We start from the raw sequence: 144,179 nt of genomic DNA on the forward strand, positions 1-144,179 counted from the left end.
CTAGAAACTCTTTCCTAATACCAAATATATATATATATATATTTTTATAACTTACTATTCATAATGTCTTTCCAATGTGTAAGTCTGCAAATGTCATTATAAACGCATGCTAAAAACAGCCAGGGTAGATGGGACAAGTGCTTTTTCAGAACATATAATAAACTCTTCAATATGACATAGAGTAAACTGAGGCTCTTAACACAATTTTGCCAAAACAATATGGGCCCACCCACTGCATCCATCAGGTGGGGCACTAACATTGCTAAGGTTCAGATTCAGAGCACAACTCAACTGGTCCAAAGCACCACACTAGTGAGAGGTTGCAGAAAGTGGGCCTTATTCTGGTTCACTCTAAGAGTCAAATTCCTTCTCAAATGGACAAAACCATGTGCACTGCAGGTGGGGCAGATAAAATTAGATTTGGGTGAGTTATTTTGTTTCTGTGCAGGGAAAATACTGACTGCTTTATTTCTACACTGCAATATAGATCTTACTTTGAATAAAAACCCCACCCAAATCGAATTCTATCTGCACATGTTATATCTACAAATACGGCGGCATAAGACCACCTAGACCAGTGGTAGCCAACCCTAGCCCTCGAGAGCTACCAACAGTTCACATTTTCCAGACAACCTAGCTGCTGCACAGCTGCACTCATTAATCACTGACACATTTTAAAAGATACACAGATGGAGCTAATTAGCTCACTTGTGATTCTGTGAGGAGACCTGCAAAACATGCACTGTTGGTAGCTCTCGAGGACTAGGGTTGGCTACCCCAGACCTACGCCATTGACCTAATATGAAGTCGTAAACACAGGAAAGATTAGTAAATCTGCCCTATTTATGAATTGTATTGTTCCAAAATTACGACCAATGCCGTATGAATTCGTACACAGCATCGGCCGTATTTTACAATCTAAGTAAATTTCTCCCCATTGTATACATTTATCTAGGACTGCATTGAATCTGTGTCAATGGTAACAGCCTGATGGTGGCAGCAAAATACCCATACACAGCACAGTTTGTCAAGTCAGTAGAAGGCAGTTAGAAACATAGGGATAGATATAGGAAGCAGTGATAAAGGATGAGAAGTGATAAATGCCTGGTACTTTATCACTTGCCAATCAGCTCCTAACTGTTCCGTTTTAAACCAAGTCTGTTACTTAACAGTAAGGATCTGATGGGCCAGTGATAAAGTACCAGACACTTTATCACTTCTCCTCCCTTATCACTGCTCCATACATCTACCACTTAGAAACATAGATTTTTATGGCAAATATAAACCATGTGGCCCATCTAGTCTGCCTGTTTTTTAACCATATTATTGCCTCAAACCTTATTTGATCCCTTTTTCTTTGTAAGAATATCCAGTACTTGTTTCCTAGCAGGGCGCCCAGTACGCATTTAGCATACTGGGCTATTTTCTTTTTTTTTTTAACTTCAAATCTTTATTTCTTTTTATCATCGGTAATACATATAGAAAAACATAACATACGATATACCAACATACAATACAATAAAATCCAGATTATTTGCATATATAAATCAAACTTCGTTAATTCTATGCGCCTGTTCCCTGTCACCCCGACTAATGTCAAAAAAACATTTAGTACCTCCAGTATGGCAAGCTTAACCCAACTTTATATTAGTTTCTCGACGGATAATTCCTGACTGTGTTTTTAACCTGGGGTCTATCTCTATCTATCATGAGTGAAGATGTCGGCACCGATTATATAGGTACCGGGGTAACTACATACATATTTTAACCCATTTAGGCAAAAATGGACGGTAACCTTATACTGCCAGAAAGATTCCTAAGCCACGACAGGATTATGCCCCTATTACGAACGCGTTAATAACAATGATTATTTTTGAAAACTAGTAGTGCATGTGCCTTGATAGATAAGTATAAAGAATTAATAGCGTGTATAAATATTAGTGCACTGTAGTGAATATTCGTACCATATGCCAATGCTCATAAACTTGTGTATTAAAACTACTATCAGACCTTTTAGAAGGATATAGAGGCCAGCGGCAACCACCGCACCATTAATCTAAATATATCCTATACTTATTCTACTAAATAATTGTAATTCAAAATAAACTATCATTTATAGTTTATACTGGGCTATTTTCAGTAGTGAAATCGCATTGCATTAAATGTGATGGGTGCTTACAACTGTAAGCACCTATGCCATTGTTTTGCATCACCCCCAGTATCAACGCCACCCCGAAATGTGGCGAGCGGCGGCGGAACGCGAACTCGGACCTTTTCATACCCCCACTATCCACGTCGGCGTTGAGTTGAATTTATATAGTGTGGCGAGCTCAGCGAGCCACCGAGCCTGAAGCGTGGCGAGCGGACGCGGAATACATGTAAAGTAATCCGCGTGCGCTCGCCACTCTTCGGGCTCGGTGGCTCACTGCACACGCCACACTATATAAATCAACTCCACGCTGATGTGGATAGTGGGGGAATGAAAAGGTCGGAGGACGCATTCCGCTGCGCTCCCCACGCTTCTGAGTGGCGTTAATAGTGCTGGTATTTTAGGAACACATTCACACCTGCAAAATCATACATCTGACACTGTAAAATGCTGATAACCAGCCAGTTCAAGTTTTGTGGTGCTGTGTGCCCTCCAGCAGTCCGTATAGATCATGGTGTCCAGCTCTATATTCTCCTGGATACAGCCCATTAATGTTTTGGCATCACGCCAGGGTACCGTTTGCAAGAAGCACTGTCCAGTCTTCCGACATATCCCTCCGAAAATCCACTGCTGTGGTAATATGTGGCCTGCATTGTTTTTACACTTGACAAATAGCATCTCATCTACTTCAACTATGTGGCCAGGTCCACCAATCCTCCACTGGGACTGCGCCATTATGTCCATTGCGCACGCCTCCCACATCCAACGTTTATAGAGGACAGCCTTTTTTTAGAAATGTCCAGCTGCTGGCTGCAATATTCAATAGAGGTGAGCTCCTGGGCACATGAACAAATGAACTGCAGCATGGTCACAAAGGACAAGCGGCACCCTTGAAACCAGAGGGCTGCTCTCAGGCTCACCTTCAGCCGGCACACTTTTACATGGCCGCACCACATCGATTCCTTTAAAGAAAGGCACATCCGTGGCCATTCGCGCAATTCTGCACCACCAGAAGCAAATCGTGTCCTTGGAAGAAGGCAATAGCCTCCTCCTCCGTCTGAGGTAGCGTGAACATGGTTACAGATGCAGCCATCTCACTAATCGCAATAAAATACTCAACAATCTCCAAAAATCACCACCAGCTCTGAGGTATGCTTCTTCTCATGACAGAATATCACCTCAGAGTGATTTCTGAGAGGATCTGACAGGGGGCGGGAATGGGAAAATCGCATCGCATGCTACAATAACGGGATACGATGCGATTTCACTACGTTTCCATACGTAATAAATCTGGGCGCCCTGCTAGGAAACAAGTACCAAATATCCTTATTTTTATTCCATGCATGTTTATATTGTTTTACCCTCTTAGCTTCTACCACCTCTGATAGGAGGATATTCCACTTGTCTATTACCTTTTCTGTTAAATATTTTTTCCTCAGATTTCCCCTTACTGACAGTGACTGATGGTAAGAGGGAATCCACCATTAGCCCAGTTTAAGTTGGAACAAACACATCTGTGGCTGCTTGGCACAGTCAATGAGGCGTATTTCTTCATAGTGTCCTGTCCCACTTGAGTAATAGCAATATATACCTACTGGTGGCAATTTGAGGCCAATACTGTACATACATCAGCATGTGACAAAACAAATATACTTTATAGTTACATTATCTATATATCTTACATACTTACTGTCATTGCTACTATGTTACCTTTTTTAAATGTTACAATAACCAATATACTCCTATATACACAGCACCCGCCTCCCTTTTATAATTTTCTTCATGAAGTAGTCTGTCAGTGAATTCTGCCACATAACACAGATATATGACAAGCTGACAGGTTTCTTTTCTCTCATTAAAAAAGGACTAAAAGTAACAAGCTAAAAATATACCTAAGTCTATAAAATGAAAAAAAAAAAAAATAATTGTCTTCATATCGGCCCACTCCAAATAATATTTTCCAGCCCTTTAACAGGAGCTGGACCTTATTGACTTTGAAAATGATAAAATTGATTGTAATACACACAGTGGGTTACTATGTTGTTGCATCACAAAAGAGTAGGATGCTGCGCATCCAACTTCTTGTTTCAGATAAAGGAAAAAGGCACGATTTAGACCCATCCTCATGGATGTGAATTTTCTAACTCTCTGATTATCGAAAGACCACACATGCACATGGTATGGTGTGCTCGTGTGGGAGGTCCATTGTGAACAGACCATGCGAATGATGACCTTCACTGTCCACTCGCAAGGTGATAGACAGATGCTGGGTGCTTGTGGGTGTAACGTTGGCATTTTTCAGGAGTGTCCCAGAAAATGCAGAAGTTCCCCGGCCGTTGGGAGGAAGTTAGTGGCCTACTTCTCCCCACAGCCTTTGCAGCAGTGAGTCTAGACTTAGGATAACAAACCAAAGAGCAATGGGCTGAGCACTTATTCACAGTCAAGTCCAGTCTGCAGCTGCTAGCAAGGGTACTCAGCCCCTAAGGCAAAAAAAACAATACTATACAGAGATGCAGTGCATTGGAAATGACTTATTTAATTTAAAAAAGGACTTGTAGATTTTCTTTTATACATAAATTTGACACAGTAAAATTAATATAAACCTATTGACCGGCTGGTCTGTAAATTAATAAAACATTATGCTATCTATTTTCCTTGCATGTAACAATTATACCATTGGTTTTATGGCGTTAATTTTCCTCAGTATTATATTCAAATAGTGTAAAATATAACCTTATCGCTGTAGCTAGACCCTCTCACAGTCCTGATACCAGCAGTTCACTTTGCAGCTGCAGATACGTTTGTAAATTAGTGATTGTGGTATCTTTCCTTTGTAGAACTTAATATGGCATACTGGGTTTAATCTTTTAAAGCCAGAGAGAAAGTATTTTTTATTCATACAATAAATTGTTAAAATGTATATTGCAATTTTTAGCAGCAAGTGTACAAAACAATATTGGCCATAAAATGTACTAATTTATATTGAGCAATCAAAAAAAGGACAACAGAGGTTGTATACTTATAGGTTGGAGAGTCCCAGAGGAACTAAAAGAATGTTTCCGAGAACATCGGAGGAACATTGTGAAGGGAGTTGTCAATCACAGTGTCTCAAAACATTTCTTGTTACACCACAAGAGTGACCCACAAAATTTGAGGGTCTTGGGATTAGAACACACAAAATGTACTAAAAGGGGCGGTGATTGCTTTAAGATTTTGTGTCAACAAGAAATATACTGCATGTACAAGCATGGCTGTCTTTCCCATTGGGCTTAATGGCCAGTTGCCCAGGGGCCCAAGAATTGTAGGGGCCCACCCCAATGGGGAAGATGGCACTGCCCTTGGGAATGGTGGCAGGCGGCGGAGATCCGGGCAGCGGCTGTCAGCGGCGTCTGTCCAGGCAGTGGCGTCTCAGCAGTGGCAGCGGTGATCTGGGCAGCAGGGGGCTGGGAGCTTGATGTAGCAATCCGGACGGCATGTTGTGGGGATCTGGGCAGCAGCTGTCAGTGGCGTCCATCCAGGCAGCAGCAACTCAGCAGTGGCGGCAATGATCTGGCCAGTGGGGTCTGGGAGCTTGATGTAGAGATCCAAGCAGTGTGTGGTGGGGATCCATGCAGCAGCTATCAGCGGCATCCGTCCAGGCAGCGGAGACTCATACCTTGATGTAGAGATATTTGCCGAGTGGGAAGCACTGCTGATATTTAAAAGTCTGCTCGGATGTTGATTGGGCGGATGCTCAGCCAATCAGTGTCCAGCCAGTCTTTTCAAAATCTGCAGCACTTCCCGCCAGCGGCAAATAATGCTACATCAAGGTCTGAGTTGCCGCTGCCTGGACGAACACAGCTGATAGCTGCTTGCCGGATCCCCACCACATGCCGCCTGGATAGCGACTTCAAGTTCCCAGCCCCCCGCTGCCTGGACAGACACTGCTGACAGCTTGTGAAGGGGGAGGGGGGTTTGTGAAGGGGGGCCCCCTAAAAATTATTTTGCCCTGGGGCCCACTATATTGTTAAGATGGCCCTGTGTACAAGATGAGCTCCATTCATCCAGAGGGGCTTAACGACCAAGTGGAGTTGAATGTTTGTCTATAAAATATAAGTTTAACATCTAATATAAATTTAGGACCTTATCCTCCTCTTTTTATCCCCCTTCAACTCTCCTCAAAATCTCAGATTTCATTAGCCGTACTCTTCTCCATCTCCTCTCCTTCCTTTTGTCATTTCCTTTTTTTCTAGGTATCTCAATTCACTTATATTTAGTAAATGTCTGTATGATAAATAGAGTTATTTCAGAAATAATATATATACACAGAGAACAAAGGAACAAGAAGAAGCATAAAGGCTAATTCTGACCACTTTCTGAATATTAATTATCTTTTTATGTGATCTTATGCATCTATAGAGTATAACTATTGCTGGAGTATTTTTTCAAAAATAATAAAAATAAAACTTTCTCTGTAGATAAATTGATATGTGAGCTGATATAATATATTCTTTAAAATCAATGTAACCCTTTTTAAAAGTGAATAAGAATACAAATAAATAACAACTGTTTGGTTGGGCTAACTAATCGCAATCATTAAGCTAAATATAAGCATAAGGTTCTGGGTAGTTTGTAACGCATATGTGTTCCATAATACATAATGGACTTCATAATACTGTATGTCTTTAGATTTTTGGCATAAGAAGTTCACTATTTTAAATATATATATAGTGAGAACTGCTAAGAAGAAGAATTAAACACTGTGTATATATGCATTTATAAATATCTAAAATGTGTATCTTATTTTTGAGGTGATATATACCTCTCCAGCCGGTGTGACACACAGAGGGGGAAGTGTACGTTCCACCAGAAAAATGGAAGGGAGCCGCAAAAGCGGAAGTGGCTGAGCATGCGTTCCACCTACAATGGGAGTTGGAACGTGGCATGTGTTACAATGACCGGAAGTGGGACACGATGGATGTTACTTATCTCAAGGTGACAACTAATTTTAATTATTTTATATAGGTCTGCCTCCTTTATTGTATAATTATATATTACTGTATTCTAACTATATAAGCACAATTATGATTTTTGTGGATTTAATTTATGGATCAAATAGGTAAATTAAGTGATTGATTTAAAGTGTACTTTCTGTCTGTGGGTATAAAAACCCAAACCCCACATAGGGTGCTTTACCTTTGATAAAGGTGTCAGATGACAGCGAAACATATTAGGAAGCATTAGACTTCACTGGTTCTAATTTGCCTAAACCCTGCAATCAAGTCAGGAAAACTGTACTATACTGTATCAACTGGTACTCCACCACCTGCACAATTTGGATTGTACTATCGCAAAATCAAGAGGATACCTCTAATATTTGAGGACTACCAACACCCTCCAGCAGTATAAGTGATCCTGCAAGGTATATGGACTCCCTCAACTCTTATAGAACAAAGTATGGACAGAAGCAGGAGATCTGATTAATCTTCAGAAACTACACGAACCTATGGTACTCTCCAATGTATAAGTATACAACCTCCTTTGCCCCTTTTATTGATTGCACAATATAAATGAGTAAATTTTATGGCCAATATTGTTTTGTACACTTGCTGCTAATAATTGCAAAATACATTTTTACCAATTTATTTTATGAATAAAAACTACATGATTGTAATACCTAATTTATCCAATTAATTTTGTAGCGCACCATCCCTTTTTGGTTTCTTGTATAAAATAAATTGGGGTTTGATACCCCATAGTGGGAGCTGCTTGGCTCTAAACCCATATAGGTGCCTGTTCTTTTTGACTCCCTGGGTCTTAAACACAGCCCCTTTTCTTACAAAGAGAGAGAGAGTTCTTATTGAAATCAATTTGATATAAGGCAATTGTAAGGTAGCATGCAGTAAAGAGAAATCATTTAAAAAGTACTTTGGTGGAGCTCCATCCTTCTTTAAGCCTTCCGTCCCTGTAGTCAGCATCCCCAGCTGATGGTGCTTCCAATTTGGCAGCCGTATTAAGAGTACAAACCCGGGGAACAGGGTGAGATCGGCCAGTGGTACAGTATGTTCCGGATTTCTGGAGTCTAGACTTACTCAGCACTGCGTGCAGGGGGAAGATCACTTGATAGTGAATGACTTTGCCCCCTTGTGCATGGCTGTTAACGCATTCGCAGCCGTACACATGGGTGGGGGGAGGGAGCTCAACAGAGTACAAGTCACTTTACCTTCTGCTTTATTTTGTGCATGGAACTCCATGATGTTTCTAAGTTCATTCATTCCAAAGGAGTGGAATAATGCTAAAAATAATGTTAATAATAATAATAATCATCAAAATACTGTAACCTTACAGGGTACAAGATAATTGTATGCATAATTAAGACTGCATAATTAAGATTTCATATAAACTATGTGTACATAAATTCAGATCATTATTAACTCATCCCCTCTGAGTTTTCTATTTGCACAGCAGTTGTTCAACTCTAAGAGGGAGCATAACACATTAGCAGAGATAGGGTGAGATGTACTAAGCCTTGAAAAGTGATAAAATGGAGAGTGATAAACCACCAACCAATCAGCTCCTACCTGTGATTTTTCAAACAATGCCTGTGACATGTCAGTTACAAGCTGATTGGTTGGTGGTTTTTCACTCTCCATTTTATCACTTTTCAAGCTTAGTACATCTGGCCCATAGAGAGAGGAGAGTGAAAAAAATAGCAATGTTTCTGTCTCCAAAAATCTTTGCTGGCCTAGATGTCTTTATGATGAAAGATATGTCTTGAGTGCTACAGAAAAATAACAATATCCTGTTTTTCTCATATTTTTCCTATAGCCCAATTTCATTCATCCTGTAGCATGATTTCAGCCCAGATTTAGCTTAGGATATACCCTAATATTATACAGTCTAATATAAAGCCATAAAATCCATTATTTTGAATTACATGCCTCATATTGAAGTTTCTTGCAAAATAAAATATGTAAAAGATGCTAAATGTACATTACAAGACACTGTGCATGCGCAATTTTCGCACTGCGTGGGTGTCAAATCATTTTACCAAAAGTCTTTGCAAATGTACACACTAAAATATGTATGTAGGGCAGCCACAGAGAAATAGGCATGTTGTGGGTGTTCCATGGATGTGGCTTTGCAGTCATGCGGACGAGAGCGTGAGGGTGGTCATGTAATGGGCGTGTGGTGGCACACATGCAGGTAGAGTTTTCACACACATTCATGTGCTCCTGCTTTCACACAAACCATTCGCAGATGATATGATGATAATGATGTTATTGTGCATATCGTTCGGTGTGTACAGTCAATAATGATGTGCACTCTCACGAGTCTCAGTACCGATTTCTCGTCTATACCTGCAGTCAAATCTTGCCTATGTCGTTTATGATTAGGTGCATATTGTTCAGTATGTATAAAAGATAAAAATAAAGATAAACGGTCTGTGGTAATTTATATATATCTTTATCATTTGAAATCGTTCGGTGTATATGCAGCTATAATTAATTTTTTAGCTAAGGGAAATCGATAATGATATTATTTGCAGCCTTTGTCTCTTAGTTGGGCTGATTCTGGTTGACTCGTAGTGAACCGAATTCGGCCCCTGCATGCCCATTGCTGCACATGTGCAAAACAATGACAGCTAACAACCTTGGTGGTTTACAGTGTTGCCGGGGCATTCACAGTGGGGAGGGAGGACCGGGGATGGACAAGGCAGTGGTGCTGCTGGGCCATGGAACTACCCAGCATTTCATGGGCATCCCCATGAAAACGCTGGGTGTTCCCATGGGAATGTGGGCAGAATGAAGTGTGCCAGGGGTCGGGCAGCTGACATCACATGATGTTAGCCATCCACCCTGTCTCTGTACTGGCGGCTGCAAATATAAGCCTCCATTGAATTATATTTGTGAAGGTAGGAGAGGAGAAATCATTCAATGGTCAGAGACCATCAAATGATTTCTCCTGCTGTCAGCACATGCAAGGGGATGTGTCTTCCTAACACTTCCCCTTGCATGGTTGTTGGAGGAATCGGTGGTGTGGGGGGGGTAGGGGTGGGTTATTCGGTGGTGCAGCATCACAGAGGCAAAGTAAGCTGTGAGTTTCACAGCTTCCCAAGCAAACCAGAATGACCCCTAGTGTGTACAGGGCTTAAGTTGTGGTGCACTGGCTATTTTGCCTTGCTTTGGCGGCAAGAACAGCTGTTTGATTGATTTGGCACGGTTTTATATTAGTTGGGTAAACTCTCTTCATCAGTTATTATAAGTTATTATGAGGCCAATTATCCCTACTGAGTAATTCTGAAACCACCTAAATTAACTAAGTCTAATGTGAATAATTTTGACCTTCTTGGAAATTGCATATCCTGTTGTGATATGTTTTATTTATTAGATATGTGGCTATTGTCATGTGTTTTATTAATTAGTTAGTTAATTGATCTTATGGTATTCAGCTTTAAAATATGTTAAAAAGAGACTATACCTGTTAGAAAGATGAATTGCTTACTACAAATACATAGGAGCATATATTATTAGAAATGATTAGTGTCCAATTTATCATATCAAACTGTTAAATGGTTTTAAGGAAAACAGGGGTTGTGAGTGCAATGGTTTGTCCAAAGAATATGGTATTATTTATAATAGTAAGATTGTAATTAATCTGATGTACCAGGCAGTTATAATAGTGTAGAAATTGTTCATAACAACCAATCAGCTTCTACCTATAATTTCATAGAACTGTACCTTGAAATTGATTGGTTGCTATTGGACACTTTTTTAGCTCATAAAGCACTGTTATTGCGAAGTCAATTTGTATGTGTCATGGAATGCTGAACTGAAAGTACATTGTAACAATCCTATAGCAAAATACTGCTCCTCACCTATATGGATGGAATTCAAGTATTGTGCATAATGGTGGCCACTAGATGGCAGCCAACACCATTAAAGTCTTGCTCCATTTAGGTGCGCATATAACTGCCAATGGCTGACATTACTGTTATAATGTTCTGGCATTTTGCCTGCTGGTAACTAATACAGTTTAACATTGATCAATTTTTGAACACAAATGTTTGTCTCTACTGCGTTTGGGTTTAATATATTCTCCTTTTAGTGTAATAAATGAGTAATCTACAAAGGTATGATAATTGTGAATTAAATGAGTAAAGTAAGAGAAGCTATATTAGAACTAAGAATAATACATGTTATAAATTCAGGATTGTATTCTGGCTTACCCCTCATCAGGGAACTTTCTTTTTATTAATGATTCTTGCTAACTTTAGAAAGAGGTTACTCACAGTTAGTATGCCCAATTAGGCTGGACAAATCGGGTACAGTTAATTATAGCTATGGCAAGGAGCAATTAAGTACAAATACTTCATTTCACAAAAGGTCAAATACCATAGAAAGTTAAGACACAGAACTCTAGTACATAAAAAAAGAAGATTAAACTGGAAAAATTATATGCAATCATCACTTTTTCTACTTGAAAATAATACCTAATTAATGAGTATGGTTAAAGAGAATGACCTTGTAAAGAAAAAAAAAAAAAAAACATCTGCAACCGCTAAACCAGGACATTTTTTATATGAGCTGGAAACAATCTTTCTTCAGTTGTTCATCTTTCATTTTTTAAACATGCGAAGAATTCTAAAAAAAAAAAAAAAAAAGAAATAAATCAGGTGAGAAACAGTAAGAAGAACATTATGTTAATTTATCTATGCTTTGTAATTATGGGGTAGATGTAAAACCAGGCATTATGGTGGAGAAGTGGTATCAGCGCACGTTATGTAACATAGCAGCAATTACTGGCAAAAGCTGGGAGCACTATGCGCCACTCTCATTATTGGTGCTGTTCTGTATAAAACTTCACATCGATAAGCTAGGAAATATATGTCACTGATTTCTAGACCTGTGGCTGTCGGCTTTGTATAAAAAAAATATGTGGGGAGGCGTGGCCAGGCTGGCAAGTGGAGCGGACGTGTAATCTGAGAGCTCCAGCCCATCTGCCTATTTAAACTATCTACTGCCCACCAGCCCCAAATCCCTTTAACTGCCAGGAGGAAGCTGTCCATAGCTGATGGGTGTTCACTGCAGAGCCAGGGGCCAGGTTTTTCTCATCCCTGCAAGCAGTTGCGTAGCTAAGTTTTGGGTGCCCCCCGCCATTAGGGAGGGGGGCGCCCCCCGCCCCGCCAGGCACCCCCCCGCCAATGCAAACCCCCCATATCCCCCGCAGCCTTACCTATCGCGCTGGTCCCGGCGGCTCCGTTCTTCTGCTGAGGACCACCGCAAAATGGCCACCCCCATACAACAGACAGTTTCAGAGAACAGTGTGCTATATGTGGGCAGCCATTTTGTGGTGGCCCTCAGCAGAAGAACGGAGCCGCCGGGATCAGCGAGATAGGTAAGTCTGCAGGGGATTGGGGGGGGGGTGTAACTATAGCACCGCAGCCCCCGGTGCCCTCACATGCACAGCCCCCCCCCCCCGTGGTGGTGGAGGCTGCGGTGCTATAGTTACGCCACTGCCTGCAAGTTGCAGCCCTCCCGCCTGACTGGAGATGAGGGCCTAGAGTGTCTCCCAAGATATTGCTCATTACCATGGGCACATGGGCATCCTTGCAGACCTGTAGCTCTCAGCCCTCTGATGTTAACGTAGAGCTAACCCACCGGGTGCTATGAGCCTTTATTGTTGCACAATGAACACTGGAAAGTAATGTAGAAGCTGAATTACATTGCCTTTCACTGCTAAAATTTGACACAATTTGACACTATGGACAGAACCAAGAAATCATCTCTGAAAAGTTCCTCTCCTGTTCCCACAGACACCATGTCCCAGCCAGACATGAGACGATTCCTACAGCCTATGCCTACCTGTCCCACTGAAGAGATCTTGTCCGATCTGTTAACCTATTTGCTAAAATACTTGTCATTAGATTAAACTTTCTTCCATCCTTGGTACATAAGTGGGTGGGCTTTGTCCCAGGCTCCGAAGCAAAGGACACCACCACCAAAGTCTTGAATCTGATTCATGTAGCCTCTGGTAATCCTATACTCATTATATTGCTTTCCACTGATGCTGAGAAAGCATTTGATATTGCTAACTTGGACTTCATGACAGCTGTGCTGGAACACATTGGACTGGGACCCCAAGTGCTTAATAAGATCTTAGCTTTATATACTGTATATCCCTATGACAAGGGTCAGGGTAAATAGTACTCTATCTGAGCCTTTCTCTATCAGTAATGGGATGAGACAGGATTGCTCACTATCCCCATTGATCTTTGTTAGCTGTATTAAAACCTGGAGTGTGGTGTGGGTAGGGGACCGGAGCTGCAGATTGATCATTGCAAAGTCTTTGCCTTTGTCAGCAGCCCCTGTGTGTTTTAATTAGCATTAGCAGCACGGATTGTGTAATGGTCAGCATTACTGCCTCACAGCGCTGAGGTCATGGGTTTGATTCTCACCTCATTCATACTGTAGCGTAAATCTGTGTCTAACCAGTTTAGCATGTAATGCACATACAGCAGTGCCCTTACACAAGTGTAACCTATGCTGTCACTAGCTCTATACTGTAGATGTGGGCTCCCATGAAGCCCCGTCTGTAAGCCATTTTCTTAACCTGAGCCTGACCCGCTACAGTATGTACTTCAACCATACTGTATACTCCAAGTCCCTGCATGCATTGCTGGGACCCATACTGTAATTCCACAGCAACAAATAATAGTTTAAATTTATTTTTACATTGACATCAGCCTAGTGGCCACAGCCCTTGGGGCACCAGGGACATCCCCAGGCTTCAGCCCAGGCAGGGTTAATCCTGGAGGGGGGACCCCTTTATTGAGGGGGTCCCTGCCCAGGCTCAGGGGTATAAGTCTCCCCCAGCTGTGGCATTACCCTGCTGGCTGGTTAGGCCTGGTGCTGGTTCTCAAAATATGGGGGACCCCTACTCATTTTTTCCCCATAATTTTGGGAACCAGGACCGACCCTTATGCCTGGTGCTGGTTTTAAAAATTACCCCTACTTAAATTGTTCCCTGAATTTTTAAAACTAGGACCGGCTCTTTGAGGCCAGGGCTGGTTATAGCAATGGGGAAAGGGGGGGGGGGGGACACTATGCTGTTTTTTTATTTATTAATTATTTCATTTTAACCTTTTTTTTTTACACTGAAGCCTGCATGGATCTGACTGATACAAATACACCTGGAAAATTAATTGTGGCATATGCATTCATATTCATAAATAAGAATGTCCCATTAATACAAATTGCCATATTTTTGGCATGGTGAATACTGAAAACACGTGTAGGCAGTCATATTTGCATACGACTACTTATGAATACACCAATTATTGGCGTATTTTCATTAGTAAATTTCCCACTCTCTCTCGAGCAATTTTCAGAACTTTGGTGAGCTAAGCTTATAGACATAATGTCACACCTGTGGTTAGATCTTGGCTGGAAATAACCCCAGGCGTAGGGGCTGACTGGTACTGGAACCTGGGAGCCACTTAGGATAAAAGCAAAAAGACTTTATTGACTATGGCAGATAAACAATTGGTAAGTTTTAGGAATGATATCACAGAGGATCACAGGCAGTAACGGATAAGCATAAATGACAATAGCAAGATTGGTATTATCTGCAGTGTGTTCACACTAATGAAGTCCATTAACATATAGCATAGATGGAAGGAAGCTGGTGCAGTGCTAAACGCACTGATGGAGTCCAGAGCATATATGAAGGAGCCGTGTAAGAACACTAATGGAGTCCACAGTATAATACTGTATGCAATGCAGATGGTAATGAATACTGACCACTGTGAGGAGCTGGATACCAAGGAGAATGGTCACGGGATGAAGGTATTGAAGTTAGTGGGCACTTCTACACAGTCACTGGAAAGAACTGAGAGTCACTGATGCGACATCAATGATGGCAGTAATCGATGTGATTATAGATGGTGGTGGATATCGATGTAGAGAGCACCTGTGTGACCAGCTGTGATGGGATGACAGCGATGGTGACGTGGAGGGATGAAGAGTCCACTGGTGAAGTTGGTGTTGCGATGACGGAGCACCAATGATGAGAGGAAACGATAACGGAGCACCAATGATGAAGAGCAATGATGTCAGAGCACCAATATTGCAGAGGAACGATGACAGAGCACTGATGTTGGAGATGAACGATGACAGAGCACCGATGTTGGAGATGAACGATGACAGAGCACCGATGTTGGAGATGAACGATGACAGAGCACCGATGTTGAAGCCAGGCGGCTGCTTGAAGGAGAGGACCCAACCTGGAAGGAGTGAAATCCTCAGGGACTGGAACCTGCAACACAGCTTGGAGACAGAACACACCAACAGGTAATAACTTCAGGATAAGATCAGTAGCACTGGCCCTGATCTGACTTCACCCAGCCTATTTATAGGGAGCAGTGGAAGTGGAAAGTCGGGGCACTGAGCCAGACTGAGGGATGGCCAGGATTGGCTGGAACTGGAACATGTGACAGGAAAGACATGGCTGCTCCCATGTCTGAAAAAGGTGGGAAGCCTTATTTGTTTGGTACATGGTCTGAACTATTGTAATGGCTGTGGCATGGAAGCTGCAGGAGGCTGAAGCTGAACCTTAGGAGTGACAGGCAGGGAGTGAAGCGCAATCGCTGAGACCACGGCACTGGGTAATTGCAGATGCTGCACAGTTCGGGCAGCGTGGACACGACACAAGTGGTAACCATGTCTGGAGCGCAGCGCCAGACTTTTCAGGCATTTGGATGGTAAATAAGTTTGTTGTGATACCCGAATTGTGACACATAACAGTTACAGTTCTTTATAGTAACCAAACTATCCTGAAATCCTAACACTGCTACCCTTGTGTAAACATAAGTTCCTTAAAGTCTACCTGGGTACCTCTGATACTATGCAATACAGTAATTGTGCCAACCTGATGACCCGAGCTACCCATGTCTAAATGTGAGTTCCAAGTACTCTGCTACCAATGGGGTAGCAGACCTTATAGCTGGGTTGCTAATTTACAGAGCCCTGTGATCAGGTAATCACAGGCCAGTCACATACTAGCCTGCATATTGCTGTTCAAGGATTGTGAAAATATTGCAGATCTGCGATTAACAGCAAATCCATACTTAATCCGCTTACCATCAGATGATTTTTTAATTGAGTGAAGTGTGTGTGTGTAGCCCAGGACTTACTTGGCGGCTATGATACAAACAGGCTGAACAAGGCTGGAGCTGACATCACATGACTTCCCTTCAAATGCCTCAGCATGACTGCATTTTTCCTGACACTCCCAGAACACGGCTGGTTACCACCCTCAAATGCCAGCTTCCTGTCAATCAACTTGCATATGGCCAGTGACTAAAAAAAGTAGCAGGATATTATTGTAGTATGGCTTTGTGGAATCATACTACATGCCGTATGTATGTTAAGTCATTCGATTATCACATGGCCTGCAAATTTGCAGCCATGCATTCTGGTCTGAATATAGCCATACAGTATGTACAGTAATGAGTTACTGACACTCTCCTACCCAAAAGTAAGCCAGAATTAATGAAACTCTGCTGCTAGTGTGCTGTGGTCTTGGCTACACGGGTGTAATCAGATGTATTAAGCCTATTAAAGTGATGAAGTGGTGTTAAAGTGGAAGGTGATAATGCAGCAGCCAATCAGCTGTATTTAAAAAATGGCAGATGGTAGTTGATTGGCTGGTTCATTATAACCTTTCACTGTATCTCCATTTTATCACCACTTTACCAGGCTTAATACATCTGCTCGGTTATTAGTGACATTTATGACCATTTTATTAGTTTGATATTCTGAGAATCTCCCACTGCACAAGGGTGTATTCTCTTTTGGCCAGTGCTTGGGGATTATATCATGATCATCTCCAAGCACTTGGAAATCTGGAAGATTAGGACACCCACCTGAAGTTGCCCTACATCAAGATGGGAGCAAGCCGAGCTCTCTGGCAGCGGCTAGGCTGCCTGAGACCTCCACAAAGAACTATCATCAAGCATTTTGGACGTATAAGCTCTCTGCCTGCTGTAAACATATCCCAGGTCAGATGACACAGGATGCCTGTTTACACTGACCCTTACCCCAGGTCCTACCTGTGTTTAATCCTTCAAGCTTCCTAGGTTGGATTCCTGGGTAATTAGCCCCAGGTTTATTATTGGGTTGATGTGTGTGTGTTTGTGTACAAAAACATGGGTTTTTCAAGGCTAACGAGAAGGGGTATAACTGGGGCAGTTTACGAGAATGTGAGTAGAGTGTAACAAAACTCCAATTCCCTTTTCACAATTCTTTTTCTGGAAAATAATTTTAATATTTCTTCTCTTACAGTATAATACACTGAAGGGCTTACGTACTGATTAAAACAGATGTGACAGTAATTGGGTTATTCTCTTGAAATTCTACAAATTTGTATTTAAGGGATTTTCATACTTCTGCAACCCTTAGGACATCATCTTATTTCAGACATCAAATATAAGTGAGCATAGGGAAAAGAAAGTATATTGTAGAGGAGCATGAACTGTCAAATCACTGTCACTGATAATTTAATCCTTTAAATATTGTATATAAGCCTTATTGATAAAGTTTTCTATATTTATAAATTATATGGACTCTTGAAGAGACAGCAAAATGTTTAACACCTAGATGGACATACCATCAAACATACACCAAACCATGACCTCTAATAATTTCTTTATATTTACATAATCGACCTCTTTTCAAAGAGTATTTTTCACTAAGCTGTCTAGGTTGTATTAAAACCTATATTTATGCCTTCCTAATTAGACTACCCTTTGCTAAAAGAATAGTAAATCCTAAAAAAATACTATTATGTTGATGCTAATTAGTACACTTAGATTAAGTATGTTCCATTCTTTCAAAGATTTCATGATTTCTTATGGTACTGTATATATAAATTATGAGGCAATATGGATAATAATTACCCTATCTAGGTAACCCTATAAAGAATGTCTTTTGTAATGAGTGCTAATTCCTTAACATTGTTCGAGGCACATTTTAACAATATTGCTTTGCTAGAATCCCCTATAGTTATATCTATCACTGTAGGAAGAAACCAAATATGCATATACAGTATTTCAATTTCATTAAAGTTGTCCACAAGTGCTGTAATATTTAAAATAATAAATATAACTTTTTTTTATAGTATAATCATTGCCCTGATCTCCAAAGAGGATCTATCAACCCTTAATTGTACATAGGAGAGATGACCGTAAGGCGGTCACATAAAACATTAATGCAATAATTAATATATAAAGCTGTTATATTCAGGTCTATCACAAAATTGGAAATTTTACCATTATGAATATTACTTTCCATATTACAGGTTGGATTCTAGTAGCAAAAACATACAATTAAGGTAACAGGTAATGAGTGGCAATAAAACAGTAGGTACTCAACAGTCTGGGATACTGTAGTACTACCTACAAGTATTAGGAAATGCTAGTCCATATACACGTACCACACTTGAAAGAGCCCTTTTTGCAAACCTTTGGGGTACTTGCTTTTTCAAGATGGCTATGGACCAAAATATCCCTGAGATTGTTGCTACGTCTCCAACTGATGTCAATTTGGTCCCCCAAGATTTCTTTCAGGTCATTATCAGTCTTGAGGATGTCAAGATGTTTATTTAGAGCCTCTTGTATTTCACGCCACTCTTTGCAAAAGGTGCCCACAAAGCAAATTTTTTTCGGTCTGTTCATGCTCTTTATTTTTAGGAACAAGAAGATGTTCTCTTTTTTATTTGTATGCCTCTTTCCTAGCTCTCTGGATCTATCTTCTGCTATACCCCCTGTTCTCAAGTCTAGCATCCAGTTCATCTGCTCTCATGTTGTATGTTTCATCTTGTGAGCAGTTACGTCTGGTTCGTAAATATTCCCCTTTAGGAAGTCCTTTTATCACTGGGGGGAAATGTGCACTTTTTTATGTAATAGGGAGTTCGTGGAAGTTTTTTTACCGAACATGTCAGTAATAATAGAGCCGTCTGGTGCGATACTAATGCAAAGATCCAGATATTCTACTTCCTTTTGGCTCATATTGTAGGTGAGGGTAAGGTTCAGGTTGTTGTTGTTGAGCAGATCCATGAATTTTTGGAATAGATGAATATCACCCTCCCATACAATGAGCAGATCATCTATATATCTTAACCAAACTAGTATATGTCTGGTATATATTTTGTGATCTTCTGTGAAGACGCTCTCACGCTCCCACCACCCCAGGTACAGGTTTGCGTACGTCAGAGCACAAGTGCTCCCCATAGCGGTCCCCTGTACCGTGAGGTAGAACTGGTCTTCACAAACAAAATAGTTTTTGGTCAAGACAAAATGTAAAAGTTTGATGATGAATTCATGGATGGGTGTATCTTTCTCCATGCTGAGGAAGTATTGGGCCACCTGTATACTAAAACTATGAATAATGCTGGTATACAGGCTCTCCACGTCACATGTGATGAGCCATGTGTCCGCATTCAGGGTTATGTCCTGTATTTTCTTAAGGACTTCCATGGTGTCCCTTACATATGAGGGAAGGGTCATAACGAATCTCCTCAAATGATTATCCACGAATTCACTCGCTTTCTCAGTCAACCCCACTATACCGGACACTATTGGTCTTCCGGGGGGGTTAGCCTCATCCTTATGCACTTTAGGGAGCTAGTACAGGGTGGGAATTTTAACATGTTTGACTGATAGGAACTCATATTGTGTTTTGGAGATGACACCACCAGTTCTTGCTTGGTCTAACATTCTCTGATAGAGGTCCAGATAATTCTCGGTGGGGTTGAAGGTGAGTCTCCTGTAACAGGTTCTATCCTTCAACTGACGACCTAATTCAGTGGTGTATTTGGCTCTAGACCAGAGCACAACGTTACCCCCCTTATCGGAGGGTTTGAATATGGTGTCCTCCCACTCTTTGATCTCCTTTAATGATGCTCTTACTGAAACATTGAGATTGTCTTCAAATCTGAATAAACATTTTTTGAGTTCAATACGATCAAGGTCCTTGCTGACCATTTCCAGGTATACTTTTGCCTGTGGGCATATCATATCCTTTTGAGAATTATTTTCTGTTCCTTTTCTATCTATCATGAACTGGCCATAATACCACATGTGTACATTATTGTTAATGTCGACATCTCCATGCACCAGTTGGTATCTAATACATTAGTTATGTCTGCGGATTGTGGATTGCAGGGACTCCAAACATCCCTTCATGAGGAATAGTATAATCTACATACTCCTGTGCCCACCATATGTTTCAGAAATTGATATCTCCCCACATTCTGCATTAAATACGAAATACCGACGACATGTGACAGAAAGAAGAATAATCTCTACACAATATGCCCAACATATCTATCATGAGATTAATGCTTATCTCAGAAATTTACATTTGATACAATAGGTCTCAACATATATGATCTTACTCTGCGGTATTTCTATTTTTGTACATCCAATAGTTTGCGTATGTCCCATTTCCAGCAATATTATGTGCACAAGTTTTTACTTAATTAACTGCAATTGAAACTAATGACAGAGAATCTTACTTCAGCGTACGCCGACCGTACACTCCGTGGTGTGCTTCCACTTCCCTTATGATTGCATTTTGATCTGTACTTTAATTCCTTAGCGGCTTAAGCGGTAGTGTGCCTTAGTACTGATTGCGGCGAAACAGGTGCGGAGTACTACACCAGACTCCGGCGCCGTGTACCTGAGCTGATAGCCCCACAGGCTGGACTCTCACCGCACACGCTGTAGAGAGCTGGTCACGTCACTACAGGCCGACGCGACCAGCGGGTGCAGTGCACCAGATAGCGAAACTGCGTATCCCGCTGTCCTGGCTGACGATCCTGGCACACAGCACTTAGCCAACCGCTTACTCCTGACTTGCTCTCAAGTGATACACACAGTCTAGCCCTGGACAGGGCTCCAATACTATTAGACTGGAAGCATATGTACTTTATCCATCATAGATTAACCGCTTAATGTGTGGACCCAGTTATTAACGGTTATTTCCACATACTATACCCCAACTTGATAGGGCGAAGTCAGTGCTACCGCTAAGAAACGTTAAAAAACATTTGTACCTCTACATGTTTGACTGGCACTATTTGGAGTAACCAGATCAACTTCCGGAAAAATAAAGTGCCCAAAACATGAATACTGTAAAAAGCATATATTTATTGTGGAAACAGTAGGAAATGGGACTCCACGGACCTAAGTATATTCTCATCCTTTTTTATGTCTATGTTATATGTTTGTATTGTGTCTTTTTAAACTTTCGCTAGAGTTCTTATGTTATAAATCAGGAGCTAATCTCAGTGGCCCCCTGCCCGCCGGCCCGCCATGCACAGGATTTTTTTTTTTTAAGTAAAAGAAAATGCTGCCGAGGGAGGTAGTGTAATGGAGTCCCCTTGGGTGCCGCCTACCCGATTTCCATTGGCTGCAGGCAGGGCAGAGGAGTGGATCCAGCGCGGCTGAGGGAGGAGGAGGCACGTCTGGTCACGAGCTGGGGAGTTGGGATCCGGCGAAACTGCGGGAGGAGGAGACGCAGCTGGCGGGAGCAGGGGACCCGGCACTGGAACTGCAGGAGGAGGAGGCACAGCTGGCGGAGGGGACCTGGCGAAACTGCAGGAGGAGGCATGGATGGTGGAAGCAGGTGACCCGTCAAAGCTGCAGGATGAGGAGGTACATCTGGCGGGAGCAGGGGACCTGGCAAAGCTGCAGGCATTACTGGGGGCATTGTGTGTGGGGCATTACTGGGGGCATTTGTGTGTGAGGGGCACTGCGGGGGCATTGTGTGTGAGGGGCACTGCTGGGGCATTGTGTGAGGGGCACTGCTGGGGCATTGTGTGAGGGGCACTGCTGGGTTATTGTGTGAGGGGCACTGCTGGGGCATTGTGTGTGAGGGGCACTGCTGGGGCATTGTGTGTGAGGAGCACTGCTGGGGCATTGTGTGTGAGGGGCACTGCTGGGGCATTGTGTGTGAGGGGCACTGCTGGGGCATTGTGTGTGATTGGCACTGCTGGGGCATTGTGTGTGAGGGGCACTGCTGGGGCATTGTGTGAGGGGAACTGCTGGGGCATTAGGTGAGGGGCACTGCTGGTGCATCATATGTATAAGCAGGAGTACTGCTGGCATTATGGTCTGTGGCATAATGGGCATCAGTGTGGGGCATAATGTGCAATGGGCATAATTTTGTGTGGATTAATGTGTAATGGGCATCACGGTGTGGCATAATGTGTAATGGGCATTATGGTGTATGACATAATGTACAACAGGTATTACGGTGTGTGGCATAATGTCTAATGGACACTATGGTGTGATGCATGTGTAATGGGCATTACGGATAAACAGTGTAACAGTGTATATTGATTTAAGTAGCCTTTCATTGTTTGGGTTTGATCTGTGAGGCATACTATTTCACTGTGTGGGCCTTCATGTTTATATGTCACTGTGCAGCCTTCAGTCAACTTAAGCGTGTGAGGACAACGACCATTCCTGCGGTAACCAATGTCTGGTCATGCAGGTTGCAAAAGAGGTGTCAGGTAATTGTTTTCCTGCTAGTTCACACTCGTTATAATTAGACCACGCCGATTATAATTAGGTCACACCCATTTTTGGGAGCGCGCCTACGGCCCGTGCAATTTATTCAATATCAAATTATATATGGGGGGGCACATATTTTACTGTTTGCACTGGAACCCAAATTGGCTGCTGATAATTATTAGGGTGTGTGTGTGTGGGGGGTTATGTGCTGAGTATGGGCGGCTGTGCCAACTATCTATGAAGGACTGTGCTGACGTTATAGGGGAGCTGTGATTCTATGGGGCTGTCCGAAATTCCGTAGGCGATTTTAGTGGCCCTCGGGCTTCACTGGATTTTTTTAGGTGGCCCACGCTGTCTTAAAGGTTGAAGACCCCTGTTATAAATAAATAAAGGTTATATTTTAAATAACTCTCCTTCCCCCTGGTGCATCACAAAGCGACATTCTCCTTTTCTTGTTCTTCAAGAATTTCCTTTTTGCTTTAAATAATACGTCCCGTGATAGCACACCCTTGCCATGATGATCAATGTGTATAATATAAACATCTGAGGGGTCACTTATTATCCACCCACAAAATATACTCTCCCTGTGCGATTAACCTTTTCCTTCTACTCCAGTTACAACAATAAACAAGACAGCATGCAATATATATATATATATATATATATATATATATATATATATATATATATATATATCGGTTTGTGGGTGCTGGCACTCGATTCCTAGACCAGTTCGCTGCCCTCGTATGGGGCCAGCCGTGGTTGGACCCAGAATGTATGGACGGCTAGGTCGCGGCACTCGGGACTTACAGGAAATAAATCAACAACAGGCGAGTAGGTTGGTTGACGTTTCAGCATTTAATCAAGGCTTTTTTCAAAACAGCTTACATAAGGTAAAATCGTGTGCACTCACCTCTTATATAGAAAGCAGAATCACACATAGGTCACCTATATGTAAACAGCGGCACACGGCGTTGGCACGTGCAACAGATCGTGTTGCTGCACTTTCTACACCGCAAGGTGTTTACTTATTCGATGTATATCTGATGGCTGTCAAACAAGTCTTGATAAAGGCCCTAATTCGGGTCGAAACGTTGACCAGAGTGATGGCAGTGTAATCAAATGAAATTAAATAAAGCAACTATTTATATCTAAACTTCAGTCTGGCGAGTGACCTTTTCCTGTACCCACATATATATATATATATATATATATATATATATATATACACACATATACATGTGATCCATCAGATCAATATAAGCGAGAGCTGGATAATTTGCTAAATATAGCATGCACTGCTAAAACCATTGATATTCCAACAAAAGAAGCACTCACTACGGACTTTCCTATTACACCCATTTTATATTTAAATCCGAAAATCCATAAAACTCTTGTGCAACCCCCGGGCAGACCAATAATATCAGCCCGAGGGTCTTTGTATCAAAAAATATCTACTTACCTGGACTCTTTTTTACAACCTTGTGTTCAGAATGAACAATCATATTTGAAAGATACCAACAGTCTGCTGACCAAACTGGGTGAGGTTGGACCAATACCTGAAAACTGCTTACTGGGGACAGTGGACGTTGTCAATTTGTATACGTGCATACCACATGCAGAGGGCCTGGAAGCCGTACGCAACCTTCTGACAAACAACATTTATTACATGGGACCTCCGATCCCCTTTTTTCTACAACTGCTGGAATTGACTCTGAAAAGGAACTTTTTTCTTTTTAATAACCAATTTTATTTGCAGCAACGTGGGTGCGCGATGGGGTCCTCAGTGGCCCCATCGTTCGCCAACACGTTCATGTTCCATATCGAGAAGTCATTATTTACCTGCAACCCCACCATCGACAAGCAGTTAATGCTATATACTAGATATATAGACGACCTACTAATTATCTGGTCTGGCAACCAGCAGGAGCTCTCGGATCTCCTTAATAATCATAATCTTACCAACTCCCCCATTAAATTTACGTATAACATCGATTCCCTACAAGTCAATTATCTTGACGTAAATATAGCCATTAACAACGGTACTATTCAAACATCTTTGTTTGTAAAACCTACAGACAGAAATACAGTCTTATTGGCCACAAGCCATCACCCAGCATCTTTAATTCGGGCATTACCGCACTCGCAAATGTTGCGGGTGCGCAGAATTACGAGCGAGGAAAGTCAAGTACAACCTGCCCTCGAGAAAATGGCACAAAAATTTGTACAAAGAGGATATCCTCCAGAACAGGTCCTACGTACCAAAAACAACATAGCTGCCATGCCCAGAGAATCCACTCTGATCAGTAAATCTAAGCCCACGCAGACAGAGAAAACAATATGGGTTAAATCTTTTCATACTCAGAGTAAAGAGATAGACCGTATTGGCAGACATCATTGGCCAATCATACAAACAGACCAATCCTTACCAGCTCTGCAAACTAAGACCCTGATGAGTGCCTACAAAAGAGGCAAAAGCCTCAAAGACCTTTTAGTGCACAACAATATCCAGTACCCTATTAAAAACCAAGCCACCTTCCTAGGGACACCCAAACCAGGGTGTTACCGCTGCTGTGGTTGTACCACATGCAGCCACATGATCCCTGGTGACACGTTCTCTCATCCCTATACAGGGAAGAAATTTAAAATTAGGTATCGACTTGGATGTATGTCAAAATTTGTGATATACCTCATTAGCTGCCCGTGCGGCCGACACTACGTCGGCAAAACAGACCGCACTTTTAAAGAGAGAGCAGCGACACACAGATCAGCCATCAAAAGTGCGATATCTACGGGCAAAAGTGAACAACCAGTGGCCCGGCACTTTTTCGAGGCTAAACATCCTATTACATCCCTCAGATACAAAATAATCGATCATGTGCCGCCCCTTACCAGAGGCGGCAACAGATCACTATTGCTGCTAAAAAAAGAAAGCCGCTGGATATTCATGTTGGACACCCTTGCCCCAAAGGGACTTAATGAAAATTTAGGGCTCAATTGCTTTTTATAATTAAGCACCTATTAGCTGTCAGATTTGAATATCTATTCATTAACATATATCCGATATCTATTAGCTGTTAGTTTTCTGGTTTTCCTATACTCGTGAAAATTATAGATAATCGAGTTTGACCATTCATTATTCAATTTATTTTTTGAGAACCACATACATATACTTTGTCAGTGGTTTCCAGTTAAATTGCAGTCACCCTCTCTTTATCTTTATTTTTCCTTGTATTGTACTAGCACTGGTAACCTCTTATTTTTTATTGATATGATATTTTACTGTATGAGCACGTTTGTTATATTTTTCACAGTTTTGCTTTGTATGTTCACGCTATTCAGCATGCACGTTTTTTGTTTACAGTCAATTGTATATCTCCACGACAACCATGGCTCACACTGACCGGCCCCCTGACGTGTCCCCGGCAAGCGTGCTGAGGGGAGATGACGTCATCACCCGGCGCCTTCCCCGGCCGGCGCCGACGTGGAACACGGAGGGAGCCTGTCCCTATTTAGGTAAGAACATTCATGTTTGTAAGTTGTTCTCCTGCTACACCTTGATAAAAAAACCCGCTGGGTTTTGAAACGTTGGTTAAACGCCGTCTGTTCGCGTGTTTCTTGTATCTGAGTGCCGCCGCCCCCTATCCTTACTATTGCATCTGGGAGACCCTCGCTGGCCCCCTTTGATTTGGAAGGCACCGGATTTATTGGATTCATTTATCAAGCCACCATCACGCTTGGGCTCGTTGGAGTGCTAACCCCCTGCCTCTACATATACACACATATACATATATATATATATATATATATATATATATATATATCCTTAGTACTTATGTAAACCTATATTAGGGTTACACCAATATCACTTTTCACCTTTCACTGTTACCCACTGCCTCTCTGCCATTACCCTCTCCCCATCAACTCTCTTCTGTCATACTCTGCCTGTCGTCCACTGACTATCCTGTCACACACTGACTCACACGGACTCTCACTCACCCTCTGACTTTTTTTCACATTTCAAACTTTGTACAGCGATATGTTAACAGGTCATACATGTGTCCCTTATCAGCTTAAACAGCCTTGAGGAAGAGCTTTCAAAGCTCAAAGCGCGTTGGATTATACTACAGCTGCTATCCAGGAACAGGACACCTTCCCAGCCTCTTACATCTGGAGCCTAGCAGGGTGCATCCGGAGGCACTCTGCACTTTACACCTGTGGCTCCACTACTAGGCTTGGGTAAGGAGCAATCCCTGGAAATTTTCATTTGTTTGTCTGTTATTTTATCTTGTATTGATATTGTAATCAATTTTAATTGTGTCTTTTTAGTCCATATTGGACAAAGTTTAATAAATTTCCATTTTTGTGAACTTAGTAAGTGCCTGTGGTCCCTGCGACCTCCTTTTTAACCACAGAAAGCAGTACTGATTTTTCATGATAAGCTTGTCCTTGGGTATGCATGGGTATGCATGGGTGTGCATGTACCCATGATCCATAAGATTACATGGTGTGTATTCTCCAACGAAAGGGACAGTGCTTGCTGCAAAAAGTCACAAATCCAGTGCAGTCACTTGTGGGTAGGATGAGTGGCCACATCTGTATTTGTAGAAGGGTGCAACAATTATAGTTTGTAGGATGGTGCCGGACATCCTAGCCAGGGCTGCTGACAGGGAGGGGCTATGGGTACAACTGTCCCGGGCCTGGCTGTTCTGACAGAGGGTAGGGCCTGGGCAGCTCATACCCTGCACAGAAACCAGCACCCCACGTCATAAGCAGCTGCGCCCTGGCCGCAAGCCCCCCTCAATAGCAGCATGCCACGTTTCCCCCGCAAACCGCTGCTGATCTGTAATAGTGACAGCTTCCTTCTGCCCGCTGTCATTCAAACAGTCAGTGCAGTGGGCAGCAGGAAAGGTGGGAGCCCCCACTGCATGACAGTCGCCGTGATGTAATGACGCCCCGCCATCATCACGCCATTCAAAGGAGGAAGAGGAGCTGGCAGAAGACTGAACAGAGAGCAGTTGGTGGCCGCCCGCCCCCCCTGCCTGTGCGGTGTGCTGGTAAATACTCACAGCGGGGAGCGGGGGCTGGCTTGTGTGTGTGCGCAGGCTGAAGCAGCAACCCTGCATATAACAAATAGTGTTTCACCCTCACATAATAAAAATCTTGCATCAGAGCCAGGGTGAAACACTGTTAGTAATAGGCAGGCTTGTAAAACAGAGAGGAGGAAGGTCCTGCTTATTTTCTAAGTCCTGGGCCCCACAATTTCTGATGGCAGCCCTGATACTAGCACCAGCCCTGCTCCCAACAGTAGTAAATATTAGAACCTTCTTCAAAGAGGTCACAAGAAAGACTCATTTCGGCAATCAACTCAGGTAGGACTGATTTCTGAATTCAGAGGGCCTAATTCAGACTTAATTTTTTCTCTAGATGTGCAAAACCATGTGCACTGCAGGTTGGGGAAAGGTGACGTGCAGAGAGAGTTAGATATGAGTGGGGTGTGTTGAAACTGAAATCTAAATTGCAGTGTAAAAATAAAGCAGCCAGTATTATTTAGTTAATTATTAACAGTTATTTATATAGCGCACACATGTTCTGCATTGCTTCACAGAGGAGCTTACAATTTATATTCCCTCACAGACAGAGGGACTCGCACCATATAGTATACTGAAATTGCAATCAGTAGTGGATGGAAAAATCGGTTTGTATTTTTCAACAGAGAGGATTTTTATATATACAGTACTAAGCCTCTCTGGTTGTGGGTGCTATCAACTGATTTAGAATATAGATTGCAAAAAAAGGAAGAAAAAAGAAATCATTTTAATTAGGATGCACTCCTCATCCACATTGTCCCGCAGGACCTAAAAAATGAGGTTTGGTAATATCTTTATTAATGGAATATTAAAGGTAAAAGGCCATCATTCACTGTTCATATTGGTCAATTGTATTAATTGTATATGACCCTGTGTCAGGGATGTTGATGGCGAAATATTAAAAACAAAGTAATGAATATAGAATAGAAAAGGAAATAAAAAGATTAAAATCTGTAAACTGTTGTTGTATTCTGATTTATTCTGGTACTTTTTTGATAATTATCAGTGATGTTATACCAATGTGTGCTTTTTATAACAGACAGTATTTGAACCGCTGAGTGTGGTATGTTATTTACTTATTTTGTATTTATTCTGCTGGTATAGCTTGTTAAGTAAATGTTGCAGTTTTCTGTTATTAGCGTACAATGTTGCAAAAAAGTGATATTCTCCTCCTTGAGGTCACAATTAATGTGTCAGACTGATTCAAACGCCAGTCTGGATATTACTCATGCAATAATGTATTTTGCCCAATCCAGGTTTTTATTATTAGCTCACAAAAATATGTTTTTTTTAGGTGATTAATGTATTTAAACTTGAATAGTACACATATCTTCCCCAATCCTGGGACAGAGTATTTGCACTAAGCATGCAATCAGACCTTTACTAATGAGACGTCTGATAGTGTCCCAAATACATGATGATAGATGATTTCTTGTTTATGGTTATGGTGCACAAGTGTGCCCGCTACAGCAGCCCACAGATCGCAAGTAAACAAACAGAAGCGGGCTGTAGTCTCAGATAGGGTGGTGGGCATGTGTGCTCAACTGAGGCTGCGAGTTCTTCAACACACTCGCAGCCTAGGGATCTGTTCCCGTGTGTTGCTGCATGTGCTGGCGTGTATGTCACGCTTCTCTCAGATAGCGCCTATACATCCGCCATGCATTCCCTTCTCTGCAGTATGTAATCAGCAATATACAGGTTATGGCAAACACATGTAATTTTAAACAACAGTTTTCAGCGATCTGCCAATGCGCATTTCGCTCTCTCTTTAAGCTTTGTCAAGGCTTAGATTAAGTCTGTCATAAAAGGCACACACTGGTATAAAATCACTGATACTTATCAAAAAAGTACCAGAATAAATCAGAATACAACAAAAGTTTACAGATTTTAATCTTCTTATTTCCTTTTCTATTCTATATTCATTACTTTGTTTTTTTTATATTTTGCCATCAACATCCGTGACACAGGGACTTAATATATCAGGTTATATACAATTAATACAATTGACCAATATGAACAGTGAATGATGACCTGTTACCTTTAATTGCCCATTAATAATGCTATTACCAAACGTCATTTTTTAGGTCCTGCGGGACAATGTGGATGAGGAGTGCATCCTAGTTAAACTGATTTCTTTTTTCTTCCTATTTTGCAATTTATATTCCCTACAACATACACACACACAGACATTCTACGGTTATTTTTTTGTAGGGAGGCAATTGACCTACAGATGGAGCCCCTCTCTTCTTTGCCCGGAACATAGTATAGTGTGTAGTATAGGTTTGCAAAATGTGCAGCCTTTGTGATTCAACCAAAATAAGGTCCTTGGATTTGGACCTTCATAGATTCTGTACATGTGCAAATGGATGATGCTCCATCTACTGTATATGTGCATGTCAATCATATGTCTGATATTGTGAATTTGTTACTTGTGTAGCTTCACAGCGCCAGTAAATCGCATGCGATTTGCATATGATTTGCATGCAATTCAAAGGGTGATGTGATTTATTACCTGTTCATACCCCCACTATCCACTACGGCGTGAAACTACACAAGAACCGTGAATTCATTCTTTATTATACAGTATGTATGTGTACATACATTTTAGAGTTATTGGTACTTGTTTCCTAGCACGGCGCCACCGATTATAATTGTATGACATTGGGTCCAAAAAATCAGGCACATCGCATCGCATACGACCAAATCGCATGTGATGCGACGCGACTGACCCGAATTTTACATTGGAACCAATGTTAAATGGTCCCTGAGACCCGATTTTACATAGGACTCATTGTTAAATGCCCCCCCAGACCCCATTTTTAATTGTATACCCACCCTGATGGGTAATTACTACGTGAAATGTCCCCCCATTGTTAACGCCATGCCATGATCAACGTCAACCCGAAGCGTGGCAAGCGGCGGCGGTACACGTCCTCCGACCTTTTCATTCCCCCACTATCCACATCGGCGTGGAGTTGATTTTAGATAGTGTAGCGAGCGTAGCGAGCCACTGATCCCGAAGCATGGCGAGCGCAGCGCGTCCCCTCGTCCCCTCATTACTTCACACGTATTACACGTGCGCTCGCCACGCTTCCGGCTCGGTGGCTCGCTGCGCTCACCACACTATATAAAATCAACTCCACGCCAACGTGGATAGTGGTGATATGAAAAGGTCGGAGGACGCGTACCGCTGCGCTAGCCACGCTTCGGGTTCACATTGATCGTGGCGTTGCGTTAACAATGGGGGGGTATTCAACATAATAATTAACTATCAGGGTGGGTTTACAATTAAAAATTGGGTCTGGGGGGCATTTAACATTGGGTCCAATGTAAAATCGGGTCTCATGTACCATTTTTACATTGGTTCCAATGTAAAAATCGGGTTTGTCGCGTCGCATCGCATTATAATGGCATGCGATGCGACCGATTTTTTAATTGTATTAAAAACGTCTTTAAAGCCCGAAAATCGGGTCGGTCGGGTGCCATCGCATACCTTAAGTTAAGGTATGCGATGGGACCCGACGGGCGCCGTGCTAGGAAACAAGTACAGAGTTATTTTTCTGCCATTAAACATAACTGTTTAATTTTTTTAAGTGTGTTATTTTTATATTTTTTTTAAGTAATTTAATTTTCCTTGCAGCAATATAAAGAGGTTTTTTTTTGTACCTAGCTAATGTATTCATTGTTATTTCAACAAGCTTTTATAATTAGTGTCATTATTTGACAAATATGCTTCACTAATAAATTATGTTAAGGTTCCAAATGCATTCAAAAGAATTCTATTACATGTACTCCTAATCTTTTCTTTAAGCTTTTAAAAATGATTTATTGTTCAACACAAGATTTGGATGTTATCCATTATTATATAGCATGCAATCAAGTTGTATGTTATTTAACTTTAATTTAGAAACATTTCTGCAAAAATATTGTAATCAACGTAAAAAAAAAAAAAAAAGTAAATATTTTTTCCAAATATTTTGCAGAATATTAATTGTATCTAGCATGCAGCTTCATAACAATTAGGATGGGAATAACTATTTCTGACAACACATGTAGGGGTCATTCTGATTGACCTGGTAAGCAGCGAAGCTCGCAGCTTACCGAGTCCCTGTGACACCGTTCCAACAAACACCTGCCCCTTCCACCGCCATATCCCCTCGCACCTATGCAAGGGGATGTGTTAGGAAGACACATCCCCTCGCATGTGCCCGCAGCAGGAGAAATAATTCCATGGTCGTATGGGGGCAGCCATTTTCCAAGTGTCACTTTTTTGTATTAGTGCTCAGACCCTACTGCTCATGGCAGATAGGAGGGGGTTTGGCCTTAGGAAGCTGCAATTGGGCCTCCTCCTGTCTTAAATCGCCCCAGAGAGCAATGTTGATTTGCTTTGGTGATTTTACATCCACTGCTGCTACTCAGAATGAGTTTAATACATAATTTTCAGGGCCTCCCAGCCCCCAATAATGAATGGGTCCCTTAATGACTGAATACTAAAATGGTAGATGTTCATACAGTATTTTATTGATCAGAAATGCATTATGCTTTTAATATAATTACAATACATTTCACAGTTAGGCAGAACATTGATATCATCTGTTTTACCTTGATAGAACTTTTAGACCAGGGGGGTGCATTAAGCGGCCCTCCAGCTTTTGATGAACTACACATCCCATGATGCCTTGCATCAGTTTCATCATGGCCAAATAGCAAAACTAAGGCAAGACATGCTGGGATGTGTAGCTTATCAACAGCTGGAGGGACACTTATTGCCCACCCCTGTTCTAGACCAAAGTTATGTTTTACTGAGATACTCGGTACGTATCTACCAGACAAAGATATTTTAGTCTGCAATGTCACAGCCACCTGTCTAGCTGAATGACTGCATAAAGGCTGCAATCAGGCATGATTATGTTAATAGTAGAGTAGTTCACACCTCTAAAATTTTATGTTTTAAATTAACTGCTCATAGAGACAGAAAGTGAGGAGTTTGAACTACCTAGTCTGAGCTAAAAGTACCTTTTTTTATAAACATTTATTTCAGTCTCTTAGTGGCATAAACCAATTTTCTGTCTGAACCAAACAATAATGTATACTCCACTGTTTTCCAAACTATAGCATGAAATCAATCAATCATAGTTAACCCTTTGAGTGCCAACGTTGCTCTGAAGGATCCTCAAAATATCTCCAACATCTTTTTTTGGGGTACAATATTTCACTGAACTTCAATCAATTGACTTGGCTGTATTTGTGTTTATTTATAATAGAAGAACAGTCGCTGTGAGCGATGCTGCCATTTTTAGCAGATATTTTGAGGATCTCTCACAGCAACATATGCGTTCAAGGGTTAAGAATGATGTTTTGAGGAAAAATGCATATCTTGTCTTTGAAATGCAGTACTGTATATTTTACAAATTTGATTCCAAACTAGAAAAAGAGTTCAGGTATACGAGTCATTTTCTATGAGACAATGCACATCACACCCATTATTGCATGCATATAGACATTTATTAATGCAGAATATATGAATACTCCAAAGTGTATTTTCTCAGGAAAGGACAGCAGTTTTGCAGGTCTCCTCACAGAATCACAAGTGAAATAATTAACTCCACCTGCGGACCTTATAAAATGTGTCTGTGAGTAATTAGTACACCTGTGCACCTGCTGGTTTACCAGCAAAACATGCACTGTGTGGGGTAATGAGGACAGAGTTCCCTGACCACTGGTCTAGCAGTAATCATTTACAAGGCAAATAGCTACCTAAAAATGTGTCACCCTTATATTAATTTTAGCCATTTTAGCATTTAATCTTTTAGGAATTTATCCTTTCCTTCATGTTTGCAGTAATTATTTTACAATATGTTTTGCATAGAGATTTCACCTTACATATGGGTGAATTAGTGGCTCTTCATTTATTACAAACTCTTTTGAATTGATTTTATTGTCAGTGTTTACATGGTGAGAGGTGCACAGGGAGGCTTGTTTAGTTGTGGCTGGAGTTGCCCTCACTGCTGCTACCTATTATAAGCAGATTACTTTTTTTCTGCAGTTGTGAATCCTAGGGTGTAGCACTGAATCTCTCCCAAAAGTTTTAGGCATATGTTACCTATGGTCAGTCTGCTGCTGTACTGCATCAGATGTCACAGGACATTTCCATGCATGTTCAGAATGAGTCTGGGGCATGCGCACAGTATCAACTCTTACAGCTGTAAGGTGTAATGTCAGGAGTCTGGTCGGCAGGACTTTGTGGACCCCATAGATTCAGCGCAAAATGGTTTAAATTTTATGAAATTTACAATGAACCAGCTTTGGCAACTATAACGTAAATCTTAAGCCCTGTACACATGCATCGATTTTTCCCGATTTTCGATTCGATTTTGCTTATAGAAGCAAAATCGAATAATAAACTAAATCGAATGATTTTTGTGTCACACATATACACACACACACACCCATCCATGCCTCTAATACTCACAACTACACACACACAAACATCCAAGTACACACACCCACTCACCCATCCCAGCATCCAATACTCACAACTACACACACACACACACACACACACACACACCCATACATGCCTCCAATACTACCAACTACACACACACACACCCATCCATGCCTCTAATACTACCAACTACACACACACACACACACACCCATCCATGCCTCCAATACTACCAATTACACACACACACCCATCCACGCCTCCGATGCTCACAAATACTTTTGCAAACTTCCATTTATGTGTTCTAATATTTCCATTAGGTTAAAGGTCCCTTTAAAACTAACTGAGTAAGACAGTACACTTTACTACGTCTACCCACTGACGCACCAACGTGATTGTCAACCACACACTCACATCTATGCCTCCAATACTCACAACTACGTGCGCACACACACTCATCCATGCCACCAATACTCACAACTACACACGCACCCATCCATCCATGCCTACAATAATTATACACACACACACCCATCCATGCCTCCAATACTCACAACGACCCCATACCATTACACTACCAACTCACAACGACCCCATACCACTACACTACCACTACACTGCCTCTTCTAACACAACTGTCCTCCCTTAAACAATTCATCTCACACTATATTGTGTGCCTTTCCATCTCAGGTCAGTACATGCTACATTTAGGAGTTTAACACAACGCTTTTTATGTATTATACTACCCAGTACCCCACACCACCAACCCCTCTTTACACACACCTGTCCTCCCTTAAACAATTCATCTCACACTATTTTGTCTGGCTTCCCATCTCAGGTCGGTACATGCTACATTTAGGACTTCATCACACATCATTAGACTTTAGCATACCTCATTGTATGTCTTATGACACACAACAGCCCATACCACGACACCACCAACGCCTCTATAAACACATTTCTCCAACCTTAAACATTTACTCTCACACTATATTGTGTGCCTTTCCATATCAGGTCACTAGCTGACGCCTTAACAACTTGAACACACTTCTTTTTATGTTTTATGCCACCCAACACCACCCACACACACATCCATGCCTCCAATACTCACAACTACACACAAACACACACACACATCCATGCCTCCAATACACACCCATCCATGACTCCAATACTCACAACTACACACACACACACCCATCCATGCCTTCCATAATCACAACTAAACTCACAAACACACACCAATCCATGCCTACAATACACATACACACCCATCCATGCCTCCAATACTCACAACTACACAAGCACACATACATCCATTCCTGCAATTCTAACAACTACACACACACACACAAACACACCCTTCCATATCTCCAATACTCACATCTAAACACACATATACACACACACAAATACACAACCATCCATGCCTCCAATACTCAAACATACACACACACACACCCACCCATCAATGCCTCCAATACACACAACTACCCCATACCACTACACTACCAACGCCTCTTCTAACATAACTTTCCTCCCTTCAACATTTCATCTCACACTATATTGTGTGGATTACCATCTCATATCGGTACATGCTCGATTTATAACTTGAGCACACCTCATTGGACTTTACCACACCTCATTGTATGTCTTATGCCAGGGGTTCCCAATCTTTTTTGATTCACTGCACCCTAGAGAATCAGAATTTTTTTCACGGCACCCCTAGGTCCAAAAAAAAATAATTTGATTGGGTTTATATGCGATTCTTAGTGGCAGTTATGTGGTAAAGGGCAGGATTTGCTTCTGTTTGTACACATTCTATGATTGGCAGCCACCAGCACTGGTTTTGCTCATAAATAATTAACCATTAATAATTTGAGTTGGTCCTGGACCTCCAAGCCGCGGCACCCCTGCATGTGTCCCGAGGCACCCCAGGGAGCCACGGCACACAGTTTGGTAACCACTGTCTTATGCCACAGAGCAGCCCACACCACTACACCACCAACGCCTCTTTAAACACACCTCTCCTCCCTTAAACATTTTATCTCACACTATATTGTGTTGGTTTTCATTCTCGCCTCAGTTGCTGCCGCGTTTACCACTTTAGCACACTTCATTTTATGTCTTATGGCACCCAACAAAACACACACACACACACACACATCCATGCCTCAAACACTCACAACTACACACACACACACACACACCCATCCATCCATGCCTCCAATACTCACAACTACACACACACACCCATCCATGCCTCCAATACTAACAACTACACACACACACATCCATCCCTCCAATACTCACAACTACACACATACACACACCCATTCATGCATCCAATACTCACAACTACACACACACACACCCATGCCTACCACACTCACAACTACACACACCCACCCCTGCATGCCTACAATACTCACAATTTCACACACACACCCATGCCTCCAATACTCACCACTACACACACACACCCATCCATGCCTCCATGCCACACATCCTTGCCTCACAACTTCACACACACACACACACACACACACATCCATGCCTCCAATACTCACAAATACTTTGGCACACTTCAATGTATGTCTTATGATTTTAGCATTTGGTTCGAGGTCCCTTCAAAACTCAAACTATAACACAGTACACTTTGCCCACTGCCGCAGCAACATCATTGTAAACCACACACACACATCCATGCCTCCAATACTCACAACTACACACACACCCATCTATGCCTCCTATACTCACAACTACACACACACCCATCCATGCCTCCAATACTCACAACCACACACACACACCCATCCATGCCTCCTATACTCACAACTACACACACACCATCCATGCCTCCAATACTCACAACTACACACACACCTCCATGCCTGCAATACTCACAACTACACACACACACATACATGCCTCCAATACTCACAACTACACACACGCACACACCCATCCATGCCTCCTATACTCACAACTACACATACACCCATTCATGCCTGCAATACTCATGACATGCAGAGCAGCACCTCCCTTCTCTGCTAACGCCGCCACACTATCACACACCAGCTCTCAGTTACTGTGCTGTTCAAACTCGGAGCCGAGACAGGAGCTGTGTACATGAATCAGTGGCCAGAGTCCACTACTGTACAAACTCCACTAAGGACCATAGGAGGAGCTGTGCACTAGCACACATGCACAACTGCCCTCCCACTACTAATTTGTATTAGCCCTATAGATTGTAAGCTGGCAGCAAGGCCCTCCTACCTCCAAGTCTGTCTGTTGTTACCCAGTTTCTTTTATCACTGTCTACTATTGTAAATAACACAATTACTTTTTAAGGAAAAATACATCGCTATGGACTCAACCACTATTACGAAAAAAACAACAAAATGCACAATGCCAACCAAGAAAGTTAGCTAAGCAAAGCCAAGAATCGCTAAAAAATATGAAAGCTGCTAAAGCTCTTTCAATGAAACGAAAACACACACAACAAACATTGAAGAAAAGTCAAGAAGCTGAAATTGCCAATGCAGAAGAGCAGCAATGCAGAGTCCAATGCCAAACAGAGGAGAAAGGCTCCATTGACAAAACCGTGCATCCACAGTGTCAGACACCTACTGAACAAACACTACAACAGCAACTATCTCAAATTATCAATGTACAATGTCACCAACCTTTACTTCCAACACAAAATCACCCACTTTCACAACCTAACCAAGATGTACCATCAAATCTTCACCAACTTACATGCTATGTAAATACATCTACAACAACTACTACCAAAACACAAATTGCCAAATGCAAAGCATGATGGTTATCTTGGCAAAGCCAAGAGTCGCGCAACAAAATTCAAACAGAAAATGCTCTTTCAATGAAACGAATACGCACACAAGAAACATTGGATCAAAGTCAGGTGCCTGAAATCATCAATGCACAAGCGCACCAACCCATACTCCAACCCCAAACAGATGAAAAAAACACCATTGCACAAACGGTGCATCCACAGTGTCAGCCACATACACTTACTCAACAAACAATGCTACAACAGCAACTGCCTCACATTTTCAGTGTACAATGTCAACAAGATTTACTTCCAACAGAACATCTACCAGTTTCCAAAACGAACCCACAGTTACAAAAATATAAAAATATTCAACAACTTACATGCTATGTCAATACATCACCAAAAACTACTACCAAAACAACAAATGCAGAACGCAAAGCACGATGGTTATCTAGGCAAAGCCAAGAGTCGCGAAACAAAATTAGAGCTGCTAATGCTCTTTCAATGAAAAAAAATGCACACAACAAACATTTCAACTAAGTCAAGTGCCTGAAATCTTCACTGCACAAGCCCACCAACCCATAGCCCAACGCCAAATAGAGGAAAAAACCTGCATTGAACAAACTGTGCTTCCAGAATGACAGCCACATACACTTACTCAACAAACATCACTACAACTGCCTCAGATTATTAGTGTACAATGCCAACAACATTTACTTGCAACAGAACATCTCACAGTTTCAAAACCAAAACAAGTTTTACCACCAATTATTCCTCAACTTACATCACCAACAACTACAACCAAAACAAAAAATGCCCAATGCCAAGAAAGATGGTTCTCTAGGCAGAGCCAAGAGTCTGTAAACAAAATTAGAGCTGCTAAGGCTCTTTTCATTAGAAAAAAAAACCACAAATAACTTTTCAGCAAAGTCAAATGCCTCACATTGTTAACGCACAAGCCCACAAACCCATAGTCCAACACAAAATGGAAGAAACAACTCTACTTTAAAAGGAAGTGCATGCACAATGTCAACAATGCACAGTTACTCAACTAACAACGCTACAAGAGCAACTCCCTCAAATTAACAATGAACTATGTCAGCAACATTTACTTACAACAGAAAATTTACCAGGTTGAAAACCTCACCACAATGTAACCACACATATTCATCCACTTACATCCAATTCCAATACATCATTAACAAATACTACTACACAGTTACATACTAACAAAGACACCTGTCAACTTCACACACTAAATACTGCAACACCCACAAATTTACATATGTTTCATGAACAACAAGTGACACCACATACTTGTTGCCCATTTAACATTATGTGCCAGTTTTGTGGATCTTTGAATTTCATAGCTGAGCAACCATCTGATGGAAAATTTACTCACTGTTGCCAAAAGGGAAAAGTTAAATTACCAAAGCCACAAGACATTAATGGACTTGAGTTACACTATACAGAGTTTTTAACCGACTTACGGATTCAGTACTGAATCCCGGCGGTCGGGATCCCGGCGTTCAGAATCCCGACGCCGGAATCCCGACAGCCAAAATCCCGACAAGGGGGGGACGTGGATCGCCCCCCCCCTTGCGGGCTCACTGCGCTCGCCACGCAGCGGGCCCGGTGCCTCGCTACGCTCGGCACACTAATTTATTCTCCCTCCAGGGGTGTCGTGGACACCCCAGGAGGGAGAATGTGTCAGGATTTCAGCGGTCGGGATTCCGGCGTTGGTATTCTGAACGCCGGGATCCCGACCGCCGGGATTTTAACTGCATCCCCGACTTACTATCCAACCCACTTTGCCCAGATTACCTTCATTTGAAAGAAAAAAATTAATTTGCCAGGAAACGGACCATATGTTTTTAAAGTTCAAGGACAAACATATCATCGTACTTCACACCTACAACCCATCAATAATGAATCTCCAAAGTTTGCACAACTATACGTTCTGTGCAGCACACAAGCAGCCAACGTTTGCAAACTTCATGCAGCCAATCAGAATTGTCGCCACAATATCATGGACCAAATTGATCGCTTTATTTGGAAACCCAATCGACTTGCACAAAGCTAGCACCTAATGCGTCAAGTTGAAAATCAACAAATAAAAATTGCCGCTGAAAAAGGAGAAACCATTCCAGTAATAAGCATGGCGCTAAAACGTGATCGACAATCAGATTCAAGATGATACAACACACCCACATCCAATGAAGTAGCTATTATCTTTGTCAATGAAGATGGTGAGCCACCATTCAAACAAGACATCCGCATATATCCTAAAAACCCAGACAATCCTAACCAACCATTTATCTATTTAAATAATTTAAGCCCAAACATGGATCCAATGACATATGCACTTATTTTCCCCTATGGCGAACCGCGATGGCAACCAAATTGGCAATGTCAGTCATACAATACAGTTAAACTAAATCCAGTTAACAAAAATGTTTCCATGTTACAGTACAAGGCCGCCTTCACAGCCATTCGTCACCAATTCAGTCCCATCATGTCTGCTGGCAAATTAACTCAACAGTGGTTAGTCGATTCATACCTTCAAGTGGAGGCAAATCGATTAAACTACATTTGTCTTAATCAAAAACGTTTACGAGCTGAACAGTATCAGGGACTTGCAGATCACATTGCCAACTTGGCTGATAATTGTAACATGCAACCTGGTGTGCCTGTTATTTTGCCCTCAACTTTTGAAGGATCACCAAGACACATGCGAGAGCGGAGCTGGAGCTCCAGATGTTTTTGTTACCTTCACTGCTAATCCAACTTGGACGGGAATGAAAGACAACTTACGACCCGGCGAACACACTTCTTTTTGAATATACAACTGAATTCCAAAAAAAGGGGACTACCACATGCACACATACTTCTTACACTGCGAACAGAGGACAAAATTAACACAGTCTCCAAAATCAATCAGATAGTGTCTGCAGAAATTCCATCAAAAGACAATCCTATCTTGCGCAACATTATCACACGATGTATGCTACATGGTCCATGCAGCACACAATATCCACGTGCACCCTGCATGAAAGATGAAAAATGTTCAAAGCTATTTCCAAAGCCATTTATTACTGAAACCACTTTAAACATTAATGCTTATCCTCTTTACCAACGTCGACCTGGCGAACAAGTACAAGTTAGAGGTATCCTTATGTCCAACCAAAATGTCGTACCGTACAATCCGTACTTATCACAAAAGTACAATGCTCACATCAACGTGGAAGTATGCACATCACTGACAGCTATTAAGTACATATACAAATACATATTTAAAGGGTTTGATTGTGCTAATGTGGCCATTACACCAAATGGCGAAGCAGAACTTCACTACAATGAAATAACCAATTTTATTGACTGTCCCTATGTTAGCCCACCTGAAGCGATTTGAAGACTACGAGAATCATTAATGCATGATCGCTCTCACATAGTCATCAGACTTCCAATACATCTCCCCAACCAGCAAACAATCATATTTGAACCAGGTCAGAAACAAAAAGCTCTTTGTGCTGCACAAACTACACAAACCAAACTTGAAGCATGGTTTCACCTCAATGCAAATACACCCAATGCACAACAATGGCTGTACTCTGAAATTCCACATTACTACGTTTACACACATGGCAATTGGCAACCCAGAAAACACGGTGGAGACAAAATTGTTGCACGCATGTTTACCTTTAGTATAAAAAATGAAGAGCGCTTTTACCTTCGCATGTTACTGCTACATGTTCCTGGGGCTATCAGTTTCCAAGCATTGAAAACTGTCAATGGTCTTGTTTGCGAAACCTTTAAAGCTGCTGCTTTAGCACATGGACTTATTGCATCAGATAACGAATGGCATAACTCTTTAATAGATGCAGCCACATACATTATGCCAAAACAGTTAAGAGAAATGTTTGCCTACATATGTTGCTTTTGTCAGCCTGCTGAACCACATCGGTTGTGGGAAGGTCACCTTATCCAATTCACTCTTGACTTTCAGCACAATACTACCCAACACATAGCCCAAAGCAAAGCACTCCACCACATTAACTCAATTTTACAACAACATGGATTGTCATGTGCACTGCTTGGCTTGCCAATTCCCAGCGGAAATGCACCACAAGAACAATTCTTCAAGGACATCCTTGAAGAACAAAATTTAGCTAATCACAACATTGCAATGCTTAACAATCAACAGTTAGCTGCTTTCAACACCATAGTCATGGCAGTACAAAATAAATTCACTCACAACCACTGCTTTTATGTTGATGGGCCAGGAGGTTTCAGCAAAACATTCCTGTACACTACGCTCATTGCGTATATATGAGGTCAAGGTAACATTATATTGGACGAACTGTTCAGAGTGGATTTAAGCTACCTGTCCCACTACTTGATACATCTGTTTCTTGCATGAGACTAACGTCCACAGAAGCAGAACGTTTACGTCAGGCTGTTGTCATTCTCATTGATGAAATAACTATGCTCCCAAAACATGGTCTTTGATGCATTGACAAACTTCTACAGGGAATTCTGAACATAAACAAACTGTTTAGAAACAAAATTATTGTATTAGGAGGTGATTTTAGACAAACACTTCCTGTTGTGCCAAGAGGAACACAAACAGATACCATTGAATGCTGCATAAAAGCCAGTCACCTATGGCAACATTTCAGTCATCTCACTCTTACTGTGAACATGTGCAGTGAAGGACAACTAGAACATAATACATGGCTTTTACACGTTGGAATGGGAACTGTACCACCAATACCAGAAATATCACAAACATATCATTGAAATCCCACAACATATGCTAACTACAGACGATCTCATTAGTCATTGATTGAGAACGCCTGCACTTTCTTGGATATCCATCTAAGGCATCATGTCACCTCCCTGTCATCATACACAAAGGACACAACTGATGTTCTTCAAAAATTACATGATGTCCAACTTGACGATGACCACATACTTGTATCCCTTGATGTTGAATCCCTCTACAACTGCATCAGACATGATCTGGGGATCAAGGCAGTCAGATATTTTTTGGAAATTGAGGGCATGACCCCTTTTCATGAATTCCTCTTGGAGCTCCTGGAGTTCGTTCTCCATAAAAATTATTTTGTGTTCGCCAACCATTATTACATCCAAGGAAGGGGTACTGCTATGGGGGCCGCTTGTGCCCCCACTTATGCCAACCTCTTCCTTGGTTGGTGGGAGAGGGAGGTGGCATTCCAAGACGATTTTGACACAGAGTGCATACACAATTGGATGAGATATATTGATGACATCCTGGTGGTGTGGAAGGGCCCAGAAGATCAGTTGATCAATTTCGTGAAGAAACTCAATTCCAACAATCTCAACCTCAAGTTCACGTATGAGTACAATTCCAACAGCATCACTTTTCTGGACTTGAGAATTTATAGAGGAGATAATAACAAATTATCCACGGAATTGTACAGAAAATCCACCGCAACCAACAGCCTCCTACTCAGCTCCAGTTCTCACTTTCCGCCCACAATCACCAACCTTCCTAAAGGAGAATTCCTGAGATTGAGACGTAATTGCTCAGAAGAATCTATTTTCAAGGAAAAGTGTGAAAAACTCTACAGACGACTTCAACAACGTGGTTATTCCAAAAGGATCATAAAAAAAGCCAAAAGAGCCGTAACAATAACACCTAGGGAGAAGATTATTTTCAAAACCCCGCCATCAGACACCACTCCTGATACTATTAGGATGGTTGGTGGTTTTTGTAACGAATGGAGAGACATCAAGGGAATCCTACAGAAACACTGGCCCATTTTATTATCTGATAATGACCTGGCAGCAAGACTGAACCCTACAGTTGACATGAGCTGGCGGAGGGCACCTAATTTGAAGGACAGCCTAGTCCACAGCCATTATGTCTCAAACCCGAAGAGAAAACCACCGGTGGTAGGCAGCCACCCATGTGGCAATTGTAAAATCTGTCAGCAGATTATTAATATTACCACCTTGAATGACCGCTTTGGCGACTCGATCAAAATGAAAGAATACCACAACTGCAGGAGTGAGAATATAATATACTGTCTCACCTGTCCTTGTGATCTTAAATATGTGGGAATGACCTCCCGCCCACTTAAACAACGGGTCATGGAGCACATGGGCAACATCAGGAATGCCACCACTGACAGACAAAAAATGAGACCTCTCACAACGGTAGCTAAACATTTTCTAAAAACCCACTCTTCGGATACCAGCCACATCAGATTCTTCGGTCTACAACAAATTCATTTAGGCCGCAGAGGAGGTGATATTAACCAAACTCTGTTGAGAAGGGAAAGCTGGTGGATTTTCCACCTGGGGACACTGGCACCCAAAGGTTTAAATGAGTACATCAATTACAGTGCTTTCCTGTAATTCACTTGTTGTCAATGATAATTTTTGCCCGCTTCAGCCCCATTACCAATTTCAACACTCCATCAATCTCTGCCATTCTTGTATTTCCTTGCCTCAGGCCATGTTCAAATCATTTCTATCTATGGCTCTAAACATCATCTAATTATCATTAATATTTACCTGTCTCATCATTGACAAGGCAGGTTGGGTGCCTTCCCTTCCCCCCCCCCCTCTTCACCTTCTCCTATTTCTCCTATGTCTCCCGTCTCCCTCACCTGATTAATTACTAAACTGTCAAGCAATTATTCCACGCTTCTTAGTATTGACACAACAATTATATTGATTAAGTAAATGTACTTTTCTTCACATTAAACCAATTTGATAAAGTTACTGTCTTTCAACTATTTATCTTCCCCATGCATTTAATCCCATACAATTTTCACTAGTTTTTTATGCTAATTATTCCTTTTAGTATCATTAACCAGCTATAATAAACATTCCCCCACATGTTTGTGGAGGAATTACCTCCTACTGGCTAGCCTTTTTTGTTATATCTGTCCCCTCGTGTCTAACCCCCTTTTATGCCATTATATATTTTTTCATAATCATGCGCTGCACGAGTTATCCAGCATTATTTATTTAGACAATACAGTATTCTTCATCTCCACCTAAATGCATCTAAATTTGGCCATTATAGCATTGTTGCAATTATATTCCACTCAGGTGCAAACTCTCAGTTAGCACTGAGAATCTACACGGCTATTTCAGCTTAGTGATTGGTTGGTAATTATGCCAATCACCCTCAAGAGCGGACCATTGGTTCAGCTTTTCTTCAATAGACAGGCCCAGGGGAATCACAGGTACGTGTCACTTGTGAACAAGCCCTAGGCGAAACACGTGTGAAGTGCACGCCCCTGACGCGTCACCCCTGCTATCCCCGGATCAGCTGTTCAATCAGCTGCACACCAGCTCACAGAGCAGCAGACCGCTACGTCTCAGCGGCAATTACCATCTTGTATCAGAAGACTACGTGATCCCTCTGCAGGTAACACCGCCGGCTAAACGGGACCTGGAGACCACGCATCGCCCCTGTCATCACAGGTTCAGGCGGCGTGGTATCGGTCCGGCGTGCCAGCGTTCATTCTAATAGCTGATTTCAGTAGATAGACTTAGCTTCAACTAAACCTGCAGCATTCAGCTCTGGATAACCCCGCTGACATACTTAGACTTGTAATTATATAAGTTTTGTCTTTCTGCCATACTCTGTCGATCTGCTCCTAACTATCACCCTTGTGCAATAATTATACTATATAATTGTCATATTTTTTGTCACATTCTGCCGATTTACTCCTTAACTACCATCCTTGTGCAATAACTATATGATACAAACGTTGCCTTTCTTCTACATTTGCTCCTAAATTGATTGTTCATATGAGCATAATTGAGTATTGTGAACTCCCTTAAGTGATGATTGCTTTTGGTACTTTGTATTCAACACAGTGCTGTCTCAGACATTTAAGTTCTCTCTTTCTGCTACTCATTTGCAATCTGCTTTAACCAGTGATTTACCTAAGTGTTTGAGAATATTAAGAGTGTTAACAAGTGTCCTTAACCATTTGATTACCATCAATTGATCCAGGCAGATTGGACCTGGCCTCCCTACACACTATACAATCTTCAAATAATACTATTTGAGACACAGCACTATATGCACTCATATTTTCTCCTTCCGTGCTAATTGGTTTGTGAGGGTTTGTTATACAATTGCATCCCTCTCGTCCCATCTGTGCTTAAATTCACATATATTGATTGTATTTTTTCTATCTATTTCTGACATTTTTGTTTTATTGTGTCAGGATACAATATATGCATCTGATATTGACCAAATAGGTCATCAGTCCATCATCACCTAGTGGTGGCCCAACCATTATCAATCAGTAAACTCTCCCTTCGGTTCAGTTTTGTGCCTCGGATACATCGGTACTGACACCTTCTGCACCGCTCTCCATCGGAGATTAGGGTACATTCCAACACAATCCCTTTGGAATTTACTCTCTCTTTCGGATTGGATTCATCTGGGGCCCTCACCACTCTCACCTGCCATTTGATTCCCCCGGTAGATGGCAGAAAGCAGAAGGAGGGTCCTTGATATCCACCTCTGTACTTCTATCATCACTCATTTTCTGTGACTCTCTCATTTGCCCTTGTACTTCCGAATTCACCTGCAATGCTTGAGTGCAACAGGTCTTTTTGGATTTTACTGTTCAAAAAGCAGAAGCACATCTTAGCTCCCTACTAAGAGATATGGGGGTACTCTCATCCGAGATTTAATACAGCCATACATCACTGGCCCGCCTGAATACCACCCCGCACTCAGAAGCTAAGCAGTGAATGGTCTGGTCAGTACCAACTTGGGAGACCATTTGGGAATACCAGTAGCTGTATAATAATCTGGACAGCAGATACATCTCTGTCTCGAGGAGGTAGCACCCTATCTGTGTCCCTTATTCTGCACCGGGAACAATATTATATTTCTTCAACAGGGGTGCGCTGTCAGGGCGTCCTTTATCTGTCGGCTCCTCCTATATCCATTTTTTGTTATTGATTGTCAATTTTTATTATTATCACTATTTGTGAACCTATAAGAGATTTATTTGTGATTATTTTAGATTGACAATTTGGGGAGCCCTGCTTCTATGTTTTGATTATTTCGCCGTCATAAGTATGACCGTCACATTACAGATGAATATATATATAATAATTTGTTTCTCTTGTATTAATTTAATGTGATTTATTATTTGTTAATACGTACCCATCTTTTTAGCATATACATTATATTAAAAGCTATGTTTTAAAATTCACACATTACCATTTGTCAAAGTGTGCCCCAAAAACCTTGTTTTCACCCTTCTCTCTGGTCACACAGGGCCTTATTTTGGTTCATTCTTTCTGACAAAATCCTTCTTAGATGGGCAAAACCATGTGCACTGCAGGTGGGGCAGGTGTTACTTGTGCAGAGAGAATTAGATTTGGGTGGGGTTTTACTTCAAAGTGAGATCTATATTGCAGTGTAAAAATAAAGCAGTCAGTATTTTACCTGCACAGAAACAAAATTACTCACCCAAATCTAATTCTCTCTGCACGTGTTACATCTGCCCCCCCTGCAGTGCACATGGTTTTGTCCATCTAAGAAGGATTTTGTCAGAAAGAATGAACCAAAATAAGGCCCACAGTGACCTCCACCTTTTCAATGAGACTAACGTCCACAGAAGCAGAACGTTTACGTCAGGCTGTTGTCATTCTCATTGATGAAATAACTATGCTCCCAAAACATGGTCTTTGATGCATTGACAAACTTCTACAGGGAATTCTGAACATAAACAAACTGTTTAGAAACAAAATTATTGTATTAGGAGGTGATTTTAGACAAACACTTCCTGTTGTGCCAAGAGGAACACAAACAGATACCATTGAATGCTGCATAAAAGCCAGTCACCTATGGCAACATTTCAGTCATCTCACTCTTACTGTGAATCATTCCAGCCTATGCAATCACTATTAACAAATCCCAAGGACAAATATGCAATCACGTTGGAATTCATCTGCAAACTTCAGTCTTCTCACATGGCATACCCTCCAAGTGTACCGATTTAGCCGGTACAGTAACGTTTTTTAACGGTCTGTACCGGCTTAAAAGAAATGTACCGATTTCTGATGATTTTCAGTGGCTGCGCTGATCGGATCGGGAATTCTGTGCTAGCAATGTAGCAGCACCCTTTCCCCATCCCGTGGGGCCTTGCGGTCCAGTCAGGGCAGCCAATTTAATGATAAAACCTCTCCTGTCGGCATGCGTTCCACCTGCAGTGGAACGCACACATACTGTTGCCGCGTCACTTCCGGGTGCCGCGACTTGTCAGCGCGGAAGACTTGCCTTTCCTCCTCCTTCTGTGCGCGTTTCAGATATCTGGACCCTGGAAGCTGTGCAGCAGTGCCACGTTTGTGGCTGGATTCGGAGCCGCCAGCCGCAGCAGTGGTGTCTCTCACAGTCAGCTCATACTAGGGTACATATGTGGGTGGAAAAGTGTCAAATCAATGCCCAGTAGTACACATTCAGAAAAGGGGTGTGACCACGCCTCCTTTTGCCAGTGGCCACGCCCCCTTTATCCGTTGTCACGCCCCCTTTTGAATGTGTTCCGAATTTTGCCCTTAAGATGTTGAAGGGTATGACATGGTCAACTTTATGTGGCTTTATCAAGATCGAGACAAACAAATCACGTCAAAGTCCACATTATCCCCAAATGAAGAACAAGGACAACTACTTTCTAACAATAGACAATTTACCAAAAATGTGGTTTTTCAAGAAGTATTTCAAATGTAACATGTCGTAGTACCACAATATGTGACTTTACTAACCTTATTTATATGAAACCACTTTCCAAAATTTTTACGATGTTTACAATAAATGCTTCACAATGTTCAACCTGTTTTCAAACTCTTCTTATAAAATATTTATTTTCAAACACATATTACCGACAAGTACATTAGGTTACATTTCTGTAAAAAAAAATCTTCATAACACTATCACAGACTACACCCCCTTGGGAATTATATGCACTATCATTTAAAAACATTTATGCTCTCACTCAAATGCACTTCAAGCACATTATTCAGCCAATTACACTATATCTCACACTCACATATATATGAATCACCTAGTATATATATATATATATATATATATATATATATACATACACATATGTTTAACACATAAAAAGGAATGTTGTTGTCCCTCTCTACCTTGCTCAGTAGGAGACCTCACAGGCTCAGCACTGCCTCTGATTAAAAACCCTCCCATAGTGAGATCAGAGCTCAGCACAAGCCTCTCAGCCTCTGACCTCTTGTGTAAAGTCTCATGGGACTTACTGTAGTCAACTCCCAATTGTGCACTCAGTGTGCCTCAGCTCCTAATGCTCAGCATCATTATTATTGTCACATCAGCATATACTGTAGGTGAAGCTGCATCCTACTGCCATGCAAAAACCTTTAGCTAAAAAAATGTTTTGTTTTTTAAATACATGCGAAAATGCTCAAATCAGAAAACTTATAATAAGCAGGCCAATGAGATGTTGACTGCCTCTCGACAGGGGTTACCCCAAACTTCTTGTCTCAAGGGCAATTACAGTTCCTAGGCCACTTCTTCTTGGTAGTTCCCTTTCGCTAAAGAGCAAGTGTTTGTGTCTTATTTTCTGTCCCTTTGTGCTGCGGTTTGTCTATAATGTGACTGCATTCCAGCTAGGGATGCCAATCCCAGTGCATTTTTTCAATCTCGGGATTGTGCGGGTGACCAGAGCGACCAGATGGGGATGGTGTACTATGCTGACAGGCATGGTGGTGGCCAGGTTGCGCAGCGTGACATAATGTCAGTGGGTCACACTGCGCAGCCCGGCCGCTGCCATGTCTGTTATCCAGGCATACTGTTCTGAACAGTAGCACCACGTGGGGTTAGTAGCAGTCAGCCGGGCAGTATCTGATCCATATAGTAAGGTGCTCAGCGCTGCCCGGCTTAATAAAAAGTGAATTTTGCGAGCGGTACTAATCACTGAAACCCAGGATTGGAAGCTTCAATCCCGGGACTCAAATCCCACCAATTTTAGGCCCAAATCCTGGGATCCCGCCAATCCCAATCATGGGATTGACCTCCCTAATTCCAGCCCTTATTGATACAATCTTGATGCAATGAGTGCCAGATATCTGTGAATGTGAATGTGAATATACATATATGGATTTATCTAAAGTTTTTGACTTGAGTATCAAGGTTTCAAATAATAGCCCAAGATTGGAAATCCTGCACAAGAAATCAATTATAAATATGCCATTGATCCTTAATGATAAAGACTACATTGGTGTAGTTGCATAAATTGCACGAAATTCATTGTTTGGAGACATTTAAGAAGTTGGTGCAAAACTAATTGATCATAAAAATTAACCCTTTGAGTGCCAACATGTCTGTGAGAGGTGCAAAATATTGACTAAAACAATTTTAAAAAATTGCACCCTATTACATATGTGATTTCTATACTTTTCAACAGGAAAAATATCTGGATGTGATTTTTGCAGTGCTGTTTTTTGGTCACAGCAAAATATGCAATTTTTATATCAGCGATTTTCAGAAAATGTGAGATTTTTGCAATTTTTGACTGAAAAAAACCACACCTTTACAAAAATCACACCCTATTAAATTTAGCCCAATATGTTTATACTTTATTATTTGTATGGGTGATGTTGATATTTTTCAAAGTTCCACGAGTCATCCTTTTTTTAATGTATATCCTCCAAAAGTCTTAACTGAATAAAATTCTTATGAACACAACTCCAGCAGTATAAGAAAGGCTAGTGTGATATTAATATTTTTCTGTTTCTTTTATACCATTTAGCTTCTTGCTGAATATCTTGCAATTTGATATCATGGCATATAAGATTTTTTACATGTTTTAAACCTATGCCCTTTAATCTATCTTTTCTCCATCGCATACCACAGTTATTTTTGTCTTTCATCATTCCTTTCGTCCACATAAAGATTATCCCAACATTACTGCACAAGCTTTTATCTGTGTGTACAACAGTAACTAAACAACAGCTTAATCATTATGTCTTTGTAACATCATAGTATTCTTCCCTTCTTTTGACTTATCTATTCTTTATTTTAAAATTTGAAAGCTAATGATGCATAGTTAAAAAATAAAATCAAAGCACACTTAAATAACTACAGTACTGTTGTGTAACACTTGCATCTTTCATTTAATTATTATCAAATTTAAAAAAAAAATGAGAAAGAAAAACATTGGATAAGAGAAATTATCATCCTTTGAACAAAGGCCATTAGCAATATAAATAATAATAATAATAATAGTAATAATAATAATAATTATTATTATTATTACTTCTTATTTTATTTTTATAATTATTATCCTTACTTACTGTACACAAGTCCCTAAATTACGTCTGTCTGTCTGAACGTGGACATCTCGAAAAATACTAGGCAAATTTTGGTGCAGTTTTCAATATAAGGTAGTGCAGTTCTCCAGGAAGGATTACGTATATACACCATCACCCTAACCTGTATGGGAGCCGAGCAAAATGAGTTTATCATAATCATCCATAAGCTCACCATTGGATATCCTTATGCATACACTTTAATAAACTTAAACCTTAAACTTAACACTAAAAATAAGACACAGGCACTTCAAAGTGAATGTCAAATTTATTGATTGACAACCTGACTATGATCTGACTATAGATGTGTTGGCACTAAAGAATGGTCGGGGGGGGGTGGGTGGGTAGGTAACATCACCACACACAATTCACACACCGCTGGTGATCAACTCTCCCTCGGCAACCCACCCGTGCAGGTGGTGTAACCCATCTCCTGTCCAGGAGTATGGGCTCATGACATATTGATGTCGGGAGAGTGTACCCACTATATACATAATACTACACCACCTCTCAGAGGCCATGCTAGCAAGTGGCAGCAAACACAGGGCCACAGAGGTACCCAGAGCTGTGAGTTCTCTCCCAATCAACCACTAAACAGGGGCAACAGCCAGATGGCTACATGCCCCATGTACACATCAGCACACCAGCACACATATCCTCACTGTCACACACCCAGAAATAGGTAGCATCCCCCTGAAAACAGTATCCCTGATTAGGTGTTGTTATGGATCTGGGAGTGTCCCCGTCAATCCCTGACTCCGTTGCCTCTATCTGGGGTCGACGGACATGTGCAGGGCTAGTTTTCACCTGTACCTGTCCTGGCTGTAAGGACGAATTAGGTCCGCCCAGACTCCGTTACATGCAGGTCTTATGTATTGACAGCACGTCCGTCGAGGCCAGAAGAGAACAAGGGGACAGGCTAACTAATGCCCACGGAGACGGGGAACCCCAGAACCCCAGGAGAGTGACAACACACAGAGAGGATAGAACTCCAGGTAAATGCATCCACAGGTAATCTAGATAGGGGACTACGCAGTGGGACGCAACAATGCGCAGAGGTGACAAACAAGCAAAATATGATAATACAAAGGCCAACAATGCTCCAGGGGTGGTAACAAAAGACTAGACCTAACAGGAACCCCGGCACTGTAAGGGGTAAGCCCTACAGTGTAAATGCCCAGGATGGTAACGGGACAACACGGGACAGAGACCCACGGGAGCGCCCTGTAACATGCAAATATATACATGGGTGGATACACAGGGGCCATACACGGGACCCCAAGGAAGGCGTCCCACCGGGACCTCCGGTGGAGATAGGACCACGGATGGGACCCTCCGTACGCAAGATAATGCGAGCTTCTCCAAAGGGTTAACGTACACACAGAGGTGGTGACAGGTACACAGGAGGGGAGAAGCAAGCTACACTGGGTAGGTAGTGGAGGTAGATCAGAGACCCACAGAAGGACCAGATACATGCAGAGCCAAACAGGACAGACCAATGGACTCTATATCTGGCGCCAGCTTGAGGTCCACCTAAGGATTATAAAGGAGTCTGGTCCAATCACATGCTGCGGGACCAGCTCCTAATAAATTATGCCGCAGCTGTGTGCGAGTTTTCCCGCCTGCCAAGTTTTCTCACCTGCCAGCGGCTGCCTGGCATCCCCGTCACCTAGGCAACCGCTGTGGCAGCGGGGAGTACAGAGCGGGGCTGCGTCGCGGTTGCCTAGCGACGGCAGATGGAAGTTCGGGACCGGAAGTGTGCTGGCATCCCGGCTGCCTAGCAACAGCCGGGGTGCACACTCCGGGACCCGTTCGTCGGGCAGGAACACCGGCGCTACGGGTCAGGTGTCTTGCGCTGCTCCCAGTGCATGCAAGAAGCCACAAGCCCATACCTAGCACCAGCTCCACCGGAGAGAGGAGGGAGTGGCCAGGGAGCACTGGAAGTCCATATTTATGAATGGCTCTGTGCGTGACCAATGGGGAAATACAGAAGGACAGGGGGGACAAAAGCAGCTTATGGCAAGGCTGCAAGACCCCCTTCGAGCTGCCGCCATCCTGTTTGCCACTGAGTGACTGCTGTTGCTGCTACACATTCAGTTAGTAAACAAGACAAAAATTGGTATACACCACAGTGCGCAATAAGCGGCTAGAATGGTACTATCTGCAGGGTATTTCTTCTTTACCCAAAAAAAACACAATGTAAAAAGAAATTGAAATAGACCCTTTTGTCTTGTTTGCATCTGTTGTTTTCGTCTGGTACATACTGCAGAGCAGCACCATGTTTAAATTCAAAGAACAAAGACGTTCTAAATTTGATAATCTTTTCAAAGATGGTGGGGAACATGTAGAGCTCCTAGACGAAAGTCTAGAGAGCATAATGAAGAAATTAGAACAGGTTGTGCTAAAGGAGAATAGAGTTTGGTGGGAAACTGTCACTTTGGAACAATAGAAAGCCCACCAACTCATACCAAAAGGCTTGAAAATACATAAAAAAGCATCCTTCAGCACATCCTCACAGGGTTTTAAAGACGAATGGAATAAGGTGACTTTTAACTGCTCCTTCCAACTAATGTCACTGATTATAGAGGAAAGGAGAAAGAATCTATTCAGACTTGACGAGGAAATTAAAGTCTATAAGGATCTAATTACCCCTTTTAAAAATATGCCCGAATATAAAATCTTAGAGGCCCAGGTAGAGGCAAGCATTAAAAAGAATGAGAGAACCCTAGTGGACAAAATTATGCGAAAATTCATTAGGGACAAAAAGGATGCACAGGAGTGTGCATCAGATTCGGAAGATTACTTATCTACGTCAGATACCTAACATGAAGTAACTTGCCCCTACAGTACACCTAAACCTTCTGAAAAAGGACCAGAAAAAGAAAGGAGGAGATTTGAGTACACCCCAATTGAAAAGAATTACCCCAAAAGAAGGGAAGCAACTAAAAACAACCCTCCCCCTAGAGTACACTTCAGAAGAGAGAACACCAGAACAAAAAAAAGTACAGGAAACTCAACCAAAATTTGATAACCACAGAGTGAGGTACGATAATTATGATCACTTTAAAAAGGATGATTATTTTAGTAAGAAATCCCATTACAGAGAGAATAGAAACCATCAAACTTGGCGAGAGGAACAACCACATCAGAGAAACAGATATAACCATTCCCAGCGGAGAGAGGGAGACGAAAATAGATACTCCCCACTGAGTAGAGATTCAGAATCAACACATTTTTTAGGGAAACGAGACCCGTATTACCTCAGATAAAAAGAATTACACATAGAGGTACACGGGGGGAAGAAAGAAGAAAGTAGGGACTAAACGAAAAAACAAAAATAGAAAAAGGAAACAAAAGGAAAGGAAGGAATCTGATAAAACCCCCAAAATCACCAGTCAGGTGAAGATTTTCAACCTAAGTAGTCATATTTTATCAAAAGAAGAAACCAATATTTTAGAAAAAGGACTTAAGTATTCGCCAACAGCGAATATCAACAAATTCCAAACTTTTGTAGATATAAACAAATTTGTCCGAAAGATATGTCTAAAAAAATTTTTTTCAGGGCAGGATTCCAGCATAAAAAAAGAAGGATTCCAGCATCACTGAGGAAGCGCAAATAGAACAGAAATCCCATTTTAAACCCAAATCCATCTTCTTCCCTTCGCACGTAAAGGGAAGCTGGGTGGAGACATTCAGCATCTCTGTACAGGAGGATATAAAAAAGATGGAAACAACAGGAACCAAATATAATTTAACTCGTAAAGAGAGAGAAGGCCTAAAAAACCTGAAAGATAATCAGGACATCACCATCAAACCCACCGACAAAGGCAGGGGGGTGGTGGTGATGGACACTGAAAATATATCAGACAGGAGTATATAAGCAGCTGGGGAATACAGAAACATATCAAAAGCTGAGATCAGACCCCACCAAGAGAATAATGGAGAACTTGAAAATTATTTTAGATATTTTTCAAAAAAATGGCACTTTAACGGAAAAAGAAGCTAGTTTTTTATGGATAGCAGAACCTATGACTCCAGTATTTTATGTGTTACCCAAAATACATAAGGACCCCCTTGAACCACCGGGGCATCCTATTGTATCTGGAATAGAGTCAGTTACGGCCAATTTTTCGGAGTTCATAGATTTATTCTTGCAGCCCCTGGTCCTTTTAAATAAGTCTCACCTAAAGGACACAAAGGATTTACTCCAAAAGATCCCACATTATAAATGGAAAGAGGGGTATTTTTTAGTAACGGCGGACGTCAAGTCCTTATATACCGTGATCAACCATCAACAAGTGACTGACGCCGTCACTAATGCACTAAAAACAGTACTTTAGACTCCACCCTTCAAGAATTATTAGTCAAAGGAGTCAATTTTATCCTCAACAATAATTATTTTATGTTTAAAGGAGATTATTATCTACAGCGGGTCGGGACCGCAATGGGCACCAGGTTCGCTCCAAGCTATGCCAATCTGTTTATGGGGCAATGGGAGGCGGATAACATATGGGCAGATACCCCATTCGGAGCGAACCTGGTGTCCTGGACCCGCTATATAGATGATGTCCTGTTTTTATGGAAAGGAATTTTAGATGATTTTTGTGTTTTTTTAAATGATAATCCTTTTAACATCGAGTTCAGTTTTAATATAAGCAATGTATCAGTGGACTTTTTAGATATTACCATTTATGAGGAGGGAGGGATTTTAAAAACAAAAACTTTTAACAAACCTACGGATTCACAAAGTTATATCCACCTGGACAGCTGCCATCACAGAAATTGGCTCAATTGTATCCCCCAGGGCCAATTTAAACATCTAAAACACAATTGTACGGACGAAACAACTTATAAAGAACAAGTAAAAACAATGGCAACAAAAATTCGTAGAAAGTGGTTATAATAAAGATAATGTGGAAAGAGAAATGAGGAAAGTGGATGCTATAGATAGGGCTGACTTGTTGAAGAATAGAACCGAAAATCCTCCGATAGAGAAAAATGATAAGAAGAAATGGGCTTTTATTACCAACTACAACAGTCAACACAAAAAAATTGAATACTCTATAAAAAAAACATTGGCATCTCCTAAAGAAAGATCCGATTATCGGAAATGATATACCAACAAATCCTTCTTTCATTTACAGGAAAGCACCCAATTTAGCCAACAAACTGACCCTAAGCATGCACCCCAGTAACACCTTGAGAAGGGGGATTAGGACGAGAGGCTTTCATAGGTGTGGGTGCTGCAAAGCATGTATTAACATCAAGGGAGAGAAAAAGGTGGAAACCATTGATATCAATGGCAAAGAACATAAGATTGAAGAATTCATCACCTGTAATGTAAAAAATGTGATCTATCTTATTTGGTGCTCATGTAAAAAATACTATATTGGTAGGACCTCACGTCCACTGAAAACACGCATGGGAGAACACATTCGAAATATTGCGAAGGGTGTGGAAACACACTCCCCCTCTCAGCACTTTAAAACTGCCCATGCGTGTTCCATAAATCATATTAAATTATTTATGGGGATCAAATATGTGGAAGGAAATAGCAGAAGAAGAGATCTTAAAACTGAACTTGCTAAAACAGAAATGCAAATGATCTATAATTTTAACACGCTCAAACCAAATGGAATAAATGCAGATTTTGAGCTTAAATGGTTTTTATGATGTTTTTATAATGTTTTATTCCTTCAACGTTTTTATTCCTCCTGCTTTTATCCTTTAATTATTGCACATACATCCATATAATGCTGCTAATGTTACCTGTTCTCCGTGCTGCTACTTATATTTATTTATTCATAGAAAAACGGGATTCCTATTATAAATAAAATGGACATTAATGGACTATTGTGTGGGCATAGATTTTGCCCTCAAGTGCGCAATTCACATGACTGCAATGATGGATTCAGCTGATCGTACAGAACGGGTACATCCGATACCGGAAGTACCATGGACTCTAGGTACACCCAGCCTCTGGCTTCAGAGACACCCATCAGAATAGAAGTCGGTACCGGAAGTGACGCGGCGCCTATTCCAGTCCTCCGCACTGTGTTCTATGAGATTTAGACACAGCCGGAAGCGGAAGTGACGCGGACGTCCTTCCGGCTAAGCTACACCCGGAAGTGGGCTTCATGTACACCCGTGGATTCGTGGCAAAACGGACATGTTCTATTGGAAATTTTGTGATATAAATAAAGGTCCCCACACCTATAGAGGCATACACCTTGATGAGGGATCCGAAATGCGTTGGTGGATACGGGCCCAGCAGACGCTCAGGAGAGAAGATTACCTGCAGACTGTGGAAGCACTTGCGTGACCCGGGATCCGTATGTGACCTTACATATGCCTGTTTGAACTGTTTTTCGTTTAACAGTTCCTATCCATCTGATAATTACCTTTCCAGGCCTATGCTTACAGCCCAGTATATTTGTATGCCTACCCAAATGTATGGAAAATCTTTTAAACATTGTACCATTTTGTTTTAATGTGTCTTGGAAATTAAAAATACAGTTTTATGCGATGATATCCCATGTTTATATCTTCACATATATCATCTCTGTGGCTTAGTGATACGGGGCCGACTTTGGGCCTTATTTTAGTTCACTCTTTCTGACAAAATCCTTCTTAGATGGACAAAACCATGTGCACTGCAGGGGGGCAGATGTAAAATGTGCAGAGAGAATTAGATTTGGGTGAGTTATTTTGTTTCTGTGCAGGGTAAATAATGCCTGCTTTATTTTTACACTGCAATATAGATCTCACTTTGAAGTAAAACCCCACCCAAATCAAATTCTCTCTGCACAAGTTACATCTGCCTCACCTGCAGTGCACATGGTTTTGTCCATCTAAGAAGAAATTTGTCAGAAAGAGTGAACCAAAATAAGGCCCTTTGTGAGGATCAAGGAAAAAGGGATTGCATGAGAGGAAAACCCTGAGAAGGGAAGTGTTTGCATGCATAGTATATAAGCGCTGGTTGAGGGTCTATTTCAATTTCTTTTTACACATTCAATTAGTAGGACACAGCAGCCATAGCGGCCATATCCTTTTGTCCTCTTCACTCTTTCATATTGCCCCATTGGTCATGAACACAGTCATTCACAATTGTGCATTGCCAACGCTCCCCGGCTGCTCCCTACTCCACCCTCCAGCCGGAGCTGGTGCTGTTGTTGGAAATGGGGTGGGCAGCTTCCTCTGTGCACTGTGAGCAGTGCAAGACACCTAACCTGGACACTGTTTGCCAGACACCGATATGTGTAGCATGATGATGTTGCCTCCTTCTGGCTGTGTGACAGTAAGGATCTGTGCGAAAGTGTGCTAATATGTGCATGGGGCATGTGGCCAATTGTGCGGTGCCCATAATTGATTCCATTGTTGCAGCCACCTTGCTGTTTCCCCTGTGTACCGGGTGATGGGGAGAGCACTTGCTGCTCTGGGCATCTCTGTGGCCCTTGCTGTGTAAATGGATGTGCAGCCCCAGCTGTTATGTTTCCCTTGAATCCATTTACTGTACATAGTGCATGCTGAATGGTTGATTATGATAAACTCACCCATAAAGGATAGGGTGGTGGTGAATATACGTAAATCTTCCAGGAGAACTGCACTACATAATAGTGCTAATTGCAGAATCATTTGCCCAGCGGTTTTTGAGATTATCTCCTTCAGACAAACAAAAAGACATGCTACAGGTACTTTGCTTTATACTATAAGGCTTTATAGTATACACAAGTTAAATAGTATACACACGTTAAATATACATAGAAAAATTGTGACTTTAACTATTATGTTTTTAACGATAGTGATATGTCAATTGATCATTATGTTGAGATACAGCATTAAAACCAAGTTTAAATGCACAGGATGGATAAGCGCCTTTTAACTAAACCAAACCGCAGTGTATACATGAGATGCATTTAGTTAAATATGTCTTCCTCTGCGTCCTTCTAATGGCTCACTTCCACATGAAACCGTCTAATACTGGAATGTATACTTTAAAAAGGACTTTGATGTGTGTATTGAGATGGCACCAACATTTTTATCAACCAAAAATAGAAAAAAAAATTATTGTACGCAGAGATTGACATTTAATGGTAAATGCATTACTGGCCTATGCTCTGTTTAAGTAATGTCCCGGGTCCCTTCTTCCCAAACTAAAGCCAGCATGAGTCATTTATCAGACAACTCACATGGGGTTGGGGCTGGGGCTGGGGAAGGATGGTCACTCTATGGTCATGCTATAAACAGTTGCATCCATGACGGCTGCTTGAAATTATCACAATGTGTTCAAATGTATTGTTCCAGGGGAGCCACAACAAGACCAAACCATATAGTAGACAGTATGTACTGTATGGCCAACTGACTTTGCATCTTATGACTTATGTCAATTTAAGCAGAATGATTCCCCGTGGCATGAGTCTTTGCCAAAAAATAAACAGAAAAATAAAATGTGATCAAATTGATAAAAAATGTGTTATTTTTTGTACAACCTGTGTGCACTCTACCACATTGTGACTTTGATAATGTAAACAAAGTGAAATTACTCAATTTGGTATAAATAAAAATTTCAAAATCAATTAAAAAAGTGTTTTTTTTTTAGTAATTTTTAGTTATCCATAGGTACTGTATTGGTGGTAGTGTACGTCAGAGAGGCACAATCAGCTCAATGCAAACTGGTCTTTTTCTGTGCTGACATTTCTAGTTACTGTGAGTGATCGCTTTTTACAGCGATCCTGGGGCCCACTGGTCATTTGTCAGGCATGTCAAGCAATGTGAGAGCGCACTGCCAAGATTGATGCTCTGCACTTGCTGCACAATGTGCATGGCACAAGTCACACTGTGTAATAAAATAAGACTTGGAATGTAAAACATACAGTACATCCAGCATGAAATTGATAATAGAACCCAATTATTCAAGTGCACACTTACAGTATATCTTTCCGTGAATAGAACCCGAGCTGACGAGCATCGTAGTTATCGGTGATACCACTATGTAAAGCTAGCCATAGAGACAGGTAGCTTACACCTACAGCGACATATTGATGTCACTGATACTAATGTTTTTATTTCTTTATAGTGGTGCATGCCCAAACTATTTTTCACTGTCTGTTACTGCATTGGTGGGTGTAAGCGTCAGAGACACACAATCAGCTCAATGCAAGTTGATATATTTCTGTGCTGACATTTCTAGTTACTGTGAGTGATCACTTAATACAGTGATCCTGGGGCTAAGCATACATTTATAAGGCATGTCATCACTGCATTTCTGCCACCTCATCATGGCCCGAATTGCCAGAAGCAAGTGGATGGCCTTCAGGCTTCTACTGCTTATGGCTTCTACTGCTGATCATAGTGTAGCATGGGAATAATGATGTCATTGCTGGTTGCTCAGAGGTCAGTGTATGTAGAGATCCAGATGCTTTTCTGCACCAGAGATAGCACCAGGGTTGTCTACTTTTGGGCTGCCCTCTCCGGAACCAGCATTACTTATAGTTAAATAGACCCCTATTAGTTTTATTTCTCTATTATTTGTTTGCGTTGTAATGATTTATTTTTTTAATGTAGTTGAAATGTGGTGATATTAAAGTTTTGACTTAAAATCCAGTTGTCTGTAACATTTATACATTGCTACCTTAAATGAAATGATCAAGTTGCAGTCCTGCAAATCAGGGGGACCCTTCTTTTTTTGTCAGTCCTGGGCCCCACAATTTCTGATGACCCTGTGTAAGAAAATATAATTTCGTGGAGATTTGCAGATGTAAAAAATGTGTTAAACCATTATAGAACATGCTGCACATTATGGGGTTTATTTTCTAAGATGGGAGTTCTATTGAAGAGTGGATGTTGCCTATAGCAACAAATTAGAATCTACTTATTTTAATTTAGTACCTTATTGTAGATAATGTGTAGAAGACGGATATAGCGGCACTTAACTACTCAATGCTGCTGTTACCAACAGCATTGAAGGCAGTCAGATCCAACTTTTTTTTAAAGAACTATCTGTTTTCTCAGCCTGCGGATTGTTGAATTAACGGGTGTTTTTCAACAATCCAGGGTCGTTTTTACCGATCCATGGACACTCGACAGTCAGAACATTGAATTCCGACTGTAAAATTACTGTAGGATCGGGCAAAAACATCCTGGGATTCCGACTGTTGGAATGTCATGACAGTCGGAATCCCGGGATGATTAAATAGCCCCCAGAATCTGATTGGCTGCTCACAGCAACATCCTATCTTCAATAGAACTCCCATCTTAGTAAATAAACCCCAATGACTACATTTTCATAGAAGTCTGGAGACAACTGTAACTGTGTGACTGTTGTTACTATTTGAATGATTCAACTTGTTATACCTGAAGCAGTGTATCAATACTGTAAATATAGTGTTTATTATTCACTACATTGCCCTTCATTATTTGATTGAATTTAAGGAAACTGAAATTATTTGTGCTACATCATCACAAATAAAACGAAATAATTGTGAATATAGCCTAAGCAAAAACATTAATTTTAAAAATAACATGGTGGTTTAAAAAAATAATTAAACAGTAAAGCCCCCCCCCCCCCCCCCCCCATCCACTACGCGGAAAAATCTAAAGCTACAAATTATTTCAGATTTCCCTTGAACTTTCCCAGGAATCTGATCCTGACCATGGGCTAATTTTTCACTCTAATCACTCCAGATACATCTGGTCAGACCTATAATGTCCACTGTTAGCTTAAGATCATATGCATCTTTGGTGCAGCACGAATATTTTTTTGTCAGATGGATCTTAGACTCAGCAGCACATCTGATCTGAGGAAGCTCAGCTTTGCCCTTTTTTCATCAGATCGGTCTGTCAGAATCCGCAGAGAAAAGGACAAATCTGACTAGTCCATGGGGGCCTTTACTGTTAATGATCTCTTAATATAAAAAAAATGTGTTATCTACACAGAAGAAACAGTCTTTATTAAATCATTTAGCTAACCTGATTAATTAATTAGCAACAATTAGGGAGATTATTATCACAGTTATTCCCTTGAATAGAATGGGTGTATTGCAATGTAGTGGATTTTTATCTGGCAAATGTTTTTTTTTTCTTTTTTGTGTACAATGATTACAACTTATTATTGGTTAATTCATGTATATTCTTCACAACAGTAATTCAGGTAACCCTAACTTATATAAATATATGATATGGATGGATATTGGAGGTCTGGAGATGCTCCACTGTGAGGAAAAAGTAATGGGTAGTGTGCTCCACAGTCAGTGTGCCTGTTTCTTGCATTCATACATACATACATATGAATTTAATACATCTTGCAGACTTACTCTTTCTTGTTCTTTGTTCATCTTGATTTGAGAATCAGTATTAGCCTTTTATTATATAGGATTTGTACGGATTTTGAGTATACTGTATTTTTATTTTTTATATTATGTCACTTGTATAATTAATGTGTTTTGCTCCCTGGAGTTTTTACTGATTAATATTAATTGTCTGAGAAATTGATTATATTTATAATTGGTCTCATGGCCAGTTTTTAGATTATTTTTTTTTTTTAAATACATCATTATTTTAATCCATATTTAGTGCAACTGCCTTCCTTTATTTCTATTTTTATAGCAAGAATAGTCTTGCAAATAAATTAACAGTTGTTTAGTTTAGTTAAGTTAATGTTAGTCTTGTTAAGTTTACAAGACAGTGGAAGTATGGAGATACAATATTTAAACATTCACCCAGTTTAAATTCCAGCCATTTTGTAATACACACAAATCATGTCTGGGAGGAATATAAAAAGTAAATTCAGGAGCATGCAGAGCTGAACATATCCTCCTTGCTAATTGTACTTATTTAAATTTAAAAATTATGAAAAAAAGTAGATTAGGTAGATTATTATAAATTGATTGGATTGGGTCGTATCTGCGCACTGAGTTTGAGTGGTCAGAGCTAGTTGAAGTACTGAGAGGTGACCAACCTGAAAGTGGTATGTACTGTAGAATAGAGAGGAGCATGCTGCGCTCCACACGCGGTTAACATAGCACACACTAAGTAGTTCAGCAGCATTAGTCCTCCCGTGGCCCACCGCACTCCCCATCCCTCGTCACCGGCACAGGTACAGGTACTGTGGGGGCATATCTGGTACTGTGGGGGCATTTATATATTTGGTACTGTGGGGGCATTTATATATTTGGCACTGTGGGGGCAGTTACAGTAGGAGCAAGTTTCATCTTTGCTCCTTTGGTCATGGCTAGCCATGGCTAGCCATGGCTATTCTATTGTTTTCAGCTGCAATACAATACGTATTGCAGCTGAGAACAATAGAATAGCCATGGCTAGCCATGGCCAAAAGAGCAAAGATGAAACTTGCTCCTACTGTATGTACCTGGCACTGTGGGGGCATTTATGTACCTGGCACTGTGGGGGCATTTATGTACCTGGCACTGTGGGGGCATTTATGTACCTGGCACTGCTGGGGGGCATATCATGTCTATCTGGCACTGCTGGGTGGCATATCATGTCTATTGTGGAAATTAACTTTTCTGGAACTTCATATAACTGTGGGCGTACCCCAACTCACTCTGATGATGTTTATTTTCAAACTTATAGCGGTTTCTTTTATCCTCCTATGGGTTGATAGTTCGTCACCTTCAGAAGTCCCTAAAGTTGATCCTCATAGGACGTGTTCCCGTGGTATGAAAAGTAAAAAGACAACAGTGTGTAGATTCCTTTTATGCAGGTTGGAGGACTATTCCTATAATTCTTCTTCAAAAGATGGCGTACCTCACTCACCCAAAAAGGTGAAGAGGGACGTCTAAAAAGGTACAGTATCTTTTATAAGAGAAATTCACACAAGGTGAAGGGGAGCTTACCCAAAAACTCACAGTCAATATGTGTGACGACTCTCAAAGGTTTCTTTTGTCAAAATGGATTAAAATGAGGAGCGTACCATTACTCACAGAAAACACGTGGTGTAGACTCCTTTCACGTTTTCTTTTAGATAGGTGGTAAAGTCTCCTATCACGATTTCTATCAGTATCTTCGGTATTCTTTCTTGTTCAGTGCTCAGGGGATTGCATTTATATAAGTACCGAAGAGCAAGGAGAAAAAAATCCAATGTATTGTATTGCAGAGGTATATATTCAGTATAAGAACTATGGTGTTACTCCCATCACCTTTATTAGAAAAAAGGGAGGAGGAGGGGCACACCTGTAGTGATTTCTTTAGCTTTAAGGCTGCCGTAAAAAGTGTACCTAATTCACCAACTCATGAGTGAAACCCAATGTATAGCTTTTTCTTTATGTCTCTCCAACAGAAGGGGTATTTCTATTAGGGACTAGAGAAGAAGGGCGTACCCTACTCACTGCTTGATGTATAGATCCTCCACATATAACGGTTTATTTAATATCCCGTGATCTGAGGAGGGCCTTTAGGTTTTCTTTCTCCGCCTCCAATTATTACACACCTACATGTACAAATTCAAAAATATACAAATACAAGTACACAAGTGCTTCAAAATGTCCATTCCCCAAAGCCTACAGTATAGGGATGCAGATGTAACAATCAAACATAACAGGCAATTAAACATAAAAGACAGTTTCTAAAGGAACCATTTCAGTTCGAAATCACTGTTCAGTCCATAAGGGAGCAAGGTGTTACATGTATAGATGAGATTCATTTCAGCTTTTGCCAATGGAACTGAACAATCTTTTTGTCTTGCATTTATTTTTATCGCTTTTAGTCCACCAAATAATTTCCTTGGTGGAACAGTTATGTTTATCTTTAAAATGCAGTGAAAGAACACGAGTTATTAGGCCCTTTTTAATATTGAGTAAATGTTCTCCCAAACGAATTTTGAGAGGTCTAGAAGTCCTCCCAAATTTGTGGCAGCTACATTGTATCATATACACCACATCCTTCATATTACATGTAATGAATTATCTTACTTTTATAGTTTGATCATTAATTATGAACTGTTCTGTTTTGTTGTTGCCTGTGCTTTTTGTATTTTTGCAGCCCAAACAGCTACCACATCTATAGAAGCCTTTTGAGAGAATTTGTGAAGTTTGGGTTTTAGATGTGAAGTTACTTGATACTAAATTCGCACGGAGGTTGGGAGCCCTTCTATAGATATGCTTTGGTTGAGATGGAACAAGTTCCTTAAGGATTGGGTCTTTCTGAATGACATTACAATGTTTTCTAAACACCTGGTCTATTTTTTTGTGTTCATCCACATAGGTAGTGATGAACACAAATGCAAAATCTTCTGATTTATTAATTCCTTTTCCTTTATTGGGTAATATAAGGCTATTAGTATCATTTTGGTCTGTCTGTGCCAGCTCTAAACCTTTTTGGATGGTGTCTTTTTTATAACCGCAGGCTAGGAACTTCTTTTTCATATCAGTTGCTTGTTCTGAGAATGTATTGTCATCAGAACAATTACGACACAGCCTTTTGAATTGCCCTCTAGGTTCAATCAGTGATCATGGTGACAGCTTGAGTAAGGTATATATGCACCTGAATCTGTAGGTTTGGTGAAGTTCTTGTATTTCAGGCAACCATCTTCTATATAAACCGTAATGTTCAAAAAATTTATGTTGGTATTTTGAATTTCTACTGTTAATTTAATGCTTTTGTTATTGTTGTTAAGGGATTCACAGATGTTGTCAATATATCTTGCATAGGACACCAGATTTGCTACAAAGGGTTTATTTGTCCAGATGTTCTCAAGCTCCCATGCCCCCATAAATGGGTTGGCATAGCTTGGAGCAAATCTGATGCCCATAGCAGTACCTGTCTTTTGGAGATAAAAGTCTCCATTGAACATGAAGAAATTGTTTTGCAGGATAAATTGGATGCCCTCCAGAATAAAGTTCTTTAGACCTTCTGGTTTATCCGACTTTTCAAGAAATAATTTTGAACTCTCTATACCATCATCATGATTGATGATCATGCAGAGAGAACTCACATCAGCTGTTACCAGCTCTCTCCAAATGATGTTCTTTAGAAGGTTCAAAAAATCCCCCGTACCTTTAAGGTGTGATTTATTGAGTATTACGCGTGGTTGAAGATGGTGATCAATAAACATAGAGAGATTGGCTGAAATTGAATCTATCCCCGAAATAATCGGTCTCCCTGGGGGGTCAATAAGGCTCTTGTGGACCTTCAGGAAGACATACATTATTGGGATAATGGGTTTTTCATTCATTAGAAATTTCCCTTCTCCTTCGGTTATAATTTTATTGTTAACTGCATTTTTTTATAAGTGCCTGCAGTTTAGTGGTGGTTTGGGGGGTGGGGTCGCCTCTCAGTTTTTTGTAAGTTGCGGGGTCATCTAGTTGTCGCATAATCTCTGCTTAATATTTTTTACTATCTAAGATGACGACCCCCCCCCCCTTTATCCGCTGGCTTAATTACTATATCTTTGTTGGCCCTAAGATTACCCACAGCAATTTTTTCTCTACCTGTGAGGTTTGATTGTTTTTTCTTGATATTCAAATGCGTGATGTCATCTAGTTCCAAGGTAGTGAAGGTTTCTAAAAATGTTGGAGATAGAATATAGATTTTGGTTTGAAGGTAATACCTGGTTCGCTAGTGGATTCTAAATTTGTTTCTGATCCTTTTTCCTTAGCAAAGAACCTTTTTAGTGTTAATTTGCGTATACATCTTTGTACATCTATATATAGATCAAAAGAGTTTATGTGATGTCGGGGCATATTTCAGGCCTTTTTGCAATAAACTTATTTTATCTGTGGATGGAGTATACGAACTGAGATTGAAAATTTTTGTTTTGGCGATCGGTAATGAAACTGTCTCCTCACTATTATCCTGATTTGAATTTTTCTTTTTGGTGCGCTTAACCTTTTTGTTCTTTTTTTCTAGGGCTTAACTTCCCATCATGTTATTATATATAAATCATGTGATATAATTTTAATGGCACTTCCTGTTATGACATCATTTCCTGTAATTAAGGATTGGCTGTTCACCACATAAATACTGGCTCCTCACTCTCCTCAAACACATCTTGAGAAAGGTCCAAGGACCGAAATGCGTTGATGATTTCCTGAGGAGGTTGAAGAGCCACTAACCTATTGGACTTATATGTATCTTTTTATCCTTTTTTATTTTTATATATATATATTTTTGGGATTTTAAAAATATAGTGTTTTTAGGGGGACACTACCTCATTGTGTTTGTCAGTAAAGGATTTCCTTTTTTATCTTGTTGCTGCTATTGTACTTAAAAATAAAATTTTGAATTTGTACACGTGAGTGTGTAATAATTGGAGATGGAGAAAGAAAAACTAAAGGCCCTCCACAGATAACAGTATATTAAAGAAACCGTTATATGTGGAGGATCTCTACATCAAGCAGTGAGTAGGGTACGCCCTTCTTCTCTAGTCCCTAATATAAATACCCCTGCTGTTGTAAAGACATAAAGTAAACGCTATACTATTGGTACCACTCATGAGTTGGTGAGTTAGGTGCGCTTTTTACGGCAGCCTTAATGCTAAAGAAATCACTACTGGTGCACACCCCCCCCCCCCCCCTCATTTTTTTTTCTAATAAAGTTGGGAGTAACACTATAGTTCTTATACTGAATATATACCTCTGCAATATAATACATTGGATTTTTTTTATCCTTGCTCTTCAGTACTTATATAAATGCAATCCCCTGAGCACTGAACAAGAAAGAATACAGAAGATACTGATAGAAATCGTGACAGGAGACTTCACTACCTGTCTAAATTAAACCGTGATAGGAGTCCCCACCACGTGTTTTATGTGAGTAACAGTACACTCCTCATTTTAATCCATCTTGACAAAAGAAACCTTTATGAGATTCATCACACATATTGACTGTGAGTTTTTGGGTAAGCTCCCCTTCACCTTGTGTGAATTTCTCTTATAAAAGATACTGTACCTTTTTAGACGTCCCTCTTCACCTTTTTGGGTGAGTGAGGTACGCCATCTTTTGAAGAAGAATTATAGGAATAGTCCTCCAACCTGCATAAAAGGAATCTACACACTGTTGTCTTTTTACTTTTCATACCACGGGAACACGTCCTATGAGGACCAACTTTAGGAACTTCTGAAGGCGATGAACTATCGACCCTTAGGAGGATAAAAGAAACCGCTATAGGTTTAAAAATAAACATCATCAGAGTGAGTTGGGGTACGCCCACTGTTATATGAAGTTCCAGAAAAGTTCATTTCCACAATATGCATATAATGATCTAATTATATATTCCTTTCACTTTTTTATTGCACATGCACCGTTTAATATATCACTTTGAAAAAGCACTACAACACAGAGTACCTTTATTCAAAAGAAAGGACACAGTCGACAACCAAAAAATAAGACAAGAATTTTTCTTTTCTTTCACTTTATTTAATTGTTATCATCACATTTAGAGTGTCACTATTTATTACTTTATGCACCTCCTGAAGAGTCTTCTCCAATACCCCCTTTTCTTTACATCCATTCCAAGGTTTGGTGACACCTAGGAGGACTCTCTTCTGAAGCTGCATAGCGCCACCTGTTATTGTTGTTCACTCTTGTTTCTATTGTATTCACTTCACCAACAGAACAACATACTAAGAAAGGCAGCTGACTTAAAATGTTTTCATTTAGAGATCAGAGATTATCACACTTTGAAAAAGCATTCCATGATAATACGGACAATATAGAACTCATAGATGAAGATCTAGAGGGCATTAGGTCAAAACTTGAAATAATCCTCCAAAAAGAGAGCAAAATATGGTGGGTGGAGAAATACCTAGCGGAAATAATTATCCCTAAGGGGTTAAAATCAACAAAATCTCCCCCTTCTCTTCAGCTAGTGAAGATTTCAAACATCAATGGGATACCATCATTAATAACTGTTCCTTTTCTCTAATGGAACTGATAGTCCAGGAAAGGAACTTAATAGACTAGAGGAAGAGATTAAGATATACAAATTGTTAGCCCAACCCTATTCCAAAAGTGAAGAATACAAAGAACTAGAAAGCTCTATAGTAACCAATTTAAAAAGAACAGAAAGAGCCCTAATACTAAGAAAAGTAAAAAAAGCATATCATGTCTATCTGGCACTGCTGGGGGGCATATCATGTGCATCTGGAAGGCATATCATGTGTAGCTGGCACTGCTGAAGAAAAATAGAAATAAAAAACAAATATCAACATATATTAAATCTATGTCAATATTTGTTATTATATTTGATTAAAAACCTGATGGTATGCCTTGGCTATTTTAAAATATTTAAAATGTATGCATGTATGTGATTATTGCGACAAAAGACATTGCCACCCATGTACAAGATGGCACTCATGCACAGCTTCAAGTATGCCCCGGAACTGACTCATTTGCCACAGCTCATTGCGGTGGAAGAGCGTCTTATTTGTCCATGTCTTCCATTTATGAAAATATGGGCTCTCGCTCTTCCCACTCGAAACTCTTACTACACTCGGCAATACCTTGATCGATCTCACATTCACGCGCAATTTGGACATATGAGCTCATCAATATGTTTCCTACTTTTCTTATCACCGGCCAATTGTACATACAGTAGGCTAGCTATTTCTGACAAATAAACAAATCATAAATCAAACTATGGCCCTTATTCAGATCTGATCGCAGTACAAATTTGTTCTCAAAATGGGCAAAACCATGTGCACTGCACGTGGGGCAGATGTAACATGTGCAGTGAGAGTTAAATTTGGGTGGGGTGTGTTGAACTGAAATCTAAATTGCAATGTAAAAATACAGTAATGTAGCTAGTATTTACCCTGCACAGAAACAAAATAACTCACACAAATCTAACTCTCTCTATACATGTTACATCTGCCCCACCTGCAGTGCACATGATTTTGCATATTTTGATAACAAATTTGTACTGCGATCAGATCTGAATAAGGGCCTATGTGTTTCATTCATTACCAAGGGATCTTTTTTTATTAAAGTATTTTATTCGAAAATACACACATATATAGGCAGTATATAGTGTACAAGGATATATACCGTAATCTATGATGGTATAGTCAATTTTTACAATCATTTGACTAAAATAAACAAAATATGAAGAAACGGCTATCTGAAGACTTCTTGTTCTTATGTTCATCATCTTTGTATTATCCTTTTATAAAAGAAACAAAAGAAACAATCATGACGCTATATTATTGTGACAAAAGACAAACAGAGGGGGAAGGAAAAGAGATGGGGGGAGATATCTGAAGACAAATGCTAGTATTAATACATACAATAACACACAATCAACTACCATCAAATAAGTAAAGTATTGGACTAAGGGGTTGCATTCTGATAACCGGCAGTCAAGCTAGAATGTTCCTGGTAAGTCAGAATACTTCGAATTTTCAAACGCAGAGAAAATATGTGTTTTAGTAAAAACATCCAGAGTATTGATAAACAATGACCACTTTTGATAAAATAAGCGAGCTCTAATGGTGTGTACATACGGTGAGATTCCCTTGCTATTTGACTTAAGATTAGATCGTGCTATACAATCTTTGCTATCTCTGTACTTTTAACATACAATTCATACAATCAGCATTAGATTTGCACTATATAGTCATTGCTGCCCTGTCTATCTGGGTTTCGATTTGTGCTGTCACTGGAGCGAGCATTGGGATAGAAAGGTAAAAAACCTTTAAGATCTGCATACGATCTGCTTACGATCAGCATACGATCTGCATGAGATTTTGACTATATAGTCAAAATTGAATGTCAAATCTCACCGTGTGTACACAGCATAAGTTGCAGATCCAGACGTGCATACCTTCTTTCAAAATATAATATCTGTAAAAGTTTTTGTACGAACAAGAGTAGTTGCACTCTTTTTTGTCCAATGAATCAAAATGCACTTCCTCGCAACAGTTAGTATTGTAATAATGAGGGGATACTGTATGTATGTTTGTTGAATTTGTCCATCAGCCAGTTAGTAAAATTAAGTCCCATGTATGCCGCTGAGTATCACTCAAGAATAGTATCACTGTGTCTATTCTTTTTTCACAGAAAATAGTTAGATTCAAAATTTCATAGGCTGAATTTTCAGAACGGGATGCAGTCCATTTCCCGGCGGTCGGAATCCCAGTGTTCAGAATCCCGACCGCCGAAATCCTGAAACTTTCTCCCTCCGTGGGTAAATAAATAAATAAATTAGAATAAATTAGCGTGCCGAGTGTAGTGAGGCACCGGGCCCGCTACATGACGAGTGCAGCGAGCCTGCAAGGGGGGGCGCTCCACGTCCCCCCCTTGTTGGGATTTCGGCGGTCGGAATCCCAGCGTCGGGATTTTGAATGCTGGGATTTCATACCGAATCCTGCAGAATGGTATTCCATATCAAACGGAGTTTGTCACGTAGGCCCTGAGACTGAGAAAGGTGAGACAGAAATCTCCACATAGGTTTTATTTTTTTCTGTATCGGAGAAGCAATAATTGGCGAGAGAAGTTTGGGGAATAATGGTTCAGCTATAAGTATATAATCTGTTCTGGACCAAGTTTTATTCTTTTATTTGTCAGTGAGAGACATGGGATGAGACATGAGCTCTCCAAGTGTCCACCAGTTTAATTGATTTTATAATATAGTGACCAACTATTTTGGAAAGAGATGAAATAGTTTTTTTGGGGGGGTGAGAACAATCCATAAAGGGAGAAGATATCAAGTTATGATCTCCATATATCATTAATGTAGTCAGGTCATATGAATATAGTTTCGCTAATAAAGAAGTAAAAAAGGATTTTTTATATTGAGTGGTAGCGTATACTGTACATTGCATAAGGTCAACTGAACACCAGCAATACCCAAGATTAAGCATCTGCCAACAGGATCAGCACACAGTGAAGTCATCTGAACAATCAAATGTGTATTAGCAAGTACTGCGACACCGCAATATTTGGAGTTCAATGATGCTGAACCTAGCACAGTCCAAGTCAACATTTCAAGTTTCTTAACCTCTTCAGGCAAGAGGTGCATTTCCTGAAGACAGATTTGGTCTTTATTCTGTTTGTTTAAATAGATTAGTAGTTTAAGTCTTTTGGCCGGTGTGTGTATACCTCTAATATTTAATGAGTGAATAGTAGTCGACATCTTATGACAGGTGTTTGGTATGCATAAGCCTTATATATTCCAATAGGAGGAGAAGGGGTAGGGGGAAAATATAAAGAAAACATAGGACAACAGGACAGGGTAAAATAAAACTTACCAAAGGAAAAAAGAAACAGAATACACTAATGCTAATACTAATAATGCACTAATATTACTTGTCTGGCCCTGATTTAAGGTAATAACATGGATTATAAGGCATATGTCAGCTCAACATTTAAACTGTTGTCCCAACACTTAGCAATATGTAAAAGTAGAAAGCATGTCACAATTTGGATAAATACTCCTTTTGAGAAAAAAAAGGGATATCAGAAATCAGTTTGGTTGGGGCCAGAGGGTACCCAACCTGTGCACCCTTTCTATAAAAATATCAGAACAGGCAGACTCAATTTGAATCAGTTTTGGAAGTGTAGTGTGAATAAAATGTTCCAGTCTTGGCCCTTTACTTTTTTCAGGCAGACCAGTGACCCTTAGATTATGACGCCTTGTCCCATTTTTTATATTGTCCATATTATCAAACAAGCATTTATTATCAATCTCCAGCACTTCAACCGATTTTTGCAAAGCCTGAATGTGATCCATATGATCTCCTATTTGTGTATCTGCTGTAGTAAGGCGGTCTGACAGGCAGTGTATTTGTGAGGAAATATAAATGAGTGCTTTCTATAGTAAAGGTGCCATTGTGTTCTGATTTGTAGCGACTAGATCATATGAAAAAGAGGAAACACCAAAGCGTCAAAGGCTGCTTCATGTTCAGAATCATGGTCTTTTATGGGCCTTTTGGCTGCTGGAGTGCCTTGGGTGTTGTCCGGTCCCAGCGCCATATAGTGATCTCTGCTCCACTTTTCCTGGTGCTGCTACTGTGGGGACCTGGAGCGAGTTCTGTGTAGAGCCGGCGGGGTATATTCAGCAGGAGCCGTGATGGGTAACTGAGCTGTGTGGAGGAGCTGCTTACTCAACAATGCCTGAAGTTTATTTTTCAAAAACATAAGTAGCTCTTCAGGAGGTTTATTGTCTTGAGTAGCTCATGCCCAATTAAGGTTGGAGACCAATGCATTGGCCCTCCAGTCTATATATTTAATAATTTTAATAGACAGCAATACAAATCCTGGAATTAATAAGCATTGTTTTAGAAAAAAATACAATAGAATCAATAGAAACAATGCACCATGAATAGACAACCAATGCCAAATTTGGATGTGAAATGGCCTTCAATTCATTGGGGTAAGAACAAGTCAGGTGGATGTATACCGTGTCCGCTCACCACGCTTCGGGTGGCATGGATATTGTGGGTGTGCTAAATGTGCTAAATCGCATGCAATGCGATCCATGGCCAGGGGAAACGGAAAACTACAGAAGTACCATCGGATCGCATGCAATGTGATTTCCCTGCCGCCGTGACACTACACAAGTACCAAAAAAAACACATAAAAAGTTTAATTTATACAATTGAGTAGCAATATCTAATCAGTGTAACAAACATTACATATTATATTAGATTTTTTATTTCTGTCAAATTCCATTCATTAATGCTAATGTTTAAAGTTTTGTCTGTTTCCACTTGTTTTAGTCTAGAAGCTAACTCTCAATTTCCTACTAACAAAAAGTAACAAACCCCTTTTTATATATACTGTATAGTCATAACTAAAAACACATCCCCTACACCTAATTCACAACACACACACACTCACGCACAGTCTAGCTTTAATACTAAACTCTTCTTGGTTATCACTTATCCATAATAAATGCATTTCTTTATCTGCTGTTTTTGGAGTCCTTGCATTGAAAAAAAAGAGCTGTCTCCCTTTGTTTAATAGGATCCTTGTTTCAGGTATTAATAAATGCATTAGCCTAACAAAAGGTTGAAGGGAACATCTTTATATGAATTAGGCATCCGATAATCCTTAAATTAGCTGCTGGTACTGTATATATATCAGCACTTTTTTTTAACTTGCAATGTTTTGACAGCTGCCTGTAAGACTAAACCATTTCTGTATGGAAATATATTACAGATTCTATAAGCAGTTTCTGTGAGGAAAAGTATTACAGCACAATATTAGTTCAACTTGGGTGTTTTAGAATTCCCAATCACGCTCTAATTATACACATCAGGGGTAAACATACTACAAGGTTGAGTATACCTTATCCAAAATGCTCTGGTCCAGAAGCATTTTGGATAATGAATTATTCCATATTTTCAAATATTTTTACATTTCAATGAGTTATATTTTCAAATCTTTCAAGTATGTTTTAATTTATAAAATGCACACACATATATTTTATTTGTGCATGAAACAAGGTTCTAAAACATAAAACAATGTTTACAATCTCAGGCACTGACTTTGAATGCCAAGCAATCATTTTCTTTCCAGTGGCAAACGCAATATATATATATACATATATATATATATATATATATATATATATATATATATATATATGTATATATATATATATAGATAGATAGCAATGCAATATATATATATATATATATATATATATATATATATATATAGATAGATAGCAATGTAAAAAGACAGCGGCGACTAATTATTGCGGATGAGATAATTTAGATAATAAATTATTTAATAGGATGACAATAAACAAATGGCATGATAATAAAAGACATAAAAAAGGTACGAGATGTATATAAAAAATGTATATATAAAAAATGTATATATAAAAAAATTAATTATATATATATAAAAAAGAAGGGGGATATATATATATATATATATATATATATATATATATATATATATATATATAAAAGAATTACATATACGTAAAAGAATCAGGAATAAAAAATGCTAATAAAAACAATTTTGCTTAGCTTATGAGGTGATAGGAGGTAGGTAGTTCAACGCGTTTCGTCGATGTGACTTCTTCAAGGGGTGGAGGGCAAATGAATTCAGACCCATATTTATACCTGTATGCCTGTCAGGGTGATCTATGACATCACTTCCTGCTATTATTCAATTAAAATTGGCTATACATATAAAAACATAGATGAAGGACTAAACAAATATCAAGGGGTGAGCTGAGCAATAGGTAGAGTGGATCGCTATATTTGGAACATTTTGCAGTGGCTAAAAACATTTTAATTTCATATTAAACTGCAAAATGTTCTAAATATAGCGATCCACTCTACCTATTGCTCAGCTCACCCCTTGATATTTGTTTAGTCCTTCATCTATGTTTTTATATGTATAGCCAATTTTAATTGAATAATAGCAGGAAGTGATGTCATAGATCACCCTGACAGGCATACAGGTATAAATATGGGTCTGAATTCATTTGCCCTCCACCCCTTGAAGAATTCCCATCGACGAAACGCGTTGGGCTACCTACCTCCTATCACCTCATAAGCTAAGCAAAATTGTTTTTATTAGCATTTTTTATTCCTGATTCTTTTACGTATATGTAATTCTTTTATATATATATATATATATATATATATATATCCCCCTTCTTTTATATATATATATATATATAATTATTTTTTTTATATAGACATTTTTTATATATACATTTTTTATATACATCTCGTACCTTTTTCATGTCTTTTATCATCATGCCATTTGTTTATTGTCATCCTATTAAATAATTTATTTATTATCTAAATTATCTCATCCGCAATAATTAGTTGCCGCTGTCTTTTTACATTGCTATCTATTAACCCCCCAAGTAACATACCTATACTTCTACTAAAGGACAGGCTGACACCTTTCTAACAGAAGGGAATATTATTGTTTGGTAACATTTAATTCAGCACAAGTGGCGCCTCTCATCCACAACTAACATACATATATATATATATATATATATATATATATATATATATATATGTTCCTTATTTTTGGGGTACCCTATGGCTTATGAACATATTTTTACACAGAAGAATACAAAAGTCAGGAGCAAAGTAGCCTCCAACTGAAGAGCACTTTGATGTGTTTTGCTTCCTTATAGCAGCTGCTTAAATGGGGTGGGTCGGTCCCCAAGAAAAATCGATGTGAAAAGAAAAAAAGTGGTAAGCAGCGCTTGAAATTAATGATGGGTGAATCAAATAAGTTAAAAGTGAACACATTTAATGTAATACAAATGAATAAAATAATTGCAATGATTATAATGTTAAAAACAATGTAAAGTTGTTAATCCAGATCTCACGTGGTTGGGAATGTCCGCAGTCAAAATCTGTATAACCTGTACTGTCCTCACAGTCAGTAGTACCAATGGAGGGCAAGGTCCAAAAAAATTTGTGTAAAAACATTTTTACACAGACATTGTAGGGGCTCTGCACTCACTAAATTAACTGATATTAATAAATAGTGGAGATTTAGTTCATGAATTGATTAATGTATTTAAGCCTGCAGCCCCCTTCGCGGGACCCCACTTTTCTGCAGGTCCTAACACTATTACTCAAAATTATTGCAATACACATAGCTATCACATTAATGTTTGATTCCAGACATGCTATCTGGTCTAAAGCTCACAGCAAACTATGCTTTTAAAGGTGAGCAGTTACCAACACACCTGTCACTAATAATCTAGGGAAGTGGTTAAAATAAGCTATGAAATATAATTTAAAACAGGGTGCATTAGAGAATGTGACCACAATAAGACTAATTTAAAAAATGAATCTAATTTTTTAATTATTTGCACTATGCTCACGGGTTTTTTCACAATCAATTCTTCATTTTTTTCACTTATTCACTAATCATCCACAAATTATCATACCTATGGTCACATAGTCAAAAAATAACAAATAAAAAACAACAAAAAATAATAAAATAAAAAATAAAAAATAATAAAAATTTTTTTACTGATGGCATGGAGTACTAGATATCCATCTCTCCAAATTACATATGCAATCAACATAAAAGCTTGGTAGTAAATTTACAAATTCCTTAAATACCCAATATATTCTCTATGGGCATCCTTATCATCCTATAAAGGCACAGGGACATCTCCAGTAAATCAATTATCTGTTTTCCTACGCAGTCACAATAACTGCAGCAATCCCTAATGCTCATAATATACCCTCATGTAACAGGCGCTATCCCCGCCATACTACCCCTTTAATTAACATAATATATGCACGTTTTTTAAAGTCCACAAATCTAGATAAAATCCTATACTGCGACACTCACAGCAGTTACAATGCTCTCTGCTGTCACCATCAGCGATAAACGCTTGGTGAAATAGCGTTATCAATCAGCATAAACAGTAGTTACATGAAGCCCAGCCACAATACAGAGCTCTGGACCTACCAGAGACAAGTACCTCCCCATTGGAGAGCTCTAACGTCAATCAGGAAGGAAACCTAGTGATTGGACGGACTACACATAAGACTATGGGCATACTGCCCTCATCCAAGATGGCGCTTACTGAAGAAGCCGATCCCGGCGAAACACGTGTCTAGCGGACCCCCCAGCAACCCAGCAGCGGCGTTTCCAGCATCAAGGGACTCCCCCACAGTGACCCTACCCGGACCTGAAGTTCTGACGCCCGGAGGCGGCGTCTCAGGTACCAGTGTCCTCCTGCCTGCGATCTGCAGTGGAGTGACACTGTCTCTGTTTCTCTCCAGCCTTGCAAACCAGCGATTGTGTATACTCTAATAATCTATAGGTCTGGCGGCAGCTAATTAACATTATTTCGAGACTGAACTATCTACTTGCTGCAGACTCATTTATGGGTACAACTGTTACTCTATCAGCTAAACTGCTTGCTGCAGATTCATCTCTGGTTATTATTGTCACAGTGTCAGCCAAATTGTATCCGAAATTGTGTGTTAACCAACAGAGGAAAATGAGCTTTATCAGCTAAACTGCTTGCTGCAGATCTATTTCTGGCTACTATTGTTACATTGTCAGCAAAATTGTGTTTTAACCAACATAGAAAAAGGAGCAATAATCAATAGGTGGCAACACTGTGGATACATCATACACACCGGTTTAAACCCACTCAAATACCTGATTTAGCAGACCACCCAGACTCAGCATTTAGGTATTTAACCCTATCATTGTCAAATCTTATAGAACTCTGCAATTTCTCTCTGTGCCCCCCCTTCTTCCGCTATCCATCTAATCTATCACTGTTCCTCTTTTCCCACCTCTCTCCCTTTTCCAAACCCCCCCCCCCCTTTCCCCCCCCCCCCCCCCCCGATGCGGATATTCTAAAAATTGATTACTAATATTCAGTTGGTAAATCAATAACTTGGCAAATAATAATCAGGTATTGAGTCAGCTATCAATGCTTTTTATGCAGTTAAACCAGACAATTGTGATATTGGGAATTAATCCTCACGAGAATACCACCATACCTCACTGGAACTGCCCAAAAACTTCCCGAACTTGGAAGCTAAGCAGTGACGGGCCAGATTAGTATTCCTGTGGGTGACCCCTGAAGAACCCCTGGTGTGGTATCAATAGAGGTATCCCTAATTAAATTGTACTGGAGACGCCTACTGCTTAAGCAATACAAGCTGCAAAAATACCATCTCAAGAGTTGCTGGGGCAACACACATCCCTATGGTTTACTAAACCGAATAAGGGATCTAAACCATTCATTTTCGCCCAAAGTCGCATTGTCCATACATCAATGCAGATAAGGACGTGATGCGCCGAATGGAGAATAAAGTGTGATAAGTTCATACGACTATCACACAACATTTTGATTCAAAAACCCACCCTTGTTGTGCCATTATTAAGTGGTACTTAACTTGACACATTTCTATCACACTACTCTCCATCAACAACTTTTTTAAACTATCCTTCTGTCATCTTATATTAACTGATCGAAATAAAAGTTACGTTTTAAATTAATTACAAATATACATAAATAAGAGTGCGCCCACAAAGCCTTTTTTCTTTCTTGTGTTTGCCCTCCCTTGAGCAAACAAAAAATTTTTTTTCAGTACCAATGGAGGGCAAGGTCCAAAAAAATTTGTGTAAAAACATTTTTACACAGACATTGTAGGGGCTCTGCACTCACTAAATTAACTGATATTAATAAATAGTGGAGATTTAGTTCATGAATTGATTAATGTATTTAAGCCTGCAGCCCCCTTCGCGGGACCCCACTTTTCTGCAGGTCCTAACACTATTACTCAAAATTATTGCAATACACATAGCTATCACATTAATGTTTGATTCCAGACATGCTATCTGGTCTAAAGCTCACAGCAAACTATGCTTTTAAAGGTGAGCAGTTACCAACACACCTGTCACTAATAATCTAGGGAAGTGGTTAAAATAAGCTATGAAATATAATTTAAAACAGGGTGCATTAGAGAATGTGACCACAATAAGACTAATTTAAAAAATGAATCTAATAAACAATATACACTGAACATCGGCACTCACCTTTCCTAGTTTTGGGGTTCACTGTGGCTTGTGACCACATTGTTTAAACAAACATTGTAGGGGCTCTGCACACACTAAATTAACTGATATTAATAAATAGTGGAGATTTAGTTCATGAATTGATCAATGCATTTAAGCCTGCAGCCCCCATCACGGGACCCCACTTTTCTGCATGTCCTAACACTATTACTCAAAATTATTGCAATACACATAGCTATCACATTAATGTTTGATTCCAGGCATGCTATCTGGTCTGAAGCTCACAGCAGACTGCTTTTAAAGGTGAGCAGTTACCAACACACCTGACACTAATCATCTAGGGAAGTGCATAACTCCCAACATGATCCTCTCCAGGAGGGACACAATGCTCTGCTCCTGGACTTTCCTGAATGCATGATTACCATCACCTGTGCTGAAACACCTTTTGTTATCAATGAACCAGTTTAAAACAGGTGATCGCAATCATGAATTAAGAGGGAAGTCCAGAAGCGGAGCATTGTGTCCCTCCTGGAGAGGGGCATGTTGGGAGGTATGGAAGTGGTTAATAAACTATAGTGTAATCTCCACTATTTATTAATATGTATAAGTAAATTTAGTGAGTGCAGAGCCCCTACAATACATATAACACAGATGAATGGTCTGTGGTGGGGCATAACTTGTTCATAATCCTGAAGGAGGGAATCCAGGGTCAGGTAACTTTTTTCACCTTCCTCCTAACATCCCTCCTAGCAGCTTAACCCCCCAGACTAACCCTTCCTAACTGCTAGTACTTAACCCTAATCCCTGCATCCCACTGCCTAACCCTAACCCATACCTCCCAACATGACCCATTCCAGGAGTGACAAAATGCTCTGTTCCTGGAATTCCCTCTTAATTTAGGATTGCCATCAACTGTTTTAAACAGGTTAATTGATAAGAAAGGTGTTTCAACACAGGTGATGGTGAGCCTAAATTAGGAGGAACGTCCAGGAATAGAGTATTCTGTCCCTCCTGGAGAGGGTCATGTTTGGAGGTATGCTAACCCCCCTCTTCTAAGTTCCCAACCCTCCCTCCCTGCAGCCTAAACATAACGCCCCTCTCCCCACAGCCTAGATCTAAAATCATTGACCCTAGAAATGAAAGAAATGTTTCCTGGGCTCCACCAGGAAAGTAGCTTTTTTACTTTCAGTCAGCTCTCTTCACTACAGGGCACAGTGGAGGAGGCAGAGCACTGGCTGAAGAATGATTGAAAGAGACAAGGGCAGCGAGCAAGTCACCCGGCAAGTCGTCTTGTGACTGCTCGCTGACCCTGACTGCCCCATCCTGCCCCATCCTGTACATTGCTACACCCAGCGCAGCCTGTTATAATAGACACTGACTGCTGAGCTAGATAGCTCTGGCTTTCATTGCAGCTCACTGCTCACTCACAGTGGAAGTCATCAAAGCTCAGCCCGGCTACTGCCTGTACAGCTGTCACTGCTCCGGTATCAGGTGGTTTGGTAAAGAAAGCCACCTGGTGTGGAATTGCTGACAGCCATACAGGCAGTAGCCGGGCAGCTGTGATCAAAGCCTGGGGACCCGTAGCAGTTACAGAGACAAGTGTGTCTCTAAAAATAAAATTTGGTCCATCAGGGGTGGTTTCTGGGTACTCAGAAACCCCCACTGCATGTGCTACTGCTTTCACATATTTAGTGACAGTTACATATCATGTCCCCAGTAGTGCCAGTTACAGATGTCCCCAGTATAGGGATATTTGGATAAGGGATAACCAACCTGTAGTAGCTGGTCTCTGCTTGCTAACCTATTGATTGTACATTATAAGTAACTCTGTTTTCTTCATTTGTTATTGCATTTCTGAAGGTGCACACACACCTATTTTTGCTAGGTGCTTTTTGTACAAGTTCACATCGTATCTAGTTCAAATTGTATGCTATATGCTACAACAGCGTGAAATTTAAACTACATGTAATGCAATTTAGTACAAGAAGTATTTCTCTTTAAATAGACATTTTGCAATTTCTAAAATCCGTGCTGTCTGTGTTCAATGCTCAGAGAAACCGATGGGTTTCAACATAGACATCAATATAAACTCAGATATTCTGCTAAGTAAATATTGCATTTAGACCCCTAAACCGACACGTGTCCAGATCTTAGTAAATGTATCCCATAATGTCAGTATTTTTTCCGAAGGCATGTACTTTGAAAAAAAAATGTCAAGAGGTAGATGGCAAAGGGTTGTTACAGATGGAGTGCCTCTCAGCCAGGGCTCGCCATATTGCCCCCGCTGGCGAGATGGTGCTCACTCTGGCTGGGATGTGCGAGTGTCCCACACGGACGCCCGTCCCAGTTTCTGGGCGGCAGGGGACGTGAACCCTGCCTGTTTCCACGTCAGGGAGATGGGCAGGGTTGGGGGGAGGTAAGAGTGGGGAGGTGGGATCAGGCGGCGGGGACCGGAGACAAAGCAAACAGGACCGGTGGGGAGCTCTGTAGTAAGGGCAGAGCCGGATTAACAATGGGCCTGATGGAGCTATAGCTCCAGGCCCACTCTCCAAATAGGCCCATTTTGTAGCTGAGGGTCAGGGCTTTCCAACGAGACCAGCCCCGCGTCACTAGCCCCCCGGGAACCGGAGATACAGCCAGGCAAACCTGGAACGTTTTCCCCATAAGATAACATGGGACCCGCTAATTCCGACCTCCACCCGGTTCCAACGGCTGCCTGTTCCCCCTACAGCATCACAGAAACTTGAGGTTGATCTCAGTCGAACCCAAATTGCTGGGCCTTCAATCTGATACCTGGTCCATATGGGTTCATTGGTTCTAGAGATATTGCAGGTAAAACTATTTTTTTTCTCATTTCTGAAATGTAATTTCATGGCTGTTCATGTTGTTTGAGGGCAGATTTTTATGGAACCCAAATCATTCGAAGGCTACATGTAAATGGATCAGTTGGTTCCAAAGATATAGATGGTTGTTTAAAGGGGGGCAGGGGTGGTTTTCTCAACCCCTCACACCAGAAAATGCAGGGACTAGGCTGGTGTAAAAGGGGCCAGTCCGAGAATGTCCATGCATGATCCTGGGACCATATTTGCTGTATTTTCTGGTATGAAAGGGGTATTATTTCAAATAGCCGGGACATGCAGTGCTCTGAATACAGCCGGGCAGCCTGCTCTCTGCCCGGCTGTAAATGGCTGTCATTTCTGCCCGGTGGCGACTGTCCCCCAGTTACCGCGAGCATGTATTCCCCCTTGGCAATGAGCATGTAATCCCACATGGCAATGAGCATGGAACCTCTGGCAATGAGCATGCAACACCTGGTAATTAACATGGAACCCCTAGCAATGAACATGTAGGTAAGCAACACTTATGTAGCATCATTTTTAATAGGCATTATGGTGTTTGGCATAATACATAATGGAGATAATGAGATTATGAGCATTATGGTGTAAATTTTTAATGTGCGCCTTTGGCACGCAATGCCCCTATTTATGAAGCATATTGTGCATTAGTGCTCAATCTGTTTGGTATAGTGCAGGCATGTCCAAACTATGGCCCTCCAGCTGTGAAACTACAAGTCCCATCATGCATTGCCACAGTTTTGCAATTAGGGAATGCTAAAACTATGTCAAGGCATGCTTGGACGTGTAGTTTCACAACAGCTGGAGGGCCACTGTTTGGACATGCCTTGCATAGTGTGTATTTTGGCTCAATCCATGTGGCAAAAATGTGAATTTTGACTTAATCTGTGTGGCATAACTTGAATTTTGACTCAATCTGTGTGAACTTTGTCTAATTCCATGTGGCATAATGTGTAAGAAGCAAGTACAGTATAAGGGGTTACTATTGTGTTGCATGATTTTTATAAGGGGTATACAGTATGGTGTGGTAAACTTAGGTTACCACATAAAAGGTGCTGACATACTGTCTACCAAGTTTCGGTTTTCAGTATTTTTTTATGACTGGAGTGCCATCTCACCCGCAAGTATTTTAGGACATCGGCGTCCTGCGGGTGCACCTTTGGAGTGCACCCGCCAATATATCTCCCTGCATTTTTCTTATGCCAGCCCCCTGCATTTTCCAGGTATATATAATTAGTTGAAAGTCTTTACACAAATAGAGACACACCCATGAGCAGACCACCCAAACAGAATACTGGTCACGTCCCCCACATTATTAGATGCTGGTCGCAACCCCTATTATTGCGCATAATAGGCCCTTGATCATTTTCAGCTCCAGGCCCATTTAGACCTTAATCTGGCTCTGAGTAAGGGGACATGCGCGCGTCCCCTTCCGGCGGCTGGTGGGGGGATGGCAGCTGGTGATCCGACCGCCAGCCCCTTTAAGAATGAAGGGTGCTCCATCTGTACATATGGACCTTATTCAGGTTAGATTACAGGCAGAAGGGTGTTTAGCATAATGCTTATCTAGGCTACAGAAACTGAAAACCACATCTTTCTTTACACAGTGTACAGTATACTGTATAACAAACTTTTTTTAGGTTTTAAAATAACTAGTATATCTTGAGAATAAGGATACAGTTGATTACAGGTGACCCAAGCTCTGTTAGCTTTTGTAGCAGATGTGTGTGGGTGTAATGATGTCTCATGCATTATGCATTACATTTTCATATTCCTACATTTAGGTACAGTATCCGGAATGTTCAGTATAGTAAGATGTTTTTACTTTTCATTTCCTTTTATTTTGACCTCTATGTCTTTACGTAAAGCTTAGTACAGTGCTGGCCATCTTCTATTGTGGAGGCTTTGCTTAAAATAATGAAAGCCATATATTTATTGTACAGGTACACAGAACTGTATTCATTGTGGTGAATGTGGAGGACTCTTCAACACTAGTAAGTATATCACATCTATGATAATTCCTCTCATCAGCTGCACAAATTTTGATCTAAAGTCAGAAAAAAATGGCTACATAAAAGCATAATACAGAAAAACATCTTTATATGCAAGGGGTATATTACTGTACAGTACAATACAGAACACAATTTAGCCCTACGGCCAGTGGCGTAGCTTTGTTTGGGGCGCCCCCCCGCCATTAATGGGGGGGCGCACCCCCTCTCCCCCCCCGGCTGCCCGTGCCCCCCCCCCCCCATTGCCGCATGCTTACCTGTCCACGCGTCCCGGCTCCCCTCCTGGCTTCAATTAATTCTATGCAGACGGACCACGATAAAATGGCCGCCCCCATACCGCAGACAGTTTCAGAGAACAGTCTGCTTTATGGGGCGGCCATTTTATCGTGGTCCGTCTCCATAGCATTGATTGAAGCCAGGAGGTGAGCCGGGACGCGCGGACAGGTAAGCCTGCGGGGATGGCAGACGGGGGTATTACTATAGCACCGCAGCCCCCCGGCACACCCATATGCACAGCACCCCCCCCCCCACGGGGGCTGCGGTGCTATAGCTACGCCAATGCCTACAGCTTAATCAAAGGGGCAGATGTATTAAGCCAGGTGAAGTGATCAGTGATAACACACCAGCCAATCAGCTTCCAACTGTCAAGTTACAGGGTGGATTAGAAAAATGACAATTAGGAGCCATTTGTCTGCTGCGCTATTTCCTGCCACTTTATCACTTCACTTGGCTTAATACATCTGCCCCAAAGTACTTTGCTGAACCAACAATCAGCTTGGCAGCAAGATCAACCTTAGGTGTTGTGAGAGCACAACACATTTGATTAAACTTGACCTTTTCAATCACTACCAATAAATACACATCATGATTATTTACAAGGCCATCTAAACATATGGGCTCAATAGCTCCCCAATTCCAGGGGTCTTTGAGCTGGAGCAGACTGTGTTGTGGGCATCGGCCTCCTGAGCTTTTTAGAAGGCAGTAAAGAATGATGAATGGTTGCTATGATTGTGAATCACACAAAAATAGAGCGAGTAGGAAGCATTCTCTACCTGCTTCCCAGTTTGCAGACAGACAGTAAATGGATGTCAGCATACTGATTGGTGGATTGCTGGAGCTATCCACCAGTCAGAGTGATCACAGCCATAACTTTTATATATTTAGTGCTGTTTCTGGTCAAATTGGCTCCCAGTCTGAACAGTAATAAAATGTGCCCCCAAGAACAGTTTAAAAAAGGGGTGTGGCCTCAATGAAAGGGTATGGCCTTGCAGGAAAAGATTACATTACACCCCAGTTATGCCCCTGACACTATATCATGCCCCACAGAGTTATGCCTCTAAAAACTTATACCCCACAGATATACCCCTGACACAAAACCATGCTCCATACAGTCATTTTCTTTGCAAATTATGGGACAGTATAATTATGGGCAGTATAAAAAAATGCTGTAAAAAAGTTTTCGGGTATTTCTACTAGGGGTGTGTGAGTTCGGATTTCCAAAATCCAAATACACCCAGACACCCTGATCCGAGAACAGACCGGAGCACTGTTCGGGTATTCCTGCCCAGAATCGGAGCTCAGAACGCAGCAAAACATCATCCTGTGTCGGATCTTGCAAGATCTGGACTCGATATAAGTCCCACACTGTCTGCGCCATTTTTCACTCCAGCATTGGAGAGTGAAGTGAGTGGGCTTATCTCTGCAGTGCTCCTGTATGAGAGAGCCAACACATATTCCTCTCAGCTTTATTCCATGTGGACTGGTGTCTTCATGAAATACTGTTGCAGACATTGGCTGCACCTTCTCCACGTGAACACTCATCCTAGAAACAGCCATATATTATATATACTTCTTGCGGGTCTTCTCTGTGAAGAATCCAACAGTAGTCTTCAATGACGTGATGTTTCATCTTCCAATATGTCATGTCTTGGTGAAATCTTACTTTTTGATGCTCACTATTGGTTTAAAGCAGGGATGGGGAACCTTCGGCCCTCCAGCTGTTGTGGAACTACACAACCCAGCATGCCTTGCTTCAGTTTTGCTATGTGGCCATGCTACAACTGTTGCAGGGCATGCTGGGGTGTATAGTTCCACAACAGCTGGAGGGCCAAAAGTTCCCCATCCCTGGTTTAAAGGTTTTCCATTAAGTGTTCCAAGTGATTATTCAGAAATATCACTTTAAAGCGCACTAAACACCCACATTTTTTGTATTGTTTTGTACTTCTGGCATGCTTTCCTCTATTTTTTTTATAGTTAAAAAGTATTTCAAACATCTACAGTAGTTCAACAAAACTAGAATTGAGTGCAGGTTTTATAAATTAATATAAAGTCTCTATACCGTGCCAAATAAAACGGCATCAATAACAAAAAGATACATATACATATATATATATATACAGATGGAGCAGGGCTTATTATTGCTGGCGGAGCGCCAGGACCGTGTCCCTGGCGATCCGCCAGCAATCTGGCGCTCTGGCTGAATGAGACGCTCGTGCGTCTCCCACGCACGAGCGTCTCAATAGCCGGGCGGCGAGGCGGCGCGGCGGGTGCAGTCCTGCCCGTCTCCAGCTTCAGGGAGACGGGCAGGGCTGCGGGGGGCTGCGGGGGGGCGGTGTGGACCGGCGGGGACCCGGGGAAGCCGGCGGGGACCCGGGCAAAAGCTCCGTCGGAACGGGACGCGCGTGCACCTCGTGCACGCGCGTCCCCTTCCGACATACAGATGGCGCGGGGCGGGGGATGGCGGGTGGCGAGTCCTCCGCCATCCCCAGCAAAGACAAGCCCTGCGCTATCTGTATATCACATGAGATAGAGTGCGCTATAGTTTCAGTTATAGAACCTCCACCACCAAAAAGATCTTTTGCCACTGTAAAATACAAGCTGTACGGTTTAAAAAAAATGTAATATAAAAAAGTACAATATAAAATACAATAAAAAACTTTTTTCATTCGTTTGTCATGATTGAAGTACAGCAGAGAAACACACACCCAACGCGTTTCGTTATAACGACTTCCTCAGGGGTAATGTTCTAGGTGGTGGGGAAATGAGAAGTTATATGTTAGCTAACATATATAAAACTATATAAGGGACTATTTTATACGTGTTACCAACGACAACAAGATCATCCTAATAAACAAGAAATTGGACGTACTTTCTTTATTTGCTTCACTTGACTGTGGATTATTCCATTTATGGACATTATTTAGAAAATATAGGCGCCACACCACAATTGTTTTTCACATTGTCTTTGTTGGTCCCTTAACCCTCTGAGGACACTGTGGTAAGGCAGCCAATATTTATCATATTTGACTGGATAATTTAAGCGCGTTGTGGATAATTGGATAATATATATATATATATATATATATATATATATATATATATATATATATATATATATATATATATCACAGGAGGGAATCCAGGCACTTTCAAACAGAACACAGCGACTCCGGTGCCTTTCTGTCCCCACGGCAGGGGAAAGATATAACCAGGATAAGTAGACGGCACTCTGGAGGTTTTAAATAGAAACTGCACGGCGGCAGATCAAACAGTCAAAGAGACAAAAGTCGGTCTGTGTGTCAACGTTTCGGGAAATGAAACCCTTTATCAAGACATGTCTTGATAAAGGGTTTCATTTCCCAGTGCACAGTGCACAGTGCACAGTGCAAAAAGTACAAAAACAAAAAGATATATACAGAGAATATGAAAAATACATACAACAATTGAGGATGCATACAGAAAATAACAAGTAATCACAAAATATATGGACAAATGGAACAGCATAGGTGTAAATTACACCAAACTGTTCCAATTTATCTTTTCATTGAGTCCCATAGGATTAATGGTATTTAATCTGAGGATCCATTGAGACTCTCTGATTAAAAGAGTCCTAGCCCTATCCCCCCTTCTCAAATTTGCTGGTACATGATCTATCATATAATAGCGCAGGGATTCAAGGGTGTGCCCAGCAGATTTAAAATGCCTAGAGACCGGCTGATCGATATCCTTGCCCTTAAGTGTAAGGATGATAGCCGATCGGTGGGATGCCATTCTCTCCTTAATTTCGGTGACATCCATTTACTAAAAAGTTTTTATCTGCAATTGGAGTGCCTTTCATTGGAGGACTATATATATATATATATATATATATATATATATATGAATTCAGTATTAAATCCCGGCGGTCGGGATCCCGGTGTTCAGAATCCCGACGCTGGAATCCCGCCCGACGAAATCCCGACAAGGGGGGACGTGGATCGCCACGCAGCGGGACCGGTGCCTCGCTACGCTCAGCACACTAATTTGTTCTCCCTCCGGGGGTGTCGTGGACACCCCCGGAGGGAGAAAGTGTCGGGATTTCAGCGGTCGGGATTCCAGCATCGGGATTCTGAACGCCGGGATCCCGACCGCCGGGATTTACACTGCATCCCATATATATATATATATATATATATATATATATATATATATATATATATATATATATATATATATATATATATATATATATATATATATATATATATATATATATATAAATATAAATATATATATATACACAACCAATAATCTGAAGAGCGCTCTGTCTTTTTCATGAAGTGAGTGGTCACTTTTGCATACACCTTTCTGTGGCGCAGCCTTTCCTCCACATTAGAGGCTAGCTCCAACAGCAGGAGATTCGTGCACATGTGGAAAAAAGAAGTGGGAGGAGGCACGCATGGGAGTATAAAGTATAACAAATTTTACTATTTCATAAAAGCTCACGTACACAGAAGATTAAAACAAACAGCTCATTTGTCACCAGCGTCCAAAGATTTGGTACACTCGAGGTTCCCCCAGCATGGCGGTAGAAGTACACACGGGACAGCGTGGATGTAATACACATCAGCTCCGTCTCGCCGAGGGGTCGGACCACCGGTTCACGTCAGACAGGAACACCCTCAATGTGTTTCGTCACGATGGACTCCTGACGAAGTTGGCACAGATGATTCACCAACAAACACTGTGTCCAGTGGACTCCGCTTGCCACTGCATGAAAGGAACTGCAGCACTGTGGATATTCTATATCCAGAATAAGTGCACATAGTCAAGGGTGATAAGTAATATGAGCCAACAAGGTGACCATGTCTGTATCCATTGCCAGAATAGAGGTCAGCACACTGTTGCCACAGAAATAGAGGTATATTTTGCTCAGGTGTTCGGGTGCTCAGACCCGCCAGCAGGCTGTGCAATGATTTGATAGATTATCTGTTAGCATCAACTTACCTGAGCTCACAGGATCGTACCAAAAGTTTGGGTGTGGTGGGAGGATGCTGACCATGGATATCCAACTTAAGCAGACAATTGCAGGTTCAAGCAGTTATGGCGGTAGCATGTGCTTTATGCATTTCTCCACTGTCAGCAAATTAGCAGTTTCATCAGAAGGTGTATGTATGTATATATACATACATACATACAGGTTGAGTATCCCGTATCCAAAATGTTCGGGACCAGGATCATTTTGGATAACGGATTATTCCATATTTTGGAATATTTTAATATTTCAATTATGTATTTTGAATTATCTTGCATTTATGCTATATAAACACATCAAACACATGAAATGCACACAAATATATTTTATTTGTTCAAAAAAACAAGGTTTCAAAACATGAAACAAAGTTTGTGTACTGTCTCAGATATTGAATTTGAATGCCAAGCAATCATTTTCTTGTACATATACAGTGCTAGTTACATATCATGTCCTCAGTAGTGCTGTTACATATGTCCCCAGTGAGTTTTTAGCAAAACAATATATTTTTTTTCACTTTCTGGAATGTAATGTTTTCGGAATAATTTGGATAACGGATATTCGGACACGGGATACTCAACCTCATATATATATATATATATATATATATATATATATATATATATATATATATATATATATATATATATATATATCGAGGGGGGTATGATCCGGCACTCCGTACAAACAAAAGGCAAATGCTCCAGGTGACCCTGCCAAGGGAAGTATACAGATGGGTGCTCCCAGGGGAGCCATGGCCGGCACTCACGGAGTCTCTTCAAAGAAATCAATCAGCAACACAGCAGTGTTATGACATAACACTGCTGTGTTGACGATTGATTTCTTTGAAGAGACTCCGTGAGTGCCGGCCATCGCTCCCCTGGGAGCACCCATCTGTATATATATATATATATATATATATATATCCCCAATATTCCAACTCGCGCTGAAGCCTATTTCACAAATTATGTAAACAGTGTGTTGCAATTATATGCTTGGCAGCCTCACCACTAAGTTCCCTGAGGGGTAGGGAACGAACAGAGCCCAATGTTTTTACCCAATAGTGGTATGGCGCCTATAACAAAGTTCGATAGCAAACTTGCAATATCCACATCCAGTGAAGTAAACCAGGAGATGTTTTTCCAATACTTTAGTTTAATTTTTCTTCACAGGATAGTCAGGTAAAAAACGCTTGTAGAAAACTTCAACGCGTTTCGTCTCATAGAGACTTCATCAGGGGAATAACGGTCTTGTGATTCCTTTCTTCTATACTGTATAAAGATGTTTTCCAGATTAATCTAATGTGAGGACATGATAATCCTTATACCTATAGTAGGAGTACAAATATCAAAATTCAGTTGAGATATTTGAAGTGAGCCAATTAATGTGACCTATATATTAACAGGTCTTTGAATCCCTGTCGACCTCCTCAATTAAGAAGGTTACCTATAATGCAACAGGTCTGAGAATGCCTGTTATCCTCTTATGAGTCGGAGTTAGAACTACCTATGATATAACTGGTTTGTGTATTCCTGTTAGCCTCCTCTGGATTTAAAAGTTTTTACCTAAAAATGGATGACGATCCCTCATCCAAAAATTAAGAACAAATGAATCTCCACTGGGACTTCTGATCGCTTCAGAGAGGCAATCAAAAGCGAGGCTTGGTCCGCAAACCCGGAAGTGTGGGCGAAACAAGCCGCGCGAACAGGCGCGCTATATAAAACACCAACAGAGGTTTTGGGGCTTAAACTGTGGAAGCCGCCGAGTTTGGATATTAAATTGTGCAAAAACGCTGGCACTCAACTCCAGAAGGAAACTTTTTGCCAGGTGCCTTCAGTATAAGTACAGGCAATGCTGTCCTATGTAAATAATAGGAGAAGACTGCGTCACTCGGGACTGGTTCAATAACAAACAACTCATAGCCAGACAATGGTTAAGTTGACGTTTCAGCCCTCAGGCTTTTATCAAAACAGCTTACATAAGTTAGACAGTGTGTGCTTACCTCATTAAATAGTGCTGCACCATTAGTCTGTGAGGTGGGACAGAGGTCACATGGTGATGCTGGGGGCGCTTGTGCAGTGACATCATTACCAGTGGGACTGTTGCCTCAGCAACTGTGTTGTATGTGAACAATAAAGTTTTGTTGAAAACAAAGAAAAAAAAGGGTGAGGAGGCTTCATTTAAACCTGCTATATCATTCTATGTGCCGCTGTCTCTTGTCACAAACCAGTGGTGCAACACAAAATCAAACTCATAACTGTGCTTAAACTTAACAAAAGTGCATAAACTGACAGCGGATTTGATAGTTATAAGTGTCATATACATTTGTAGATCGTGGCAATGTGATACATATAATATTAAAAAACATGAAAATAAATACGATTATTGTCACTCAGACTCAGCTGCCTGTACTATTCTACTCTTATTGTCGACATACCTGTAAGCTTATTACTAATGTCTTCCTAAAGTATTATTCACTGCTTATTAAGGAGATTTTTTTGCAAAACTCTAACATGCGGTTTTAAAAAAAAATAATTTGCCCTGTATTGGCTCTATCTTATTATACACTCTACTAAACAAAACACTGAATGCATTCTTTACCAATGTATTTTTTATAGATGCTCTTTGTTATATAGCACTCTTGTTGCTAGCTGTCATGTTAATTAGCTATCTGATGACACAAGCACCATGGTTTCAAAGAAACCAATGGAGTCCCAACTGCTCGTTGAGACCTTTAGGCACCAGGGTCCCCATCTTGAAGATCCATTTGGTCTCCAGCTGTAGGAGCCTGCAGCCTCTATCTCCTCCTCTCACCAGTGGGGGCACATGGTCTAAAATCATGTATTTAATTGTCGACAAGGGGTGTCGGGCTACCGCGTAGTGTCTGGCAAGTGGTTGGTCACTAGTACCTTTATTGATGGCTGCGCGTATGGCTGAGCGGTGCTGCTCCATGCGCTCCTTAAATTGCCTCTCGGTTTTGCCGATGTAGGCCAGAGAACAGGGACAAAAAATAATGTAAATGACAAATTTTGTTGTACATGTCAAAAAATGATTGATTGGGAATCTTTTACCAGAATACGGATGTGCTATTGAGGAACCGGTTTGCATAAAGCTGCACGATGTGCAGTTGGGGCAGCGGAAGCATCCCTTTCTGGTTTTACCCAGAAAGGTGCTTCCCGTTGTTTTGCCCATGTGCGTGATGTCAGTTTTGACAAGATGATCTCGGAGGTTTTTACCCCTCCTATATGCTGGCATCAGGGCTTTGTTACCCAGGTTCAAGTCTGGATCTGTTTTGACCAATAGCCAGAGTGTTTTGATCTTTTGAATTTTCTTATGTGACTCGTTAGTAAAAAGATTTACCCAAATGAATTTGTCAGATTTTCTCTCTAGATTTTTTTCTGCATTGAGCAGTTCAGCTCTTGTTTTTGCAAGAGCCTTCTGCTGCTGCTTGAGTAGGTCGGCACGTTTGTACCCCCTCTCAATGAATTTTTCTGTCATTGTGGATAGCTCTTTCAGCGCTTCCTCTTGCTGGCTTACTATCCTTAAGACCCGCAAGTATTGGCTATAAGGTAATGAATTGTACTGTGGGTAGGATGTGCGCTGCTGGCCAAGACAAAATTGTTGCGGTCCATGGGCTTCCTGTATAAACTGGTCTTAATACCTGACTGATCCCTTGAGATTTGGACGTCCAAAAAATGTATTGTGTTTTGGTCTATAGTATACGTGAATTTGACCGGACTGTCCGTGTCATTATGTGTGTCAATCACGTGTCGGAATTCAGAATCGGTACCCTGCCAGAACACTAGTACATGATCTATATAGCGAAAGTATGTGATGATCTTATTGGCTATATTAGTGTCCCTAAAGAAAACATCTCTCTCTACCTCATACATGAAGGCGTTGGCTAGCGATGGGGCCACATTGGACCCCATCGCCACGCCCCTTGTCTGTAGGTAATGAGCTCCATCACAGAAAAAATCATTTCGACTAAGGACCAGTTCCATAAAGAAATCGAGGTCTGGTCCCTTGTATTTCACGTTGTTAGTAAGTAATCTCTGCACCGCCTGTAATCCGGCATGGTGCGGGATGCATGTATAGAGATTACAAACATCGATTGTTATCAACAGGCAGTCAGGAGGTAACTGTCCCATATCCGTGAGGGCTCTTTACAAGGTTGTTGTGTCCTTCAAGAAGGTGGACATTGCTTGGATGACAGGTTGTAAAAATCCATCCAGGTAGACCATCCCCTTGCCGATATTATCGGTCTACCTGGTGGTTTGGTCGCGTGCTTGTGCACCTTTGGGATGGTGTATAGAATGGGTTTAATAAGATATACCACTGTTAAATATTCTTTGCATGTCTCTGTGATATGTCCTTCACCAACTCCCATAGAAAGAATCTTGTCCACTTGCTTCTTGTATGCTTGGGTAGGGTCAGACTGCAGTTTGGCATAGGTATCTGAATCCGATAGCTGGCGTTGTATCTCAGATCGGTAATCAGTGAGATTCTGTACGACGATTGATCCACCCTTGTCGGATTGTCGAATAATAATGTCCTCATAAGATGACAGTTGTTTTAGTGCTGCTCGTTCAGCTTTGGTCATGTTCCATTGGATGGGAGTTTTATTTTGTAGATTCGCTTGTGAATCAGTTTCTGTGAGCCGTGAGAATGTCTTTAGAGAGGGATTTATGCTGGGAGGGTCAAAAAGAGATTTAGGCTTAAATTTTGTTAGGTGAGGCGGGATACTTGTAATGTGGGCTTGCGGGGATGAATTCTTGAAATGCTCACTCAGGCGAATTTTTCTATTAAGTTGGAACAATTCGATTTTATTCTGTAGAGAATCTGCCACTACTGTGGGAATAAATGCAAGGCCTTTTTGTAGGACACTGGTTTCCTCTGTGGTCAGCACCCGTGAGGACAAATTAAACACTATGTCCTCTGTTGTCTTGGTGGTTTTTTGGCTTGCCTTCCTCTGCCTGAGGTTTTGCCTCCCCCTTCTGGTATGTGTGGGTTTACCCCAGCTAGTTTGGATATTAGGCAGAGAAACGCATTTTTGGTGAGAAGCCTCTGTTACTACTCCCGGAGACCTACTGTCCATATTGAAGCTGTCATACAGATTAACAACTGGAGGCCTGCCCACAGCAATTTATTTGCATAGCTAAAATCGTCCGGAGTTCTCTGGTAATAAAGTGTGGAGTGAAGTACCTATTCCATCTGGAAAAGCTTAACATTTGGATATACAATATGCGGGACTGGTAACTATATCAATGCCATAGCCTCTTGTGGAACTTTCCTTATTACTGAATCAGCCTCATAGATAAAATTTGAGCCGCAATCAGTTTTAGTTTTAGGTTGTATGTCTTGTGTGTCCCTCTTAGTGCACTTTGAGAATTGGAAAATGTTATGATTAATGTTTTTTAAATAAATGTATTTGGTACCTTTTATTGTGTGAAGTTTTCTGAGCATACCTGCGCTTCTTAAAGTGGTAACTACAGGAATCATTTTCTGTTGTTGCCACACATTTCTATTCTTTGGCTTTATCTAAGGGCATACACCCTGTATAAGAAGCAGTGGATTCTGCTCAGGTAATCTTATTACTGTGCGATTGGTTTGAAACACACCTAGCGCTACTATTTGTGACCCTAGGGCCACAAAAATCATCCTAGCTGTGACTTAGTTTATTTGCAAACAGTTAATTAAGACTAACAAATCATATATTGGCAATTGTTTTGGGTGGGTGAATGGGTGTGATTGATTCAAAAATAAAAATTCAATCTAATTTAAAAAACCCTTAAAGATACTGTATATGGCATTAATTGTATAGGATGTTGAGTACAGATGGAATGCTTCTCGTTTAGCTGGGGGCTGACAATAGAATTGCCAACCGCCATTCCCCGCCAACCGCCAGAAGGGGGCCCATGCACACGAGACACTTGCGCGCCCTGTTCCAATGGAGCCCTCCACCACCAACCGCCACCCGCTGGCGCCCATCTGCCGCTGCCTTCAGCTGCCTCCAGCTCCCCCCTAACCCTGTCCATCTCCCTGAAGTGGAGAAGGGCAGGGATTCAGCCGCCTGCCGCCGAATGCAGAGGACACGCGTGCATGTGCGATGCTCATGCGTTGCTTTCAGATGGAGCACCTCTACGCCAGCGTCTGCTAGCGCAGGGAATCTGTCGATTGAGAGGCGCTCCATCTGTACACCACCATCAAAAACAAATAACCCTATATATACCTAGCAACATGCAATACAATTAATTACTAGGACTCTTATGGCTTTTTGCCTATGCAGCACTCAGTTAATTTAACCTGGCTCCACTTAGTGATAAAACATGTTGATACTGCACTTTGTTATGCTATTTTTTGCCAATTTGATGTGAGCAAAAAAGATCAATATCTATTGTGAATTTAAAAGGTTAATGTTTAAATTACTACATTGACACTAGCACAAGACAATCAATTATCTCCAGTTAAACAGTTTATCTGGTAATAATGTCATTGGTTTAATGATCTACCACTCTGTAATTAAAAATTTAACATCTGGGAAAAGAGTAAGTAAAGTGAATAGAAACATATGATGAGCGTACAGATTTTGCCTTGGTTAAAAGGGTATGATGCTGATTTATTGGGCTATTAAGTTTACATATTGGTAGCCATTTTTATGATAGCATGATGTAAGTTTCTTTCTCTGTCATTTTCTACTGTAGTATTTCAATATTCTTTAAATTATTAATGACTAATAATATAGCTTAAGTAATACAGTATAAGTAAAATCCATTTAATGTACTGTACTCTTGTATCGAAAAAAATTATGCCTGTAATGTATCACAGTAACATCATATTGAGAGCACTGGGAATACTAAGCAAGGACACCACAATATAGTTTTCGTTTTATCTGATAACACTAAAGGTGTGTACACACGGGGGCGATTTTGTGTAATATCGCGGGAAATATGGTCGCTGAGCGACCATATTGCCCGCGATGGGAGTGTGCACCGGCAATATATTGCCGGGTGTGCGCTCACGTTTTTACCCTGTAGTGATCGCTGATCGCAGGAACATGCTCCTGCGACCAGCTGATTTCCACTGTCGGGCTCCCCCGGCAGTTTCTTTTTCATCAGTGACCATCTCTGGTCGCTGATGAACAGGAGACACAGAGCAATATATCGCTGAGCAATATATCGCTGAGCAATATATCTCCCCCGTGTGTACGGGGCTTAAGGTATAAAATTGGAGACCTTGATGTAACTTATAGACACTGAATATAATGGAGAGGCTTTTGACAGAGATATAATGGTGCAAATACTACTTGACATCTAGCTTTTCCTTTGCTTAAAGGAATGCTTATCTCAAATAGAGTATTTGCTGTATTGTGACCAATACAGGGCAATACTACTGTTAGATATAGATTACCTCTTTGTGCAAACTATGGTAGATTCTTCTGTCTGTCCCTTCTGATTGACATTTCTAGTTTTCAGGAAATGGTATTCGGTTGTTAGGTCGACTCACTTAAGGTCGACATGCATTTGAGCGTCTACTAAAAGTCAAATTGGCTTAGATTGACACCTAAAATAGGTAGACATGCTTAAGGTCTACATGGATGGAAGGTTGACACAAATATGATGTCGACAATGGCTAGGTCTACAGTCAAAAGGTCAACATGGGTTTTTTACCTTTTGAGGCAATATGTGCTGACAGTCAGTATTTCATGCCCTACCATCCACTAGGGAGTGGGGGAGAATAGAATAGTGTGCCGATCATAGAAAGGCACCGTGCCCGAAGCATGGTTATCGCAGCGAGCTATGCAAGGGGTTGCGGTGCACCAATACAGTGGTCCATGTCAACCATGTTGAAATTTGGGACAAAAAAGTGAAAAAAGTTCTTATCTTGTGAAAAAATATCTTATCTTGGATGTCTTCTCGCCACCTCAAACTCAATATTTCCAAAACAGAATTACTTATATTCCCACCAGCTAAGAACAGTTACCATCCTGATATCTCTATCACTGTTGACAACTCGACAATCTACCCTACCACACAAGCTCATTGCCTAGGGGTCATCCTAGACTCTGAACTGTCCTTTGTTACCCACATTCAATCTGTCACCAAATCATGTAACATGCATCTAAAGAACATATCCAAAATTGATTTCTGCAATAGTCTCCTAACTGGTCTTCCCAAGAACATACTCTCACCACTGCAATCCATTCTAAATGCTGCTGCTGCTAGGCTGATCATCCTAGCTCATCATCTGCAGATCCTCCATTGGTTACCTGTGTTTTACCGCATTCAATATAAAACCCTTCTGCTAGCATATAAAGCTATTAACCATACTGCACCAGCTTATATCTCTTTACTGATCTCAAAATATCTCTCATATCGACCACTCCGCTCTGCACAAGATCTGCGTCTCTCTTCTGCACGGATCACCAGCTCCCATTCACTATTACATGACTTGTAATCAGCAGGTCTACACCGCCCCAACCCGTGTGCGCCTGGAGGGCTTGATGAATCACCTAGTAAATTAATAAATGTCAAAACTGTGTCAAGCTAGTAAGCAGCGAAATCAAATTATTGCATTGAAAATAATCACACTTACATAAAGGAAAACAAGAGACAGTGGGAGGACAAGGGGTAATTGATCTGGGGGTAACACCTACTGTATATCCCCATTTCTTAAAGTTTACAGATCATACAGGTAATTACAATTGAAAATATAATAGTACTGTACAACAGTATTTAATAGAGTCACCAGACAATTTTTGCGGCACTTTTATTATTGATAGCATGAATCTATTCCTCTTTATGGTATCTTGACATGAGTTTATTTTGAGGGCATCTGGATCATGAGTCCTAGGTAAAATGCCCAAAAACAACATGCCAGGGAAAATACAAACTGGACTATCAAAATTGTGGGCTTCTACCATCGAACATAGTAGTCCATGACTATAGGACCACTTCTACTTTAGCTAGCCTACTAGAAACTCACATTTCATCTCACAAATGATCAAAATATCAAAAACTCCATCATAAGTCTAGAGATAACTTTTTTTTAACAACAGTCATTTAAAAATGATCAAAGGTGACCTCATGTTACAGTTAAGTCCATATAAACAGAATTTGGACTTATTTAAAAAAATATATATATTAGCTGTTTACAAACATATATATACAAGTTGAGCAATTAACTCAGTCTTTTAATACACATGTGGCATTTTCCTCTATTATTTTTCAAACATATATTGACACACCCTGTCAAAGCAAGTGAAACAGACCATCCTAGTAATCCTTTAGAAAGATAGCCGGAATCATAATAATAGCCAAATTAACTGTTTGGTGCATTCTGAGGGAAAAAAATGCACTAGTAAGTTCAGAAACGCCTTAACCTCCATAAAAGACAACAATGGTGGATGATCAAATAATCCTTTCTATGGTCAAATTAAATCTCTTCATAGAATCTACCCAAGTCTACCTTAAAGAGAAGACTTCATTAGGATAAATACAGAAACTGATGCAGAAGATGAAATGAAGCAATTATTCTAGGCAAGTCAGACTTGTAGATCAAGCCCTTATTTCCATTGCCAGGATCCAAGGGTCAATAATATCTTTAAATCAGATAACTATGCTTTGGCAATCATAAATGTTCCTAGATGTAAGTCATGCATATTTTTTTCTGATGGGCACAGCATTTTGAAGAGAGGCACGTGACATGGCAACATCTTTTCCTATAGTTTTTTCATAAACTGTTGCTGTCTGGAAAAAAACTTCATTTTGCTAAGATACCCACTAGTGGTGATGCAGATCAGTCCACAAAACCTTATGCCGTCTGGTTAGATCTAAAAGAATTGCCTACAATTATTGACATATCTACCACAACTCCATCTGATATGGTCACCATTTAAAGAATGGTTGATGACTAATTCAGTGATAGCATTCAAAAAGGCATGTCAGACCGTCAATTTAACTACTGGCAAGAAAATAAGACAATTTGGAGGCCCTTGCACAAACTGGTTTTGCTTTACTTAAGTTGTCCCCCCTCCAGTGTGTACTCTGAATGAATTTTCAGTGCAGCCCTGAACCTTGACAGTGATTATTGTAGGATTCACAATGTGGAAAATATGATGCTTATTGAAATTAATTAAAAATTCCACAAGAAAGAACTTTGCTGGCTAAAAGGTCCAATGAATACAGAGATGGCTGTAATGGGATATTCCAACTAATTAATAATGTGTGAAGAAGAGGATGTACACATTGATGGGGTTGAGGGATCGTATGATGATGATGATGACGACATATTTCCTGTGTAGAGCCAGTTTGTGCATGGAGAGATTATTGGCAGGACTTCCCATCAGAAGCTTTTTTTATGGTGGCCCAAACAAATCAATATTTTCAGTTAGGTAGTGTGGTGTCCCTGTCACGTAAATTATTGATTTGTTATACTGTACATGTTTATTTATTTATTTATTAACAGTTTCTTATATAGCGCAGCATATTCCGTTGCGCTTTACAATAGCAGACAGTGAAACAAAACAGGGTATTTACAGACAGTCAAAATGCCCTGCTCGCAAGCTTACAATCTATAGATGTTCTGTTTAATATATGTTTGGGTAGGAGGGCCCAATAACAATTGTGCATCTTTTTTCTTTGTATTATGTGCTATTTGGAGCATTGCTGACTTTGATCTAGGGTAGATGATAAACTTATTAATAGTTTATTAGAGGTGTCTTAGGTCTTGAAACGGTTGCAAAATCATTCAATGGTCCGCGACCATCAAATGATTTTGTCCTTGCACACAAGCCTGCGAATGGATGTATATGCAACAAAGTTAGTGTGGGCGGCAGGCAGCGTTTGAATGACACACAGCTTTTCGTGTCAACCAGAATAACCTCCATAGTTCAGATCAATGGAAGAACTTTAGATTAAAGAAAATAAACTATTCTGTCAGATAAAGTCTTGCAAAAACAATGTTTAGAGAGCTATCCAATTCCTTCATGGTTAGTTCTTTATTAAGAGCTGGAAAGGGATACTGCAGATAATTTAATTTTGCTGGTTTGGAATACATTTTTTCACAAACATTGTCTCAATATGTTGAGATTAATGGTTAAAAAGAGAAATACCATAAAGCTCTGAAAGAAAATACTGTAGTGCTTGAACCAAATAAAAAAAAAGGAGGTCAGAAAAAGACTGTTCTTTACGAGATGACCATTTATATAAGAAAATAATCAAGCTACAGTAGAAGGGGGAACATAAAGGATACCTTTTACAAAGGATTTTGATATATACTGCTGTCAACATTAATAAACTGCTTTCAATGTGAAAGGAAAATATATACATTTAAACCCTGAAACATGACCTACATTTAAAATTATGAACCCAGATACAGATGGGGCAGGTCTCGTCATTGCAGGGGATGGCGATGGCGACGCCAGCCGCCATCCCCCGCCACCCGCCATCTGTACAGCGAAAGGGGATGCGCACGCGTCCCCTTCCGACGGAGCTTCCCCCGGGTCACCGCCGGCTTGTCGGCGGTCACCTGGGGTCCCCACCGCCTCCCCGCACCCCCCCCCCTAATCCTGTCTGTCTCCCTGAAGCGGAGACGGACAGGGTTCCCGTCGCCCCGCCGACGGAAACTGAGACGCGCGTGCGGGCTGCTGGCGGATCGCCAGCGGTGATGTTCTGGCGATTCGCCAGCAAAGAAGAGCCCGGCCCCACCTGTATACTGTACAACACATCACAAAATAGTATGCAGCATCTTAAACATAATAGTGTATCACAATAATGGTCATGAATCACCCCCTTTATTTTCAATAGCTTGTATATTTAGGATATTATCAGATCTCCACCTCTGGGCTACTGCTTCTTTTGTAGCTATTAATATATGGCCAATATTATATCTGTATCGCTGAGAAAGAACAAGAACTCTGGGATAATAATGTAAGTTGGATACTAATGGATCAGCCCGTTCTGTAACCCCAAAAACTGTATTGATTATTGGGAATTCTTCTTTTTAAGACTGCTTAGGGAATGGGCATAACCAGAATATATGTAGTAAATCTCCCACCTGTTCACAATTTCTCCAGCAATATTTTCAGATGGATAGCCAAATAACATGTAGTCTATCTGGGGTGATATATATTCTATGGAGGAGTTTATAGAACATCTCCGTATGACTAATACAGCTAGAGACTTTAAATCTTGTAAGGAAGGTAGTTACATAGTTACATTGGGCCTTATTCTAGTTCACTCTGTCTGACAAAATCCTTCTTAGATGGACAAAACCATGTGCACTGCAGGGGGCAGATGTAAAATGTGCAGAGAGAATTAGATTTGGGTGAGTTACTTTGTTTCTGTGCAGGGTAAATACTGGCTGCTTTATTTTTACACTGCAATATAGATCTCACTTTGAAGTATAACCCCACCCATATCAAATTCTCTCTGCACAAGTAACATCTGCCCCACCTGCAGTGCACATGGTTTTGTCCATATAAGAAGGAATTTGTCAGAAAAAGTGAAGCAAAATAACCCCCATAGTTACATAGTAGATAAGGTCCCTTGGTGTATAGTATGTTCTGAAAAATGTAAAGAAAGATTTTGATTCTTATTTGTACCCATGGATGTTTTTAACTAATAAATGTTTATACAACCTTATTTTAAACATAGTTATTGTCTCCGCTGACACCACTTCTCCTGGAAGAGAGTTCCAAAGTTTGACTGCTCTGACCGTAAAGATTTTTTTTCCTCTAAGAGAACTAAAACTTTTTTCTTCTAATCTAAACTCGTGCCCTCGTGTCATCAATTTCTTTCTAGCAGTAAAAAGGGTGTTTGACAGTTCTTTATAATGGCCCCTGATATATTTGAACATGTTGAGCATGTCCCCGCTTAAACATCTCTTCTCTAGTGTATATATTCCAAAATTGCTCAATCTCTCCTCGTAACTTAGATTCTCCATACCCCTAACAAGCTTTGTTGCTCTTCTTTGGATTTTTTACAATTCTATGATGGCCTTTTTATAGTACGGGGCCCAGTACTGCACTCCATATTCAAGGTGTGGTCTAACCATAGCTTTTAACAGTGGCATAATTACTTTTGAGTCCCTAGTTTCAATGCCCCTTTTAATACCTGCCAGAATTCTGTTGGCCTTTTTGCTGCTATGTGACATTGAGCACTACACCCTAGTTTGTCATCTATTTGGACTCCCAGATCCTTTTCCAGCACTGAATTACCCAATGTCTCCCCGCTTAGTTTATAACTAGTACACTGGTTATGTCTCCCAAGGTGCATAACCTTGCATTTATCCACATTGAACCTCATTTTCCACATTTTTGACTGTCAAGATCATTTTGAAGTGTGGCAACATCTTCTGCTGAATTAATAACTCTGCTCAATTTTGTATCGTCTGCAAAGATGAAAACATTGCTGAGTAACCCCATCCCAATATCGTTGAGAACATGTTAAACAAAATGGGCCCTAGAACCGAACCCTGTGGCACTCCACTTAGTACTGGTGTCATATTTGATACGGCACTGTTCACAGTTACTCTTTGTTCTCTATTACATAGCCATCTACAAATATTTGCCCCTAATCCCAGGTCCTCCATTTTATTTAACAACCTCTTGTGTGGTATTGTATCAAAAGCTTTAGCAAAATCTAAGAAGATCTACTGCATTTCCATTATCAAGGTTTTTGCTAACCTCCTCATAGTAACCTAGTAAATTTGTTTGGCATGAACGATTTTTCACAAACCCATGCTGGTTAGTACTTAGTAAACTATGAAGGTCTAAATATTCCTAGATACCGTTCCTTAAAAATCCTTCAAATATTTTACCCACTATTGATGTTAAGCTCACAGGTCTGTAATTTGCCGGGTCGTCCCTTTTTCCTTTTTTGAATATTGGCACTACCTCTGCTATTCTCCAGTCTTTTGGTACCTTACCTGATGATAGTGAATTATCAAAAATGTAATAAAATGTAATATATAGGGGTCGCTAGTTCCACCATTAATTACATTAGTATCCTCGGATGAATCCCATCTGGCCCTGGTGATTTGTTTGTTTTGATTTTGCTGATCCTCAATATTATCTCCTCGGTCATGAAGTCAATATCGAGATCTGACTTGTTCATCCCATTTGTGGTACTTGTGCGTTCCACTGCCTGCTCTCCCCTAGTAAACACTGATGAGTAGTTCTGCTTTTCCCTTATCATCCGTAATACTCTTTAGTCTCCCATTCTTCTTCAGAAAGGGATTGCGGGAGATCACTTTCCCATTTAAGTTGACATGGTAATTTATCTTTTATAATTGTAGCTACCTGAGAGCTGTACCACAATGAGATGCCCCCCATTGTGGCTAGGAGAGTTACATCTAGACAACATGCATAAATAGTTTTGGTACAAACACCATTTTATCCAATGCTAACTAACCAATCTAACACCACAAGGAGAGGATCAAAATGACAAAAAATAAGGTCATGTTCTCCAGCTGAGGATCAAATAGCAGAGTTTGAGAACACAGTCTTATGCAGAGATGGACTGCACTTATATGTACCTTCTGCTGAATGCAACTCTGAGGTAAACTGCAACTGTGGGTCCTGCAGCTCTAAATTCTCCAGCATGTTCACAAGGCTATAATTTCATCCCTGTTACAAATCCCTCTCAGCCTCCCACATCTGTTCAGTAGCCCTGGAGCTGCTGCAGCAGCAATACAAGATCCACCCCCCCTCCCAATGCACTTGTAGCACAAGATGGAAGCATCTGCCCCCCTGGATCCAAAGTTTTAATAGAGACCTTCCAGACATCCAGCCTGCCACCCAGTCACCTGATCTAGGATCTCTGGTTGTTGACGAGGGTAGCAGGGATAGTGCCCATCCACACATGATAGCAGTCTATGCTGGCCTTTCTGTGAGGGTGGCTGTGGGAAAGAGTCAAAAATTGAAGCTCTACCACTACACAGGACAACCACTGACATCATAATCAACAATGGGTTCAGTGGTGACATGAAATTGAGAATAGCTTCTGATTTTTTTAAAGTAGGGATTTTATGACAAGGTTGAAGTTGACATGTAATAAACTGCAAGTTAAGGCAAAATTTGCCAGAAATCCACCAGATCAATCTCCACTGGATACAAGTCACTATATTTATTTTTGTTATCTCAAACATACAAGTCACGATACCTGTATGTAATTGACAAAACTGTTCATCTCTTAAAACTGTCTACACAGAACATAGAAAGAACCAACTTAACTTAAAAAAAATAAAGACATTTAAGAGTCAATATCAATTGTATGTTAATTAAAGCTAAGAAAATTGATAAAAGAAGTACTGTATATTCATGCTACCCTTATCATTAATTAACTAATATGACACCTATTAACATAAAAATATTATTGTTAAAGTATATATTGGTTAGCAATATTGCTCCGAATAATAAAATAATTTGGTACTTGTGTAGTTTCACGGCGCATAGTCTGTGTTTACTCTTTCTTTGAAAATTGGCAGTTTGCCAGACTCTTTGTTTACTATGTGAATCCTGGCAGTTTTCCGGACTGACAAACCTGGCAGCTTGCCAGACTGTGTTTCTATGTAATAAGTGTACTGTAAAGAAGTAGCCAAGTACTGCGCAGGCAGTACGTAGTTAGCGTAAGCACCACTGTCTAAATAGGCGAAATACCGTCTAGTTTTAGCGTCTAGTGACAAACAGCGTCTAGTTGACCGTAGACTGAAGTTGCGTCCCAGTCAGAAACAGCATCTAATTTAGTCAGATTGAGCGGTACGATGTTAGTGTACTGAGCAGTATGCTGTTAGCGTACCCAGTCAGCTGTAGGATTGAGTGTACAGGCTGTAGGATTGTAACGTAGTCAGTCAGAGTGGTACGCAGTTCGCGTAGTCAGTCAGTAGTAGGATTGTGTGAGATAAGGACATGTATAATGGCAAACCTGACAATTTTCTCTCTGCCCCAGATGGAGGAGGAGGCGGTGGCATTCCTGCAGGCCATCGCCATCCCCTGCCCCGCCGCCATCTGTATGCCGGAAGGGTATGCGCGCGCACGAGGTGCGCGTGCGTCCCCTTCCGACGGTGCTGCCCTCGGTCGCCCGGTGCCCAAACCGGGCGACCGCACCCCCCACAGTGGCCAGAGGTCCCCCCCAGCCCCCTAGAGCGGGAGGCGGACAGTATTGCATCCGCCTCGCCGCCCCGCCTCCCGGATACTGAGACGCGCGTGCGTGGGGGACGCCAGCAACAATAAGGCCCGATACATCTGTACATCCAGAGAAAGAGCCACGTTGGCCGCATGTAGAAGGCCATGTCTCAAAATTAGAGGATGGAAATACACTCCTGGTTTCCAAAGTTGACATCTTGGCAGAACAAGTACGTGATATGAAATATAAAATAACAGACATAGAGGGAAGGTTAAGAAGAAATAATGTGAGATTTATTGTTTTCCCAGAACGGGAAGAAGGGACTGAACCCATTAAATTTATGGAAAAATGGATCACTGCAAAATTTGAAGGAGAATCATTTTCAAAGTCTTTCGCTATCGAAAGGGCCCATAGAGTCCCATTCAAACCACCACCCCCAGGAGCCCCTCCACGAACAATGATTATTAAATTATTGAACTTTCAGGATCGGAACACCATACTCCAACTGGCCCGATTGAAGGGTTCAGAGGAACACAATGGAGTAAGGATATCAATATTCCCAGACTTTGCTATTGAAATCCAAAAGGATAGAGTGAAGTATATGGAAGTAAAAAAAAAACTGCGAGAGAAAGGAGTAAATACTCCATGTTACAGTATATCCAGCTAAACTAAGAGTCATCGCTGAGGGGCAAACAATCTTACCTAATGATGCAGCAAGATGGGTAGATAAGTTGGTACCAGGGCCAGTTCAGCTCACTGTCAATGAGGATTAGAAATTAAATTAAGAGCCAGGTCCATTGGCATTTAGGGGTACTATGCATAGGCGAATCTAGGGGGTGGTCCGGGGGTGCACCGGACCACCCATTAGCACATTTTGTAGCTGAGGGATGGGGCTTTCCAATGAGCCCAGCCACGTGTCTCTAGCCCCCTGGCAACCGGAGATACTGCCAGGCAAAGCTGGAACGTTTTCCCTATAGGATAACATGGGACCCGCTAATTCCAACCCCCACCCAGTTCAGCGGCTGCCAGTTCCCCATTCGGCATCACTGAAGCTCGAGGCTGATCTCAGTCGAACCGAAATCGCTGGGCCTTCAATCTGATACCAGGCGGGATCCATATGGGTTAAATGGTTCCAGGGATATTGAGGTTAAACCGTTTTTTTCATTTCTTAAATGTAATTTCATGACTGTTTATGTTCTTTGAGGGCAGATTTCTCTGGAACCAATCAGCCCAGACAAATATCATTCGAAGCCAACTCAAAAGTTCTTCAATAAGATACTGGTCTCATGTAAATGGGTCAGTTGGCTCCGAAGATATAGCTGGTTGGTTAAAGGGGGTAGGGAGAGGGGAGTGGTTGTTTCTCCCCCTCACACCAGAAAATGCAGGGAGAGAGGATGAGTGTTTAATGTATGTCTTTGTCCAGTTCTGCTTAAAAAAAAAAAAAAAAAAAAAACGGTTCAGTAAAAATGTGGTTTTCAAAAGTATGCTCTTGCCAGATATTATTTATGCAATATAATTGTCTTACTTCTGTGTAGAATTGTAATAAAAAACAAAAAGTGTAAATGCCCAGATGTATTGGGGCAATATAATTGGTTGGCCATTTTAAATATGAGGCAGGGATGGCAGGGATGGTAAAAGTTATATTCTGGAACATAAGGGGTATTAACGATAAAATCAAGAGAGCACTGGTATTGAAACAAATTTAAACAAAATAACACTGATATTACGTGCCTAGCTGAAACCCACTTAGTTGGAAATAAGTTAAGGTCACTTAAGAAAGCATGGGTTGGCCAGGTAATTTTTTAAAACACACTCTTAGTAGATAGTATATTATAAAAGATTTACTTCTTGTAAGATCTATTCTATAACATCAGTAATACAAATGTATTAGACAATTATGGGGTTGTACCAGATTTTGATGGTTCTTGGTTTTACCACAAATTCCAGAGGGGTTTCTTTGCTATTTGTATGTAGTAGGGTAAAATCGGACGCGCTAGGCCTATATATATTTTTGGAATGCACTATTCAATCAGTGCAAATGAACCTGTTGGTATTATATGTGCTGCCACCATTTTTATTTTATGTTTTGAAAGAAGCTGTGGAATTTGTGTCCTCCACTCCAGGCCTCCCTGTGATATGCAGTGGGGACTTTAACAATGTCCTGGATACTCATCTGGACAGATGGAGTGGTTCAGAGGCCGGAATAAAGAGGGGGATCAAGGGTTTGATACATTTATAAATGATTTTGGGTGGGTAGACTCATGGAAAGAAAGAAACCTGAATGTGAAACAATTCTCATGTTTCTCAACATCATATCAATCATTTTCTAGAATTGATTTGATGCTGATATCAAATAAACTGATGCCAAAAGTTGGCAAGGTAGAATATAAAGCAAGAGGGATATCAGATCATTCCCCCATAATACTAGAGCTCAGTGAGTCAGAGGGAAGGGGGAATTAATTTTGGAAATTTTACCCCAGGTGTTTGAACAGGATGGGAGATGTAGATAACTTTGGAGAATTTTGCAAGCTAAATAGGGGTTTGGCACCAAATAGTATGATCTGGGATGCTTTTAAAGCATATATGAGGGGAACTTTAAAAAAAGGAATAGGCGATGCTAAGAAAAAGTAGTAAAAGTAAAGTAACAGAGCTGGGAAAAAAAGCTTATCTGGATGATAACTCAGAGGATAAAAAAAGGGAATGGTTGGAGGCGCAGAAGAGATGGTTAGAGTTGATGGACGAGGAGAATGCAAGAATGCTTCAATATAATTCATATACAAGATACGCTAGTTCTGATAGGTCAGGAAGCTTTCTTGCATATATTGCACATCAAACAACCCAGCAACTATCATTACAAAAATAATGGATACAACATGGGAAATAGTACATATTAATTCAGAGCCTGAAAAGGTATTTAGGGAATACTTTAGTAAATGATATGAGTCAAGGCTCCAAAGCAATCAGGTTGATTTTTTTTTAAATGATATAGAGTTACCATGTTTACCGATAGAATGTAGAGAAGAGTTAGAAGCGCCATTAAAACTACAAGAAATAATAGCTGCCATCAACTCGCTTCCAAACAGTAAATCCCCATTCCCCGCATTCTTGGGGAAATATACAAAAAATAATCAGAAGTAATAGTTCCATGTTACTGGAAACTTTAAACACCAGTTTTGAAGAGAATGCCCTTCCCAGATCCATGTTGGAGACAAAGATAGTAGTATTATTAAAAGCAGAAAGAACCCTGTTGTTGGACTCCAATAGACCCAAATCATTAATAGTTGCCGAAGCTAAATTTATAGCTAAAATATTAGCAATAAGACTTAACCATCACTTAGGTAAAATGATACATAAAGATCAGACCGGCTTCATGCCGGGGAAAGCCACATCAATGAACTTACGAAAATGATATACCCATCTGCAGATTCCTTGGGAAGATGATCCATGCCCAGTGGTGGTGTCACTGGACGCAGTAAAAGCATTTGACGCTGTCGAGTGGCACTTCCTCTGTAGGTAATGAAGAAGTTCGGAATAGGGCCCAGATTTATCAGATGGGTGCAACTGTTGTACGCAGCCCTGGAGGCCAGAATGGCAATCAATGACCGTATTTCTCACCCTTTCCCTATCAGCAGGGGGACAAGACAAGTGTGTCCTTTATCAAGCAGCCTGTTCGCCCTTGCTATAGAACCTTACAGAATCATATGGGAATCAAGGGATTTAGGAGGGGCAGTCATATAGATTTACTGGCATTATATGTGGATGACTTGTTGATATTTCTGGCAGATGGTGTTAAAAATATAAGAAAGTGCTTCCTGGCCCCCAGGTCCCCAAGAACTGATTAGATCTTGCCAAAATAAAACCTTTTGAACTAGATATAAATAGATCTAAAGCAAGGATAATACTGCATTGTTAATAAGAGCAGAATAAGAAAATATATGTCAGGTCATGAACTAGACAAGTAAAATAAGAAATAATGGACAAGGACTGTTTAGTTTTTTGTTTGTATAGTGTGATTGTAATGTGCAGTGGGTAGATACAGTAGGAATGAAAAGCAGATGAGCAATTTTAATATTTATAAGTCTCCGCTGCAATGTGTATATGTGTATGTATATGTGGTATGTCATGGTGTATGATTTACGTTTTGTACCTGAAAAGCATCAACAAGAAATTGAAAAAGAAATAAGTATCAGCATGGCAAAAAAACATAATATTTGGCGCAATAAAAGATGCTTTAAGAAAATGAAAAGCACATGAGAGAAGATGGCCCTGCTCATGAGAGCTCACATTCTAAAAGGGAGGAGCAGACAGACATAGATGGGGTAGGAAATGGGCAGTTTGATGAAGAATTTGGTATTGAGAGCCCATTTAAAGTTTTGTAGAGAGGTCGAGAGTCTGAAGGAGAGAGGTAGAAAATTCCAGAGAAAAGAATGGTAGTATTAGGAAGTAGGAAGTAATTAGTATTCAGGAGAAGCTGCATGCATTAGTGGAGCTAAAAAAAGAGGCAGAAGCATAAAGGGAGTTGAATAAAGAGGTATAAATGGGAAAGGAGTAGGTAAGGGCTATGTAAGTGAGAGAAGCTTGAAATTAATTTTGAAAGGGAAGGAAAGCAAGTGAAGGGCTTGAAGATGAGGTGAGGTGTATTAATTTGGTTAAGGAAGATGACCTGGGCTTCACAATTGAGGATAGATTTGAGTGGAGACAGACCTTTGTCTGAATTTTGAAATTTTCCAACACCTCCTGATATCGCCAGCCCGGTATTGCTCACCGCTACTATATTACTATCCAGCGTCTTATACCTCCAACCGGAGTTTGCTGAACACGCTTCACCTCCCCACTACCATCTGGAACCTGTAAGTCCACATTTCTACACCTACATTTGCCGAATCATCACTAGCGGCCAGCTGGCTTTTACCAACCACGTTAGCGGGTGTAGCTTGAGCTGCATCTCCTACATCATTGTGTGACTGTGGCTTGTGGACGACTACTTCCAAATTGAGGTTTTGCCGGTATATGGGTTTACAAAAAAACATTCCCTGATCACAATCAAGTGGGCATACTTATCATCGCATTTGGTTAATGCTGCCATCTATTAAGGCTTTGAGAACTGCCTATCTGACAACCAACCAATATATATTTATTTTCACCAATTCCTCCCTTTACCTGGAGAGACTTTATATTTCAATGAGCTTTCACAATATATAATTCAATTTTTTCTATAACTATTGGTACCACTCCGGAGCTGGTCGCAATAGATCGATATCATCTGTTTTTTATAAGATATTGAGGAGCTGTTTTTTATTTATTTTTTATTTTATTTTTATCGTTATGTATTTCACTGTTATGTATGCTTGATTAAGTCTGTATGCAGTTATGCTTTTATAAATTATATTCTTTAATGATTGCACTAAGCTAATAAATATATGGGGGAGTGGCTTCACGGGGCATGGAGTAGTCGCATTTGACTGAGCTCTCTGTCCCAAAAATCCTGATATACTATCCTGCCTGCACATTTTTGTGTCCAGACCCACCAGCACCTGTTGGAACACACACTGACCTGCGGGAGAGGAGAGAGGTGGGAGCCCGACTGCCCGCACTGCTGCTGTGACCCGAGAAGCTGAGGAGGCCCACACAGAAGACTGTCGGAGCCATTTTGAGGCACAGGGGGACGGCGCCAAGCGCAAGCTGTGGAGACAGAGAGACATCGCAGAGAACACGGGAAGTGGTCTGGATTGAGGAGGGGAGCACCGAGTTTCCCCGTGGCCCCGGAACACCGTCCGGTGGATCTGATCGGTCCGAGGATGCGGCGAGGCCTGTGATGTGAGTCACGAGTGCCATCTCCCCCCGCCTGGCACCGCTGAGTGACGCGCGAGGGACCGGAGATGCTGAGATGGGCTTGCAGGCTGGCGGTGAGTTCAAGCGTCCAACATTACTCCCGCAGCTAGCCGCCCGAAGTCCCCCCTGGCCAGAAGACGCCATAGTGATGGAGCCGGGCGACGCGAGCATCCCTCTCCCGACCTGTACTGCTGCTGATCCCGCTGGGAACCTCTGATGCCCTGGAACCCCACCTGCAGGTGCCCTGACTCACCCCTTGAAATCCCCTCCCATGATTCAGCCTTGGCCCGGGACTGGCAACTGCTGAGCCCATAGGCGCTCTACGGACTTCGGTGTGGACCCTTGTAATTGGTAACAGGCATGCCTGTCCTGCTGGACTGAACATATAAAACAGATCTGGGGGGCGCAGCTGGTTTAGAGAGTGGTGTGGTGTGACACTTCGGGAGGGTTGCACATCGGGGAGCCCCGTAGCGGCACTGCAGTGCACTGTGCAGCTGAGATACTGTGCCCCAGTGGCTCTCTGCCTGTGCCCATACAAACTCCAGAGGCTGACAGAACGGGTGCCTCTCCCTTTATTTCAACACCCCATATAGGCCGTGGGCCTGCGAACCCCCTCTCCTCCTACTGCACCCCTTCTCCAAAGGTGCCACCCCTGCAGCCAGTCCACCGCTCCCCCTGGGTCCTACAAACAACAGAATACTATAGTCGTGCAGCGGGACATTGCTGTTAACGCCTCTGACCTGCCGAATCCCTACATATAATACTTGAGGGTGCCTCACATTCCTCTGTGGTCAGACGCCCATCTGCTGGTGTGCAGTGTCTAGCCTCAACGCCCCCTGCACATAATTTGTGACCGTCCCCCTGTTATCCTGCAGACACAGATACTCAGCATGGGTAAAACACAGAATGCAAATGCTGCCGCCAAATTGGAGAGGTATGCCAGATCATCCACCCCCAGGGGTCGGTCGCCAGAATGTGACTCAGATTCCAATGCCTCCTCATCACTGGAGCCTCCCCCCACTGACACCCGCACCGACGATGCCCTACAGAAGGTGCTTGAGGCGGTTGTCGCATGTGAGACCAGGCTGACAGAGAGGATAGGACATGTCCAGTCTGACCTATCCATTATTCACCAGGACCTACAAAAGGTTAGGAAAAGTGTTGGCGAGATAGAAACTCGAACCCCCACCCTAGAGGACAAGTTTGATCCCCTCAATAACAAAGTACAGACCATGGCCACCCAGCTATCTGCTGTTCAAGACAAAATACTCGACATGGAGGGGCTCCTGAGGCGCTGCAACATACGGCTTGTGGGTCTACCTGAGAGGGATGAAGGGCAAAACCCTGAGAAATTTCTGGAAAAACTTTTGCTGGACACCTATGGAGCCAACTCCTTCTCCCTGTTCTTTGCTGTGGAGCGTGCCCTCTGTGTACCAACTAGACCCCTGGCCCCTAGCGCTCCGCCACGCACTTTCATTGCTAAAATCCTCAACTATAGAGACAGAGACAAAATCCTTCGACTGAACCGTACTCAGGGCCTGTTGATATGGAATGGCAGCAGACTGTCCCTGTTTCCTGACTTCGCCGTGGAAGTCCAAAAGCACCGGGCAGAGTTCCTTCTCGTGAAGAGGAGACTGCGAGAGCTGAACATCACTTACACCATGCTGTTTCCATCCCGCCTTAAGGTCATTGTAGACGGGGAAACTAAATTCTTCTCCACTCCTAGAGAAGCGGCCCGCTGGCTGGACACTACCAGGCCTGCACGGAGACCATTGGCTGCGGATCCATAATGTATACTGTGATATATGTTGAGAACGTTTGCATTTCTGCTCCTGTGTTTCTCTTTTAGTCTCCGCATCCAGATTGTACGGACTCTCCCACTGTATATGTGCAAGACCTGATTGGTATTGATATTATGTCCCAAATATCCTTGCTTTAATACTACCTTATCTAGCATGCATGAGGTAACCCCCAGGGCGACATAAGTTGTACTACACCATATACTTGGGGACTCATATGTACAAATATAGCTGCCATCATGCATGGGGGGTCCATGGGTATGACCCTAGGTAAATGGAGATACCTGAGGACCGGCTGCATACCGTTACGCCTTTATTTCAATACTAATGATGGGTTTCCACCACCTCTCAAACCAGGCAGTGACGGGAGGTTCGGTCCAGCTGGATCGTCCCCCCCAAGACCCTAAATCACACTTTAATACCTGCAATACATGCAACCACAATCGATAACCAGCCAATACAGTGGTTATAACAAGAGTCTGTAACAATAGATAAAATCCACAATAGATAATTGTGTGTGAAGATGGGACGGATGGCATGGTCTGGTGCACATGCACAGAAGCCATTCAATCTTTTGCCTCACATAGGCCCTTATTCTGGTTGGTGCGGTAATATCCGCGTGCGTTCGTGCCGCCGATGTTTTGTGTCTGCGCATGTGCAGAGGCGTCTCTGCGCATGTGCGAGCGGGGCATACGGCCAAATCCCGCATGAAATGTGAACACTCCGAACAGGGGGTGGAGAGGGGCGTGAAGGGCTATTTGGGCTCATTACCATATGCATACGCCCCGCGTTTCATGGGCGTTCCCATGAAAAAGCTGGGCGTATGTATGGTAATGTGGCCGTGACGCACGTGTAGGGGCGGACATATGACATCGCCGGATGTCAGCTGCCCGCCCAGATCCCTGCTTTTGCACGGAAAAATGTCTGTGTGGTCTGAGGTTGCGGGAGCTGGTGGACCACTCGGTCCTGCATTCGATGGTCTCCGACCATCGAATGATGGGGAAGGTTCCCTGAGATGGAGGAGGCGTATTCCATGAAAAATACACGTGCGGTCCGTTCGGCCAGCTTCTTACCGCGTACGGACGGAGTTGGCGATCCGTATGGAAGGCGGGGTTTCGCACGCACGGTCCTGGCCGCATATTCGGATCCGGCCGCACCGATCAGAATAAGGCCCATAGTTATTAACCGCTAGGGTTAATTCTTCCCTTTGTTTTTTTGTTTCTGTTCTTGTTTTTGGTTCTAGGGACGAGGTGTACTTAGTTAAGAAAGTATACAGGGAGGGGGGTATGGGTTTTTCTAAACGTTTAGTGTAAGTTATATGGCTACTTACAGCCACATGTTTAATGTTGCTGAAAATGTTGTACATGCATGCTATGGGTCCTACTAGTACTGTCCTACTACCTCACTTGCACCCTTGTGGCCCTATCCTTACATAACACTGAACAATAGATAATGGCCTCAAATAAAATTAAGCTTCTATTGTGGAATGTTAGGGGCCTAAATGATAGAATTAAGAGGGCACTGGTCCTATGACAACTTAAATTATATGAACCAGACATAGTATGTTTACAGGAAACCCACCTGAAAGGTGCTAAAATACTGGCTCTCAAAAAACCATGGGTGGGATGGTCCTACCGCTCCACACACACCTCAGCGTAGAGGGGAGTGTCCATACTCATACGCAAAACTATCCTATTTCAGTTAGAGCAGGTACAAATTGACCCATGGGGCAGATCTGTCTTTCTGAAATGTATAATCCACTCTATGTCGATGCTGCTAATGGCGGTATATATCCCACCCCCGTTCTCACATGACGTACTTAAAAAGGCTGCAGAACTAATGCCTTTCTATCCCGATACCCCCACTATCATCATGGGATATTTCAATAACGTAATGGATTGTACACTTGACAGACGCACGACCTTTGGGGACACACATAGAAGGGGTAACAGTTCCGTGCCCTGGTGGAGGGTATGGGACTGGATGATGCTTGGCGGCATAAACACCCGGGCATGGTCCAGTTCTCGTGCTTCTCAGCGACCCACACTGCCTTCTCTAGGAAGTTATGCACTATGTTCTTTCTCCTATTTTGCATATCATAATCATATGCTGCTGAGGGGTGATTGGAAAAAAAGTGTGCTTCATGTTGGAGAAAGTGGATGTGAAAACCTAACAATCAAGTGAAGGACATAGTACTGGTGACATTTTGCACATTACATTATCACCTGGGTGCTATTGAACTTTCATTTGAGAATGCTGTTAGCGCTATATTGGTGTGCTACCTTCTTTTTACCTTCTCTAGGATAGACCTGGCCTTGCTCACGCCTGACCAACTGCCCAGAACCCAATTGATACAATACGAAACCAGAGGAATATCGGACCACTCACTTCTGTCTCTCTTGCTGGACGTGGGGGGGCTTAAGGGGACAGGTACACTGGAAGCTTAATCCCTTCTGGCTCACCAGGTTGGGAGCAGGGCAGGACCTGGAATGTATCTGGAAAGAATTCTTCGAAATTAACATAGGCTCAGCACCACCCCCGGTGGCGTGGGATGCGTTCAAATCCTTCCTGAGGGGAACCATGATAAAAATCCATATCCACCCTTAAGAAGTCATACAAACGGCAGGAGCTTGCACTAGAGGCCTCCTGTCGTTCATTAGAACTTGTCTATCTAGATGATGGCCTTGACACGTCCAGGGAGAATTGGTTGGGGGCCCAGAGAGAATGGACCGCGTGCCTAAAAGATAAAACCTGCACTAGAATGCTGTTCAACAAAAGTAATCAGTATCTCACGGGGGACAGACCTGGAAGCTTCATGGCAAGACAGGCCAGGGCTGACCACCTTAATAACACCATATCCGAACTGATAGACAATAGTGGGACTAAATACGACAACACACCAGATATAGCACAACAATTTACTATAAACAACTATACAATACTAAATTTCAACATACAGATAGAGAAATAGAGGAATACCTGGCCCGCATACCCATGCCCACATTGTCACCCGAGGCGAGAGACGCTCTTGACTCCCCCCTCCGGGTGGATGAAATAGAAGCGGCGGTAAAGTCATTCCCGAGTAATAAAGCCCCGGGCTTAGACAGCATCCCCCTGGAACTATACAAAAAGTATATCACCTTCTATATGCCCAAACTACTTGAAACCTCCAATGGGATATTCGATTTGGGTACCCTCCCACGCTCTATGTTGGAAGCACTCATTATAGAACTAATGAAGACCGATAAAGACCCACGAAAAGTTGAATCGTACAGGCCCCTTTCCCTTCTTACCACAGACATCAAGATATTGGCTAAAGTCCTTGCCATGAGGCTCAATGCGGTCATAGGTCAGCTTGTGCACAGCGACCAGACCGGATTATTGCCGGGCAAATCTATACTTATAAATCTGCGTTGATTGTTCACTCTCCTACATCTTCCCTGTGGGGACGCCCCGACATCCATTGTGGTATCTCGATGCTGCAAAAGCATTTGACTCGGTGGGGTGGGCGTTCCTATGGGGAACTATGTCTAAACTTGGCATTGGACCAGGGTTCATCAAGTGGGTACAACTACTATACTCCTCACCAAGCGCTATCGGCCAACGGGTATATATCCCCATCGTTACCGCTATTCAGGGGCGCCAGGCAGGGATGCCCCCTTTTTCCTGCCCTGTTCGCCATGGTGGTGGAGCCACTGGCCTGCCTCCTGAGGCACAGCTGGGCAGTGAAGGGCTTTGAAACTTAGAAAGGTCTGGGGGCGATATGAAATAACATCCATAGGGCAATTGTATACTAACGACATATTTAACTCCTTCCAACATCTACAAATAGATCATGAAATACCCAACACATACTTTTTTCGGTATCTGCAGTTGAGGCACGCCTGTAATGCGCAGTTCCCCCAGGGCCAACCTAACATACGTGTGGCCCCTATCAAGTCTCTACTACAAACTCTTGGGGACTCACGGCTAATATCCAATTTATACTCTTCACTACTCACCTCACATCACAATACGGAACTACCGAACCTGTGGGCATGCTGGGAGGAAGATCTGGGCCCTTTACCCACTGAAGCCTGGGAGCTGGCTTTGGCCAGCCCACGAGCTGCAACCTCCTGCGCACGATACCAACAAATCCAATTGTACATCTTACATAGAGAATACCTTACCCCGAATCGCCTCTTCAGGACGGGAGGGAGGACCGACGCCAGATGCCCTAAGTGTGAGCATTTGGAGGCTAATTATTGGCACTTAATTTGGACCTGCCCGGTGGTAGAGGCCTTCTGGCAGCAGGTTCTACATGCCATAGCATCCACTGGAGTACCCATGGATGCACTCACACCCGTGGCGTGTCTACTGGCCACAACCGGAGACAACGCACTTGACAAAGACACCCTGGGCTATATAAACATCCTATGTACGCTGGCCAAGGTCTGCATAGCGCAGGCATGGCTGGCACCTAGCGGACCCTTCTTTGAGTCTTGGGTGACACTCACTAATGATACTGCATGCCATGAAAGATTTGTATATATGTCTAGATGCTCTGAGCCCAAATATATGAGACTCTGGGATAGATTGTTATCTTCCCCCGCTACGTTAGACCGTAGAATAGTAGGCCACACTCAGTACACAGATTCACCAAGCTTGCGCCCCCGGGTCCGGTAAGACAGGAGGGAAAGTAAATTATTGGGACAGTATGCAACGTGACCATAATGACTAATGCAACACCTTTATTATACATGTAACTACAGCCAAGTTTTATTACAATGCATGTTGAATGTATGGAAACTGTATTATAACAGAAATAGCAACAGTAATACTGTAGGAACGTTGACTGCTTGTTGATTTGCTTTTCTTGCCTTCTTCTTTTTGTTTCTGTTATTGTTCTGTTTGTAAGTAAATTGAAAATTATCAATAAAAAAACATTGAATTTAAAAAAAGCTATATATATATATATATATTTTTTTTTTAATTATAATCTTCCAGTTGTGTGGCGCTCTCTTTTACAGTTACAGAGTATTACATATATGCACATTTGAGTAATTGCTCTGTACTCATAAAATTATCCATTAGACCTTTGTCATGTATAACACATACAGTAGGAGAAGAATACAGAATAGTCCAGTCTGTAGATGACCAGAGTGTGGATAAGGGTCTTGGAAGCATCCTAGGTGAGAAAGGATCTGATCCTGGAAATATTTTTAGATGAAAATGGCTGGTGTTTCAGAGGTGCTGAATGTGTACTTTGAAGGAATGAAAGGATCCAAGGATTACTCAGGAAGACTGCACACTTGAGGGCAAGATGAAACAGAAGAACCATGAATAATTAGATTGTGGGATGTGAGATTGTGTGGGAGGGTGGAAATATGATCAGATCAGTCTTAGACACATTAATAAAGTGCTGAGAAATCCTAGAAGAGATAGCAGAGAGATAGTTAGGGACACAAGTGAGGAGAGCAGGGTCTGGGGAGAAAAGGTAGATTTGGTTATCATCAGCATAGAGATGATATTGGAAGCTGAAAAAGATAATGAATTCACCTAAACATATATAGAGAGCAAAGGAATGGACCAAGAACAGAAACTTGGGGGACCCTGCAGTTATGAGTCATAAGAGAACAATGGAAAAGGTAGTTGGTTGACTAAATGCGTGCAATCAAACCCCAGTGCAGCTAAAGCAAAATTCACATTTGACACCAAAAAATTCTCAAAAAGACATATAGGCACCAGAATTTTGTGAATTAGAAGGATAGCGCTCTGAGGTAACTATGATAAATAGCCTTATACCCAAAGTAGTTAGCAATATTATACAGACAACATGCAATAAAATATACTCAAAAATTTCTTAGGATTCAAAAATTTCCATAGATGACCGCACTGAGGTCTCATACAAATAACAGCTCCCCTATTGAGAATAAGGGGAGACAATAGAAACCGACATGGTGCAGGTCAAATAAATAAAACAGACTTTAATAATTGCAGTACACTTACAATAAAGTGACTTTATATAAAAGCATTGGACACGTATTCCCAGGCAATTTGATTGATGGATTTGGATGGATTATAAAAGAGCTTAATAAAACACTGAAAGAACTAGATAAAGAGATTGCAGAATTGAACTATACCATATAAAGTACAACAAGATTTCATAGAAACTTTTATTATAAAAATCAGTAAACATATGAGGGAACTCAGAGATAAAAAAAATATATATATATATCAACGGGATATAAAACCTGAAGTCAACTTGTTAATACTCTACTATAACTACTATGGATAGAGGGGAAGTAAAAAATAATTTACCATTATGAAGAAGAAATATCTCCAGGAATACCTATAGGAATGGAAATACCAATGAGCCTAAAAATAGAAGACAACACCCCACTCCTTATGTTAATAGACATTGCCATTTCAATTCTAGCCAATATAGAGAGCAAAATAGGTGGAATAATAGAAATCAATCCAAAAGAAATCGATAAGATATCGATTATACCCAATTACCCAAATATAAGGAGTAACTGATTCTTACTTTAAGAAACAAATCCCATAGAAAAAAAGATCAGAGAGATCGGATGATCCAGTAAACAGTTACCCCAACAGATATTCACTGTTGGACGAATGTAGAAGTACCAATACACAATCTTTTTTAGAACAGGATCCGAGGAATCGGCGGATAAATTAATACACTATAAAAAAACAAGGAGAGGGAAAATAATTATATTCAAAATATAAGAGGAAAGGCCAGGGGACAACCAGTTGATTGTCCAAAAGATATGGAAACTAAAATTTTAAATTCAACAGACTGCACCATCACAGATGCAAAAATTAGTGTCCTTAGTAAAGGACTTGTGCCCACTTTGAAACCAACATCGTTTAATTTATAGCTAGACATTCAGAAATATGAGAGAAAACTCACTATAAGATGTTTCTTTGCCCATAAGGAAAATGATCAAAGTTTGGAAGAAACTCAGGACATTAATTTACTAGATTCTAAATCACAATTTAAAGCTCCTTCTACCTTTTACCCTACTCACTTTAGAGGATCCTTCCTGGATTGTTTTAATGTGCGAGGAAATAGAAAATAATCACTGGTAAAAAGAAAAAAGGTAGATTAAATTTGAGGCATTACAAGTTTTAAAAGATGATAAACCTTTGATTGTTAAGACGGCAGATAAGGGTGGAGGGGTGGTTCGTATGCACAGAGAGACATATTTAGCAGAAATATCAAAACAACTAACGACAGGGGATACGTTTAAAAAACTAAAAACTACTTTAAGGCTTAAAAGAGCCCTTTTAGCATTAACATATAAAGCTTTAGAGGATAAGGTGACCATAAAACAGGAATTTGATTTCCTAAATATATTTAATCCTAGTATATCCTCTATATGCGTGCTACCTAAAGTGCATAAGGACCCCCTAAACCCCCTGGGGCACCCTATAATATCAGGATGCAACAGTCTGACTAGCAACCTGTTGACACTGGTTGATTCCCATTTACAACTATTGGTGGTGAACACCAATGCATACATTAAGGATACAGGTGATATTCTTACTAAATTGTTGTCAATGAAGTGGGCAAAGGGTCAATGGTTGTGTACTGTCAATGTTAGTACTTTGTACACAATAATTGAAAAGGAGAAAGGTTTGGCTGCAGTCTCCCATTTTCTAAATTTAACCTCAATGTCAGAACTATTAAAGACATTTTTGCAGGACAGTATTTCATTTATACTGATTTATACTGACTAACAATTATTTTTTCATGAGGATTCTTTTTATTTACAATGTAATGGTACAGACATGGGCACTAGGTTTGCCCCCAGCTATGCCAACCTGTTTATAGGCCTACTGGGAACATCAGGTAGTGTGGAAAACCTAGTCCTGGAATCGTTTTATTGATGACATCTGTTTTATTTGGTCAGGAGATAAAGATAATCTAGATATTTTTTGTTCATCACTAAATAACAACTTGATGAATATCAATTTAACATTTAACTTGAGTCAGGAGAAAAGATTATTTTTAGAATTAAGTATATATATATATATATATATATATATATTGAACAAGATACAGTATGCTGAAAACAAAAACTTTTAGAAAGATTACTGACTCAAATAGCTATAGTTAAACGTTTAGCCAACACCATCTGAACTTGCTGGATGCCATCCCTTATGGACAATATCTGTGGATAAAATGCAACAGTACCGATAAGGATGTATGTAATAAACAACTTGATGAAGTTAGTAAAAGAAAAGAAATTGATATTTAGCGCTAATTGATATTAAACGCTGCAGCTCGTACCTAAGGGGGATTACCAAACCCCTTAAAAAGATAGTACAAGAAATACAAACAAGATGGTACAGCGCTGTGCTTAATATTAAGTTTATAATTTTATTAAAATAATTTCACAATATTAAATATATCAATGTGGCCAACATTGGGACAAACAAGACTTACAAACATATAATGGACTCTCCCCTCAAAAATAGGATCCTTTATACTCAGTCAATTGTTAGCAGCATGCAGTTTTGTTATAATAAATGAGGGTTAGTAATGTTTAAAAAGTTAGTAGTTTTAGCCTCTGATTAAATACCGGTACTGATATTTATGAAAGTGCACATTCATTAAGCCAATACTTAAGTGGTATCCGGATGGGTAATAGGGGTCCAGTTTGCAGTCTCCAACCAAGCCTCTCTGACCGCTGATTGTGCAGTTTGAAGCGGTCCTATCTGAGATGGTATGGTGGTTCTGTTTGGTGGTAGCTTCTCTCCCCAGTCCTCAATCCTCTACGCGTTTCTCCGCCTTAGACTGTCAGCGGCTTCCTCAGGAGGTATGTAGCATGTAGTCTCATTCACGCAGTTTATACCCGTCACTTCCGTTATTGTGTATTGGCGCATGCGTCCGTCATAGAGGGTCGCGCCTCGATTTCAGATCTGTTGCCGCGATGTCATATCCGCCTTTTTGTTGTTAGGCCTCTGATATCAAAACAGAGGCCTAACAACAAAAAGCCGGATATGACATTGCGGCAACAGATCTGAAATCGAGGCGCGACCCGCTATGACGGACGCATGCGCCAATACACAATAACGGAAGTGACGGCTATAAAGAGCGTGAATGAGACTACATGCTACATACCTCCTGAGGAAGCCACTGACAGTCTAAGGCGGAGAAACGCATAGAGGATTGAGGACTGTAGAGAGAAGCTACCACCAAACAGAACCACCATACCATCTCAGATAGGACTGCTTCAAACTGCACAATTAGCGGTCGGAGAGGCTTGGTTGGAGACTGCAAACTGGACCCCTATTGCCCATCCGGATACCACTTAAGTATTGGCTTAATGAATGTGCACTTTCATAAATATCAGTACCGGTATTTAATCAGAGGCTAAAACTACTAACTTTTTAAACAATACTAACCCTCATTTATTATAACAAAACTGCATGCTGCTAACAATTGACGAGTATAAAGGATCCTATTTTTGAGGGGAGAGTCCATTAGAAGTTAGTAAAAGGTTGGCCGTCAAGGATTATTCAAAGGAATTCTTGAAATAATCTAGAAAAAGAGTACACCAAATTGACTGTACTACCCTCTTAAAAAATAAATCTAATATTGCTTCTGATAATGATAAATTTAAATGGGCATTTTAAGTCAATATAGCTAGGTCTGTAAGGATGTGGAAAAAATATTTTGCCAAATTTTGGCATTTATTGCAGAATGTTCCAATCATAGGATCAAAGTTGCCCCCCAAACCACAATTTATTTATAGGAGGGCGCCATCCTTAAGAGATCATCTAGTACATAGTTCAACTGATACTGATAGTCACCCAAGTATTAGAAATAAGGGATGTCAACAATGTGTTGTTTAATCTGTAAAACGGTTAAATCAAAAGAAAGGAAATTTACAGAGTTTATTGTAAATGATAAAAAAATCATGATAAAAGAGTTCATAATCTGTCACTCTAAAAATATCATATATGTGTTACAGTGTAGTTGTGGCCTCTCGTATGTCAGTAAGACATTGAGGCAGCTGAAGGTCAGAGCAGCTGAAAATGTATATAATATTCGTAAACAACTACAAACCCATACAGTGTCTGAACATTTTAGGGTGTTTCATCAGGCAAAGGAATGTTTTATTATAAATTTTTGGGGTATTGAACAAATTCAACCCAAATGGTGCACTCTAGATCTGGATAAGAGATGGTCACAGAATGAGATGCGGTGGATTAATCGTTTGGGTACCCTGGTTCAGAGGGGCCTAAATGGTGACTTTGAACTAAAACCTTTTTTGACTTAATTCCTTTCTGATTTACATTTTTCACATTATTTTTGGTGTTATGTAGTATAAGGAATTCCTTTTAATTATTGATTATTAATATCTGTTTTTTTGCTCTCTTTTAGCCAATAGAAAACATCCTGATCTGTACTAAGATTGACTCCACCTATCTGTGAACAAGTTCCATTCATTTATTCAAAGTTTCTTCATTTCTATTATGGATCCTTTAATGTTAGATGTAAAGTATTTTTATCTAGTTTGTTTCTTGTCATTTTAATATTTGGCAATATCTAAAGTCATTTAATGGATGAGAGGACACCTTAGATGCGCTACAAACCATAACTTCTGCCTGCTGGAATGCAAGCGATGACGTGCTTCTAGTTAATGGAATGCACACCCATCTTGGATAATGAGTGAATCGGAAGTTGTGAGGTGGAGATCTTTAATGTGATCAGCTGTGTAAGTAATTGCTTGGGGGTATATACCCTACACTTTGGACATCATTTACACACTTCTGACGAAGGCATTAACCAAAACGCATTAAGTGTGTACTACCCGATTTTGGACTTGTGACACCCGGAGTGGACACTGTGCTGGCTGCGGTAATCAACTGGAGGTTCCTGTCCGGACCTGGGGATCATGGTTGTGGACCTGATTACACATCTGCCTGATGCTGCTTGCTTGGGAATACTTGTCCAATGCTTTTATATAAATCCACTTCATTCTTAGTGTACTGCAATTATTAAAGTATGTTTTATTTAACTGACCTGTGCCATGTCGGTTTCTATGGTCTCCCCTTATTCTCTACAGGGGAGCCATTATTTGTATGAGACCTCAGTGCTGTCATCTATGGAAATTTGTGGATCCTTAGAAATATTTGAGTATACTTTATTACATGTTGTCTATGCAATACACCTATTGCTAACTACTTTGGGTATAAGGCTATTTATCATAGTCATAAGAGAAGACAGAAATTGAATGAACAGAGAGGTAGGAAGACAGCCAGAAGAGGGCATTAATCATGCAGACCAAGGGAGTGAAGGATTTTTAGAAGGAGCACCTTGATAAAGCAGTCAGTAGCACTGCGAAATGCGTTGGTAATTGCTGCTATTTGGACCCAGTCTTGGAGTAAAATCTATATTCCTCCACACTCTAACTGCTTCCACCACCTGCTCAATCGTCTGCTCCTTGCTTTTATTTCAATGGAAGTCTCTTGCCTGTTTCATCTATGGACACCTGATCACTTGCAATAGTGGGGACTCCCGAGTTGGCTAATTTCCATCTTCTGCCTTCGGTTTGAGAACAGTACACAACTACCAGGATACCATAAAGTGGCTAATAAGAACTCCGCCTATCACAACATCAGTGGATCAGTGCAGGTTATATGATTTCTGTATGGTGATTAAGCAAACTGGGTCTAATCAGTCATAATATACATTTTTATTGTTATATATATATATATATATATATATATATATATATTTGTTTTTTAGGGGTGGGGCATGGTGCTGTGTGTAATAGGTGTCAGTGGGGGGTTTGGTGCTTTGTGTGTGTGGGGGGGGGGGCGAGAGTTGTCAGTGGGGCAGGGGTTGGGGAGGATTCAAGATGGCTGCCGGTGGACTGCGGTGCATGCGCTGCTACCTGCAGCTCCTATCATGTGCCTTTACAGAGCAGAGCACTTAAGCGACAGCTCACAGCTCTGCATCAAATCCCAATGACTCCTGTAGGCCATGCAGAGGTGTGTGTGTGGCTGCGCTGCATAAATTGGAAACAACATTGGTAGCTGTTCTTGTTAACAGTAATCATGGGTCCTAGCATCTTCTGGAGCTAATGCGGAGTAGGAAGCTCAGGAAGGTGTGAAGGCTGCATGAGAAGGATCCAGCCCAAGTATAAGTGAGGTGAATGATGACCTGTGTGTCTCCCCAAAGTGAGGTTTCTTTCAACTACTGGAGGGCCAGGTTGGAAGCCACTACACACCCCCTTGCAGCCTAAACCTATCTATATACACACCAGCAGCCTATTCATATACACACACACACACACATAGCCTAACCCTCTCCATACACACATGCCTGTACCCTATCCATACACACAGCCGTAGCCTAACCCTGTCCATACAAACATATATACACACAGCTGAAAACAGGGGGTATGGAGACCTGCGCTTTTGTGATGCTATCTGTGGGTGAACTGTACAGTGTGAGTAATTGTGCAGGGTAATATTATGCTGTAACCGGTAACCTGATGCACCCCTATATATATATAATGTAAGAGGCAAGTGGGAGTGATGAAATGTACAAATGGATGAGTTTAAAACAATCCGCTTTATTGGCTGATAATGCAAAAAGGAAGGGGGTGGTGGGGGTGGTGGTGAACCTCGGCTGAGGACAGGACAGGGGAGTAGATGGGCAGTGGGGGCAAAGGGCAAAGTCACCAGGGGCGGTATGCACAAAGTTCCACTGGCGAGGTAGTCGTGGCGCGGGAGGCTGGCGTCCCGTCCTCCACGCGGTGCACGCTTACCTTGCTTCTCAGGTCCCTCGGTGTCGGCTCTCTTGCCTGTGTCTGCTGTAGGTCCCCACAGCGTCTCACGGCTTGGGGGCAGCTTGCGAAACAGGATGGCATCACCGGACTCCGCCTGCCTGCTGACCAGATCCCGGGCCGGGCGCCGTGCGCTCAACTCCACTGGACAGAGGAGACTTGGTGAGGGTATAAGGTGTGTCTTCTCGCATACCCCCATTTATACACAGCTGCAGCCTAACCCTATACACACACACACACCCATAGCTTAACCCTATTTACACACACACCTGTAGCCGAACCATGTCCATATAGACACAGCCTCAGCCTAACCCTACATACACACACCCATAGCTTAACCCTATTTATATACACATCCTTAGCTTAACCCTATTCATACACACATACACACCTAGCCACAGCCTAAACCTATCAACACATACACCTGTAGTCTAACCCTGTCCATACACACACACACACACACACACACACACACATATAAACACACAGCCGCAGTCTAACCCTATATGCAGAACACAGAAAATAGGAAGATATGTCACTGTGCGGTGCACCAAAGAGAAATGGTGTTTAAAATGTAACCTTTATTATAATTGGTTTAAAATATAGCGAAATAAAAGACACAAAACATGAAAATACACATAGACATGGATTTCTAAAAAAGGGTGTTAGATTACCCTTGCGACGTGGGACCCCTCACTCCTAATATGAGTAATATAGTGTATGTCCCTAAGATCAGTCCAGTTTATAAATTTTACCAATAGTAATCTAATTAGCGGCGGTGTAATGAGCTACTGAGGTTGCGCACCAATTGTTTAATTCTCTCTCGCGTATAGGATAATTTACGCTTAGAAATTATGTGGTGGCAAGCAATTAGTAGTTAATGGAACAAATATATGGTTCAAAATTCCATAATGAGCAGGTATGTACTGGGGATAACCGCTGTCTGACCAATGGTGTTTGTGCACATCTATCATATATTATTCGGCGTATAATTTGCCGCTTGCTTGCAGTTGTGTCCCCCGGAGTCCGGTGCGCTCGTTTGAGACGCGCCGTCTCCCACTGCGGGACACGGGTTCAGTGATTTTACACTGTCAGTTCAGCGGGGTGCACAGAGCAACCAACGGGCTGCTAGCTACACCGGCGTCTCACCGCTCACCGCCGTGGGTCCCGGAGCACGGTGCGCCTGGTAGTGACGCGCCGTCTCGCTGGGTAGGACACGGGTGCAGCGGTCTTGCACTGTCAGTTCAGCGGGGTTCACAGAGCAACCAACGGGCTGCTAGCTACACAGGCGTCTCACCGCTCACCGCCGTGGGTCCCGGAGCCCGGTGCGCCTGGTAGTGACGCGCCGTCTCGCTGGGTAGGACACGGGTGCAACGGTAACGCGCTTGAACTGGCAAGGTGCACAACACAGCCAACGGGCTGCGAGCTACACGCGCCGCTCAATGTACGGTATTTAAACTAGACAGATCAAAAATGGGTACATTTCAATGAGGGTAGGGGAGTGGGAGCTACCCCCACTCCCCTACCCTCATTGAAATGTACCCATTTTTGATCTGTCTAGTTTAAATACCGTACATTGAGCGGCGCGTGTAGCTCGCAGCCCGTTGGCTGTGTTGTGCACCTTGCCAGTTCAAGCGCGTTACCGTTGCACCCGTGTCCTACCCAGCGAGACGGCGCGTCACTACCAGGCGCACCGGGCTCCGGGACCCACGGCGGTGAGCGGTGAGACGCCTGTGTAGCTAGCAGCCCGTTGGTTGCTCTGTGCACCCCGCTGAACTGACAGTGCAAGACAGCTGCACCCGTGTCCTACCCAGCGAGACGGCGCGTCACTACCAGGCGCACCGTGCTCCGGGACCCACGGCGGTGAGCGGTGAGACGCCGGTGTAGCTAGCAGCCCGTTGGTTGCTCTGTGCACCCCGCTGAACTGACAGTGTAAAATCACTGAACCCGTGTCCCGCAGTGGGAGACGGCGCGTCTCAAACGAGCGCACCGGACTCCGGGGGACACAACTGCAAGCAAGCGGCAAATTATACGCCGAATAATATATGATAGATGTGCACAAACACCATTGGTCAGACAGCGGTTATCCCCAGTACATACCTGCTCATTATGGAATTTTGAACCATATATTTGTTCCATTAACTACTAATTGCTTGCCACCACATAATTTCTAAGCGTAAATTATCCTATACGCGAGAGAGAATTAAACAATTGGTGCGCAACCTCAGTAGCTCATTACACCGCCGCTAATTAGATTACTATTGGTAAAATTTATAAACTGGACTGATCTTAGGGACATACACTATATTACTCATATTAGGAGTGAGGGGTCCCACGTCGCAAGGGTAATCTAACACCCTTTTTTAGAAATCCATGTCTATGTGTATTTTCATGTTTTGTGTCTTTTATTTCGCTATATTTTAAACCAATTATAATAAAGGTTACATTTTAAACACCATTTCTCTTTGGTGCACCGCACAGTGACATATCTTCCTATTTTCTGTGTTCAGTAAAACTGATGTCCCGTGGTAGCACACCCTCTTCTGTATATGTGAATTAAAACACATTATTACCTCTGAGGGGTCATCCTTTTTGAAATAAATCTATCTCCTGTGCGATTGCCTCCCTCTTTTCCCTGACCCTCCGTTCTTGTAACCCTATATGCACATACACATGCCCATAACTTAACCCTATTAATACACACACCCATAGCTTAATCCTATTCATAACTGTGGTGGGGTAATATCATGAGGGGGCTTGGTCAGCCGTTAGGGAGCAAGTGATATACAGTATGAGGAAGGAGTATCCCCTTGGCTGACCACGACCCCTCATGAGATCCAACCCCCATTAGGGCTGCTTTGAGAAATTTCTCAGGCTGGTTTAAAATCCCAATCCGCCCCTGGACATAGCTGCAGCCACCCTTGTGTCTTTTCCTACAGCTCTGTCTGCAATCTTATGCTAATTTGAATACAATGCCCCTCTCTGAGGTCATGGCGGATTGGAAATTTAATGCAGTCCTGTAAAAACTTCAAAAAATCATCCCTTTACTAGCTCATATTGCCAGCCTTTTTCCTCCTAATACACCCAAACCAACATGCCATCCTCTACCCCATAACACAGCCACATCCAGTGGCATAACAATAACCCACAGCCCCCGTGGTAGCGGGGAGGCACTGTGTAAGTGCGGGCGCCGGGGTGCTGCGGGGCTATTGTAATGCCGCCACCACCACCACAGACCCACACATTTACCTGTATTTGCTGCGGTGGTCCCGGCTCCACTCCTGGCTTCATTCTGATGCTGTGGAGACCTACCATCATAAAATGTCCGCCCCCATATAGCAGACAGTTCTCTGAAACTAACAGGAGATTTTTCTCTTGAGATTAGGAAAACCTCTCTCTCGAGAGCCCCGGCGCTAATGAAAAGAATATATAAAAGTGCTGTGTAGTTCAAAAATAGGATTGTACTCTTGGATAACTGCTGCTGGTGTGGAGAATTTGCTAGTCTCTAAGAAGGTTTACTGGAGGCAAGTATTGTTTGGGGGTACAAACCGCACTATAACCAAGATAGTAAATTTGGTGAAAAGAATAATAGTCTCACGCTGAGCTCAATGACACATTGTTATAATATAGCAAAATATTTTATATATACCCACACCTTGACAAAGGGGCACCACGGGCCCCGAAACGTTGGTTTTTGGTTTTTGAAAATACACGCTGAAAAGTTCCTGTAGAGTGCCGCTGTTGTGAGTCTTTTTTGCTATATATATATATATATATATATATATATATATATATATATATATAAAAAAACACAAAAAGTAAAAACAGTATAGTGTGGTACAAAACTGCAATTGGAATATAATACACAAACATATACAATATTAAAACAGACAATATGTATCTAAAAACTGTAAGAGGCTTGACTTGGTTCCTGATTTATTTCGTGCTGGCGTCCCAGCTAGATCATATATAATTTGTAGGTAAATGGAAATGCAATCCACATAGAATAAGCCGCTAGGTATAATGAGCAGTTAATAGCTTGAAATTAGCAGGTTGTTAATAAAGCCAAAAGTGAGCCTAGATTAGTAACTGGGCTGACATGCAGGTGATTCAATACCGGCAATTGGCAAATGTATGTTTCACTGTTGTGCTTGTGTGTTAGTACAAGCTGGAAATGCAAGGGTTAATTGCTCACCCTAATGCTGTGTACACACAGTCCGATTTCCTTTCCGATGTTGACGATATAGTCAATATCGGATCGGCATAGGATCAACATCGGATGCAGATCGCAAGGGTTTTAACCCTTGCGATCCCGATCCGGATGCGCGTTCACGTATCGGAAGCCAGAAAGTCTTGGCTGCCTTGTCTATATAGTGCAGATCTGCACTATATAGTCAAGATAGGATGCAAATCGGATGTGCCTTAAGATCCTATCCACAATCCTATCTGATCAGATCGTGGATAGGATCTTAAGGCACATCTAACGTGTGTACACACCATTAGACAGAAGTCCCGGTGGAATAAACCTTCATGTGCGGGCAGAGGTGGACTCGCTGTATGTCAAAAGCAAAAAAAGAAAAGGGTTGTCTCTGTTGTTGGCGCACTGAAGAAAGATTGGTTAAAATTTAACTTTTAATTAGTCTCAAGTAAAAGAAACCGTTGCTATGAAATATAAATAACATACAGGACATACATAGACAATGAACAATTATTAAAAGAATGCACGCGCTGTGTGTGTGTTGTGATGGGTATCCTCTAGTGAGTTAATTTGTCATGCGTTATGTATCCCTCTCGGATGCACCACTAATGTTGCTGGGTACTGTGGGTAGGATCGTGTGGGTGACCAGATGCTATGCTGTGTCTGGTTCCTCTATTGTATCACGAATGTATTACTCTGCCCACCTCCCGTCAGTGCTCTATATTCATCGGAATGCACCTTGACTCTCAATATTGAATGTATGAGATTGGTTAATGTGTGTCCATGTGTGTTGGGTCCGTAAGTGTTGGTTGCCCAATATGTTGCACACAGTGTGGGTTTACGTCTGTCCACACCTGCCTAGTGCCAGTATTCCAGAATTTTGCGCTATGCGCAGAAAACTTTGTGCGCCCGTAATTCTGGGCGGGCTGTGTTGATGATCTGGGTAGGAAATACCCGTAGGATTGGGCAGTTGGTGACACTTTGCCGGGCTCACGTTTTGGAGAAAGTACTTTGGGCAAGATTGGGTGGATTAATCTGACGGTGTGTACCCAGTCAGAGTCCTCTATTGTGTATCGTTAATCCTCAAAACGGATATGTGTTCCAGCTCAAGTTTAAACACACATGGGGTTGGACAAGGTTATATGGTTTAATCTAATGGTCTGTATCTAGTTTGATTCCTTTATTTAGGTCATATAATCCTGTTTCAACAAGGTAAGTATGTTTTATTGCAGGTATTTGTACATGGAGTTCTTGTACTGGGCACAATAAAATTTGTGCGTGCATCAATAGTATAAGGCAAATATCTGTGCGCACATGAGAAGGAATTCTGTACGCTCACATGAAGTTTTTTGGGAGGAAGTCGTTTATGATGGAAATTGTGTGGGCGATCTGGCGGTGTATACGTCGTCAGATCCCTCTATTAGGTCACAATTATTGTATGATCAAAAAGCGGCAGATGCCTATTCCTTTATATATTGGTTTGTATATAGTGCACAAATAGAATTTCTGTGCTTCTGTGCAATAAGTTTTATGCGTGTCTCACCCCTTTATTGTGGGGATCAGCGCAATTGCAGGTACAGTATACAAATTGAGTGATAGAAAATTCACATAAGGTTTTAGTGAGGGAGTAGCTGAAGGAGAAGATTGTGTGGGCCAATCTGGCGGTGTGTACGTCGCCAGACCCCTCTATTGTATCACAATTTAAAGCAACGGCAGATTAGTCTGTATATTATGCACAAATAAAATTTCTGTGCTTCTGCGTAATAAGTTTTATGCGTGTCTCTCCCTTTTGTTGTGGGGATCGGCGCAATTGTAGGTACAATATACAAATTAAGTGATATTCTGCGCAATAAGTTTTATGCGTATTTCTCCCTTCTATTGTGGGGATCAGCGCAATTGCAGGTACAATATACAAATTGAGTGATAAAATTCACATAAGGTTTTACTAAGGAAGTAGCTGAAGGAAAAGATTGTGTGGGCCAATCTGGCGGTGTGTACGTCGCCAGATCCCTCTATTGTATCACAAATCAAAACCACGGCAGATATCTACTCCTTTATTAGTTTATTTATTAGTTAATCACAGGTAGAGTTTTCTGTGTTTCTGCGCAGTCGATGTTATGCTTGTCTCTCCCTTTTTATTGTACTGATCAGCGCAATTGCAGGTACCATATACAAATTAAGTGAAAAACTCATGTAAAGTTTTGAGAGGAAGTCACCTAAAGTAAGAATTGTGTGGGCAATTTGGCGGTGTGTACGACGCCAGATCCCTCTATTGCATCACAATTCGAAAAGGCGGCAAGTGTCCATTCCTTTCTTGATTTATTTATTTATTAGGCACAGACAGAATTTCTGTGTTTCTGCACAGTGAAATTTATGCGTATCTCTCCCCTTTGTTGTGGGGATTAACGCAATTACAAATACCATAAACAAGTTGTACAATTAGTGGAGAGTCAGGATGTCAGAGACGTGCTGGGTGAAGGTGAGTGGGTAATCTGACAGTGTGTACGCTTGTCAGGTACCTCTATCGCTTTCAATTGATTGTACTTTCACCACATAGATGGATACAGTGTTTGATATTGTATCTAGTTGTATATATTACTACAACATTAGTTTGTGACAATAACTCTGTCTGGTATAGGGACAGGTATCTAGTGCTTCGTAATAGTAAGAGAAGTCTGCTCGGTATCAGACTAATGTATAGCACTGGGGTCTAATATAAATTCTAAGTATCTGGTTAGTATAGCTTGTTCATTGTCTGGTGCTTTCCCTGGGGAGCACCAGTCATGTAGTGACTGATTTCAGAGAATGAAAAAATATACGTAGATTTGCCCTACAAACAGTCTTAGCCGGTATACTGGGTGTTAGACTGTGGAGTGACAAATACGTTCACAAGCTATACGTTATTGCCAAACGTATAGCTTGTGAACGTATTTGTCACTCCACAGTCTAACACCCAGTATACCGGCTAAGACTGTTTGTAGGGCAAATCTACGTATATTTTTTCATTCTCTGAAATCAGTCACTACATGACTGGTGCTCCCCAGGGAAAGCACCAGACAATGAACAAGCTATACTAACCAGATACTTAGAATTTATATTAGACCCCAGTGCTATACATTAGTCTGATACCGAGCAGACTTCTCTTACTATTACGAAGCACTAGATACCTGTCCCTATACCAGACAGAGTTATTGTCACAAACTAATGTTGTAGTAATATATACAACTAGATACAATATCAAACACTGTATCCATCTATGTGGTGAAAGTACAATCAATTGAAAGCGATAGAGGTACCTGACAAGCGTACACACTGTCAGATTACCCACTCACCTTCACCCAGCACGTCTCTGACATCCTGACTCTCCACTAATTGTACAACTTGTTTATGGTATTTGTAATTGCGTTAATCCCCACAACAAAGGGGAGAGATACGCATAAATTTCACTGTGCAGAAACACAGAAATTCTGTCTGTGCCTAATAAATAAATAAATCAAGAAAGGAATGGACACTTGCCGCCTTTTCGAATTGTGATGCAATAGAGGGATCTGGCGTCGTACACACCGCCAAATTGCCCACACAATTCTTACTTTAGGTGACTTCCTCTCAAAACTTTACATGAGTTTTTCACTTAATTTGTATATGGTACCTGCAATTGCGCTGATCAGTACAATAAAAAGGGAGAGACAAGCATAACATCGACTGCGCAGAAACACAGAAAACTCTACCTGTGATTAACTAATAAATAAACTAATAAAGGAGTAGATATCTGCCGTGGTTTTGATTTGTGATACAATAGAGGGATCTGGCGACGTACACACCGCCAGATTGGCCCACACAATCTTTTCCTTCAGCTACTTCCTTAGTAAAACCTTATGTGAATTTTATCACTCAATTTGTATATTGTACCTGCAATTGCGCTGATCCCCACAATAGAAGGGAGAAATACGCATAAAACTTATTGCGCAGAATATCACTTAATTTGTATATTGTACCTACAATTGTGCCGATCCCCACAACAAAAGGGAGAGACACGCATAAAACTTATTACGCAGAAGCACAGAAATTTTATTTGTGCATAATATACAGACTAATCTGCCGTTGCTTTAAATTGTGATACAATAGAGGGGTCTGGCGACGTACACACCGCCAGATTGGCCCACACAATCTTCTCCTTCAGCTACTCCCTCACTAAAACCTTATGTGAATTTTCTATCACTCAATTTGTATACTGTACCTGCAATTGCGCTGATCCCCACAATAAAGGGGTGAGACACGCATAAAACTTATTGCACAGAAGCACAGAAATTCTATTTGTGCACTATATACAAACCAATATATAAAGGAATAGGCATCTGCCGCTTTTTGATCATACAATAATTGTGACCTAATAGAGGGATCTGACGACGTATACACCGCCAGATCGCCCACACAATTTCCATCATAAACGACTTCCTCCCAAAAAACTTCATGTGAGCGTACAGAATTCCTTCTCATGTGCGCACAGATATTTGCCTTATACTATTGATGCACGCACAAATTTTATTGTGCCCAGTACAAGAACTCCATGTACAAATACCTGCAATAAAACATACTTACCTTGTTGAAACAGGATTATATGACCTAAATAAAGGAATCAAACTAGATACAGACCATTAGATTAAACCATATAACCTTGTCCAACCCCATGTGTGTTTAAACTTGAGCTGGAACACATATCCGTTTTGAGGATTAACGATACACAATAGAGGACTCTGACTGGGTACACACCGTCAGATTAATCCACCCAATCTTGCCCAAAGTACTTTCTCCAAAACGTGAGCCCGGCAAAGTGTCACCAACTGCCCAATCCTACAGGTATTTCCTACCCAGATCATCAACACAGCCCGCCCAGAATTACGGGCGCACAAAGTTTTCTGCGCATAGCGCAAAATTCTGGAATACTGGCACTAGGCAGGTGTGGACAGACGTAAACCCACACTGTGTGCAACATATTGGGCAACCAACACTTACGGACCCAACACACATGGACACACATTAACCAATCTCAGACATTCAATATTGAGAGTCAAGGTGCATTCCGATGAATATAGAGCACTGACGGGAGGTGGGCAGAGTAATACATTCGTGATACAATAGAGGAACCAGACGCAGCATAGCATCTGGTCACCCACACGATCCTACCCACAGTACCCAGCAACATTAGTGGTGCATCCAAGAGGGATACATAACGCATGACAAATTAACTCACTAGAGGATACCCATCACAACACACACACAGCGCGTGCATTCTTTTAATAATTGTTCATTGTCTATGTATGTCCTGTATGTTATTTATATTTCATAGCAACGGTTTCTTTTACTTGAGACTAATTAAAAGTTAAATTTTAACCAATCTTTCTTCAGTGCGCCAACAACAGAGACAACCCTTTTCTTTTTTTGCTCTTGTACTATAACCATTGTCTCTGGCAGCACCCCCACACATGCATCAACTGCAATAGCAGCACGGCAATCAATAATTGGGGATACCCAATGTGAATACCAACACACCATTCTTGTGCAGAACTTCTCCCCCTACCCCTTCTCCCTACTTTAGCACTCGCTGTATGTCACAAAGGGCATGGTACCGGTGACTGCGCTGACCAGTTGGATGTCCAGATGCCGGGATACTGCACACTGTGAAAGGATTCATGTGGAGTGCCGGGAATTGGCTTGGGTAGCAGCGGTAGCGGTGAGAGCCATGATCCGGGCGGAAGTGACGGCTACAATGTGGAAAACAGTGAGGGCAGAAGTCAGGAACAAGTTAGCCGGAATCTGGCGGAATTTGAGCAACACGTTTCATCTCCTAGACAACCAGAGACTTTTTCAAGCTTGAAAAAGTCTCCGGTTGTCTAGGAGACAAAACAGTCCAGACTGATAGCCCCCTGTAGGTGTCAAAAAGACTACTAGGCATAAACAAATACTGTAGTCGCCAGGGTCCCAATTCTCTCCAGGGTCCCAATGCATGCTAAACATCCATTCGCAATGCAGCATGGAAATTTGTATGGCGGCGGGGGTCGGGCATTTGCTCGTCTGGCAGGCAGCATTAGATGGCTCGCTAAGCACTTTTGCTTAAAGTTGCTGTTACTTTTTTTTTGTTTACAAGTCAACAACACTGTAATTATTAGTGCTGGGAGGCAGTTTAAATACTCTAATTTCAAACATGCACCATTTTGTCTGAACTAGTGTCATAATAACACAGGTAAAGAAATAATTTAATTTAAATTACTCCCACTATGTTTAAAGAGTAATGGAGTATGCATTTATTGTAATTTTTCTTCCAAATACAAAAACATTAACTGAAGCTGAGAAACAGGAAATAGTTCTACGCTACAAAAATACATTTGCAGTAATGTGTGATGCATCAACTATTCTAGTGAATTGAGTAAATACATAATTGGTTTACAAAGTTACTGCACCTGCTTAAGCTTAATTTCAGTGTAAATGAAGAAGAAATAATGAAAATCAAGCAGGAAAAATGAGTACATCTGCGCAAATATAATATGAATCATTAGATGTCTAAACTTTGTGACATACATTTAGATGTTTCCTTTTGCCTTGTTATTTACCAAAATGCCATTCCATACTAATTGACAGACAACGCTTTGAACATACACTGAAAATGAATGAGCTCATACGCAAAGGGGGTCATTCAGGTGTGAGGGGTGAAATCACTGTAATATAAGCATCGATTACAAGTAGATGCCTCCTTACTGCAGTAGTGATCCAACCTGCATCCTAGGACACAGCATCTGATCTCTGCCACCCAGGGCTGGCAACAGAAATCTTGGGGCCCTGTACACTGATATTTCTGGGGCCCCCTGCCCTTCACCCCCCGCCGCCCCCACATAATCCAAACCGACACAACTCTCTTCTGAATGTAGCACCTACTGGTCACAACAATAAAATTAAATTAAAAAAGAGTAGCATAATGAAAACACAACTTTACTAGAACATCAATTTACATAGATACAAAATAATATAAATATATTTAACAAACAATGTGATAAATAAACATACAGATAGTGGTAGATGCTCAAATTAGTTCAGTAATACCATCAGGTGCATGCAAGGGAGGGGTAAATACTGAGTAAGAAAGGCAAGACATTGGTTCCCCCAGCACACTGAATGGTATTAGTAACCAATATTGAACATTACATGATAATAGAATTCAGAGATATTGGTTAAATATACCTGTGCATGTGTATGATATGCCCCCAAGCAACGTCAAGGCTTCTTTATATATTGGGGGTCCCTAGCGCTATATCTAGCTGCAGGGTGCGGCACCCCAAAACTATCATAAGCTAGGAAGCCCAGGGCGGCAGGCCAGTGAGATACTATGGTGTTAATAAGAATTAGTGATAGGAAGCTGAAGCTTCCTATCACTAATTCGGCGTGTGGATGTGACTATCTTACGTGCCTTACAGAACCAATGGATCACAGAGGGCCTGGCCAAATATCTTACTGTGGATTATCCAATTTGCCCCACGATATATACCTTGCCAAAGGTGCACAAGACCCTTGTTAATCCCCCGGGGCGCCCCATCATCTCGGGGAAGGGTTCCTTGTTGCAGCCTCTGGCGGTATTTATCGATGGTTTCCTACAGAAACTCATGCCCCTGATTCCCAGTTACATCAGGGATACAGGGGATTTTTTGGAAAAACTTAATCTGATACCCGACATAGGCCCTGATACACTATTGGCCACACTTGACGTGTGTGCCCTTTATACCGTCATTCCTCATGACGAGAGCTGTATGGCCATACGTGATTTGCTCTGCGTTGGAGCCCACCGCGATCCCCCCGTTGAGTTTGTGGTTGAATTATTAGAACTTATATTGACCCACAACCACTTTATGTTCAACAACCAATACTATATCCAGCGGGTGGGGACCGCGATGGGCTCCAACGTAGCGCCATCATATGCTAACACTTTCATGCATGCCTATGAACAGAAATATATCCTTCCCCATTATGGTCAATTTATTGTTTATTTCAAGCGTTTTATCGATGATATTTTTATTTTGTGGAATGGCACCTCCAGTGAGTTTGATGAGATGCTCAGTGAGCTTAACAGTCTACCCACCACCATTAGATTTACAGGACAAGTCAATCCCCAGTCCATAAATTTTCTGGACGTTACCATTTTTAAAAGTGATAACAAACTTGGCAGTACCTTGTACCGCAAACATACGGATCGCAACTCCTTGCTCTTTGCAACAAGCAACCACCCCCCTGGATTGAAGGACAGTCTCCCCATATCTCAATTCATGCGGGTTCTCCGTAACAATACCTGCCCTACACGAATGGAAGCACAACTGCTTGAAATGCAGGACAGATTCCTTGCTAGGGGGTACCATAAGAAGCTATTGGACGAATGTCTGAAGAAAGCTCGCGCCAAGTTTAGCAATCCGACCACGAAAAGTGGGCCCACTAACATTTACGTCACCCAATTTGATGAGAAGTCTACAACTATCTCTAGAGCCATCCGTCAACATTGGCCAGTTGTAGCAACCGATCCGATTTTACACAAGGCAATACCTGATCGGCCAACCGTGGCATACCGCAGGGGTAGAAATTTGAATCAACTACTTAAACACAAGGGTCAGACCTCTACTGGCGACACTACCTGGCTACATACCCGCAGACCGGGCTGTTTTAAATGTGCTGGATGCACAACGTGCAATTCCATGATTCCAGGAGCCAGCTTCCCACACCCACACAGCGGGATTTCCATTAAGATCCACTACAAATTGCACTGTTTGATGGATCACATCATTTATCTGCTCCATTGCCCATGCGGCTTGACCTATGTGGGCCTTACCACCTGTTCCTTCCGCGAGCGAATGGCGAACCATAGGAGCGCCATCAACAAGGCACACGCCAAGGGCAGCTCCGACAAGCCCGTCGCACAACATTGTCTGCTACATAAACATCAAGTGGCGTTGATTAAATGCAGAAGTATCGACTGGGTACCACCACCCCCCAGGGGCGGCGATAGAGCCCTAATCCTTAAAAAATGTGAATCTAAATGGATCCACCGACTAAATACTGTGGCCCCGTTTGGTCTAAACGAACACAATCCACTAAATATTTTCCTCAGGTAAAGCCTTTTATCGGACACCATCTCCCGAGCGTGAATTTTCAAGCTCCAGTGACCTGAAATGATAATGTTACTAACCTACCATTACTTCTTTAAATTTTTTGGCTCCTCCCCTAATTCGACAGCTTCTCACATCATAGGGTTGATATTGTGAGCAGTGGTTTATGTCTTTAACTTGTAGATACATTTTTTATATTTTTCATATTTTTTCACATTTTTCATATTTTTCATATTTTTAGCATGTCCTATATGGTGGTGCTCTGGACTGTGTAACTCGCTTATAACCTCTTTTTGTCCTATTTTTCTCATTTTTGTCTCTGTATATTTTTCAGCGTACTATACCTTGTTCATGCATTTATGCTTAGTACATTTTTTCTATTATATATACATATTGATGTATTGATTGTCCATGTCCTTGTCTGTGTATTTGTGTGCCCCCCTGTGGCTGTCAGATCTGGCGCTGGGCTTAACAGCCTCATTATACATTATTCACTTGTAGGAACCTTATGTCAGGTTATCTTTTCACCAGGACCTGATTTAATACATTAGAGTCCTTGGTGCGTCATGTAATGATGCCCCCGCCCATTGCTGTCTATCCAGTGCTAGGCTCATTAGCCACTTCATTCATTTCAGCAATAGGAACCTTTATTCCAGGTCCTTTGTTCCCCGCTGACTGCATTGTTTACATTGGAGTCCTAGGTCCGTCTCCTAATGACGCCCCCACCACTTCCTGTCTCTGCTAGTGCTACACACAGACACATTTGTCTGTTAGATGCAGCATGCTCAGCTGCTCAGCGCTTAGCTATATGCTGCCAATATGCACATAGTGACATTTTTTTGATTGTTACTCATTCATTTACACTCGGTTTTTGTGGCACCACAAAACCGGAAGTGATGTCATATGCACTCCAGCGTGGAACGCGTAAGTAAGTTACAGCACACATTGATTGATTTGATTGGCGCCCTTTTGACATGCCTAGGGGGGTATATATATCACATGACCAACAGTGGCTCCTTGCTGTAGGAACCTGCTGTGTGGTCCACGCTGTGCATCACCCCAAATGGATGCCCTTGTTGCCTAACTCCTGAGGAAGGTCCTTTATGGACTGAAACGCTAACGTTGAGTACCCTTCTTTTTACATTTGATGTCTATGTGAATACAAATACACAGCTTTTTATTTTGCATCAAACAGTCTGGAGAGTGTGTCTTTTTGGTCTTTATATATATATATATATATATATATATATATATATATATATATATATATATATATATATATATTATAGCCGAAGATATACCTATTACAGAGTCACACATTTAAACAAACAGAGTCTAGATTCGGTTATATTGAGACGAGGTTGGAACATGAGTGTGCCCTATCTATCATCTATTTGAGCCAGTACACAATGTATTTTAACTTTTTTAATTAATTATATTATTCATATATATTGCATCAATCTTAGATGCATCTTAAATATTGCACATTGTATATGTAACACATTATATGTCTGTGACTTATTTAATTTTATGATAACACGTTACTTGTTTATTTGGTTGCTAGGCAACTTGCTGTGGACATGTGATGACGCTGTTACTGTGCGCCCTACCTCACGGCAGCGTCCGGAAGCAGCGTATGCAACATGCTGTATCACTGTTTCTATTTATATTGGTAAGTCACACTTTGTTTTTATCCTGCCATTCTTGATAAAAGTGCACGGGCACTGAAACGTTGAAGCAAACCTTTGGCATGTGTTGTTTGTTTTATGGAGCCTGAGCGTGTGCCGCCGTCACCCACCAACCTACATAACAGCCTGCCTTTGCAGCAGGTGATTTCCGGAGGGCACCAAGCACTACCCCTTTGAAAGCCTAGGAGTGCCAGCCAGCCACAACAATATAGATATATATAGATAGATAGATAGAGAGAGAGAGAGAAAATAAAAAATGAAATGTAATTAAAATGAGAGATAGTGTTAGTGAGGGAAAAGTGTTAATAGAATGTAAGGGCGTGCCTAAAATCACCCAGCCCAACCAGTCCAGGGGCACCGCACGCCACACCACCATTCATAGGTGCCGATTTATGATTTTGCTGGTGGGTGCTCAAGCCAAAAATATAGGGGAGTGGCTTCATGGGGAAGAGGCGTGACCACAAAATAATACCAATTTATATTACACAGTAAAGCTGTCTCCAATATTCAAATTATGGTAGCAGTGCCATAATGCCCCACAGTGCCAAATACATAAATACCCCCACAGTGCCAAATTCATACAGTAAATGCCCCCACATTGCCAAATACATACAGCACAGTGCAGGTACATAAATGCCCCCACTGTACCTGTGCTGGCAATGAGGGAGGGGGAGTGCGGTGGGACATGGGCGGAAGGGCCGCTGCTGAGCTACTCAGTCAGTGTGCACTATGTGCACAGCACGCACAGAGCATGCACAGGCTGGCCTGCCTCACATCTACCTATTACTCTGCGGATGGAATACACTCTTTCCGCCATCCCAGCATACTGTCTCCTAGGTGGCGGGTCCAGCGATGTGGGTGCTGCAGCCGCAAATTAGCAAGTTAATACAGCGGCCCAGCAGCGGGACTTGGGTCCGTGGGTGCTCATCAATTTTCATGGGTGCTCGGGCCCTTGAGCACCCATAGAATCGGCACCTATGCCACCATTACCCTAAGGTATATGTAACCAATATCTCTGAATTCTATTATCATGTAGTGTTCAAGATTGGTTACTAATACCATTCAATGTGATAAATAACTTTACAACATCAACATTTTTATTTTTCTAAAGGCCACAATAAATGGGTCCCAATGCATTTAAAGTTATAAAAGTCTTCTTACTTTCAAGGAAGCAAAATCTTTTATAATTTCATCGAAATCAATATTCCATGCTATTTCATGTTCAATTGACAACAATGCTAACCCATTTAAGCGACTTTTAAGCATGGTTGCTCGCAGGTGGTTTTTTATGATGGCAAGTTTGCCGAATGCTCACTCCCTTTCTTCAACCATAATTGGAAGTGTGCAGAAGATTTGTAATCTAACACATACTTCTATGAAAATGTCTTCCAACTGCAGCTTGTAAATTGCATTCAGCAGTGTAAGACAGGGGTGTCCAAACTTTTTACGACGAGGGCCAGATTTGGTGAAGTGTAAATATGTGGGGGCCGACCATTCAGCCTGACATTCTTTGAATCATTAATCACACCAGAATGGTCCCCCACTCTGCCCCCATTCACTCTATGTCCTCCAGCCTGTCCCTTCACTGTATTTCCCTCAGCCTGCCCCCATTCACTGTATGACCCCCAGCCTGCCCCTTCTTCACTGTATGTCCCCCATTCACTGTATGTTCCCCACTCTGCACCCATTCATTCTGTCCCCCAGCCGGCCCCCCTTCTCTTAATGTCCATCAGTGCCCCCATTCATTGTATGTCCCCAAGCCTGACCCTCCTTCACTGTATGACTCCCATTCACTGTATGACCCCCATTCACTATGTACCCCACTCTGCCTCCATTCACTGTATGTCCCCCAGCCTTACCCTCCTTCACTGTATGTCCCCCACTCTGCCCCCATTGACTGTATGTCCCCTGCCTGCCCCCTCCCTTCTCTGTATGTTACCCAGCCCCTTGTGTGAGCCAGAGGATGGAGAGGCAAAGCAGGAACTACAAGGACAGGAGATGGTTGGGCTCCCGCTGCTGCCCTCCTCCACTCTGCATGTTACGGGAGCAAGCTTCCCCCTTGCAGCCCCCCTCCCGAAACACTGCTGTCACTGTGATTGTGGAGTAGGGTGATATACGATTGCAGCAGCGTTAGGACGCCAAACACATCTGACTGTGGTGGCCGGCACCTCCTCACTGCAGCAGACAGCAAGGTAAAGGCGCGCTCACCGGGGCCCCACCTTCAGTGTCCTGTGCTGTGCTTCCCACATCTGATGCTCTTCCAGCTGGAGGCTGCGGGCCACTTGAAATGACAGCACGGGCCGCATTTGGCCCCCGGGCCTGACTTTGGACATGCCTGGTGTAAGAGGTCCAGACACATGTTCTCCGAACGTCACTTTGCAGATACTTTTAAGGTGTATTACTTCGTTCTCCAAACTGGAAGTCAGGTCACCTGGATACTTGTCCAGCAGTGATTTGCATTGTTGATGGATTTCACCTTCACTAAGAACATGGAAATTTAGAAGTGGTAAAAACAATTTTGAGATGAGCTCCAAGTGCTGAAAACGATCTGTGAGTTCTGATATAA

The sequence above is a fragment of the Crinia signifera genome, chromosome 1 (assembly GCF_055691185.1).
Source record: "Crinia signifera chromosome 1, ASM5569118v1, whole genome shotgun sequence".
Classification (NCBI taxonomy): Eukaryota; Metazoa; Chordata; class Amphibia; order Anura; family Myobatrachidae; genus Crinia; species Crinia signifera.